The sequence below is a fragment of the Brienomyrus brachyistius genome, chromosome 22, assembly GCF_023856365.1.
Source record: "Brienomyrus brachyistius isolate T26 chromosome 22, BBRACH_0.4, whole genome shotgun sequence".
In the NCBI taxonomy this organism is placed as follows: Eukaryota; Metazoa; Chordata; class Actinopteri; order Osteoglossiformes; family Mormyridae; genus Brienomyrus; species Brienomyrus brachyistius.
In genome coordinates this window covers 11,012,073-11,127,177 of record NC_064554.1, presented here as the reverse complement: position 1 = coordinate 11,127,177, position 115,105 = coordinate 11,012,073, and the positions used below count along the sequence as shown (strand labels likewise).

General features: G+C 46.3%; 7 protein-coding genes and 1 long non-coding RNA gene across 19 annotated transcripts; 4 read left to right on the top strand and 4 right to left on the bottom strand.

The window, feature by feature from the left end:
- The first annotated feature begins 12,221 nt into the window (after positions 1-12,221).
- Positions 12,222-25,698, top strand: LOC125718529 (growth factor receptor-bound protein 2-like). 2 transcript variants are annotated; one of them, XM_048992440.1, is made up of 9 exons: positions 12,222-12,630; positions 19,180-19,244; positions 19,822-19,950; positions 20,104-20,195; positions 20,521-20,640; positions 22,173-22,362; positions 23,204-23,305; positions 23,962-24,078; positions 24,193-25,698. In XM_048992440.1, exons 3-9 carry the CDS (start codon positions 19,873-19,875, stop codon positions 24,367-24,369), a joined length of 876 nt encoding a protein of 291 aa, XP_048848397.1. In that variant the 5' UTR covers positions 12,222-12,630; positions 19,180-19,244; positions 19,822-19,872; the 3' UTR covers positions 24,370-25,698. The 2 variants fall into 2 exon arrangements, with proteins under 2 accessions (XP_048848397.1, XP_048848396.1); XM_048992439.1 differs by having other exon boundaries at positions 12,231-12,630; positions 23,201-23,305.
- Positions 25,699-26,225: 527 nt separating this feature from the next.
- On the top strand, positions 26,226-31,639 carry LOC125718526 (protein FAM83F-like). Of its 2 annotated transcripts, XM_048992435.1 has the most exons (5): positions 26,227-26,773; positions 28,902-29,069; positions 29,212-29,333; positions 29,409-30,139; positions 30,209-31,639. In XM_048992435.1, the coding sequence occupies exons 1-5, from the start codon at positions 26,324-26,326 to the stop codon at positions 30,256-30,258; spliced, it is 1,521 nt and encodes a 506-aa protein (XP_048848392.1). In that variant the 5' UTR covers positions 26,227-26,323; the 3' UTR covers positions 30,259-31,639. The 2 variants fall into 2 exon arrangements, with proteins under 2 accessions (XP_048848391.1, XP_048848392.1); XM_048992434.1 differs by having other exon boundaries at positions 26,226-26,773; positions 29,409-31,639.
- Positions 31,640-32,840: 1,201 nt separating this feature from the next.
- Positions 32,841-42,139, bottom strand: LOC125718527 (cytohesin-3-like). 2 transcript variants are annotated; one of them, XM_048992436.1, is made up of 14 exons: positions 41,972-42,139; positions 41,142-41,194; positions 38,642-38,706; positions 38,323-38,387; positions 37,875-37,941; positions 37,305-37,423; positions 37,147-37,227; positions 36,847-36,959; positions 36,560-36,708; positions 36,307-36,418; positions 35,890-35,966; positions 34,095-34,166; positions 33,730-33,884; positions 32,841-33,578 (listed from the first exon to the last, which is right to left on the bottom strand). In XM_048992436.1, the coding sequence occupies exons 1-14, from the start codon at positions 41,992-41,994 to the stop codon at positions 33,497-33,499; spliced, it is 1,233 nt and encodes a 410-aa protein (XP_048848393.1). In that variant the 5' UTR covers positions 41,995-42,139; the 3' UTR covers positions 32,841-33,496. The 2 variants fall into 2 exon arrangements, with proteins under 2 accessions (XP_048848393.1, XP_048848394.1); XM_048992437.1 differs by having other exon boundaries at positions 41,142-41,250; positions 41,972-42,125.
- Positions 42,140-43,151: 1,012 nt separating this feature from the next.
- rac2 (Rac family small GTPase 2) lies at positions 43,152-52,388 on the top strand. The gene is made up of 7 exons (XM_048992441.1): positions 43,152-43,310; positions 46,738-46,809; positions 47,112-47,229; positions 47,916-47,978; positions 50,588-50,747; positions 51,317-51,449; positions 51,676-52,388. The coding sequence occupies exons 1-6, from the start codon at positions 43,276-43,278 to the stop codon at positions 51,445-51,447; spliced, it is 579 nt and encodes a 192-aa protein (XP_048848398.1). The 5' UTR covers positions 43,152-43,275; the 3' UTR covers positions 51,448-51,449; positions 51,676-52,388.
- A 7,788-nt stretch (positions 52,389-60,176) lies between these two features.
- Positions 60,177-74,021, top strand: LOC125718534 (somatostatin receptor type 5-like). The gene is made up of 2 exons (XM_048992444.1): positions 60,177-60,377; positions 69,371-74,021. The coding sequence occupies exon 2, from the start codon at positions 69,421-69,423 to the stop codon at positions 70,858-70,860; it is 1,440 nt and encodes a 479-aa protein (XP_048848401.1). The 5' UTR covers positions 60,177-60,377; positions 69,371-69,420; the 3' UTR covers positions 70,861-74,021.
- A 6,063-nt stretch (positions 74,022-80,084) lies between these two features.
- sult3st1 (sulfotransferase family 3, cytosolic sulfotransferase 1) lies at positions 80,085-90,983 on the bottom strand. 5 transcript variants are annotated; one of them, XM_048991173.1, is made up of 7 exons: positions 90,661-90,983; positions 89,968-90,173; positions 89,742-89,868; positions 88,814-88,908; positions 88,470-88,650; positions 88,240-88,371; positions 80,085-80,387 (listed from the first exon to the last, which is right to left on the bottom strand). In XM_048991173.1, exons 1-6 carry the CDS (start codon positions 90,800-90,802, stop codon positions 88,253-88,255), a joined length of 870 nt encoding a protein of 289 aa, XP_048847130.1. In that variant the 5' UTR covers positions 90,803-90,983; the 3' UTR covers positions 80,085-80,387; positions 88,240-88,252. The 5 variants fall into 5 exon arrangements, with proteins under 5 accessions (XP_048847130.1, XP_048847128.1, XP_048847127.1 ...); XM_048991171.1 differs by having other exon boundaries at positions 80,085-80,390; positions 90,661-90,981; XM_048991170.1 differs by lacking the exons at positions 88,240-88,371; positions 88,470-88,650; positions 88,814-88,908; ... (1 more) ...; positions 89,968-90,173; positions 90,661-90,983 and adding exons at positions 81,464-81,595; positions 81,706-81,886; positions 82,047-82,141; ... (1 more) ...; positions 82,938-83,143; positions 83,952-85,249 and having other exon boundaries at positions 80,085-80,390.
- Positions 90,984-92,026: 1,043 nt separating this feature from the next.
- apol (apolipoprotein L) lies at positions 92,027-99,905 on the bottom strand. 5 transcript variants are annotated; one of them, XM_048991167.1, is made up of 7 exons: positions 99,867-99,892; positions 99,667-99,764; positions 97,124-97,258; positions 96,452-96,964; positions 94,664-94,699; positions 94,276-94,368; positions 92,027-94,095 (listed from the first exon to the last, which is right to left on the bottom strand). In XM_048991167.1, the coding sequence occupies exons 3-7, from the start codon at positions 97,141-97,143 to the stop codon at positions 93,201-93,203; spliced, it is 1,557 nt and encodes a 518-aa protein (XP_048847124.1). In that variant the 5' UTR covers positions 97,144-97,258; positions 99,667-99,764; positions 99,867-99,892; the 3' UTR covers positions 92,027-93,200. The 5 variants fall into 5 exon arrangements, with proteins under 5 accessions (XP_048847124.1, XP_048847122.1, XP_048847125.1 ...); XM_048991165.1 differs by lacking the exon at positions 99,667-99,764 and having other exon boundaries at positions 99,815-99,905; XM_048991168.1 differs by lacking the exons at positions 99,667-99,764; positions 99,867-99,892 and adding an exon at positions 98,080-98,192.
- A 711-nt stretch (positions 99,906-100,616) lies between these two features.
- LOC125718340 (uncharacterized) lies at positions 100,617-102,195 on the bottom strand. The gene is made up of 4 exons (XR_007384816.1): positions 102,156-102,195; positions 101,956-102,065; positions 101,806-101,867; positions 100,617-101,189 (listed from the first exon to the last, which is right to left on the bottom strand). It is a non-coding gene; the product is annotated as an uncharacterized LOC125718340 (long non-coding RNA).
- Between the last annotated feature and the right edge of the window lie 12,910 nt (positions 102,196-115,105).

The following is a 115,105-nucleotide window of genomic DNA, read 5'->3' as shown; positions in this document are numbered from 1 at the left end:
GGAAAGCAGGCATGGTGACAGACCCTGAGCACACTGTCTCTGCGCATGGAAAGCAGGCATGGTGACAGCACCTAAGCACACTGTCTCTCCGCAAGGAAAGCAGGTATGGTGACAGACCCTGAGCACACTGTCTCTGCGCATGGAAAGCAGGCATGGTGACAGACCCTGAGCACACTGTCTCTGCGCATGGAAAGCACACATGGTGACAGCCCTTGAGCACACTGTCTCTGCGCATGGAAAGCACGCATGGTGAAAGTCCCTGAGCACACTGTCTCTGCGCATGGAAAGCACGCATGGTGACAGCCCCTGAGCCCACTGTCTCTGCGCATGGAAAGTACGCATGGTGACAGCCCCTGAGCACACTGTCTCTGCACATGGAAAGCAGGCATGGTGACAGCCCCTGAGCACACTGTCTCTGCGCAAGGAAAGCAGGCATTATGACAGACCCTGAGCACACAGTCCCTGCGCATGGAAAGCAGGCATGGTGACAGACCCTGAGCACACTGTCTCTGCGCATGGAAAGCATGCATGGTGACAGCCCCTGAGCCCACTGTCTCTGCGCATGGAAAGTACGCATGGTGACAGCCCCTGAGCACACTGTCTCTGCACATGGAAAGCAGGCATGGTGACAGCCCCTGAGCACACTGTATCTGCGCAAGGAAAGCAGGCATTATGACAGACCCTGAGCACACAGTCCCTGCGCATGGAAAGCAGGCATGGTGACAGACCCTGAGCACACTGTCTCTGCGCATGGAAAGCACACATGGTGACAGCCCTTGAGCACACTGTCTCTGCGCATGTAAAGCACGCATGGTGAAAGTCCCTGAGCACACTGTCTCTGCGCATGGAAAGCACGCATGGTGACAGCCCCTGAGCCCACTGTCTCTGCGCATGGAAAGCACGCATGGTGAAAGTCCCTGAGCACACTGTCTCTGCGCATGGAAAGCAGGCATGGTGACAGACCCTGAGCACACTGTCTCTGTGCATGGAAAGCAGGCATGGTGACAGCCCCTGAGCACACTGTCTCTCCGCATGGAAAGCACGCATGGTGACAGCCCCTGAGCCCACTGTCTCTGCGCATGGAAAGCACGCATGGTGACAGACCCTGAGCACACTGTCTCTGCGCAAGGAAAGCAGGCATGGTGACAGACCCTGAGCACACTGTCTCTGCGCATGGAAAGCAGGCATGGTGACAGCACCTAAGCACACTGTCTCTCCGCAAGGAAAGCAGGTATGGTGACAGACCCTGAGCACACTGTCTCTGCGCATGGAAAGCAGGCATGGTGACAGACCCTGAGCACACTGTCTCTGCGCATGGAAAGCACACATGGTGACAGCCCTTGAGCACACTGTCTCTGCGCATGGAAAGCACGCATGGTGAAAGTCCCTGAGCACACTGTCTCTGCGCATGGAAAGCACGCATGGTGACAGCCCCTGAGCCCACTGTCTCTGCGCATGGAAAGTACGCATGGTGACAGCCCCTGAGCACACTGTCTCTGCACATGGAAAGCAGGCATGGTGACAGCCCCTGAGCACACTGTCTCTGCGCAAGGAAAGCAGGCATTATGACAGACCCTGAGCACACAGTCCCTGCGCATGGAAAGCAGGCATGGTGACAGACCCTGAGCACACTGTCTCTGCGCATGGAAAGCACGCATGGTGACAGCCCCTGAGCCCACTGTCTCTGCGCATGGAAAGTACGCATGGTGACAGCCCCTGAGCACACTGTCTCTGCACATGGAAAGCAGGCATGGTGACAGCCCCTGAGCACACTGTCTCTGCGCAAGGAAAGCAGGCATTATGACAGACCCTGAGCACACAGTCCCTGCGCATGGAAAGCAGGCATGGTGACAGACCCTGAGCACACTGTCTCTGCGCATGGAAAGCACACATGGTGACAGCCCTTGAGCACACTGTCTCTGCGCATGTAAAGCACGCATGGTGAAAGTCCCTGAGCACACTGTCTCTGCGCATGGAAAGCACGCATGGTGACAGCCCCTGAGCCCACTGTCTCTGCGCATGGAAAGCACGCATGGTGAAAGTCCCTGAGCACACTGTCTCTGCGCATGGAAAGCAGGCATGGTGACAGACCCTGAGCACACTGTCTCTGTGCATGGAAAGCAGGCATGGTGACAGCCCCTGAGCACACTGTCTCTCCGCATGGAAAGCAGGCATGGTGACAGACCCTGAGCACACTGTCTCTGCGCATGGAAAGCAGGCATGGTGACAGCCCCTTAGCACACTGTCTCTGCGCATGGAAAGCAGGCATGGTGACAGACCCTGAGCACACTGTCTCTGCGCATGGAAAGCACGCGTGGTGACAGACCCTGAGCACACTGTCTCTGCGCATGGAAAGCAGGCATGGTGACAGCCCCTGAGCACACTGTCTCTGCGCAAGGAAAGCAGGCATTATGACAGACCCTGAGCAAACTGTGTCTGCGCATGGAAAGCATGCGTGGTGACAGACCCTGAGCACACTGTCTCTGCGCATGGAAAGCAGGCATGGTGACAGACCCTGAGCACACTGTCTCTGCGCATGGAAAGCAGGCATGGTGACAGCCCCTGAGCACACTGTCTCTCCGCATGGAAAGCAGGCATGGTGACAGACCCTGAGCACACTGTCTCTGCGCATGGAAAGCAGGCATGGTGACAGACCCTGAGCACACTGTCTCTGCGCATGGAAAGCACGCGTGGTGACAGACCCTGAGCACACTGTCTCTCCGCATGGAAAGCACGCATGGTGACAGACCCTGAGCACACTGTCTCTGCGCATGGAAAGCAGGCATGGTGACAGACCCTGAGCACACTGCCTCTCCGCATGGAAAGCACGCATGGTGACAGACCCTGAGCACACTGTCTCTGCGCAAGGAAAGCAGGCATGGTGACAGACCCTGAGCACACTGTCTCTCCGCATGGAAAGCACGCATGGTGACAGACCCTGAGCACACTGTCTCTGCGCATGGAAAGCACGCATGGTGACAGCCCCTTTGTGTCATTCATTCTTCTGGCAGCCTTCTTCTCTCTATTGTAAGCAGCAAATATTATCCATATATATCATCTTTGTATATCTGCCCACCAACATTCTCTCTCTCTTTCTCTCTCTGTCTCTCTCTTTCCATTCTCTCGCTCTCTCCACACCTGGGGACACTGGCACTCTTCCTTTGTATCCATCAGCATTATGGTCCAATCGTTTGCTCAAGTCGCTGGGGGGTCAGTCACTCTTTACTCTTATCCCTGTAACTTATGGCTGCCAGGCAGCTTCAGTGACAGGTGGCACCTGGAGACTGAGCACGGATGCATTTCTCCATGCGGCTTTAGCCATGCATTATTATTGTCGCTCTCTGCGCCGCTCTTAAATGCTGCAGTGTGGTCTTTTGTTCATAGCTATACTGCTCTGCTTTGGAGCTCTGGAAGAATCTTTGATTACATAACCAAGCCCCGCCCCCTTACATTTAGCCTCTTTTGATTGGCCCCCTTAGGTAGGCTGCGATTCCAGATTCCAAGCGGATATATTATCAAGGGTCCTTATGTCCCCCCTGCCCCTCCAAGCCCACCTCCTCTGCCTATGAGTCTGTGCAACTGGAGTCTCCGTTTCCTCCTGGCGCCTGGCATGTATCTGTCTGTTTAAGCGTAAATCTCCTTTCCCTCCTATTGTTTGGCCTCAGGAGTTTTTCTTCATAAATGTAAATGTTGCGGTAGGGATAGTGGCACCACACTTCCCCCTGCTGGTCAGGAGTGGGACTGTGCCCAAGCACTTTGCCGTTCTGCTGAGATGGTTATGAGGGGGAGGCAGGACCTTGAAATAAATCAGTTAGAAAACAGGAAGCAGGACTGGAAGTGAGGACTGCTTACTGAGAAACATGTGCTCCAACACCTCCACACAGGCGCCATCCACACGCTGCTCATACCAGCTCCATTGTTTAGCAATCTCACAGCCAAAGACAGATCTGCCTTTCTGCTGCATTCATCTAAAAATGGGAACAAACATGCTCTTCCCCAACGTCTAAATGGTGCGTGGGATTGGCTACTCAGACCCATGAGAGAGATTAGACGCCAAAGTTCTCGGAGGGATTATCACGCCGCTCGCCACCTGTTTAACCCAGTGGGAACCAGCAGAGAAGCCAATGTGAGGAGGCTTAGAGCAGGCGGCGATAATCCCAGGCCCAGCCGAAACCTCGTTCCATTCTGCCCCTCGCTGCCCGCATCTACAGAGTGGCACCAGGTGCTTCCAGCAGGAGGCGCAGTCTAGCGAGTGCGGACCACTCCCTGCATCTCATATTGTGGTTTAGCCACCTTCTGCTAGCGATACTCCACACTGCGCCACAGCGCCATCTGGGACGTCCAGGGGAAGTGCACCGCAACCGGGAGTGGCTTTTTACGTCAACCCATCTGTCACGGGTTCTGATCCCGCTCCTTGTGCGGGGATGGCTAAGTCCAGGGGCACCTTCAGAGAGAAGCAACGAGCTGGGGGGCGGGGGGGGGCGCAAAACGACAGCAGGCGCCCCCCCACAGCCGACCTCGAGATATGCCACGGGTAACATGCAGTCATCACGGTTACATCAGACCCCGGCAGCGCAGAAATGCGAAGCGCAGGCAAGACGACAGCCAGAGGAGCTCACAGGCTTCGTGTAGGAAAACTATTAATTACAGTGGTATTTAAAAAGGGATATTCTCTGCACGCGTGCTGGCAAAAAAGGTCAAACAGCGATCCTGAATGCAGGCCAGACGCAGGGAGAGCAGAGCCCCAATTGATTAATGACACTCCCACATTTCCTGCCAGGACAATAATTGTGGCTTCCACTGTTTTCTGTTTCTGACAATGACCCTCGCATCACCTCTCAGATCAGGGGCAGCTCCTCGCACCTCCTCCAGCCCTCCACCGCTGTGATCACACCACACCACTCCTTCCAGGACTGACACCTCCCAGGCTGTCCGCAGGGTCAGTACCACGATCCCTCCTCCACCCCCGCTCCAGCCTCCTCATCCTCGTGAACGTAAACGTTCAGTTTTAGGCACCAGCTGGGCACAAGACGGCCGCCGCGGAAGCGACGCTGCGCTGAGTGATGATCTAAAAATAATAAGCGGCTTATTTAAGCTCCTGCCCGTGTGCGAGAGGACCCCGGGCGGGCCTCCAGGGCGCGGCTGGGCGGGCCTCCAGGGCGCGGCTGGGCGGGCCTCCAGGGCGCGGCTGGGCAGGCCTCCAGGGCGCGGCTGGGCGGCCTGGCTCTGTAACCCCTTCGCTTGCTGCCCTGCTCTTTCCCATCCTCATCTGCTCACTCCCCCCCCCGCCCCTCCATCCCTCTTTAAACCCTTCTTGGCTGAGTGTGACCGTCCCCCTGCTTCCTGACCATCTGCTTCCCTCGCAGTAATACCACTCCATAGCCCCCTCCCCCTGCCCCCTCCACAATACAAGCCCACGCCAAGGTAAAAAAAAATAAAAAATCACTGGCATCAGCGAAAAGGAAAAAAAATCAAAACACAACAAATTCTCCACTACAGTCAAGCGTCTATAACGAGAGTGGGGTGGCAGCTGACCCCGCTCGCGCCCGGCCCACCCCACGCCGCGTGGAGGCTCCGCACCGGCTAAGCGTCTGCTTTATTCCGAAAGGCCTTTTCTCCACCGCGGCCCTTAACTGCAGTAATGGCGAATCGGTCCCCTTCATGAGGAATGTGACCTTCTGAGGCTTTTCGGACATTACACCCCCCCACATCATTATTGCTCTGCCCCCCCCAGACTCCACCTGCCTCTCGAACATGAGTGCGTGGCAGTATCCCTACCACACCTCAGCCTAAACCACTTCCTGTCAGCTACTGCTGTTCACACTCAGTCTTGTCAGAGGTGAGAAGCTCAGTGGATTTTCTGATGCAGGAACAAACAAACACTGGACCACAAGCTAAGACCTGTCCAGTGTGGGGGTTGGGTGTTTATTTCATACAGAATTCGAAGCTTGAGTAGGGGGTAGGTGACGTCAGTGACTGCACTACCAGTCAGAAGTTTTTGTACACCATACTTTCCCATTTATTTCATAACTGTACATTTTTTATTCTTGTAAGCATGGGAAAGTTGAGTGAACAATTATAAATGAAAATGTAAGTTTCCTTTATAACATGGAATGAGTATGTAACAGTGCATGTCTGACGTCCCATTAACTGGCTGTGTGTGACGGCATGGACAAATTCTGGGATATTCTTTAAATGCACGAGTTAATTGTTTCATCCCACGAAGCAGAGCAGTTTTTAATGTTCCTTGTACAAAGAATGCCTCGAATTTTCTCTCCTGTTATAACTGCTAGAGGAGGTTCCTTCGATGAACCAAAGATGTGACATTTTCTTGCTGATAAAGATACTGAAATGCTGAACATATTGTAAATTTGTTATTTGTTAGCAAAGAATATTGATTGTATTTTTGTCAAATGTTAAGTGAGTAACACGCAAATGTAGGAAATCTTAATGTGCGTAAAAAAAACTTTTGACTGGCAGCGTACATGAATTGCACCGAAGTTGCGTTTAAGGGTTAGAGACGCCTTAGAGCAGGTGTGTGTTCTGCTGCTGGAGCTGAAGTGACGCAAGCACCAGTCAGGATAAAGGACCTGATTTCCCTCTCGCTGGGACGGCGCCATCGTTAAGGTGCGGAGGACAACTCGGCCAGCCCTGTTTGCTAACGAGAGCGACGCTGCTCGGATTTCAGCGGATTTAAGGGCGAGATCGATATCGATGGCACACAGCGACCCCCTTGCCGGGGGGGGACTCAGAGACATGACAATGACAGAGTGGGGAGAAGCGGCTGCATGAATCATACTGGTCTGAGGAGGAGGGAAGCAAATGACCGAGGGCTGTGCAGGAACCTTCTGTTTCCTCAGCGCCGCTTCCATTCATCCTTCAGCCTTGAGGGGAGAAAAATACATATATTGATTTTTTTATTCTCTTCTGCTTTTATTCTCATCTTGGATGAAAGGACATCATTCTGCACTGCGTCATCTAAAGAGTCTCTCAGAGAGGGCCATGGTCGGCCATGAGGAACACCACCACCCAATCTGCACGTGCATCATGACCCCAGAACCCGCACGTCATTCATTATGCACGAGAAACGTCCTGCGGAGAATGTTAGCGTTCAACCTGGTTTCTCAGTGAGGCCTGGAGCTGACATTCTTGCTGAGATCTGGCTGCACGTTATCAGCGTAAAGCCATCACCCTACTTCCTGCGTCTGAGTCCACTCAGCGCCAGGTGGATGTTGGGTTAGAATCTGTGCCTGTGCTTCTCAGCTAGACGGCTACGCATGCAACCATCGCTCTGGGGAAAAACATGGCAGTTAAATGCCCAGACGTATCACATAAAACCAGTCGTAATCTTGAAGTGCTTTCCCAGTGAGGAGCTTTATGTCAGAACCAGGAACTTCTGCCAGGTTCCCGCCACAGGAAATGGTACCAGTTGTAGTTCCTCGGAGGCAGTTCCAGATCCCTTTTTAGTACTACTACTTTTGTTCGAACACAACCTAATGGGGAGGCACTCACAGCGATACCTTGCTGATTGGTTGGCGCTCACAGCAATACCTTGCTGATTGGTTGGCACTCACAGCAATACCTTGCTGATTGGTTGGCGCTCAAATCGATATCTTGCTGATTGGTTGGCGCTCACAGTGATACTTTGCTGATTGGTTGAACACAAGCACTAGGCTAACGTGGAAGTGGAGGGAAAAGAGAAAAAATTAAGCCGATGGAATTATTTTTCAACATTAATTACGTTTAATGCATTAATGAATAAATTTTTGCTTGTATCTCTGTATTTCTGAATCAAATAATTAATTTTATAACTGATATATACAAATAAAAAACTTAAATTACATTTAGTTGTCATACCACAGTACACAACAACGAAATGCGTTCTCTACATTTAACCCATATATGACAATGTGACACAGCAGGGGGCAGCTAATTCAGCGTCCGGGGAGCAGTGCTTGGGGGCAGTACCTTGCTTAGGGTACCTCAGTGGTGCCTTGTTGGTCGGAGATTCAAACCAGCAATGTTTCAATTACGAGTTTGCCTCCCTAACCATTAAGCCACCACTGCCCAGAACTCCCTACGATTACTTACAGTAATGTGGTTGGTGCCAGGGGTGAAACTTACCGGCGCTTATTAGCAGAAGAACGTTGCTCTGTTTTTTATTCTGTGGAAAATGTAAGACTATTCTGCAGGCCAGATTTAATAATGAATTATAAACATGTCGCTTGTCTTATAAATCAAATATAAATAAAAGGCTGCATCCAGGTTTGGTCGCCATCGATCCTCCCGGTTACATCATCCATTGCGTAGCTTCATATGGAGCTTCACCTACGAGCTTCATGTGTCTCCCATGATTATTTAGCATAAACGTAAAACTTTCAGTCGCAGGAAAGTGACAGGAAATTGGCCAGAAGCTACTGAAGTTCACAAGTGAGAAAAAACACCTCTGATGACACCTTCGATCCTGATGACATACACTCTTGGGGGGGGGGGGGGCTTGTTTGAGTAGGTAGGGCGCAGATCTTGAGGTAACAAAGGGGCTTGGATGCCCCCGCCGCTAACTCCTGTGTAGGATCCCCTAAATCGTCTGATGTTGAGGGCAGATTTGGCTGGCAGAGCGTGACTGGCAGGGGGTGGGCTATCGCGACAGGGCCACTGGTTTGGTGCTTCACACTGCTGGGTGCTTAGATGCCACCTTTTCTGCCCCAGTCCCGCCCTTCGGTGACAGAATAGCAAAGGACAAGATTCAGGTGAAATGCGCTCCCGCCTACCAGGGACTTTTTTAACATTTCATTTTAGCACACATCGCCCTTCAAAACGATAGCACCCATGAGACTAAGTGAAAGTGAGATAAAACATTATGAAGCAGGAAGAAAAACCACCTTGAGACATAGCCAGAGGAAAAGGAGGGCAGAACGGGACAGGCTGGCCACAGATTCCTGTGCTCTTTCTCTGATCACTCACTGCTTCTTTGACTCATTAACTCCCATGATCACAAAAGCGACTCTTCCCGCCCTTTACAGAACTACTTCTCTTTTGATAATGGATGGCGGCAGTTGGTAGCAGTCTTACACACACTTGTCTCCCATCTCATAATTTCATGGAGATCATTGAGGGCCCTAATGACCCACAAGCTACATCAAAGGCTGTTAAATTAGCCAAATGAAATTCTCCTCCAGCACAGAGCAGGTCTGAAAGACCTTGCAGCCCAAATGACTATTATAGTAAAAACTTGCAACCAAGCAATTATGGTGTTATTTAAAAACCATACTGTTTTTTTTTCTATGTTTGTGGCTTTTGCCCAAAACCACCCCTTTATACAGGCAGGTATTTTCCTGAGGTAATTCATAGTCAGAATTCCAGAGAGCCCGCCCTGTCCCCATATTACTTGTAGATCATCTAGAGTAAGAATTAATGGCATCTCAATCCTCACGTTGGGTTTAATGTACGATAGCCGGTGTCACGGCAGGAATGTCCGGAACCAGAGGAGCTGTATCAAATCAAACCCGAAGCCCCTTTTAAAATGTGACTGTGATTATAATAGGTCACTAATTAAAATACTCTACCCTGATTATCTGAAGTGAAAATTAAGTGAAAATATCAAACAAAATCAACATTCACCCACAAAATATTTATAAAAGCAATGGTTTTCATACATCATGACTTTATATCAATATCTAATCAGACAAAAATTTAAGCTGCTTTTCTCAGAAATCTAGCTGATCTAAAAGGTCGCGGAAGCTGTGGTTAAAGCCGAAGGTGGAGCTTCTGTTAACAGTGAGCAATGCTTACAGGATACTGTAGATCGTAGCAACGATTAAAGCGAAACACCTGCAGAAATTACTCTTCTTTTCCCTCATCAGATTAATGTAAAATGAGGAATAAGTCACAGGCCATGATTTTCAGAATAGAAAATGAGGGAAGACTAACAAATGCCTGGTGTTCAGGAAGGGAAAAGAGGGAGGACTAACAGGATAAAGTGTTCAGGGTGTATAATGAGGGAAAACTAATGAAGCTTGGTGTTTAGGGTGTAAAATAAGAGAGGACTAACAGGCCGCAGTGTTACGGGTTTAAAATGAGAGACATGGTGTTCAGAGTGAAAAATGGGAGACATGGTGTTCAGAGTGAAAAACGGGAGACATGGTGTTCAGAGTCAGGACTAACATGATATAATGTTCATGGTGTAAAATGAAGGAAGACTAACATAGACTGGTGTTCAGGGTGTAAAATGAGAGAGGATTAATATGATGTAGTGTTCAGGGTGTAAAACAAGGGAAGACTAACTAATCATGATGTTCAGAGAAAAATGAGGCAGGACTAATAGAATGCAGTGTTCAGGGTGTAAAATGAGGGAAGAGTAATACAGCGTGGTGTTCAGGGTGTAAAATAAGTGAGGTCCACCTTTATGACACTTCAGCTATGCTGCAAGAGAAAATGGTATATGCCCAGAAAGAGGCAGAATTGCCATTTTCACATAAAGACAGACTCCTTTATAGCCACAATCCGTCGCTTGCCGCAGTTCGGTTTGGGTTGGAGCTGCTATGTGCAAGGAAATGACCGTGTGGTTGAAAGTACTCCGTTATGATAGACAGTGCACCACAGAGCACTGCTATGCCTGCTGGGAAAATACTGCGGAGGAGATCTTCTGCGAGGGACATGACTACTGAATGATTTTCATTTGTTTGACCTTCATGCCAGCCACATTACGATAATCTCATTAATAAATTTAACGCAAAACACAAAACTATACCAGAGAAAAGTTCAGGGGACCATAGTTATGTAAGTCATACGTTTAAATTGAGTTAAAAAAAATACATATTGAAAAATATATATTTGAAATTTAATCTTTTCTTTCTTGACCATACGAAATAATAAAATGGGTTCACAAATTATTTACTGGCAAAAAAAAAATCTTCTAAAGCGAAACGCCCTGCGTCAGCATGACTGGTTTGCTCGTTATAGCGTTAATTTTTCACGTTGTTTAGTCACACTTTCAGATTTATCCTTAGCAGTCAGATTCCCTAACCACTCTTCAACCTGACCCAGGTTTATCACATGTGTATTCGTGATAATTTACAAAACCCTATTATTCCATATCTCTTTAAACAAGTATTAAAAGGTCCATACATGTCCTACAGAACACTCTAAAGCATCTGGGAGCTCTCACCATGTATCTACCCACCCGGGGGGGGGCACCGCTAGGGGTTCCGGGCCCCATCCCAGACCAATACAATTATATTACAAATTTTGTAGGGTCTCTGTGACATGGGGGCCTTCTGGAATCGCCCTAACCCCTATGTTCCCATTTCATTGCCAGGAATCACAGTCTTTCATTTCTTAAGCAACGTAGCCAACAGAAATTCTGCAGCTACTGTACATGCAACAACAAGCAACGACGAGACTGACTGCTGCTTGTAATCTGTGCAGAGCATGAAAAAAAAATTGTCATAAATTGCAGGCAGCTGGCAGCTTGAGTTCTGCAGATTCAGGCAAAACATGGTGCAACTGCAACTATAGCTGGGTGCAGGGCAATCACAGAATTACCCTCCGCCTAGGTCTAGCATGGGGCTACTGCAGTCTGCACTGCACACACTGCATCATTGCTATTTCTAACTACTCTGAGCGGACAGTCCTGGGTGTTGACAGAAAGTGCAGCCCAGGACCCACCGAATCCCAGCCATGGACTGAAGTGGGTTTACACCTAGCGTGTAGGTCACAGAGGGCGGACACGTCGCTTTTGGTCATTATCTTTGTCTAACAAACATGATGGCAATAAAGAAACATGTAGAATATATTCTGTGGGTGTGAGAAAGTAAAATTACTCCAGGATGAGGATGGATCTAAACAGAGAGAGAGAGAGAGAGAGAGAGAGAGAGAGAGAGCGAAACCCACGAACTTCCACCATGTAGCTCTGGTGCATCTAACTTCCTGTAATTCAGCCTTGGCCTCCCCTTCCATGCCGCACAGACCACCTGCTGCTTCATTTCTATATCCTCTCTCTCTATAACCACAGAAGACTCAATACAGACTATTTTCTCAAACAAACTTGCTCTATTTTGGAGAGGAAAGGACTGGTTATAGTTCCTGAAAAAAAAATCATTGTATGCGTTTACACCACATGTCATTCAAACGGTCATTACCATAAGGACTTAATTTACGACATCCCAATAAAAAACGTCTGTGTGATGTATGGATGTACTGCAAATTATCATATAATCATTTGGCTCTGTTGCCTTTTGAAGTTGCCCGTTAACGCGGATTTTATGGGGCTCTCTTTTCCTGTGTGTTGGATGGGGGCGTTCTTTATTTTTATTAAGCATACTCTTGCGTATTGCGGTGACAGGGGGTGTAGCGACTTAACCAAATAAGGTGGGTTATATGCACATAGTTGCTCAACTTTTCTCCTTTGCTACAAAGACGCAATTCAGCTGCTGTGTGCGTCCGTGAAACAGATACATAGTTTCTGTTTATTTCATTGTACATTTGTACACGGTGGTATTATTTGTAAACGTGGATATATTACACGCTTTTACTGCGCCGTGGGACCTCTGACACCAGCGTATGTGAAAAGACAGAGTTTCATTCAAACTACCGACAGTGGGATCGCTCTTCTTTATGTGGTGCATATAAGTGAGTATTTTAGCCGTCGCTCAGTATTGATTGTACCCTTGTGTGTTATTATTTTAACGCTGTACTTTTCTGGAGGCTTAAATGTAACTGAGAAAGTGTCAAACGAGTTTTTTTCCCTTGCTTTTATTACTATTGCCTCCCATAAACTATCCGTGATATTTAACATGCCGGTTCCAGTACGGTATTTCCGTGCTCCTTATTAATGCATTTTGCTGAGCTGTAGCGGGTAATCCCACTTCTCTCTTCTCTTCACGGCCGCGATCACTGTGTGATTAAATCCGAAGGGGGAACGTTATTGCCCGGACCGGGATGGTCAGGGTCTCTCACCTGAACACCGCAGGTAGCGCCACCGCAAAACCTGTAAATGCCGCAGGGATCAAATAAAGCTACGATTAAGTTATACGTTAGTGATCAAATCAGTGTTACAATGGGGGAAATAAATTAAAGGCAGGAAAAACAATTTGAAGTGGGATACCTCCCCCGATATTTGGAATAACGTTGGGCTGTAGCTCATTGCGAGATGCCATGACCCGCATAGCGGTCAATTTAGCACGATTTTAAACATCTGAAGTGAGGTAGTCTTTTACATATAACCCTGCATGTAAAACATTTAAAAAAATAACTCAGCTATTACTAAAGCGTAAAATGCAAATAAGTGGAACAGAGGTCAGGCGGTGCCTGTTAGCGGTGCCGACCTAATGACTATGTTAATGAGCAAAGGGAGCTGGTACCGGCCGCGTGTCAATACAGGCCCTTCATGTCCTGCAGGATTCGGGCACGATGTTAATAAAACCCCCACGCTCTTCAAACGGTCAGTGTCGCTTTTCGAGAGGCAAAATTACAGCTCTGTCGGTGTCCCCTGCAGGTGGACTTTTCTCCATTTGATAAACTGCCTCTGATTATATATGAAACACATCCATCCATCTTTCATAAGCGCTTATGCAGCAGGGGGTCACACTGAGCCTGGAGTCTCTCCTGGGAAATACATGGCCTGAGGCAGGGCAGCAGGGGGGGATTCAAACCCCGAACCAGGGAGATGTAATGGACAGCGGGGTCCACTGAGCCCCAATAAGCGGGAATACTAAATACGAGCAGTATGAAATGCCGCTGTCAGTTTTGGGCTTATTTTTTTATGTCAGGTGAACTAATCAGGCTGCTAGAGTTTGGGAGCCATAAGTAATTTCAAACGCACTGGGGGGGTTTATTTTATGGCCGGTGAGTGGCTGAGAGGGCTAAGTGCGTGTGCTCAGAAGGTTGCTGGGTCCAGCCCAGCCTCAGCAGAATAGTCAGGGGTCTGTGGGCCCTTAAACCTCCCACCAAGCTCCAGGGGTGTTGCATGTTGGCTGACCCTGCACTGTAACCCCCCCCCCACTCTGGGGAGTGAGGTGGGGTCACAAAAGAGCAGCATTTTAATGTACCTGTACTTGTGCAGATGGTAAATAAAGGATTTATCACTTCATCATATCCCGATAAAACGCCTCAGAGTGGGTCACTGGCCCCCACCCCCAATCTCTTATTTGTAGAAGTGAGTCTTGAGTTTGCTGGTGCAGAACCAGCCCAGTGGTACGAGGACACTCTATTAAGATGACACCCCTCCCAACCCCCCAGTGGAGGTAGGTCACACGTGGTCACATGCGGACCCCCCCACATTCACTGGCTGTAACTTCACTTCCCGCTTGCTGCCTCTCAGCCAAGCGCCCAGCTCCCATCTGCCCCCCCCCCCCCCCCCCTCCGAGGTGGCGAGCCCAAACGCTACCATCCACAGATGCTCTGCCGATCCCCTGCCCCGGACACGGGCACCGCAGCTGCCAGCAGCACATCGCTCAGCATTAAAGAACAGAAAGCAAGTCAGGCTAGATGATGCCAGTGAGAAGACGAGATCAGAAGCATCAGCATTTAATATATTTCTACACATCAGGCTGAGCAGGAGGTCTACACACCCTTTGACCGACTTGTTTATATATATATATATATATATATATATATATATATATATATATATATATATATATATATATATATATATATATATATATATATATATATATATTAATGGAGATAGCATGCAAATTTAGCTTTGTCTACATTGTGAAAAATCACAGATGCTTTCTTTAAATGTTGACTCAAACAAGGATGCCTTGCATATTAGTGACAGACTGTAACTGTGCGCCCTGCAAAAGGTCAGATGGCAGATCTGAAATTAATCTTCTGAAAATTAAACTCGGCCAGTTAATCTAAACTCAGCTTTATCGTGTGTTAATTTATTCAAATTAAAATGCTCAAAAACCATATCGTACAGTATAAAATATGGTGCAAAAGTCTTAGGTGGTCAAAGAAAATATTTAAAGCTATTTATCAGGGCAGTGAATGTGTATTTGCTGGGGGGGGGAACGATTTAACAATAGAACTTATGCAAATTAAGAGTAACACGATAAAAACGAACAAGAATTTCTTCAGTTCTCCAAAAAGTTACCGACGTCTTGTTAGGTGGCTAGATAAACACGCTTCAGTCCCCAAAGCTCTCCTCAGAGATACCTCAGCCATTACATGTATTTGTTAAATGTCACCACCAGCTCACTTAATTAATAAAATTAATTAGTTTAAAAGTTAAATGAGGTATTGATTAGCCTTACTAGGTGTGCTAGTGGTCAAGTCAAAAACTAGAGGGATAGTTGCTGTAAATCCTGGAGTGACTTTATGAGTCCTCAGTACACAGAGGATATTTAATATGATGGTTTTACGCCAACATGAAGATCATTTAAACATCGTTTTCTTTGACTGAAGACTTTAGCATGTAGTGTACATGAGGATGATCTCGAGACCCTTAGCAAACCGCACCAGTCGTAATCAGGACGACATTATCGCTGCTGTTTCAGGCAGCGTGTGTTGCCGTGTGCACAGCGAACCAGACCAGGAGTCCTCTTATGATTCCGATTTCTGTAATTAGATTATGATGAAGGAGGTGCTCTGTGTTCCTCCAGAGTGGAATGTCCCGCCGCCTCCGTGAAGTCTGTCCAGGGTTTGACGGAGGTGACCAGTTTGCACGCTGGCGTCTGCATCCTACTGACCAGCTTTGAAACAGCTCATTATCGTATTTTTTTTATTTCATCATCTGTTTAACTTCCCCTTTTCTTTGTTTTTCTGCCTTCAGTGACTCCCCACGCCGCCGTCTGACCGTGAGCTTATTAGCTCCAGTCGACGAGCGAATACCAAAGATGCTGGATTGCGAAAGTGACATTAAATTTTCTGCCGAATGATAGAAAAGCAGAAATGCAGCCTGTGGCGGACATAGATGTACAGTCCGTGGCGCGTCGGGCTCGTCCTCTTAGACACGGTTTAAGGGGCGCCGCAGAGAGGCGCGCCGGTTAATCGATTCTTCTGCTCTCTGGATCACATTAAGTCAAACCTTTGTTCCTGAAAAATCCCACAAGCTATTTAGAAACGAAATTTAAATAGCGAGCCGTCACACATTTTATTCCCCCCGTATATCCTGTGAGTAGATGGCTTCCCTCTCTCACAGTTATTAGAATAATAATTCCTTTAAGTAAAAATTTCAGCAATAAAACGTTAAACTCTGGCGTGTCGACATCGCAGCGCCTGCTGCAGCCCGTCCATCTCGAACGGACCTCCGTCTTTATTCAGTAAAGCAAAAAGACGATCATTTACTTTAGACCGAAGCAGCATTCTCCATCGTCGTCGTGCGCGGCTAAAATTCTTTGTGGTGCGCTGTGGACGCCTCTAGCTCCTAAACGCGGGTTATAATTTGAATGATGGCTGGGTCACCGAGGACCGAGGAGACCGCACGGCCAGGAAGGCTGCCTGCTGAAAGGCTGCTCTTCTGGGCCACAGACTCTTAGCTCTTAGCGGTATTATATAAACAGCAGGTTAATCCTCTGTGAAGGGAAACGGCCATGATCTGATGGAGACCAAGGGGTCATGTGACCTCCTACCTGTACGTAATGGAACTCGCTGTATGATATGTAGCCATGTAGCCCAGCCCTGTAAGTAAAGCCATTCTGTGTAAAATATCTGCTGTGTATGGCTCTCTACTGCCTCCTACAGGTGAATTAAGGGTCCATCCTCGAAGCCCCGCCCGCTATCCGGCTCTCCCCTCAGGTTCTTGACTACAGCATAGCTTCTGCTTCCATATCTAATCCCAAAGCCACCAGAAAGCCGATTTCCAAGCCCAGCTAAGAACGTTCCAGGAAGCGTCCCTGATTCTCCCAGCACAGAGCTGCCAAGCCAGCGTCACTCAGACCATCAAGTTTGGGGTGAACTGGGGGGCAACGTGTGACTCAGCAGGTCAGGGCGCGCTGCCTGTCATCAGAAGGTTCGCCACTTAAAATCCCAGCGTTACCAGACTGACTTCGGTGTGGGTCCTTAATGAAACACCATCACTGTCTACCTGCTTTATCATAGCAGCTGTCGGTGTGTTATCGCTGATGGTACATATAATTCTTATAGTTTATACAATAAATGTCAGAAATTCACCATACAGTTAGCATGCTGCAGATCACTTATTTCGTATTCTCATAGTCTGACTATTGTTTTTTGTAAGAGTCACATGGGCCTCGGACACTAGACCCGAATCTCAAGAACTCCATTTCAACGTCACTTATACTGTGACCCAGCATTATTGCGAAATAAGCCTGAAAGCGTGACCTTTACAGTACGGCGGCCCACGTATAACCCCTGCGGACGTTTAACTGTCTCCTCTGCTTCACGTTTCCAGTTATCCAGGGGAAAAAAAACATCTTCCCAGCTTCAGGAATCTCTCTGGTTACATGTGTGCAGGATCACCTTCTCTGAGGGAAGAGACCTCCCCCCTTAATTTATGATGGATTTGCTGACCAGCAGTGTGGCTGAGCTCGTTTGGAGCAGTTCACGGGTTGAGAGAGATAAGCCTGGTCTTTGTGAAAATAAGCGAGCTCTCGCTATAGAAAATCCTCTATCGATCGCTCTGCAGGAAGGTGTCCAGCCTGCTCCCTGTTCCATGCCAGTCTGTCCTGATGGGAGAAGTTTTCATCTCTCTCCTTTATATTTCTGTCCCCTGCAAAGATAGCCGACGTTGAATAGAGATCCAACAAAATAAATACATGTAGTATATCAGTTCTGAGACCTCAAAGCCAGTCACTTGACGGTGGACTGTATTTGGTAAAAAATAAAGAACGATGAGAATGGGTGGTTTTTATGTGAGCTGATGAAAATGCTGTCGAAGGCAGTATCCGATTCTAAAGCTCAGGTAATTGGAACAGTTTTTATCAGGCTGGAACGGGAGCCAGACGGAAAAGACCGGAACCAGATAAGCGATAACATGACTGCAGGGGGCATGGAGGGGGCTGGAGGGGCACCTTCCTCACTGAACTTTAGAGCAGCAGGACTTTAGAGCATCGACAGAACAATGACACTTAATAACATTCATGTAGCTGATGATAGTTTATCTTTTATTTCACCCCAAAGCAGCATTTTTTCCTGTTTTGCAAAAACAGGGTCATAGCAATTGGGGGTTAAGGGCTTGGGCAGTGCTGCCTTCGCTGGGATTCGAACGAGGGACCATCCAATCACAGCCGCAGTAGCCATACCTGCTGAGCCACATTCCAGCCACCTGCATGTAAACTTATATATCAATTTATTGACCTAATCGGCTCCACACTGTTCAGTAGGCAGACAGTCAGCCCTCTAAGCCTGAACTTCTGCATCCTGTGAGTTCTTTTTCCAAAAAGACACCCCCTAACATGAAGCGGACAGAGCCGTCATCTAGTTGTGACCTCAGAGGTGGCCACAGGGTTGGGTGGGGGTGTGAGCCGGGGTTCTGCTTCGACGATGCACATGAGGAACCGAGAGGAGGAAGCGTGGCCCAGTCTCAGCTCTCGATACGGCTCTGCAGCTGTTTTCGGCTGCCAGGAACACAATGCAAATGAGCCGGTTTCTGACATGCGAGGCACTGCATTAGCTAACGGAGATTAACTGCAGCCACTTGGCACTGACCCCCAAACCCCACACAGCATGCAGGGCCCTATCAGGCATGTCTGTTACATCCATAGCAGAGATAGTCAAACGTATCCTTTAAAAGAGTCACAGGTGTAGATTGAACAATTGAAACATGTATACAAGTTTCCATTTCCTTGTTTTGTCTTGCGTGTGAATTTCACGTACACAGGCAGATATCTGACTGTCACACCTCAGTGTGTCTAATGAAATGTCCCCCATGTGCCTGTCAGACGGTCATTACACCTTATACAAGTGCCCCCAATTAGCTTGCGTTGCTGCCCCAAATTTCGAGATAGAAATCAGCAGATACGTGTCCCTCTGCCAGAAAGGGATGCATAAACATTTCCTCGCAGATGAAGAGAGACCCCACAGGGGAGGCTGCCCCTTTGCGTAGTCCTGAAGTGTCATGCGGGTGATCAGGAGTGAGAGGAAGGGGAGCCTCATGCACCATAGCAGGATCAGGAGCCCAGCTACAGGCTGGAAACGTGGGATATTTGAATGGAAATGCCCTCAATGCTGCAGGCCCCACCCCCTAAGTTTCATACTTGCTTCCCATAGGCCAGCCACGGTGGATGCTGGCTCCCGTTGCTGCACGTGGGCTGCGGTCATCAGCTTTGTAACAGGTGAGGCCACACCTACCCAGAAGCAAAATGTGGTGGAGGTGTGGGTACAAATGGGTACAGATGGGTACAAGTCATATTGCTAAAGTGCTCCATCATGCATTTATACACTTATATGTACCCTCAGACACACTTTTTCACACGGTAAACAAACAGAGCATTTCTTTTGAAAACTTGTGCCGGTTGTAAATCAAACCACGTAATTTTAAAAAGGGCAAAACTACAAAAGCTGTAAAATATTAGCCTGTGTGAGGCAGCATTAAATAACAGAGGCGCCGCTAAACACAAAGCCTCTGTTGCCAGGGTTATTGGTTCACATATTTTTTCCATGACCTGAACATTCCTAAACATGCCAGACGGGAGACCTTGGTGGGGGGGGGGGGGGGGGGGGGGGAATAAAGCAGCCGCAGATATAGCAGCTCGTAGAAAGTTCCCTGGATCTGATAGCTACATGCCCAGAACCGCTGGCTAGTAACTGGTTAACCACACAGCTCTTGTGTTTACAAAGTCCCCAGTCCACCTACTAACCAGATCACCTCTCGGATCTCGTCTTCTCCCGCCGTACACTGCGGACCCTCAGAGACAAGTGGCTCTCCCTCCCTAAGAGTTTCCCTGCCCTGCCCCATCTATCATGGAGGCCATTGCGAAATATGACTTTGACGCCACAGCCGAGGATGAGCTCAGCTTCCGGAAGGGCGACATTCTGAAGGTGAGCGGGAAACTAAACGGGCTGCCAGTCGCCGTGGTGCCAATTACTGCCCGCCCCCCGCACTGTGTATGGTGCGAGAGAGGAAGCCCACGCCATCTTCCCATTGCACACAAGCATGCTTCCCTTTACACGATCTCCCTCCGCTTCCCCCAGATCCTGAGCAGTGATGATCACTGGTACAAGGCGGAGCTGCATGGACATGAGGGATTCGTGCCCAAAAATTACACAGAAAGGAAGGTACCCAGGTGAGCCTGTGGATACTGTGCAGGTATTGCCTGTGCCTGTATGTGTGTGTGCAGGTATTGCCTGTGCCTTTATGTGTGCAGGTATTGCCTGTGCCTGTATGTGTGTGTGCAGGTATTGCCTGTGCCTTTATGTGTGCAGGTATTGCCTGTGCCTGTATGTGTGCAGGTATTGCCTGTGCCTGTATGTGTGCAGGTATTGCCTGTGCCTGTATGTGTGCAGGTATTCCCTGTGTGGGTGCGTGCATGTGCCCGTACACCCGCGGGTACACCCCCGCGCGCATGTACGTATGTTTGCATAACCATACGTCCCCCGCCCCCCCGCCAGTTGGTTCCATGAGACCGCCAGTCGCTCCACTGCGGAGGAGCTGCTGATGTCCCGCACTGTGGGCTCCTTCCTCATCCGCGGCAGCCAGAGTTCTCCGGGGGACTTCTCCATTTCTGTCAGGTGGGCCTGCGAGAACCCCCACCTCCATCTCCCGCCCTGCCACACACACCATACACCACAACATCCACGGCACTCAGGGCCGATTCTGCGGCCTGTAGGAAGGCTTCCCCCGTATCCTGCAGCCCCCCCACACTGCACTGAGGGCATGGAGGATCCCACACGCTATTTAGACCACTGGGTCCCTTTGCTATCCAAAGGAAAGTATTCTGTATTTATTTGGTTGGTGCTCTACCTGCTGGCTAGACTGAGCACTGCACGTGCACTGAAATAGGATTTGTCCAAGGTGAGTTTGCTCTGTCTCCAGGGACGGATTACGGACCGGGCCAGCGGGGCCGCTGCCCAGGGGCCCTTGGGGTGCAGGGGGCCCGTGGGGCCCCTAGCCCAAAACAATTTGCAACGCTTATCAACAATGTATTTTCGTTTGTCTATTTTAGAGGGCCTACATTCTTTGATCCTCTGCCTACAAGGGCCCCTGACCCTATAGGGAGGGCGTTTGGCTGCCAAGGGCCCTTGAATTGTGGTGGTTGTGGTGGTGGTGCTGGTGGTGGTGGTGGTGATGGGGGGGGGCTTGTGAATGTTTTGCCCAGGGAACCCACACAACCCATAATCCGTCCCTGTCTGTCTCACAAGGCAGAGGCGACTCTGGGGGCCTTAAGTCAAAGTAACCCTCCAACTCCCACCCCTCCAGCATAGTCAGTTTTCCCACAATTGTTTTAGCTACACATCTAAATTAATAACACAAGAAAAGACATTTCAATAAACACAAGTCCTGTATTTTCACTTTTGTGAAAAACGGAATACAGAAATATAGCTGATTTGCCGTTGCAATGTGCTATCTGTGTAATCTGGTGCATTGGGGGCCCCCCCTCCAAATTCGGGGCCCTAGGTGTCCTGTCACTACACCCAGGGGGGGTAGGCACCGGGGAACGGAGTGACGTGTGCCCCCCAATGCTTATCTTGGCTTCAGTCATCCCTCCAGAAAATAATCATTTATATGTAAAATTTTTAAGCTGTGTCGCTACCCCCGCCCCCACTATCAAACTCTCTCCTACATGATTTGTCTTAAAGTAAATGGGTTTCTCAAAACTCATTAAATCCAGTGAGTGCTCTGTGATATGGACGGCGAATTGCCCCTTTAAACCCACCACGCAACAGGAATAAATTATTGAAAAATCTAGCTGCTCTATACGGACTCCCTGAGACCAGAAGGTTATCGGTTCAAATTCCGAGGTCAGCAGAGTCATTTCGCCATTGAGCTCATAACCCGTAGCTGCCCCCCCCCCCCCCCGGGACTGTCTGACCCTGATCTCGAAAATTTATGTCACTTTGGATAACTGCATCTGCTAAGTCAGTGTGATATGATACGAGGCCTATCATGTTCTTACGAAAACCTGATACACTGTGGTCCAATACTGTGGAAAAACCGCTGATCACATCGTCAGCCTGAATGTATAAATAAGAGAGCCATGGAAAAGAGCTGTTTGCCCCCAACCAACCAGACGTGACCCCAAAGCGATCCGTGTGCCCCACAGACACCACTGTGATGTGCAGCATTTCAAAGTGATGAAGGAAAAGAAAGGCAGCTACTTCCTGTGGACGGAGAAGTTCACCTCCCTGAACAAGCTGGTGGAGTACTACAAGACCAACTCCATCTCCAAGCAGACTCAGATCTTCCTGAGGGAGGACAGGCCAAGCGAGCCGATCCCACCCATGCACCATCAGGTAGGAGAGTATCCGCCCCCTGCAAATTCACAGCGCCACCTGCTGGGCCCCAGTGGAGTTTCAGTCACACGCACATATGCTTGGAGTATGGAATAGTCTTCCTGTTAGTGTAGCGCAAGCTAAAACCCTGGGTTCCTTTAAATCAGAGCTAGATAAGATTTTAACAGCTCTGAGCAATTAGTTACGTTCTCCCCAAATGAGCTTGATGGGCCGAATGGCCCCCTCTCATTTATTTCTTATCATTTATTGGCGCGCGACTTAAGGTGGCCATGCGCCCCAAACGACAGCCAATCAAATGAAATTCAAACTAAATCAAACACTTCGCCGAGAGCAGTCCGACTTCAAATGAGGCCACCTTGTTAGTTCATTGTCACGCCACAATGCTAGAGGGTGCAGAATGCTTTCAGTGTAGCAGCCCTACATAAAAAATGCAAATAAAGGTATTATGATGAGTGCCGAGTCATTTTAATAAAGCAGATGACAGCCATTTTAGAATGGAACTTGCTTTCTTTATTAACAGCTGCTGTTGATTTAATAGTAGCAGCACCACAGACAGGGAAGCCAACAATTTAAACGACACTCACTGTCTTTAGGGTGTAGAGTCAGCGCAGTCTGGAGGCACTTAGGCCCCCATGGGACTGAAGCTGAATCCACGCATACACACACAGGCCTAAAGGGGAACATCCCACACTGCCAAGCATTTCTAAAATGGGAAACCCGAAAGACCCTGCGGTATAGGGGTTTTCCGAGCAGACAGGAATAGCACAGATCTTCACACATGGCGATTGGGTGATGCAGAGCCTGTGATCTGTCTGTAAGGCCTGTCCCACCCTCTCAGCAGGGGAAGAGGGGAAGCGGCCCTGAGGGGAGGAGTTACCACTACGACGGCCTTGGAGGTTCCCCGTCTTTCAGGAACTTTAACACCATACCCCCTGTTCAGCAGGTACTGAGACACTCACCCTACACACACACACCTCCCGCCACACAGGAGTTTCCACCCGCATGCTGACTGTTTCACTGTGAAAACAAAAGTAAGCATCCTGCAGCATCTGTGAAGGCTCACTAGCAGGCTGCAGGTCACTGCACTAGGCTACATTAGTCTGCGTTATGCTGCATTAGGCTGCGCTAGGCTGTGTTAGGCTGCGCTAGGCTGTGTAAGGCTGTACTAGGCCGCGTTAAGCTTTGCTAGGCTGTTTTATGCTGCACTAGTCTGCGTTAAGTTATGCTTGACTGAGTTAGGCTGGCTAGGCCGTGGTAGGCTGAATTAGGCTGTTTTAGGCTGTACTAGGCTGTGTTAGACTGTGTTAGGCAGCATTAGGCGAGGGCACCTCTCTGATGACGGGTCTCACTCCAGCAGCAAACATCCTGTAGCCACATTAACATACAGACACCTCATGACGTTTACTAATTATAAACCTTCATGCACCAACCGGCAAGGCTGATAAATAAAACACTACAGGCAGAGGAAACTCTGTCCTGCTGCTAACACAACGCTTGTAAAATCATCCATCATGCAGTTTCTAAGATGGTGGATTTCTTCTTCAGTGAGGCGTTCTTTCTTCCGGAGTTAAACCTGTGCATGTTTCCCTGCCCTCTCAGCCCAGGAGGAATAATATGGAGGAGAGAGCTCACACCATCGGGGCAGTGGGGAGGAGCAGTCCCTTTGGCCCCGCCCCTGTGCCCCGCCGGGCCTCTGACACCATGGCACTGACACAGGTACTGCCCATAAAAGCGTTCCTGGTTCTCTCTCTCCCCCTAAGGCTATTACAGTATGTCCCACATTTCTGTTACAAAACCTTTCCCTGTCCCCATGCCGCCGCCTGTTCCCAGAGGTCCACCAAGCAAGTGAGAGCGCTGTACGACTTCATGGCGGAGGAGGCGGACGAGCTGGGCTTCTGCGCCGGGGAAATCCTGGAGGTTCTCGACTGGTCCGATCCGTCGTGGTGGAAAGGAAGACTGCAGGGCAGGACTGGCCTCTTCCCAGCCAACTACACCATGCCCATCTGAGTAGTGCTGGTGGTTCTTCCCTGCCTTCGGGACCATGGTTAACATATAAGGTTTCAGAAATTTACCACTAAGGATACGGTTGCCAGAGATAAACAGCACCGAAGCTGTACATACTGACATATTTTGTTGTTTTTTTCAATCTAAGCTAAATGAGGTCTACAAATTGCAGTGGTGATACCTTTTGTGTAAAAACCTGTGAAACTCAGTGGTCCAGTTTACAGTGGATCAGAGCAGATTCTCATTCAAGCAACTACATCCATTTGCTGAGACACATTTAATGTACAGCTCTAGAAAAAATTAAGAGACCACAACAAAATATTTAGTTTCACTCATTTCGCAGTTTATGGGTCTGTGTAAATTTTTATTTTTTTTTTTTTGCAAACTACAGCCTGGCTCTTCCCTGCTTCTCTTTGATGAAGGGCTTCTTCCTTGCTTTATGGGTCTTCAGTCCTGCTTCTAGGAGTCTGATACGAACTGTCCTAGCAGTGCACTTCACAGCTGCACTTAATGTCTCCCATTCCTCCTGAAGGTCATTTGAGGTCATCCTCTGATTTATCAGGCACTGCCGGATGAGTTGACGGTCATCACAGACATTAGAATGTCGCTTCCTCCCTCTGCCTGGCTCGTTTTTGGTCATTGCCAGTGTCTCCTGCTTCACCTTGTTCTTGTGTACTGCTGTCTTAGAAACTTTGAGCCTGGAAGCAGCCTGCCTCACAGTGTAGCCTTCTGCCTGCAGATCTAGGGGCCTGTACTATGAAGCGAGGTTACTGGCTTATCAGGCTAACTTGTCAGATTTAAGGTAGTTTGGGCAAAATGTAAATGAACGAATATGAAGTCCATTTAAACTGTGGGACCTTAAATCCGACAAGTTACCCCGATAAGCCAGTAACACAGCTTTGTAGTACAGGCCACTGGATTAAAACAGGATTTAACAATGCAGATTTATTTTTTTTAAAAACAGTGGTCTCTTGATTTTTTTCCAGAGCTCTATATATGAACATAAGAAATTGGGAGCAAAACCGGCTCTGAAAAAACAACAGGAAACAGAAGGCTGCCTCTTACCATTTCACACTCCATCAGTAATATAACTGATTTAATGTATGATAGATATTTTCCATCATCATAGGCAATCCTACGGTAAATTTTAAAATGTAAAACACACAGAAAGAAAATTAAGTTAAAATACACAGAGAAACGGTACATTTTACATCGCAATGAGCTGTCTAACGCCGTCGTCTGCAAGTCAACCGAGAAGTGACACTGATAAGCAGAAACAATCCCCCGTGTATGTGAACATACTTGGCCAATAAACCTAATTCTGATTTTAAAGTCGTCTGTGTTGTATTTATACCCTACAGCAAATGATAAATATAGCCTACTAATAAACGCTTGACATTAGTACTCTCTGTGTACTGGCGATTTTTTTTAAACCCAGGGCAATATACTTCAAATATTAGCCTGAAATATTATTTGTGATTCAAATATTGGTGGAATAATATGTTAGACCAAAATAATAACTAAAGGCACTTTGCGCACCGGTTACCTGTACTTGACAGTTTTTATGCAAAACTTGCGGCAGGTGAATAAATCCCCGAGAAGCTTACCTGCCGGGATGATTGACAGCAGCGCTGCGTCTGTGTCGTATTAATCCCCCACAGCAAATGATAAATATAGTCTACTAATGAACGTTTCACAAGTTTATTAGTTCTCTCTGTGTACAGCAGCGCTGCTTAGCCCCGCCCCTTTTGTGAAAGAGAAACTTACCTGCCAGGTGAGGCGGATGATTGATAGCAGCGCCGCTTAGCCCCGCCCCTTTCGTGAAAGAGAAGCTTACCTGCCAGGTGAGGCGGATGATTGACAGCAGCGCCGCTTAGCCCCGCCCCTCTCCCCACGCTCACCTAAGTCACAAAGGTAAAGGGGATCCGCGGCTTCGTTCTCCGGGCCGGGCACCGTCATGGCCGAATCCCAGCTGGGCATCCTGGACGACTGCCATGTCAACGAAAAGGTGCCGGAGTGGCGACCCGAGTTTTACTACAGCGAGGAGCAGCGGGCGGCCGTCGAACAGCTGCTGCGGCACGGCGATGGCGCCTTCAAGATGCAGCTCCGCGACGACAACGCGAAGGACTTCCTATCGGCCCGGGAGGTGAAGACCATCCGGGACACGCTGCAGCCCTACGCCGCCGACAGCGACGATTCGAGCTGCGGCTCCCCCACACACTCGGGGCTTCCCTCCACCTACTGGCCGCAGCTGTCGGACACGGAGCCGCCGCCTCTGGACATTGGCTGGGCGGACGGGGCGATTTACAGAGGAGCGACCCGGGTCTCGGTTCACACGCATCCGCCCAAAGACAGGGGACCGCACATCAAAGAGGTGGCCCGCAGGATGATCCAGGAGGCCAGTAAGGTAAGGGCAGCTCGCCGGGATGCCTGCCTACCGGGCATTTAACGCGCACTGCTGCTGCATCGCCAAATTTACATTTTTATACTTTTACACTAATCTATATTTACATAATACAATATTTAAACGGAGGTCAACAGCCTGGAAAAAGTTACTTATACTGCCCGGTGCGCTGCCGTGAAAACCATGCGGTCTTTTATAAGTAAAAAAGGCTGCGCATTTGGAATCACCTGCATCATCAGTGATATAGAGACACCGTCATGTCATCTGTGTGATTGACGGTTTCCATACACGGGTGGAACAGATTCCCCCTCCCTGCACAATGAGTGTAATTTAACCCTCCCATCTCCCTAACCTCACTGAATTACTCCCAGCTGCATGCTGTGAATTGACAGGGAGTGGTTGGATGTCCCATCTTGACTTTCTAAGGTGCTGTAATATTCTTTCCAAAGATGAGATCGCTCACAATTCGCAGGTTCTATACTTAGCTATACAATATATAGCATAGTTTCTGCACTGAGCAATAAGCGGTGCTTATGATGAGGAAACTGGAACTAGTTTTCCTGTTTGACACATTAATTAAAATGTTCTTTTCGCAGCAGCGATGCGATATGAGGGCTCTTTGTGTTGCCAGCACCTGCACAATATGGAGTTATTGACACGTATTTTAGTCGCGGTGTCGAGTCGCCGGAGCATATCCGCGTGTCACCACAAGGGAGGGTGTGACAGGTTGTAGCTAGAGTGCATCTATCGCATTTTTTGTCTGACCTTTGTACCAAAACCCTGACTAGCTACTGCTTGCTTAACATGCACTAATTTTTACGCTGTTTTATACAGACCTGGCACAGTTTTGTTGCAGCAGGAATTCCTTGTTGTGCGATTTTGATCCTTGGGGGGAGGGGCAAGTAAGCAAACACGTTTCTCGGTTTTGTTCGAAATTAACGAGGGAAGAGTGACAGTCGCAGAGGTACGTAAACGGTTTTGGAAGACGTGACATTCAGTGGCTGTAGGATGGAGAGGTGTTGGGGCAAGTCGAGGTGCTTAGACAGACACACACGCCACACACACACTCGCATGGTTCTGGAAAGTTAATCACTCAAACCAGACCAACACCGATCTCCCAGCCAGAGCTGCCAGAGCAGCCCCAGGGCATGATGGGAGAATCGCAGAGCACGTTGTAACCGCAGGCGGATTGGCCTGCGCACCTGGGGGGAGGCTGGGCCTCAGGCTCTGTTGTAAACAGCTATTTATCCCACTGAGTGTAACAGGAGAACCTGCCCTGCAAACACTAGCTCCGAGACCAGCGGCTCCTGCTGGTGGACAGCAGTGCGGGTCATGCTCTCGCAGACAGCAGTCAGGAGCTGTGCGGCAGGGAGAGTCGCCTGTTTGCACTAAGGGTGCGGTGTGGCGGTGAGCGGTGCCGATTGGTTAATAACCTGTAAGTAGGCCAGTGAAGCACAGTGTGTGCTGGCAGTGCAGTGACACGAGAAACTTCTGCACTGTGGCTTTGATCTTTTTTTTTTTTCTTTCTTTCATTTTTTTGGTAAATAGCATGTTGGTGTTTTGTTTGGTTTCCGATTCACGGTTGTTAGGAAAAAAGGGGCCTTCTGGATTGGGGCTGTTTGAGTGAGACAGACGGAAAGATGCTGACACTCGCTTACGCTACTGACCTTACCGTAACTTGACTCGACAAAATCCCCCGCCAGGCTCAGGGGGGGGGGGGGGGGAGAGTGAGCTCCCCAGTGTGGTAATCACACGGGACCTGGCCGTTAAGCTTGCCTCCCCCAGTCACGCATCAGTTACCAAGCGACAGATCAGAGATCAAACTTCCCAAAATAAACCAGGAAATTTTTCATTCTTGCTAAGCCAGTTACACAAGGTGATTCCCAAGTATAAAGCGTGGGGCGGGGGGGGGTCTTTCCTACTTATTGTTGGGAGTACAAGTATCTGTGTGTAGGGCTATTTGCTATGGGCCTTGATCAGGAGATTGAAACCCACAAGAGTCTGGTAAAGGGCACTGATAACTAACCAGCTGGCCCTTGTGTAAGGATCTGCTCACAAGGTGCCTTCTACAGGAAGACCTTCAATACTGCTCCCCCCGTTCACCAGTGGCTCCCTTTCCCCGGCACTGCAGGTGATTGCTGTGGTCATGGACCTCCTCACTGACCTGCATATCCTCCAGGACCTGCTGGACGCCATCCTCAGGCGGGGCGTGTCCGTCTATGTCATCCTTGAGGTCAGAGGTGTCCCGCACTTCCTGGACATGTGCAGCCGGCTGCAGGTCACCGCGCCGCACCTGCGGGTGAGGAGCAGCAGGAGGCGGCGGGCAGCCGCCCCTCTCCGTTTCTAAACCATGCCGGGTGGTACGGATGTTTGCGCTGCGATTTAGGCAGCCTTGCGTTTGCTCGCTCTGGGCCTCACGGCTATGTGTGTGCCTCTTTCAGAGCATGCGGGTGAGGTCTGTGCAGGGCTATGGCCTGGCCCTGTCACTGGGGCGCCTCCCCGGCTCCCTAGGCAGTAAGTACATGCTGGTGGATGGGGAGAAGGTGATGTTCGGCTCGTACAGGTGAGAGGCGAGCCCCGCAGCATCCTGCCCAGCTGGCTAACGGCCGACCACGCTAACCACTGCTCTGCGTTGCAGCTTCACTTGGAGCTGCTCCCGCTTGGACAGGAATGTGGTGACCGTGCTGACAGGCCAGGCGGTCCACGTGTTTGACGCCGACTTCCGGGAGCTGTACGCTGCCTCCCAGCAGGTGGACCTCTACAAGGAGTTCCACATGGCCAAGCCAGCTCTGCCGGCGCCCGTCTGGCCTGCGCTGAACCACAGGGTGCCCCCGACGATGCCAGCCTCCCGATTCCAGCAGGAGTCTGGCCAGGTCCGGCTCAAGGTGCCGGCCCACAAGTACCACAACCCCAAGTACTCCTTGGTGGTGGGGAGCAGTTTGGGCTTGGCGGTTTCCCTGCAGGACCTCACCATGATCAGGGAGGCCCTGGGCACTGAGGAGACGAGCCCTGACCCCCAGGAGGTCAACCATCAGAACCATGACAGATTCTCCCTTGGGGTGGATAGCAGTGGTACGGCAACAGCCAGTGGAGTCAGAGCGATGAAGTCACATGCCTCCTTCAGGAACTTCCCGAAGGGGAGGCTGGCCAATCAGAATGGAGTGGCAGAGGGTGAGGACACGCCCACCCCTTCAAACCCCTCCCCCGACACGGACGCACCAGATAGTGCCGACTCCGAGGAACTGGACGAGGACGGCTTCAAGGTCATTTTCTCGGAGATGCCGGCGCATCTGAAGGGGAAACTGAGAAAGCCCTCAAAGATGAACCAGAGAAGCATGTCCCTGCAGGCGGTGAACGCGGTGGATGAAGGTACGTGGCGAGTTACCGCCGGCGGGAACACACAAACCCCCGGTCATTCTGTCTCTCTTCTCTCCCCAGGCTTTAAAGGGCGTCGGCGGCACTCGAAGAAGCCTTGCATCCAGTCCTGAGTAAGAGAAGGCGGGGGAGGTCCAGCTCTGACACCCCCGAGACTTCAGTGGATAAAAGGCAGGAGCAGGCGTCTGTCTGTGAAGTCTGGCACTGTGTAAGCGTGGAACCACACGCATCCCGTTCAAAGCCGGTCTGATGTTCCTGCGGCACCCTTTTCCATTCACGCAGATGGCAGACACCCCCCGCTGGCCCTGAAAAGTGGTGCAGTCCACAAGGTCAACAGTATCACATGTCACGGGTGGCAACTTTGTAGCATGACAAATATTTGGTTACTATGTTGCCATGTTTCACACATCCTGGGGGGGGGGGGGGGGGCAGTCTAATGTTTACAAACAGCTCATAGGAGCACCATGCATGTGGGACACCCTATTTAAACCAGGACTTCTGAGCAAGACACTGGAGTCCCAGATACCGGAACATTCTTCTGCTGGATGTTGCACAACGACATGATGAATTTAACAATATATGAAACATAATATGATATAGCTCGTATTATTATATATAAAATGACAGTATTGTTATGGGTGGTAAATCTGGGCGTTAATCAAACATCTTGGCATTTTTTAACAATGCAAAATCATGATTGAATTCTCCATCATTTGATGTGATGAGCACAGCTGTACTTTTGCTGGTTTACAGTAAAAGTTTGTTTTGCATCCTTGCGTGCGCATGCGGATTTTCATCTGACGCAAACCAAGGCCTTTTGACTAGAGAATGCAATGTTGAATAGTTACCAGCAGGTGGCGTCGCGTTTAAGAAACCACCGAAGGCACAGAGAAATAACAGAAATATTATAGGTAAAGTCAGTTTTGCTCTCAGTGCAGCCGGCTGTAGCAGGTTAAAAATTTCCTGAAGTAGCGGAAGAAACCGAAACCGTTTGCTCACCGTGATGCAGGCTGTCTGATCGTGCATGTTTATGGATGTGCACGCTCGTAACTGTCAGTGTCTGATTCTGTTTATACAGTGTACTCTGTGCGTAAGGTATATATTTCCATTTGCCTATAGTGTTCAAATGAAAGAGATTATTTATCAACACAGCACAACAAAGTCGTCCGCATTTAACCCACGTGTAACATAGCATTCGTGGGGGCGGCACCTTGCTCAGGGTGTCAGTAATACCTTATTGATCGAGGATTCAAACTAACAATATGCGGTCTCAAGTATGCTTTCTTACCAATTAGACCGCCAATAGTGTTCATGTGCATATGACCATGTGCTCGCCAGACTGTGGACCGTGTGGGTGTAGTGTGCTGTGCTGTGCTGTGCTGTGCGATGCGGTGAGTCTGAGCGCAGCCCATCTTACCTCGCTTATCGCCCTCGATCTACCCGGGCGGGGAGCGAAACGGGGCGGCGGAAACGCACAGGAAGCGGAGGTGGGAAGGAAGTGGAGCGGTGAGCCTCTCCGCCCATCGCGGAAGCTGTTATTGATGGGGCCAAGACGGGGTATTTGAGGGGGAAAATGGTGCACGGCTTTTAAACAGGCAGCAACCTTAACCTGCATACACGCAGTCTGGGTCGCAGCAACTCTATCTATTACCAGCTTTGTTCAACACTGCGTTGAGAACCTCTGGCCAGGACTGATAACCCACAGCTTTTTAAACCGGTACACTTGCTCCGTGCCTTACTCTGAGAAATGTGAACTGAAACAATATGCTCGCCAAAAAAAGATATTAACCGCCCCCCTCTGCCGATAATCCTGCGTCAGATCATCAAATCATCACATGAACCGTATATCCGCTCGTCTCCAAGGCTTCGCCCCATCAGACCCATAGACTGTCAGTAACACCATTCAGTGAAGTCACGGAAAAATGACCAGTAGCTGCCATCTGCTGGCTGATACGTGAACTACAAGGCCATAACCACACATCGGGAAAATCTCCTACGGGGATGTGCATTCTATTCCGTCTTAAATGTGAAAAACTGTCAAATCTATAAAATTCTTTTGAGTAAGAGACCAACACCACCTCATGTATTCCCATTTATTCCATTGTCTCAGCATGCATCTCTAACTCCGCTTCGGGTGACTGCTTCTCTGAATCATTACCGTCCTGAAAGGACTACCCAGGATGGACCGCGGCTTGCCTTGGAGCATCGTTACTCCGCTCCCTGATCGGATGCGCATGTGCCAACCTACAGCTATACCGATACCTGCGCGCATCCCTGTTTATTGCGCGGGGCAGGTGCAGGTCTGTCTGGAGCGATAAGCTCCTCCTTGCGTTCTTAGCTTTTGACCTTTTAGGTCTGTGGTCTCTGACGCGTTTCTCGTTAAACCCGAGCGAGCTTCTGCTAACTACGCTTATATATAACACAACTGAAAGTTAACCCATTTCTGTATTTCGCTCCCTCAGTCCCTGTGCATGTATACATCTCAATGATGTTAGTTGTGACTGACAAACGGTGTGGTTAGTAAATCATAATGCTGACTGGATTTTTTTTCCTTTTAGAATTACAATTTTATAATGTGATCATCTCACTTGCTTTTAATTATTGGTTATTAGATTTCCCGTTTGTCTGGCGAGATTCCATTCTTAAGAAAAACGTTCTAAATATGTTTAAAAACTTTGAAAAAGTTGAAGATAAATATTTTGCAAACAAATGTGTGTTTATTAAATATATTTACAAGTAATAAAACATTGTGAGCGTATCTAAATTTAACTGAATTTTTTACATTGGTCAAACGTAAGTATATACACAAAAATATAAACTTTAAATTAATGAAACGTTGTACACACACAATCCTTTCCTGGCACAGAATATCTGCCCACGTGTTTATACCTCTAAAAAAGTGCCTGATTCACGTTTCCGTTTTGAAAAGCATTTAAAATTTAACTAAACATAGAATAATACCACATTTCATTTAACAGTGATCTGTTTAAATATGTGTATCTTTCACAAAATAAGTGAAACACCGTGGGCTGCGATGCTGATAAACTTGATTATCTTAGTGTGCATGCCTTGGCATCCGGTAATTCTGATTGGTTTATTCTGAAAAACAATTAGACCTGTTTGGCTGGGAGTCCGTGGAAATCTGCACTGCATCAGTTTTTGGAAGTTAAAACGCTGCTGCCTTCTTGAAACTGGGGTTTGAAGACTGGAAAATAATATGCACGGAGAATAAGGCTTAGTACCAGGCAATCCTTGGTCTTTCCTGGGTTAAGGGACCATCACAATCCCGGCACTGGTCGTGTGCTGTTTTCTGAGGCTAATCCTCCGCCATGTTGCACAGCCCATGGATACTCAGTCTCTGGAAACGGTGCTGAGTGCCCTCCGCTTACGCGCCGTCACCAGGTCATAGAAGGGGTCCTTGGAAGTACTTGCTCTGTCAGGTCACATGACATGATTATCAGCTGGGTTCCAACATGATGGACCAATCACAACTTTCCATTATTTCAGGTTGGATTTCTGATGATAAATGTTGCATGAATACTGTGGGGGAGAAACAAAAACATTGTATTTATGACTTTAGTCACCTGATGGAGGCGATCCAATCGTCTCGCTCCTCGGCGGTGCTGGCAGATAATCGGTAAGAGATGTGCTTCCCCTCAACCACTCGGCCGTCAGTCTCCGTCTTACAAGCCTTGATCTTCTGCCCTTTTTGTCTGGGATTGTAGATCTCCAAGCAGAACTGAGAACGACACGCATCTTAGTCCACCCTGACATATTGCTGATAGTCGAAATCTCTCCAAATGACTGATGACTCATCTTACGTACTGACATTCACTAGGGCGGTGTAACGGGTTCATGAAAATTGTAACTGTAATTCTGAGACCGCAACGCGGAGAACAATAGCCACTGGATCATGGAGAGCCAGGTGTGGAGGTGTTTAGATACACACCTGTTTGTGGGGGTGCTCCACATCCTTCACACACAGATTCTCCAAGGGAATAATGCCTCTGGGCTCCTTGTCCTAAGAAAGAAAGTGTGGATTTTGGTCAAAGAGGAGATGAAGGTGCATAATTTTTTTGTGGCAGTTACTTCACATCATCTTCACACTCAGTTCTCCGTACCGCTCTGCTCTGCAAGGACTCCATCTTTTGCGTACAAGAAAGACATCAGCATCACAACTACTGCAACAGCCGGGACACAAAAGTGAGGTTTGAGATGAAAATGTGCTGCAAAGATGCAGAAGAGGGTTCTGAAGGAAAGCTGGTTGTTCAAACCGCCCAATCACAGAACGGAACAGGCAGAGCGTTTCTTATTGGCTGAGAGTGTCCCATTACACTGACTGCAAAGAGAAGACCTCTGTAAACAGGAATTCTTAACCTGGGCTCTAGCTTTGGGGGCAGTATGTGTCAAACTATACGACAGCAAGTGGACACTAATTAAGTAATTAGGTCAAGAAAGGGAAAGCAGAATTCAGTCAGATCCGCAGCACTAGTAGAGAAAAAAAATCAGGCATTTTGAATATTTCGCTATAACTTAGAGCAACACCATGTAGTGCAATCGCCAACCACCTCCAGCGTGCAAAATGATGCAATCACAAGTACTGCTCTTAGAAGACTTTACATATCTGAATTATATAGGCTAAACCGCAAGATATAAATCTATGTTCGTCATTGGGGAAGATGGAAAGGCCAGATCAGACGGGCTATGAAAGTCTTGTGAAGACGAGTGGCAGTGAGCATGAAAATAAGGCGGCTGGAGGCATGGAGGAAAGGGGACAGTGCGAAGAAAGAGTGGAAGATCCCGAGAGAAGTTAGCGGGTGAAAACACGCCTGCTGACTCATCCTGGGGCTCACTGACGTGCAGCAGATTATCAGGGAAAACCCTGAGAGTTTTGAGGTGACCCAGTAACACTGCCATCCAAACAGCTAAGCGTACCCAGCCCCAGGGGTATAACAGGGACTGGCCTGTTGAAGCGTCACTTAAAATGAATGAATTCAAGCACAATTTAAAAGACAGATGTGCTGAATGACTAAGACGTATCGTGCGAGTGTCGAGTGCTGTGCCTTTTGCTGACTGTGACGTGCCACTGCCCTGCCAGAATGGGTCATATATTGAGTTTATCTAGATTTTTAATTGCGTGTTTTCAACAGTGCTGTTCATAGCCCTCCCCCTGGCCCCGACACGGGATGAACAGGAGGCTGATAGTAACTACTGAAGTGCTATTATTCTAAAATGTCAGAAAACATACATGCAGTGGATGGGCAGGAAAGGCTGCCTTTCTGAGTCACGTTAATCTTTTCAGCTCTGCGTTCAGCAGAAATAACCGCTGCCCTCGCCCTCAGGGCCCATTTCATCAAAAACATATTTTATCTTCTAACAGAGAGGAAATAGATTCAAAGTCCTACAGTAAATAAAGTGACGTATGTCCTGTGGAGACCAGTGAGTCCCTTTGGATCACAGAACCCTTCCGTAGCAGTACAGTATTCACTCTGAATCAATTAGTCCTGTTTTGGCGATTAGTTCTGCCTTTGCGATTAGTCCTGCCTTTCCACTACGTGACTGTTTGCCTCAACTTTGTCCCTGAGCTCGCTTCCTGCTGCCTTCAATCAACATTACAGTGACTCCACAGTCACCGTGAAATCCAGCCTAGAACGTTTTAGTGCGTCGCAGTCAGCTCTTCACCCCGTTCCTGCCACAGAATCTCCGTCAGCAGCCCAGGCTGTGGTGCGGGACCAGCTACTCACCGTGGTGTATCTGAAGTAGTAGAGGCAGCTGTCAGTCAGGATGAACCACCTCCTCTTCCAGGTCTTCACTCTGCCCCCTTCAGAGAGCGGGTGGGAGACCCCAAATCAGCATTCGCATCATGGAGGTGTCTGCAGCAGTCAGGCTGCTTTTTAACTCTACATATTACAACATTCTGGGATATGGTTTGTAGTTCTCTCTAGACCAGTGTCTCCCATCCTGGTCCTCAGGGATCCACAGTTGGTCCACATTTTTGCTCCCTACCAGCAGTTGGGAGGGAGCAAAAACATGAACTGTCTGTGGGTCCGTGAGGACCAGGCTGAGAAACACTGGTCTAGACTGTTTGTGTCTCTTATTAGGTCTTGTAAGTAATGGAGACAACTTCGTAGAAAAGCTGCGTTATTCTGTCCACATCTCACCCATCTTAAGCAGCCAGCCTTCTCGGTCGGGGTTGAAGAAGGTGTGAGTGAGGTCATTCCCATCATCCTCTGGGATTTTAAAAGGTTCACTCTGGATGCTGTCGTATAGTTTCTGTAGGTTTGAGCAAGAAGACGCAGAGTTACTTCATGCGTTTTTTTATGGGATATGCCTGGATCTGGTCTACATTGTGACATATGGTGTGATTTAAGTTGATGGGGTGGGGTCTATGGGAGCCACGCCCCCTGCGGTTACCATCAGCAGCTCATCGGGCAGGTCCTCGCCACTATTGATGCCACGGTTCATGGCAATGAAGCGCTCCAGTGTGGTCCTATCTTTCACGTTGGGGTTGTGCAGGCTGGTGTTCAGCATGATGATGGCGAAGGAGAGCACGTAGCAGGTGTCTGTGAGGGGAACAAGGGGAGCGGATGTGGGCACGGTGCCACCATCACCCGCCCCCCCCCCCCTCCCGAAGAGCTGCTGCTCTGATTCACCCCCAGCACCTAGCCCCCCGAAGCCTGGCCTGAAGACAGCAGACTTACCTGTGGACTGGAAGACGGTGGAGTTGCAGTTGCAGTAGCGAGTGGCAAAGGCCTCCATCATGCGGTCAATCTTCTGGGCTTCTCCGGGGAGCCGAAAGCTCCACAGAAATTGGCTGGGGGGGGAAGGGGGGTGCGTCAGGCAAGATGGAGTCACACTCAGAAAGCCTGCACAGTACAGGTTAGAGGTTACCCATCCCATTCAGCGTCGGGACTGGATGAGAGTTGTTGCAAGGCACATTATAGTTTGATTCTGTAAAATGATGTCACTGATAAGGTCTCTGACACTCTGCACTGACATACCGGAGCCCCTGAACCAGGTTGAGGTCTGAAAACCCATGGAGATCCACGAAGCAGTTCAGGATCTTGAGATGCGTGTCACCCCTGCAAGAGGGGAGACTGACATGAGCCTTTCTGCGAGTTTTCAGGACAGTCAGGAAGGTTGCCGCGGGTAACAGTACCTCTCCCCCAGGAAGTCCCCGATGGCCGTCTTGCTCAGACCCTCCCCTTTGTACAGGAACTCAGCCACGGCCTGCGGGGTGTCCTCCAGAAGGTCATGTTTTTTGAGGTACTGGATCCCCTGAGGAGAGAGGCGGAGCTTACAGCACACACTATGCACTCATTCGGGACGGTCCGCGCCACGTTGAGGTCTGGAGTGTCACTAAAGGTTACCGCACAGCGCCAACATCTGGCCAGGCTCAAGCTGAAGCTGAGCTTCATCACCTAACCTGAGCTTCACTCCAGCATGCCCCACTCTGCTAGCCATGACCACGGCCTGTGCTGACGGGATCCTTAGGAGAGTGGGCGGGGCATACCGCTACGTTCGGCAGCCATCTTGGATCGATGTGCATTGCGATTCTGGTACTGTATTCAGCAGCATGTCTAAGAAATCCATCCAGCTGAGCTCCGAGAGAGAGAAGCAGCTTTTTTGTGCCTCTGCAGCGAGCCCAGGATGTGGTTTAACCACACCACGAGTCTCTGAGCGTCTTGAAATCCACTCCCTTGCTTCAAAGACGACTGCACACACTCACCTTCTTGGGGTCCATGTTGAATTTCTTCTTTCCGCACAGGAACTGCTTCTCCCTCATTATGGCCTTACTGTGGAGAGACAGAAGCCGGTGAGGACGATATCATGGCTATGGACTTGGAAGGCATCGGCCCACAAGGGGGCGCCACTGTGGAATCTCCCAGCAACCTGAAATCCATGCGTTTGTAACTGATGCAGCCAGGCTGCACAGCATTTGCCCTAATCAAACATCGCAGACATGAAACACAGGAATGTGGGATGGATCACGGCTGAAAATGATGATTATTGAGGCAGAAACCTACACCAAAGTTTTAGATCCTTTTTGAAAAAGTCTCTTCTTATGTATTTAATATAATCAAAATGTAGTTACACACAGCTAACCATTATGAATAATCTGTATAGAAGTCTGGGATGCTGTTCTGTGTTTTTGGTGGGGGGGTGGCAAGCCTTACTTTTTCTCATCCGAGTCGAAGATCTGGATCTCGTTCATGACGTTGTCTATCTCTAGCCTCAGTTTCTGCAATGCAAACACAGGCAATCGAGGGGCTGCAGCAACAGATTTTGCAAGGTGTTGAGGTCAGTTAACACACAGGAAAAACGTCACATAACGTGAGCTGGGCTTTCACTGCTCAACAATTGTCGAATTTCCCACTTACTAATGACGCTTCATGCAATCCTGGCATGTGCACAGGAAACGCTGCATTTTCTTCTAGTCTGAGAGAGCATACATCACAATTCACCCCGTAAGAACATGTCGGATTTGATCGCTACCTTAATATCGCCCATGATGTCACTCTTTTGCACACTCAGGGTTTTGACTGGCTGTATCTTCATGTCTGTGAGAAACATACACATAAACAGACACAGACAGTTAATGCTTGTAACTCTCACATCTAGTTAACTATTAAAATGACTGGTTGTCTTACTGCCTTACTCTCTATCCGGCCACTTTTCACAGTACAGTAATGCTAAATGCTCAATATGGTGTCCCCGCGGCGCTGCCCGCGGGTATAAGTGCACCTCGGCATGGCACTGCCCGCTGGTACAAGTACACCTCGGCATGGCGCTGCCTGCGGGTATGCTTACACCTCGGCAAGGTGCTGCCCGTGGGTATAAGTACACCTCGGCATGGCGCTGCCCACGGGTATACGTACACCTCGGCATGGGGCTGCCCACAGGTATAAGTACACCTAAAGTAACAGCGTCTGTTCAGTTTTCAGTTGAAATTAATATTTACATAAAGTGTCTGTGTATGTGGGTTATATACTTATTGCATCTTGGGGACCCAAAATGTGATAAAAAAAAAAAAAAAACATGTTATTTTGACCATGTGGGGACCATTTTTTCAAACCCCACAATGAGAAATTTCAATCTTGTAAAAATCTGTGACTGCAATCAAAAAACTAAAAACGTCTTGTATTGTGTTTGGTTGCTTATGGTTAAGGTGGGTAGGGGTTAAGGGTCTCATAGGTGGGATTAGAGGTTTCCCCATAGAAATGAGTGGATGGTCCCCACAAAGATATGAGTATCAGTTTGTGTGTGTGTTTTTGTGTGTGTGTGTTTGGAAAGTCAGCATGAACTTTGCTTCCGATAAACTGAGTGTCAAAGACGGTATAAAGTGGCCTGGTGGTTTACATGCCCCCGCCCCCCCCCCCAGGCTTTAGACCTAACCATCGGTGCCACAGCCGATACCCAGATGGACTCAAGTCGCTGTGGCCACAAGCGTGTGGAAACTGCAGCTTTCTGACGAAAGGCCAAGAAGTCAAAACATGAAGATGCTATCAGCTGTGCAGAAGCCCAGTGCATTCTGACACTATCAGCCTGCTTCATGCTTCCCTGAAACAACGGGCCCCATACACCAATCACCCTCCCTAGCCTCCTCCACGCTAAAGCCAGCTCTACTCCATCTGACCATATATATCTAAGCTAAAGACAACTCTACTCCATCTGGCCATATATATCTACTTCTGCTTCTGAAGTCAGCAAAACAGAACCATTAAACAGAAATGTGATCTTGAACATTTCCTTTTTCAAATGTGCATTCATACAATAACTACTTCAGTTCAAGATCTTCAACTTCACCACTTAACCTTTTAGTTATGGCCAAAAATACTAGTTCGGGTCAGCAGGGGTAAGTGATTCTGTTCTAAGACAAGAATAATATATTTGAATTTCCAGTGTTCCTGTTCTAGTAAAATAGAAGAACGCGCGGTCCACGTTCATAAACATATCCAGTCTACCTGCGAAGGCCCAGTGAAGCAGCTACCACTCTGTTCCTCTAGGGGGCAGTAAAAATAATGCGGACTAGGGCAATGCTTGAAGTGGCAGTACGCAGGGCACCTTCCTGGTATTCTGCAAAGAAAACAAAGTGGTGCTAGTACCGCATACCAGTTGGTATACTGCCCCACTTCAAGCATTGGACTAGGTATGATATGCGTTTTGATCTTATGGCAAGGTTGGAGGCTTATTCTGTTACCGATATCCTTCCCCGTTCGCCCTGTGTACGGTTGCCACTTTCACTCTGAAGAAATAATTCGATGTCTGCTGGCGACTCCTGACCGAACGTATGTATGAAACAATGTGTAGTAAAACTAGTAATGAACTGCATCCCGGAGACCTATTGGTTCAAAACACAGCACAGCATTTCAATTTTCAATACAAGTTAAAATCGTCATTGTAGCGTTAGAAATTAAACATTCTGATAAGCAAAACCGATATTATAGTATCGACCCGCACGTCCCTAACGCGGACCAGTCATGCGAAATAAAGCGTTCGTGCATTTTCTGTACCACGCCGCCTATGCGGGGTCGCGTGGCCAACTGATGAAGTAAATTTTTGTATATGTGACGTGAATGGAAGTGAGTAGAGTGATTCCTACAGGCAGGTGATGATGAATATTACACTTCACAACCTAAGTACCGGCACTGTGACTGTGACTTATTGAGCTCGTTATCAAAACACTTAATTCTATGTTGAGTGGTGACGCCTCCAAACAGCTGGAAAACTCACATTTGAGTATTGGTGATGCTCTGTAGCGTAACTGTATTTCACCGCAAACAATAATTCAAAACAGAGCCACTCATGCATGAAAACATAGATCGTAGCTCTTAAATCGTGAACTGCTGTCCATAGGACACCAGCGTGACCTTGGTCTTCTTCATTGTCTAGTACACCGTAACACTTTGAAAGTCTCTCCACTGTAACACGACGCTCCGAATTCCCCGTCAACCAAAATTAATGACAATCATGAAATGTTAAAGATTGGCATTACCTTCTCTCTTTCCCCAGAGGAAGCTGTCTTTCCTTTGAAGCATCCTGACTGCCCTGGAATGAAGCAATGAAGCAGGAGACCAGCTTCACAGTTTAGAGCTCAGAAGATGCTGAACAAACAAAGAGAAATGTGTGTGTGAAAGAGAGAGAGAGAGAGAGAGAGAGAGAGAGAGAGAGAGAGAGAGAGAGAGAGAGAGAGGGTACAGCCTCCGGCAAGGGATGCTGCCCACCGGGACACCGGCTCCCTTACGCCCCGCATAACGCTCTTTAGAAAAGTCACGGCAAATTACTTCTCACTATCGGTCACTCTTCTATTTTGCACTGTTGTTTTCTCAGTTTTGTCTTTATAATACTTTGCATTTCACTTTACATAGTTCGCTCCTATTTTCCACACATAGTTCGCTCATATTTTCCACACATAGAGGTCTAATAACTGTATAGGGGAGACAGCGGACAATTGAATCGATTTGGTATCTAGTTGATTAAACGCCTGCACAAAAACTGACCGTGTTCAACAAGCGTTCAGCTATCGGCTGACATCCCTGATGCAGCCATAAAACGCTGTCATAAATGTGTATCAAAACTATTGCCACGAAACTTATCTTGTTTATTCATTAGATCCTTTAACAATTCTACCATTGCCACGTTTAGATAGATAGATAGATAGATAGATAGATAGATAGATAGATAGATAGATAGATAGATAGATAGATAGATAGATAGATAGATAGATAGATCCTAAATCAGTACTATTCCAACTGACTAACTGGGCGGATTTATTTTGTATCTTAAAATAATGAGAAGGGTTAGGTTCGCGCGGCAGCTACTTACCGGAGTGCCAAATAATCTGTCATACAAGATAAATGACTTTATTGCTCCCCTGGAAATGTCAGAGAAATCAAAGACGGGTAGCAGCAGGAAATCTGTTTTTCTAACGAAGCAGGCCGGTCATGCCGCGTTCGGCATCAGACATCGAGCAGCAGAGGGCCGAGTCGGTTTGCTCGCGTCCTCCCCCACTTAGCACATGCGCTCCGCTTCCGCCGGTCTCAGCGGCTGAAGCTGGTGCTTTAGATAACTGGCCGCTTTTCATCCAGGCCACCTTCCCGGGCACATACGTCATAAATTTCTTACTGCATTTGGGTATCTTATTTGCGTTATTTATGCTGTTTCGAGATTCAAGATTATAGATTATTTGTTGTTATTTCCATACATGTCAACCTAGCTGCAGTGAAAACAGTTAGAAAAGTCATATAAAAATCTGCCAAAATGAGCTGAAAACCGTGAGACATGACAACGAAGTATTTCATACAGCAAGGTGTATTATAGAAGTAAAACACCATTCGGCCCGGTCATGTACTTTTCTGTGAGAATAAGTAATGATGGTTTAAAGGCAATGTTAGGCGCCCTCTGGTGACCGTGTAGAGACATGACGATGTTAAAAAGTTATGTCTACTATGTGAACTTAAATAGCGGGCTAACGAAAATCTTGTTTTCAGGGAAGTTTGTGAATATTTGATGTATGGAGGGAGGCAGTATATTTTTTATTTAAGTACTGTGTAAATATGACCAGTGAAATGCTGCCCGCTTCATAATAAAGTTCAGTTTCTCTATATTCCATAAGCAATGATTTAACGTATCAATTTGCCTCTTTTCACGCGACACATCTGGCTCGCAGACGATGCTCATAATGCTCCACAATGCACGAGCAAATTAAGCCTCTTAGGGATGTTTCACAACAGAGCAGGTCGGAAGAAGCAATAAGACCGATGAAGCAATAATTGCGTAAATTTGAGAGACTAAGAAGAAAAAAACCTTCAAAATAACAACGACAAAATCAATAACACCATTAACAGCATTAACAACGATGATGATGATTAAGTTTACTATTCGGCAATGTATGAAGTGAGTATGATTGCAACGTGGAACGTGTGGTGTCCTGCTGACCATCTGATGGATAGTGGACTACTGACGACTGACAGGACGGAAGCTCAAGCTGACAGAGAGCGAGAGAGAAAGAGAGAGAGAGAGGACAGGGTGACTCTGCGGAAGAAACTACACCCAGGGAGACAGACTGGGGACGGCTGACATTGTTTCCTCCTCGTTCATAAAGTGCCCGAATTAAAAGAAAAGAAGCGATGCAAGCCATTAAATGTGTGGTGGTGGGCGATGGGTAAGTTAATTCTTTGTTAATTTAACATTTTATTAATTGAATGTTGTAGCTGGAATGTAAAAAAAAGCACACTCGCTTATCCAATCTAGCAATTTGCATATTCACGTTATTGTTCCGATTTAAGCATTATGTTAAGAAAACAATAACGGAAAATATAAAAGCTTGTATAAAACCTGATACGGAGAGCGTGGAAGGGTTCGGGTTCCGATCCATTTACGGGTAATTATGGAAAGTTACAGTTTGCATTTAACCATATACCTACGTTTTAGGCTCATGCAATTAAAGTAACTTGTTTATGGCGCCAAAGTATCCAAAAATAAATGACAAGAGGGTTTGAAAATGAAGTATTTGGCAACATTAAGTCACTTGTGATCGGAAGTGCTTTAAGGTATAAGTAGCCTAGTTAAGAGATCTGCTGGTCTATAGGTGAACTGGGACTTTACCCACAAGGGTAAATAGCGGTACCTCTGCATGTAAAATGTGAGTTTTTAAGCGCGGATATCTAAACCGGTATGCAAAAGTAACTACATCAGGTTAGTCGTAGCAGGAACAGGAACTTCTGTAAATGACGGCGAGGTTCAGGCAGGGATGGAAGTAGGGAGGCGGTAATGGGGAAAGGGCGGCGGGTCGGGGGGTCTTCAGGTGGATAACGTGAAAGGAAGTTATATGTAAATGTACGGGTAGGAGCGAAAGGTGCGTTGCTTTCTGTAGCTAACGAGTTCCTCTTTTTCCTTCCTCTTCTGCTTCTTGGCACCACGTGCTGTGTTGTAGGGGCCAGAGACATGCACTCTCTCGAGGGCAGCGCTGATCTGGTGCTCCGGGGTTAGGCTCAGACGGTAGTTATAAGGCAAAAAGTGAAGCCAGACGTTCATTGCTCTTCTGCTTTTCTCCATCCTTCGTAAGGAAAGGCTCCATGGGGTCAGCAGCATCCGAGAGTGTAACTATCACATCTAAACTAAACTGATGTCCTGCTCACCCCATCATTTTAAATCAAGAGTCAGCAGCGGCTTGACCTGGAATTCAAGCAGAAAACAGCCAGTCGCGTCTGTGGTAGCGCAGAGGTAAAGCGCAGGCGCTGGCTGATCTGCGAGATACAGGCAGGGTGCAAAGCGGTCGCACGTTAGCCACATCCAGCCATGTAAGCAGAAGCGGCACGGAAGGGCAGCGCTTACTGGATGCAATTTAAATTCAAATGATACTCTGGCGATCTCCAGCATCTATGAATATCTATGAATTTGACATCCTACAGTGGTGTAGCTCATAAAGACCTGACAGGAGTTTGGCAACACTCACTGATCAACCAATTATTGGGGTCTGTATTGTATTTCAACTTAAAGGGAAAATGAGGCCATGTAGTAAAATAACAGGTTACAAAGCCCCACCCTGCATTTTTTTTTTTTTGGTTGCCAATCAGATAAGTATCCAGGTAGCAAAATTATAAGCTTGAACTCCCCTCGAATTTTGCTTCAGGCACCCACGAATGTACGAAACCCCTCCCCCAGGATCATCCAAAATACTGAGGGGGGCCTCCCCCCAATGTCAGGGTTGCCAACCACCATGAAATTTATGTCTGGCTACGGGCCTGCATCAAATCCACGGATCACTGTACAGACTTTGTGGCAAGAACTGGGGGCAAACATCCGGGGTGAAATGGGGACAACCATCCCCGTCTCCGACATTTAATTTTGTTTCATTCATCCGCCCAATAAACAGACATTTTATATTTTGATTATTAAGTTGTGCCCCTGACCCACATTATCAAACTCTCCCCTACACCATTGGCCAGAACAACATAGCTTTAAATCCCACAGGTGACGAGAACTTAATCGCAAATGTCATTCTATAAAAATAACAGGCATGAACAATAGAGTCCAAACTCTAACGTGCTTTGAGAGAGTGTCTCAGATAAGCAACACAACCAAAGACATAAATAAGAGAACAAGAAGCCAGTCTTCAGCTATTTGGCTCATGGAGCGTTATCTGCCGTCTCTAACTGACACGAGAAGAGATGCACATCTGCTCTTTTGAGGGTCATGGGACTAACTCTGTAGAACCAGCTGGGCTGATTCTGAGCGCCAACTGAGTTTTTGGGAACCAGAACACAGGACATGTGTGGAGGCAAGGGACCTGCCACTTTGGTCCAAGATGGTCCTGAGAAAAACGACTAACTTAGGATGTTTCTCAATACCAAGCACTACTTGTGGTCTTGGCAAGATCGGTCTTGCTCACTTACCTCCCAAAAACACACTTGGGGCGCAATGAATCATGAGATTGGAGTCGTTTGGTGAGGATGCAACTGATGTTTCCTTCATATTTGGGGCATGGCAAGTACAACATCCTGAGATTTTTACTGTCCTCTGTGCTTCTCTTCTGGAGCATGGGATCTGGTCTTCAGCGATGGAAGATGATGTGAAGCATATTGCATATTGAGAAACACCCCTAGACACTGACATTCCCAGAAGCACCTGCTTCAGAGGTGCTGTTGTGTAAAAAAACTGCTCTCTGCCAGAAGAGTAAAACAGGGAAGTAATAAAAATGGGCTAAATGAGGATTTCTAGGCTTTTTGCTGGCAAAGGCTGCATCCATGTTCATGTTGGTGCTCTCATATAATAATGTGCTATGAATAATAATTCAGGAGAAGCTGCACAGAGCGTGTAGGAGTTTATATAGGGTAACAATGAAGAGTTGTTTAAGGAGAACTGGCTTTATGGCTTCCATATAATGAGCAAAATTTAGTAGAGACTGCGACCTGTGGCCAGAATTCAGGTTGGTCAAGACAGTTGTTTTACTCAGTGCAGAATTTTTTCTAGTTGCTTAGGTCAGCGTCGATGAAGCACCACAGCATTACACTCAACAGAAAAGTCAGCATCAGAACTTATGTCTTTTATTTTGGTCTCAGTCTCAGTTTCATACAGGAAAGACGTGAAACCTCAAACCCCGCCTTCTTTCAAAGCCCCGCTCTCTGGAGATCACGTGGTCTTGCTTTAGTCCACTGTTACACTTGCTGATGATAAAGACAGAAGAAGGTCACTCTGGTACAAGCTCCGCTAGACTGACACCTCAGTTTTTCTCAGAAGCCCCATCCTCTTCTTGCCTCGCTCTTGGATACAGTTCGAGATCGCCATCTCTGTCCTCGGGTGCTCGCTGGGTGCGCCCTCTGCTGGCAGGAATTTCAGGTGTTGCAATTTGGTAAAAACAGTGCGGTTTGCTGGGGAGTAACGGCAATTTGCACTTATGTGACCGCATTCCTGGGTAAAAAAAATTACGAAGAAGTCCCAACCGTTTTTTTATGACTACAGCAATTTGCTCAGCTCGAACATTATTAAAAGACAGGGGAAAATAGTATAAACTAAGAACCAATCCTTTCGGACGTGCAGGGTAAAAAGGGTTTGGTGCATATTTATACATGTGTGTCCTCTTATTTCAGTGCTGTGGGGAAGACCTGTCTCCTCATCAGTTACACCACCAATGCCTTCCCCGGAGAATACATCCCCACTGTGTGAGTATCGTGTCGCTGCCCTCTAGAGGAATCTGAGGGTACAGCAACAACACGCGCTGTACTGTCATACTGAGAACGGCACACTAACGAATTCTGCCAACCGCCCGTCTCACCGCTTTGATGTGAAGTGCACTCCATACAGACTCGCGCTTCACTAGCGAGGATTTCGCCCCCATTGGCCAGACAGGGCGTTTAACCAAAGAAAGTACATTTATTTCGATGCATGAAATTTTGAGATATGGACATTTCTGCAGAAGGAGGTTCCACTTCAGGTACAGATGTGATGTGTGTGTTTCTTTCAGATTTGACAACTACTCTGCCAACGTCATGGTGGACAGTAAACCCGTCAACCTGGGGCTGTGGGACACAGCGGGTCAGGAGGACTACGACCGACTGCGGCCCCTGTCCTACCCCCAGACGGTACAGGCCCCTCCTTCCCGGCCTTTGGTTAACAGAGCGCCTTGCTAACACGCATCCTTGGTTCAGCTTCTTCATAAAAAAATTAATGATGCTTAGCCATTTATACAGTACAGAATGCTTCTTTTCACTTATCCCATCCTACACACAAACACACATAAATAGTCCATTTATCCAGCGTCCCAGAGCATTTCAGGCCAGTAAGGGCCTCACTCATGGGCCCAAGGGATCCGTGGCTATTCTGCTGGGGTTGGAACCAGCAACCTCCAGCTCAAGAGCATGGAGAGTCACCCCACCGGGCCACACACATACTGATGGGCGGCGATTCCTCCCCAGCGTTGAAAGCCAACCCACCTGATGCAGCCCCCCCCCTCCAGGCAGACAAGCTTCTGTTCAGTAGAATTAATTAAGCTATAGCTCTCGTACGCAGTCACACTCTTTTTCCAATTAATTTCATCTCCTCCCCCGCAATCTAGCAACCCCCCCCCTCCCCAGCCCACCCCTGCTAACTAGGGAGGCCGGACACCAGCCAATTGTGAATGTGAGCAGGAGAGTTACAGGAAGATAGCTGGCAGACTCATCACAGGGGCTGACGCGTCCCCCCCCCCCGCCACCCCTCCCTCTAGCTAATGCATCGCTAACGTGCCGCTAACGTGTCGCTAACGTGTACACATGCGTGTTTCTTCCAGGACGTTTTCCTGATCTGCTTCTCTCTGGTGAGCCCGGCATCATACGAGAACGTCAGAGCCAAGGTGAGCGGACACGGCTGCGGGGAGCTGGGGGTGGGCGGATGCAATGGCGGCCTGTCTCTGATGTATAGATAGCACAGCTGAATTAGCGAGATGACACTGCCTCTGGCACCGCGCCAGCGAGGCACTAACGAAGCCGTAACGAACACCGACGTACCCCGAGTTCCATGGAGGGAGGCGCGATGGTGACTCTCCAGGGTGATGAGTCACGAGAGATTCCAGCAGGCGGCCGCTGCCAGCGCTGCTCTTTATTTATTCCTCACGCTAAAAATAACCGCAGTATATCTCTGATTAAAATCTGCGTAATCCCTAAGCGAGCCCCCAGTGGGCGCTGCAGATTTGCGCTAACAGACTGGAAAGTGCTTTTTTTCCCCCTGTAATTCCTCTGGCTGACACCAGAGGGTCCTACATACAACACGGGAACACCTGCCATACAGTGTTTTCAACCATTGTTCACAAACTGTTATGAGCCACTAAAGAATTGCAGGAGTTTCACAAGACGGCTGAGAATCTGCTAAAAACAGGAACGCAGGAATCGCTTTAGTTGTAAAACCTTAGTGTCCTTTCAGTTTCTAATTAAGTGTAAGAACGGCTCACTAGGCACAATGTAAGCGGCCTCGTCTTCAAATACCAGCCACAGAAATCCCCCAGTGTTCTTTCCCTTCCCTTTTTACAAAAGTAATTTCATCTTTTCAAGGGAGTCGCCATGGCAACATTCCCCCATATGCAAATGCAATAGTGACAAATGAAAATGTTTCCCTGACACCTTAAAATCTATTTAAAGAACCAGGGACCCCTTATGCAGAACTGGAGGGGGGGGGGGCTTCTGAGCAGCCCACTGAGTTTCAGTCTCCCCCCCCACCTCTTTAAAGGTCCATTAACTAATGCTGGGAGAAAAAAAAGGTGGGGGGGGGGGGTCTCTCAGTGTGTGTAAGTGTACACACATGTAAGCATACAGTACACACACTACCAAAATTCATGCTTACGTCAGAAGCTCGCAAATGCAGTGAAACTGCCAGCGTTGGATATTTAGTATCAGCAGAGGTCTTGCAGTAACCCTCCCCGACCACCAGGTTGCTCAGTCTGGTGGTTTCTCTTTTACAATTGTGAGTACTTTAAATAGCATTGGAGTAGCTCTGAGAGCCCCTTACCCCTGGAGCCAGTGATGGGTATTGCAGTTCAGTGAGGCATTAGAAGCACATAAACTGAGATTCCTGAGCACTGGGGACAGTCGGGGGCAGCCAGCTGCAGTGACGACACTGGGATAGCGTCATTCCAATCGTACGCAACGGCCTCTCCTGCAGTCATCTCCACTCGGGCGACGATGTTTCCCGCCAGCGGTAGTGGGGACTGGCAAAATGTAGAAGATGATTTCAGCTCTTTAACTGCTGCGCCACCTGCTGTCCCGTATGTTGCATAATCATTTGACAGATTTATTTCCCAGGTCCTTCAGTGTGGATTGTGCCTCTGAAAGCAATTCCTGATGTGTGATTTGAGCCTGTAACTTTTAGCTCACCAGCCCTGCTGCGTGTGGGGACAGCGTTTGGCAGAGACACCAGAAGGCACAGGACACTAACCCCGTCTTCTAATCGCTTCCCCTGGTCAGGATGACAGGGAGCTTGTTCTAGACGGTGCAGGGGACGTGACTAGGGCAGGGTCAGACAAAGAACGCTCCCCCACCCCCAAACCAGGGCTTTCATTATCCACGCTCGCACACTCATGGGCCTGTGCCGAGGCCCCTGACGTCTCCCCCTGGGCTGGGGGACACCCTCTGCGGGATTCCCAGCCACATTAGTGCCTCCCGCCTTATTAATTCTTGACTAACTTCTTAATTACTGCTGCACTTAAGATTCCAAATATTCCAAGAAAAGGCGTTATCGCTATGCAAACAGAAGCAGTGACCGGCTCGGACTAGCTCTATCTGGAGTGCCCTGTGCAGACCGGACAGCGAGGCACGCTCGCTCGACGGCGGTGAGTCACAGCATACTGTAGATTTCCACACATCTCAAGTGTGTCTTTCTCCTCCGGGGTGTGAAACATGTTGCTATCGCTGAAGGTTAGCAGCAGCCTTTCAAGAGAAAGGCGGCCGGCAGTTGAGCCTCACAGCTACCAGGCACTGAAATGCAACACGGCAGCAGCCGGTTACTGAGCCTGGCCACACAGACGGCTCGCCTTCTCGTGTGAATTACACCCGCTGCGCAAAACAAGTACCTATAATTCCAAGAGGACATGAATAATATCTGAGGCAGCAGGGGGTGCAGTGGTTAATGAGCCTGATCTGTAAATGAAAGGTTATGAGTGGGTGGAGGTTTTAAACGATGTAAGAGCAAATTGGCTCAAAAGCCTCCACTTAAAAAACATTAGAAATGTAATCAGCACTGAATGCAGACGCAGCACCTTTCATGCCTGATAAACACAGCAGCCTCAATCATGACGAGTGACACATTAACGCGATACACTAAATGAGGGAAGTAATCACTAACCTACCTTCACCTACAGCATCCCAAAGTACCTGGCTGCAGCCCAGAAGCACGGGTTCGAAGCTCCCTTTCTTTCACCATGATACCGTCGCTAAGGACACCTGAATGACCTTTACCCGCATCTCCCCCTAGTGGTACCCAGAGGTACGACACCACTGTCCCTCCACCCCCATCATCCTTGTGGGCACCAAGCTGGACCTCCGGGACGAGAAGGAAACCATCGAGAAGCTGAAGGAGAAGAAGCTGGCTCCCATAACGTATCCACAAGGACTAGCTCTGGCCAAAGAGATTGGTAGGCTGCACATTTTATATACATTTAATTATACATGCGTACATACTGGCCATTCTTGACTGGATTTCTGTATATTATTCACTGGTTTTATTTGATTGTATTATATTATCAGCTTAATAATAATTAAGGTGCTAGGATTTGCTGTTTGTTGTTTTGGGGATTTGCAAAACAACCACGTCTGGTTCCACTCCTGGCTTATAGATTACTGTCAGAGATGCTAGTTTCAAGTCTGTGCCTTCCAATATCAATATTTTGATGATTATATTATTTTATTTTACAAAAGAGAAGCTGGACCGTCAGATCTACACGCTCTCCTGCTCCTTGGGACTTCTCATGCTCTCTTACATTCTAAGATGCTGCTTAATATCTGACAAAATGCTAGCAGTTTAAGTAAAAGAGGAGTGGTTAAAAAGGGGATGTGGTTTTTAATGAGTTACTGTAATCATGCTAATATGTGGGACAGCTAAATTCGTAGCCCTACCCACAGTGAGCACATTAAGTGGGAACTGACACATGCCTGTATGAGATGCATGACTCTGTGGAACTCCGACTCTCCCTGGCCCTCGCAGACTCTGTGAAGTACCTGGAATGCTCTGCCCTGACGCAGAGGGGACTGAAGGCCGTCTTTGACGAGGCCATCCGTGCCGTCCTGTGTCCCCAACCCACCAAAGTTAAGAAGAACTCCTGCCAGCTCCTCTGAGGGTGAGTGTAGGCGAGCCTAAGAACGGGTGTAAAAGGCGGAGTCCTGCACCAAGGTCGCGGATTCCCTCACACACAGAATTATTCACCCATTCCAGAAAAAAGTAAAGAGCACCAGCATTCCGAGGCTCCTCCATGTCACAATGCAGGGTGTAATCCCTACACTATCTTACCCTGCTTTACAGTGAGCCTAACGTTTATACCTCTCTACCTCTGTGTGACTTCCCAGATCGCCATGAAAACGAATATGAACCAGAAAACGACGGTGGATCACAATCATCATCACGATTTGTTTTTCCCCCGTGTATGAAATGTTACTATGTAAGTGAAGCTATGTGTTAAGATAATGTTAATCCCGGGTTAAGAGAGCCTGACTTACGGACAGCTCCAACTTACGGATGAACCGCCTTAAATCCTGATATATTAATAATTTGGGTTAATAACAAAGAATGCAGGCAGGACTTTGTGGCACGTTCCTAAAAACATTGCATGGCTTCACCGTTTTGTTGGCTAGAGGTACAGTGCAGTACCATGTTTACTTTTATTTTTACTGTATAATAATAATAATTATTATAATTATCATTATTATTCTATACGGCATTTACTTTTCCAACTTACCTACGAATTATTTTAAGACAGACTCCGGATACGGATCTCGTCCATAACCTGGGGGCTGCCTGTATGCTGGATGTTCTTGAAAGATCACATACTGTAAGAACGTCTAAAGGTGTACGGGCCTGAGAGAGGCTTACCAAGCTTGCCATACTGTATGTGACAGTGATCCTACACTCATTTATAGAGTTCAGTGTCAGATACCTCTGAGTTGAGACTGCTGTTAAAATCGCCTAGATCTGCATTGCATTCACTAATGCAGTCTCTTTACCGGGGATTGTGCGCACATGTGTGTCTGTGTTTTTAAATAAATGGATCTATTTCATGCAACGATTCGATTTTCTTTGCCCACACAACCCTTCCTGGGGGGGGGGGGTGTTGCTCACGCTGCGCTCATGGAATAAGGAGCGGATCAGTGTCCCTGGGGCTGCAGCAGCTACATAGCAAGGCTCAGGTCCACATGGAACATGCATGCTTTAGCTAATGAAACATTATTATTTCCGTATCTGGCACTTTATACCAGGCAGAACTGCTCCATTTGCAGTTTTAACTGCTGCACCACCTGCTGGCCCTTATCATCCATATTTATTTGGCAGATATATTTCCCAGGTTCTCTGGTGCGGATTGTGCCCCTGAAAGCCACTCCTGATGTGAGATTTGAACCCGTAACGTTTACATCACCAGCCTGATCCTTAACGCTACCCAGATAAAGGGTAGCGAGATAGTTATCATCAGTGAATGCAGGGGCTGTGAACAGGAACAGCTGTGCACATGTGTGCTCACATTGGCTGCTGGTGCTTGTTTAATACATGGCTTCTGATTGGTTAAAGATGAAGTCAGGAACATTTACTCTGAGGAAGAGTAGCGATGCGCTGTAAGCCAAATACCCGCCAAAGAATGGATAAATACCCGCACGTTTGAAACCTTCCTTCAAAAAACACTGTCTTCTAAACACAGAGCAGACGTAAGCTGTTTACATCAGAGACTGTAATCAAATCTAGACAGATAGATAGTGATTAGCTATGGATCTCAAGGGGAAACTCAGTAGCTTAATACAGAATGACGACGGATCATTGTTTCTCTCCCGCTCTGTCTAGCGATGATGCTATTATAAGAGCACGGCATTACAAAGCAGTGTAATCAATGCCAGACTCCACCCCCTTATTTTTACACCAGAAAATCACACCCCCCACCACGTTACTATTTCAATTTGGGCCCTTCCTCTGCCTCCCCCGTCCCAGCCGTGTGCCACCATAAGTCGCTCTCTGTCACCCTCAGCTCCGTTCCTCTTATCCTCCCGCCGATGGCTTCGCCCACGAGGCAGCAGGGGTCGTTCAGGATATGATTATACCAAAGAGGAGGGACAGCGGGGGGGGAAACGCAAGGAGCAGGAAGGCTAATGCCCTTACAGGTTCTCTAGATGGCCAGCGTATCGCAAGCTAAAGGGCAGGCCACTCTCAGGGGGAGCTTTAAAGATCCACCTTTGCGTACCAGCTGCACGAACCACGGGATGCAAGGCAGCCAGGCCTTGGCAGCGAGGCACAGCGCTTAGCGGATTAACACCCCTCTCACATGGTATGCTCCGTCCACCAAGGTGCCCCGGGTCAGAAAACCCCATCGCCTCATATCATCCAGAGGGTTTCCATCCCAGGCAAAAGGTGAGCATCACACCGTGTGTGGCTAGACCTGTGATCTGAAGCTTTGGGTGTGATATCTGTTCCATGAAAGGGGCTGTGTTGCATTTACACATCACACACACACATTAAATACGTCGTACACAATGACAATCATACAAGCATGAGTAATACATCAAGTACGTAAGTTTGGTTTCACCACTGGTAGAGTCTAAATCAGCCTCGAACTACTAAACACACACAGTATTGGTGAGAAAATGTTCCTAGCATCCATACCCAAATCTATGACCTTGGTAAAGAGTATAAACTAATCCACCACGAAAGGTTCCATTTAATACAAATTGGTAACTGAGAGGTACCAATGGCTCTTAACAGTCTAAACATTCAAAAATGCTGAATAATATTCATATTTTGGTGAACCCATTTTATGCAGCAAATGGGTTTCTCTTTTTTTAGTAATTTTAGGGGTGGAGCACGTGTGTCCAAAAAGAACATCTCATCCATTTATACAACGTTCTGTTATTTTCTATTAGATAATCAGGCCAAGTGATGAAAACAGGTTTTTCTTTCCATATACCCAGCTAAAGTGGGCCAATGTCTCCACCTGATAGGTCTGATAGCAGAGGGCCCTTTGAGAGCAGGTGAAGCAAAGGCCCTTTCTTTTCACTAACCGGCTCATGTTTTTTCCCCTCTTTCAAGGACCCTGCTTTAGTCTGGCAGGCGCTATGAAGCATAGCCTACGATGGCATCAGTCAATTAGCATTAGTCTCTGACACTGGCTTCCATCACAGCCCATGACAACATCAATCAATTAGTATTAGTCTCTGACACTGGCTTCCATCACAGCCCACGAAGGCATCAGTCAATTAGCATTAGTCTCTGACACTGGCTTCCATCACAGCCCACGACGTCATCAATCAATTAGCATTAGTCTCTGACACTGGCTTCCATCACAGCCCACGACGACATCAGTCAATTAGCATTAGTCTCTGACACTGGCTTCCATCACAGCCCACGAAGGCATCAGTCAATTAGCATTAGTCTCTGACACTGGCTTCCATCACAGCCCATGACAGCATCAGTCAATTAGCATTAGTCTCTGACACTGGCTTCCATCACAGCCCACGACGACATCAGTCAATTAGCATTAGTCTCTGACACTGGCTTCCATCACAGCCCACGACGACATCAGTCAATTAGCATTAGTCTCTGACACTGGCTTCCATCACAGCCTATGACGACATCAGTCAATTAGCATTAGTCTCTGACACTGGCTTCCATCACAGCCCACGACGACATCAGTCAATTAGCATTAGTCTCTGACACTGGCTTCCATCACAGCCTATGACGACATCAGTCAATTAGCATTAGTCTCTGACACTGGCTTCCATCACAGCCCACGACGACATCAGTCAATTAGCATTAGTCTTTGACACTGGCTTCCATCACAGCCCATGACAGCATCAGTCAATTAGCATTAGTCTCTGACACTGGCTTCCATCACAGCCCACGACGACATCAGTCAATTAGCATTAGTCTCTGACACTGGCTTCCATCACAGCCTATGACGACATCAGTCAATTAGCATTAGTCTCTGACACTGGCTTCCATCACAACCCACGATGGCATCAGTCAATTAGCATTAGTCTCTGACACTGGCTTCCATCACAGCCCACGACGACATCAGTCAATTAGCATTAGTCTCTGACACTGGCTTCCATCACAGCCTATGACGACATCAGTCAATTAGCATTAGTCTCTGACACTGGCTTCCATCACAGCCCACGACGACATCAGTCAATTAGCATTAGTCTCTGACACTGGCTTCCATCACAGCCCATGACAGCATCAGTCAATTAGCATTAGTCTCTGACACTGGCTTCCATCACAGCCCACGACGACATCAGTCAATTAGCATTAGTCTCTGACACTGGCTTCCATCACAGCCCACGAAGGCATCAGTCAATTAGCATTAGTCTCTGACACTGGTTTCCATCACAGCCCATGACAACATCAATCAATTAGTATTAGTCTCTCTGACACTGTCTTCCATCACAGCCCACGACAAGATGAGTCAATTAGCATTAGTCCCTCTGACACTGTCTTCCATCACAGCCCACGACGAGATGAGTCAATTAGCATTAGCATTGTGTCCCTGCACCAGAGCTCTGTGCCGAATGACTTTACAGCAATTTTCATGCTAAACTATGAATGTAGGACCCTCAGAACTTCCTTTAAAGGCCCCGGATACGGCATAGGTACGCCTGCGGTGAGAAGGTACACTTCAGATCCGTATTACTCCCGCCAGGACATGCCTTCCAGATGATGAAAAGGCCAGATGTCTGGTTAGGCATAACCCTCACAGACAGGACGAGCAGGGGTGGCCCGGAGACGCTTTGACCTCATCACCGAATGATGCAGGATTAGGGATCCACACTGCTGACCTGTGCAGCTACACAGCACATAATGAAGCTACTGTCATTTATTTGGAAACCTTCAGTGTAAGGTCGATTTAACAATCAGAAAAAAATGCATACATTAGAAACCCCCACCCACTAAACCACAGACAAACAAAAGCCCCCCCCCCCCCCTTACAGATACACACCACTACAGATTATTCAACAAGCAAACAAGCAATTAGGTAATAAAGACGAAGCAGCATTACTAACAATGCCATCGAAGTAATGTACTTAAAATAAGAAAATGCTACACTTCTTAAAATTAAATTTAATTAAACAGTACTCAATACATTTGATAAAAAAAGTAAACAAATCTTCGTCTTATTTTCTAAAAATTATATGAGAAACAAAGTCAACCGCGATGGTAAGAAGGCACATTTATACACAGCATAATTATCATAAAAGCAGAACGCTTCCTAGAGCTTGCAGGTCAGAGAAATGTGTCCATTTACCTCCGCTGTGCCTTTTCACAAGCTGTTATTTATTATTTAGAACATACTACATATTTACTAAGAAATTAGCACCAGTGAATAGACAGTCAGACAAGAAGTAATGGTTTTATTGCTACTGCTGTGTTCAAGAACAATCTTCGAAAGCTCAGGCTACGGACGTGTCTATAAAGCACCTGAAATTGAAGTGAACTCTGCAAGGGACCCACAGAGAGAGAGAATGATTTCTACAAATAGATCTGCAACGGCCAATCTAATCCACATTCAGGGGATGTCCTTCCAGTCTGCAGCGGCGCAGGTGCATGCTGGGACACGGACGAGCAGCCGTCCCTGGGTCTGAGACTTTGCCGTCAGTCACTGTATCCTGTGTGGTGGCTCGTGCTAATCAGACAGCGCCTCGTTCATGACTCTCTGTGAAACTGATTACCCATTACATTCATAAAATAAAAAAGCATTCACGGATTTCAACCCTGAACATGTTAAGTCACTCAACACTCGCTGCTTACCCCCACAGCACATCAGGGATCATAATAATTCAGTGAAGTCATGCATGACATGATCTGCAATGTGTCCCTAAAAAGTCCCTCGTCGTTCCACAGTCAGAGACAGAAAACATGACCATGTGATCAGACCAATGCATCCGGGGTCAGTTTCCCAAAATCCAAGTCACGCCCCAAGGATTTTTTTTGCCTAGAAACACTATGTCCAGAGCTTAGAAAAGCTGAAGAAACTCCAAGTAAATACGGCAGGATTATTTGCCCTAGAGGCTTCAGAGGGAGCAAATGGCAGCAAAGAGGGAAACTGTTGACTGTAGCCAGTCAAGTAATGAGCTATCGATCTCCTGTAGGCGGCCCCATTGTTTCTGTCAAAAACACCGCGAGCTTAACCGCGAGCTGGGCTCTCGCGCTAATCCCTGCCAAGCCGCTACTTTCAGCCTATTTCTTATCAGACATCTCAATACAGCGGGCGGAGCTGCTGAAATGCTAGTGAAGACAGGAGATGTGGATAAAATAGATCCTTCACAGCAGGAAATGTCACATCTTCAGTCCCTCGTACACAAGTCCTAAGGGGCAGAGTCCAAGTCACTGAATCACAAGCGAGTCACTAACTCAACCTAAGCTCTGACTCCACAAGTGTCACATGACTGCTCATTAACAAAAGGAGAGCCCTGCCCAAACAATGTGACAGATGTAAAGAAAAATAACTTTGTCTTTGGCTTTGTCATTCTTGAGCTTTCTTCACACCACTTCAGATTCATTTATCTACAAGGCAGAGTGAAGTGCTTTACAAAGTCAGCAACATTCTCAGGACCCAGTCCTGCACCACAGCGACCCAGAGTCCTGCAAAAAACTAGGCAAATATATTTCAAGCCCCCCATGCCGGAAGATATACCTCCTTCAGTATGCAGTGTGCAACAGTCTTGGTGTAGAGGATTACATCACGCAAAACACTGCATTCAGCTAATCAGATAACAAGGGCTTGCTCTCTGCATCTGAACTCACTTGTTGATTAGTTACTAAGCACCTTTCAAGTCTTTGGCGAAATAATACAAAAACTGCAATATTCTTGTACCCATTGCATATTATAGTATTCGAACATCCACTAAAATAGTGCCAGATATACAATTAAATGTTCATATCCAATGTCATCAGCTGTCAGTAAAACAACTTAAATGCAAAAAAATAATGCAGCTATACAGAGATTCAGAAATATTTTAGGCTCAAGGCTTAACATTTACATATTGTGGAAAAAAACATTCTTTATAACAAGCGTGTAACATTACTTCGGGACATTGCCATATGCTATATTAAGCCTGATTTTACTCCTTATTAAATAGTTCTGAAGATACAGTTGCATTTATCACACAATAAAAATAAACATGATATCATTAACCTTTTCAGGAATTACCGACCGTATTGACAGCTCATTAGAGAACGATCTGCTTCCGATAACGAGCCTCGGCTTGTCTTATCAATGTCAGCTTGCGACCTTATGCAATGAATAATAATAATAATAATAATAATAATAATAATAATAATAATAACAGTTTTTCAATAGGCCTATATATGTACTGTGATATACCCTACAAGCAACGCAGCAATTTTCTGGTGAGTGGCGTTCTTCACAGGATTAATGAAGAGACACGGTAATTATTTAACTTGATGCTGGAGACATTTTCAATGCACGAACTTGGTAAGAATTTGAATTAGAAAGCGCATCCCAATGCCACACGGTAGAAGGACGACATGTGCCAATCCTCCTAACACCCACCGCTGGCCGTCACTGGGAGCTAGCGGGACGTACAGCAATACTTCTGAATGCCTCCAATAAAAGCGCACATGTTACCAAGGCTAAAACGCTTACATAAAGCTCTGCTCACCATGTCAACGAATAGATGAGAAGTAATTTCTAAAGTAATCCTTGGGAAGATTAGGGAGATATCTGCCCGCGCCGCGTGCGAATGATAATAGGTGAGCGACTGAGAGCGCTTTCATTTCCTATCTGACCGGAATAATCGCCTCGAAGATGGAGGCATAAGTGCAAGGCCGTGCTCTGGATTTAAAATATAAAGTCCTAATTAAATGTCTGTCTAAAATCGCTCACTGGCTATTCGGATATATTTTTTACAACGTTAAATCCTTAAAATGTATCCTGTTACTTTGCCACTTAATATGCGTCTTCCCCAGTCTTTCGTGTGCTTTTTGACCAAATCGAGTTCTTAATCGTCCTTAGATTTTGGGCCCATGAAAGCATATCATACTGGGTCCCCAACTTAGACCATGCAGTCAAATTATGTTCCAAATTTTTATGGCCCTTTGAAGCATCCTAAGCGCCACCCGGGGATGCAGCAGGGCTGCCAACTCTCACGCAAGAAATCTTACCGCAAATCTACATTATTCCATTATATATCTAAAATCAGCTACATCTGAAGCGTACCCTATTTACAGGGCAATTTACACACATGCATGTGCAGACGAATATAAAAATATCATACCAGCCAGGTGGCAACCCTGGTGTAGTCGAGGGTAAACACCAGTTTATGCACCTTTTTAATCACAACATATCGTTTGCTCACCTTTTATGATCGTTTATTCACGTGCAAGTGCACCTGTGTAAAAGTAGGCAGTGGGAGAGCGACCCTGCAGCTTATGCAGTGGTAGGGTTAAGTTAAGTTACATGCTACGACCCCGTGTTTCTAAGTGGCCACATTTGTGTGTAGAAAATCTCGCCTTCGGTACAACATTTAAGGTTACTTAAAAGGTTTCTCCCGCCTCTTGGGATACATGGGCACGGTTTGTAGTTGTTTCTGAAAAGAAAGTTTTTTTCTGCATAAAGTGTGCCCTCCAGTATGATGCATATTTATGTTTTTACAATATTCTGAGCTCCATAAACGGTGCAGGATACAGTGGCTTCCCGGCAGAAGAGCGCACGTCATATTTCGCTCTGACTTGCATAGACTAAAGTGGCACTGGGGGCGGGGTGATTTATTTCCACACCTCCCATGCCGCTCCCCGGAGCGCCTTCAAGCCAGAAACCGGTTACCTGGTTACTAGCGGAAGATGGCGCGCTGTGTAATGTAATGTGGAGAGCCTTTCACTCCAGCCTGGTCACCGGGAACCGGTCTTCTCGGTCCACTGTGCTGCAGTAAATTTCAGTCAGAGGGATGCGTAACGTTGCATTTCGTTTTTAAGTCTGCAGACATAAACCAAGACTGAACTTGTGCATTTCCGAATTTTTGGATTCGCAGCAAAAGAGCGGTTCAAATTCGCATCCGAGGTAAGTTTATTTCTTTATTGATTTTTTCCCCCCAGGACGTTTATTGTATGTCACCGACTGTCATGAGGATTATGGAGCATAGAGGCGCCAATTAGTGTAAGTGCATGCGCTTTTGAAGGAAACTCCGCACGCGGAACAGCGATGGGACTCGAACCCTCCGCGCTGGAGTGTGAGGCAGCAGTGCTGCCGAATGAGTCACGATAGTACCTAAGATAGCAATGTTTTATTGCATATATATTATAAGAAAATCACAATACATGATCTACAAGTTTTTTTTAATCCTTCCTTTAGCAATGTAAAAATCTCGACTCTACGCGATCGATGGTCTATGACACGAAACAGGAAACTATAAAGTGTTTATACAATATTTGTAATTAGACAATTTTTCCACTGTACTGATTTTAGCCGCTTGTTTCGGCTTTTCTTTTTAACTGTCGCATGGGAGACATGCGATATAATGAAATATGTATATTGTAAAAATAATTAATATTTCTATCGCGTAATTTTAACCAGATGGTTTCCAGTTAATGACAAGCATGTCTTCGCTGCAATTCTGCTAAATCCTGGATCGGTTTATTTCCAGTAAATCAACAGATTTGATCCGGCAATCAATGTGCCAACCGCGTAGCAGAGGCACCGTAAATATTTACACCGAATACGACCGTATGGTGCTAAATACATTAACATAGCCTATACAAGTGTTTGTGCATTATCAAAATCCGACCAACCTCGACGACATGTTAAATATACTTTAAACCAACATATGTAAAAGTCCTATAGAATTTGTTTTTAAGCATAAATCACTTGAAGGAGTTGCACACTGTGCCAGTGTGTGATGTGAGGGAGCGTTTAATCATCCAGTGTTTGCCAGGGTCAGTAATTAATTAGCCAATAAGTATAATAATAATAATTTATTTGAAATGGTGCATCATTGTTACCTAAGTTAATAAAATAGCCTAAGACTGAAATATATGCATTCAATGCGTTTCATTCCGAGGTTCAGAGGCAGAATTTGCCATTTGTGGATTGTTCGGTCATCACAGGCACACACTGTGGCCCTGCACAGCTTGACGTGTGACTGAGGTTGACCTTTCCACATAATGCCCCCCCCTCCCTGAAAGAGCTGCCTGATATTTTCCATCTTACATGCAATATACCATATTTGCCCGTAATATCACTGAGCGAAGGCGGGCTGAATTCTTCAGAACTGCAGTGTGAGGATGAAAACAGATAGCTGTTCTCTGCTCTCTGTGGGCGTTAATATCATAATATACCTCTCTGTAAGGAAGCCAATCTCCTTCACACGTCACCAGACTCCCGGTGATATTCAGCTTATGTCTGGAGATAGCAGGCCTGGTGAAGACACACAGGAGAGATGCTCCTGTGTGCAGTAGCCTGGCCAGTGTCTTTGGTAGCTGGTACACCTGTGTCCGAGGAAGGGTTCTGAGACGCTGACTGAATGAGATTCTCAGCTTTCTGTCTGCTGCTGGACGAACGACTTACAGGGACAGCGGGCCTGTTAAGTGAGTCTGCTTATAGTGCCTTTAATCTCACTGGGGAAGAAAAAACAGACAGCAAATGGGTACCCTACCCCCTACCCCACCCCATATAGGTGAGAGTGACGCATCAGCTGGGTGCTTTAAAACGAGCCGATCGATCGGAGAGAGCTAATTATCCCGGAGCTGTTAAGTCATGGCACCACCAGCCCTGTTCGGTTATCAGCCGCCTCGTTTATTCAAGGGCGTTGGGGCCTGAGTCTGAATGCAGGGCAGACAAAAGCGTGTGAGTGTGTGTGGAGTTACTCTGAGTTATTCAGTCATTTCAAGCCGCCTGAGACCCCCCTCCTCTTACCGAAAACGCCCACCAGCGCAGTCACGCGGCCGCACGCCATCCGACACACAACGTGTAGGTGAACCAAGCAGCACCGCTCCGTCCTTTTCAAACGTGCCCGCTATACACCGAAGTTTGGGCTCAGATTGTGCCGCGAGGAAAAAGATAAGGTGCACAAATAAAGAAAAAACGTTTGCCTGACACAGCCGTGACCTCGGTTCGGAGCCTTGGGTATCGCCGTTCAGAAGCAGAGCAGCGGAGTGGAATAGCGCCCCCGAGAGGTGTATAAAGTGACTCACGTTCCTGTTTTAACTCAGGGGCTGCAGTATTTGTAAATAGCACAGGTGAAACCTTGAGTAAACGTCATTATCAGTCCTTAATTACACTTTGTAAGGACAAGACTGATTAGTCAGAGCTGCGCCTCGCAGAGAGCGTGTGGTGAAGGAGACAGGCAAACTCATTAGCTAAAGGGAGAAGCCTATGTTCAAATATAAAGTTTATACGTGTTTAGGATGCACGAAGCGGCATTTGAATAGACGCCCTCTGCAAACCCTTGAAACTGATTGGCATTGTTGACTGATGTGTACAATATTAAAGTGCACTATATCAGGAGCAGTCTGATTGGCTGTGCCAGCGCTAGGCCACGCCCTTAGCATGTGACTGCGTGGGTGTGCTGAAATGCCCCTTAGAATATGAAGTGTGGTTAGGGGTCCCCAGGTCTCTCCTTTGGCATTTTCCCCTTGTTTGTTTGGCATAGCATTAATCACCTGCCCTTTATTATTATGGGTTGGTACTGAGACAGGCTTCGGTGCTCCCAGTGGCAGTCAACTGATTACGCAATACATTCGGCCACCTAGGGCGCTATATTACCCACCGCTGGTACCCACCCCCCGCCCAGTGCCTGGGGGTCCACATGTGCTTCCACAGCTCTGGGTCAGCGGCATCTTGAAGCTTTTTTGCTCATTACTTTCAACGAGAAATCCTCCCTCACCACAAGAGGGCAGCACTGCAGCTTTGAGCACAGCCAGCAGGGCTACGCCGTCGCTCCCTGACTAAATGACAGGTGATGATCTGGAAATCCCCGTGTGACTTAGGTGACCCCCCCACTCCTGCTCTTTAAGGGGGGCGTTAATCAAAACCTGGTCTCTTTGATGCCAATAGCTGTCACACATATGCTGGTTTAAATCTATCACATGGAGCACGAGTGTTTGATGTCTCTGTAGCATGGAGAGGACAAGGCAAGCGGCGTACGCTCTGCATGTCGCAGGCAGGCTAAATTCAATTTGGGCTCTGCGGCCAGGAGGTCCGGTAGCCATTTCACACCAGCTTCCTGTCAGAAAGGACCTTTCCATGTCATGTTAATGCTTCAGGTTTGCTTTTTAAAGGCGCACAGATACCCTAGTGCGGCAGATGGCCCCTTTCCCTCAATAAAGGCAGATAAGCAGACTGCATCAAATTAAAATTAACAGAGGACATTTTTAAATGTATGAGGGATTTGACTTAGAAGGTGTCCCCCCCGTCTTTAAAGATAAATAGACAAAAGAACAGAGTCCCTCCTCTGAATGAGGCCATTTAACGTTTTGCTGTTACCTACATCAGCCATTGTGACTGATCAGACAGGATTCCGCCTCTGAATGTCTGCCCTGGCTGTGAGAGACACAAGTCATGTGACTCAAGTCATGTGACATGAGAAACGCAGACGCTGCTTCCTATCCTGTAAGGCAGCCAGAGGTTTTACATTTTATTCGGCCGAGGCTTTTATCCTAAATGAATTACTTCTTTTTTTTTTTTTGAGAAAGCAGGGGTCAGACAGTCCCTGGGGCAGTTTCGGGTTAAGGGCCTCGCTCAAGGGCCCGATGGTGACATCCCTCGGCTAAACATGGGATCTGAACCCGTGACTTTCCAGTCACAGGCATCTGAACCCCCTGAGCTACACAACATCCTCTTCTGGCTGTTAATTACACCTGCAGGACAAACGACTATTAGATATCCATCCATCCATCCATTTTCCAAACTGCTTATCCTACTGGGTCGCGGGGGGTCCAGAGCCTATCCCGAAAGCAATGGGCACGAGGCAGGGAAGGATGGGGGGCCAGCCCATCACAGGGCACACTCACTATTAAATATACTATATTTATATAAACAGGTATAAATTAATCGTGAAGTGTGAGGACCTGTGTTATATAATGCGTGTATGATAGAATATCTCTGTGTGGGCTGTTAAGAGACTCTGCGCTGTGTGTATATTTGTGTTAGTGATACAGTCAGACATTATTATCGGCTTACAGGAAGGCGTTTGTCTGCGTCGGGTCGAATCCATTCGCGGAGTGATCCGCCTTTAGAAGTGGCGGGAACCGCGAGATAAAGCGTATGCTGCCCATGCTTGTGTTTGCACAGCTCTCCCTCCTGCTCACTCCGTTACCCCTGGCCCGTTCGAAAGGCCAGCGGCCATTGGCGCAGTGTTTGGGGAACCGCGCCCACTTAACAATCTTTGATGCGAGCTAAGAGGCAGTCGGCAAGCTCAAGAACAAGACGGAGAACCTGGACTGTTTCAGGAAAGAACCTTTAACTTCCTACATCTAGATCCAAAGTACTTATCAAGAACCTTCAGATCTGAAGGACAAATGGGATACATTTCCAGTTAAAGGCAGAAAGTGGGCAGAACCAACCAAGTACATTATGAAGGATGGAGCCTGTAAAGGGCAGTGCGGGTGTATCTGACAGGCCATTTCGTCCTGCCTGCCTGCCTGCATTTGTACCATCTTCCTGTTAGCGTTTATTACCTGAATAACACACTTAATGTCAAAACAGAATCCTGAACACTTCAATTTCCTTTATAAATTCATAGATTACCTTTTCATTTTGTTATTTTTTTGCATCAGTGAAAAATCAAGGCTCTTACGGAGCACGTCAGCAGGACATGAATGAAGGGCTGTCACATGGACGACCTTGCTAGCATTGTGTGTGGATAGCTGCAACTGTGATGTGCGGATTGATTTGCCTGGTCTGAATGCAGGGGATGGGGGGGGGGGGGCGTACACTCTGTATGTTTCTATATACATTCTCGTAGGTGACAAAAGCACACATACCTCAAAAGAATGTGTCAGTGTGTTGGGGGAGGTTGTATAAATGGAGAATCCCGTAAGGCGGGTTGAAGAGGCCCAAAATTTAAACAGGCTAGAAAACTCAGGAAGCGACTGTCTCCGGTCACGTCTAAACTGCAACAGCGTGAACATGCAGCTGCTGATGGGAAAATTAAAATATCTGAATGTCTTTGCAAGGGCATCAGCAGTAGAGTCAGAGTCTCTATTTGCACGCGGCCAAGGCCAGTGGAAAGGTTTCTCAGCACAGCTCGTTACCGTCGGAGACGCCCTGACGACAGACAGCTAACAGGGAGGCGAAACGCAGGCAGAGAATAACTAACACAGAGGAGTGAATGCAGACTATGGCATAAATACCATGGTTTGTATACTTGACTGAGTAGTTCACATATATTCGTTTTGTATAGTTCTGATAGTCTCAACGTCCTTTTGGATATTTTCCCAACATTGTTACTGTTTCACTGAGGTACCAGCTGGCGATGTTCCAGCTGGCAATGCAGTGTGATATCACACTGACGCCTGTGCATCACGCTCTGCCAGACGCTCTTTATATGCCAGAAGGATGGATTTGTGTCTTTACTTAGTCTTACAGTGTGCTATTTTTAGCGAAATCTCTCACCTCAGCTGAAAGTTTTAAGCAAGCCAGTGTCCAGGTGCCCTGCTGTGTGGGTGTTTAATTAATTTCTCCCTGATAAGAGCCCCGCCGGTTTCATTCAGTAAATCTCACCACAAATTGCTGGTGTCTTGATCTTCTGGAGGGAGATGAGAGGCCTTTTAGGTCGGTGTCAGTGTGACATCACTGAGGGCGAGTGAGCCGCACAGCCGGAACGCCACAGCCAGCACTGGGGATGTGTTCATTAACACCATGTGCGACATATTTAAAAATACCTCTATTCAGAGTTTAGCCAGTTACCTGCTATGATTTTCTTTAATACTTAATTGCATTAAAAATAGACAACATTTTTTATCCTAATACACTGTAAGCTATTATTAATAACTCTATATATATACACTATAATATGGTGTGTTTGGGCTTCAGCTGAGGCATTACAGAAAAAGAGGTAAAGAAAAGCAAATCATTTGTTCTCTCACTCCCTCTCTCTTACTCCCTCCTTCTGTTACTCCCTCCCTCTCTCACTCCTTTCCTCTCCCATTCCCTTCCCCTCTCTCATTCACTCCCTCCCTTCCTCTCCCACTCCCTCCTTCTGTCACTCCCTCTCTCACTCCTTTCCTCTCCCACTCACTTCCCCCCCTCTCCCTTCCTCTCTCTTACTCCCTCCTTCACTCTCTCCTTCCGTCACACCCTCCCTCCTCTCTCTTCCCCCTTTCCATCCCTTCTCTCTCTCCCTCACCCCCTCGTTCTGTCATTCCTAACTATGGCTGCTCGGAGTCACGTTGTGATGTAACCACAGTTACATGGCACATGCGGCATATAATCTCAGTGTGACATCCTGCGGACCAACTTCATGCTAGACGGCTCAGTGTGTGTGGCCAGACTGACCGGCGATCCCAGCCCGGTCCCCAAGTCACAGTGGTGATAGCAGCCTTCCTTGTGGCCGGGGACGGCTGCAGAATGGCCAGCGAGCGCCTGCACCTTCTCACCTCATATTGCTCTCTGTAACTCTGGCGTAGTTCAGAGTGAAAGCTCTGCTGGATTGATATTACATACACCAGCACGTTCAATCCCCTTCTTTCCATGAGAGAATTGTTCCTGTCGAGGAGGAAGGAGAGGCTGATTAAAATGTCACTTCCCATCTATATAACTGCATCCCTGCGTGGCTTCCGGAGAATACCGCAGTCCCACGGTGTGTAAACAGATTTCTCATGAGCTGCATTTATTGATCAGTGGGGGATGGGGTGGTAGCAGGCTTTCAGGCACAGGTGAGGGGCTCTTTAAGTGAGAATTCTGCCCGCTTCTGCTGTGGGCCAAACGTCAGAGGCAGTGAGAAACCCGCATGCTGTGCCTTCTACCACACACCGTCCCTCCTGCAGGCTACGGAGCCGGCAAGCAGTTAACTGACATGCCACACTGACTGCAGGGATGTCCGCTGCCCTCCAGCCCTCATTCCAGGGCAAGGGGATCCTTCTTCCTGCCTTCCCTGCTTCACCCATTGCTTTAGCCCCTACTGTGAGAGCACCGCCCTACAGGTTACTGGAAGAATTGCTTAGCCTAGGCAGGCACTTCTCTCACAATCACACAGATACCCCTCATCAGGAAAATCGTCGGGGTGTGATGTGGTGTAAGGGCTGTACAGACGCATAAGCAGATGACACATATTAATGAGCCCCTGCACAGGTCGTAGGGGGCCCCCGGGTGTATCTGTGTTCAGAGGAGGCTGTCGTGGGCGAGAGCAGTGGAGGAGGGAGGGCTACAGCACCCCAGGCCTCCCAGAAGTCTCAGCTGTGCGGAGGGTGCAGAAATGGAAAGAGAACGCAGAAAGAAGAGAGGATTTGTGCTTTGACGTCAGCATCATTATCTCCATGCAGGAGCCAGAAGCGACACCAGAGATGAGGAATCTGGCCGGCCTGTCTCGTAAATTTCATTTTTCATTTCATCTCTTCTGTTTACTTTTCCCAGATATGTCACGCAGCAATGACAGATGACTAAGGGTGACAGCGAAACGGCGAAAAGTCCTGAAAATGAGACCTTCCTGAGCCCCAGTTTAAGGGCTGCTGTGATAGTCTGCAGGCGCCTGCTTCTGATTTCAAACGATGTCCTGAGTTCCGTTTGAGATACAGGATTTAGTAAAGAATCAAACAGAGCAAAAGACCAATTGGGTGAAATCACTAGAAATACTGTGATATAAATGAATCATTTGCACGACTGGAAAGAGACTAAGGAGACTAGAGCACTGAACACCTAGTTGATGCATTTGGTTTAAGGGGGGAAATGAATGATAAAATGGTGTAACTGGACCCTGACCATTGTGTGACTCTGAGAGACATTGAGTGAACACAGAGGGGAATGCTTTACAGCAGATCTTCCTCACCCGCTCCGGACAGGCATTGTCCTTTTCATAGGACCTGGGTGGCCGGAGGGGTGGCCTGTAAGCTGCCTGAGTGTCTGTCCTTCCTTCAGTCTTTCTCTGCACCATAAACAGCATTCTGTCTCTTTCTGCGATTCCCTACTTAGTGATTCACTTTTGATTTTTCTATGTTGAAGATTTTTGCCTTGAACTACTTTTTTGATTTTTCAAACTTAACAGGATAAAGGAATCCATTTGTCCGTCCTCCCCCACTAAAATCTATACAGCAGGGAGAGAAAATGGGCCTTTGGGGCTCGGGCGGCTTAGCCACTCGCCGGGGAAGGCGTCGCTATTGTCTCGGGTTCGATTATCGGTCAGGGAGAGGTCAGTCTTTATCTATGAATCTGATGGTCATATTCCCAGCGAGCGGAGCGGTAAAATCACCATCTCCGCATATGCAATAAAAGCCACTCAGGTGCTGCTGTTTACTCATCTGAGGGCCTCGCCCAAGATAGGGAAATCCTTCATGGCTTTTACTCCCCCCCCAGTCAATGTCACTATGTGCACGTCCCCCCCACCCAGATGTGCCCAGCCACTAATAAAAATTCAATTAGGAGCCGTCATGGCAAAGAGCGGCATGGGAACAGGCCATGTTTGTTCAGCCTGGGCTTTCCGCTAGCCGCCGTGCCCCAGGGTCCATCGCGGCCCCCACTCCTCTTTGCCCCCTACACTCGTTTAATAATTTCCAGTGTGACTCACACCCTTCTGCTTTCCACGGCCCCTCCGCTCCACCTTTATCTTTTCCTTCCTCTCCTTTGCTCCCTTTTCTTTCTTCGTTTCCACGTCTTCTCTGATTATTAAACACGACTTTCATTACGATCATGGCCTCCATCCTAAAAGTGCCACCATATTACTCACCTTGACATCCAGGTGTGAATCCGGTAGTTTTGTGAGACAGAGGGACAGCTACATCAAAAAAAAGCCCCCAGTCACTCTGGGCTATTGCCTGCCTGCCTGACTGTCCATCCGTTGAGCATCGTGCTGTTTCTTGCAGGAATGCCTGTCTTTGAGAAACACCTCTCTTTGTTTCCCACAGGGCTGATGGAGCATTACTGACAGACATCACTGGCTCTCCCCTCTTTCTCCATGGAACTGCTCCCTACTCTTTCGCCAGGGATCCTAGAGACACTGGGCAACACTTCCACCCTGCACCCAGGCTTTGACTTCCCTCTGCTACCCTTCACGGTGCACAATGAGTCCTCGCTCAACGGTACCAATTCGACTAGCACCGGGGAGAGCTCCATCATGGACGGGGTGGTCATCCCGCTCATTTACATCGTGGTCTGCATCATTGGCCTGGGTGGGAACACCTTAGTCATCCACATCGTCCTACACTACTCAAAGAGCGAGTCGGTCACCAACATCTACATCCTCAATTTGGCTATTGCCGACGAGCTCTTCATGCTGGGCCTGCCCTTCCTGGCCATCCAGAACGCCCTGCAGACCTGGCCTTTCGGCTCGTTCATGTGCCGCCTGGTGCTGACCGTGGATGGGATCAACCAGTTCACCAGCATCTTCTGCCTGACAGTGATGAGCATTGATCGTTACCTAGCAGTGGTCCACCCCATCCGCTCCTCCAAATGGCGCCGGCCGCAAGTGGCCAAAGTGGTCAATGGCACAGTGTGGGCAGTGTCCTTCATTGTGGTCCTGCCTGTGGTCATCTACGCAGAAGTCCATAAGAACGGCAACTGTAACATCTTCTGGCCCGAGCCCACAGACATCTGGAATGCGGCTTTCATCATCTACACGTCGACCGTTGAATTCTTCTTACCGCTTCTTGTGATTTGCCTCTGTTACCTATTGATAGTTATTAAGATCCGCAGCTCGGGCAAGAAGGTTCATGCCACGTCTACCAAGCGCAGGAAGTCCGAACGTAAGGTTACCTGGATGGTCGTCATAGTGGTGGCGGTCTTCGTTTTCTGCTGGCTCCCATTTTATGCATTAAACATCATCAACCTGATTGTGCCCCCCCCGCAGAACCTGCAGGGGCTCTACTCCTTTGTGGTAGTCCTGTCTTATGCTAACAGCTGCGCTAACCCTATTGTGTACGGGTTCCTCTCCGACAACTTCAAGCAGGGCTTCCGGAAAGCCCTGTGCCGCTCATCCCGCAAGGTGGGGAGCCACGAGCCGACAGAGCAGCAGCAGGAGAGGAGGAGAGTTCTGAAGCCTAGGGACAGCCTCCGGCGAGTGATACAGGGGGGTGACGAAGAGGAGGAAGAGGAGGAGGATGCCGAGGCTGTTACCGAGATGACTGAGATCTGCAGGATCACACAAAATGGCAACGGCATCGGACAGCCAGAGGGCTCACGGGCCCACTTTGTGGAAAGGGCAAAAGTGGAGGTAGCCTCCGATACAGGCAGCCCAGACCATAGAGCCAAGAGCGGGGAGTCCAGTGGGAAAGACCCAGGCTCGGGGCCTGTAACTGCCATTCAGCCGCTGCTTAATGGCACCAAGAATGGCAGTATCAGACCTCTCCCCGAGGAACCAGTGGAGAAGAACCCCTCCCTGAAGATCAGCTATTTGTAATTTCAAATATAATCAAAGCTATCTATGGAATCACAGCATGAAGATTTTGTCCCCTGTTTTAGGCCAGTGAGAGGTATTTTCGAAACCATCTTTGGACCCGGGAGTGATAGTGTTCAAAAGGATGAAGGAAAAGTGACTGAACTGCCCAAGCTTTAATGAGGGCTGATACAGCAGCCCCCTGTGTTTCGGAGCCGCCTGCACATAGGGTGCATCCACTGAATTACTGTAACTGCCATGGGAAAATGAAGTAAAATCAAACTGTAACAAGTCAACCACTTATGCCGCTGATGAGCTCCGAATGCAAAAACACATAATCGATGTTGTCTTTATATGTCTTTATATGGACCCTACTGGGTCCGTGAAACAAGTAGGATTCAGTTCACCTAAAAGCAGTGAAGCTCAGAGCTAGGAGGGACATCAGACATCAGGAGTCTGGGGCTGTAGGCATGACGCACAGAGCCGCCTGTGTGTACAGCAGCGCACCCACAGGGGAGCCGCTCAAAGCGAGACCGGCGCTACACCTCATTCGGGCCTTAATTGGAGCAGGATGTCAAGTAGCAGTCAGATGCATTTCTGGAGAGCCGAGAGCCACTGCTTGTTCTGGAGGGCTGAGCCGCAGAAGCAGGTCACAGGGCTGGATCTTCGCTCGCATCTCTCCGGCGGCACGGAGTTGGGGATCACCTGCCTGCACTCCAGCTCTGTGCCCAAAAATATCCATCATCTCTGCAGAATGGGCCTTTTCATTAGCAGGCTAGTGTGTGCACAACAGGGGAATCAGGCCTGCTCCGCGAACATGAGAATAATAAGAAAATAACACAATACGTGGCTGGATGTGGATCAGTGCCAAATGAACTGCGTGCCTCTGGCATGCAGAAGAGGATGGTGGAGTGGGGTCTCCGGGGGTCCGTGCAGTATCTCTGATACTTCCTGATGAAGATGTTGGGGAAGCGTCTTGTAGCTGCATGAGCCATTTTGGTTAGAACCATCAAGTTACATAATGGGCTGCTTTGGGCAGAGCATCGCATAGAGGATTCCAGGGTGATGACTTCATACTATACATCATATATTTCATCCAACCTCAGCTTCAGCCGCTCACACTATACAGCAACAGTCAAAAGTTTGGACACATCCACTCATATAAAGCTTTTTTTCTACTATTCTCTACATTTTAGAATGAACACGAAGACACCAAAATTATAAAATAGCATATATGGAATTATGCACTGACCAAATACGTAAGGAGGCGCTGGGGCAGTTCTGTGGGTTGTGACTCAGAAGGTTGCTGGTTCAAATCCCTGGGTTGACAGCGTGATCGCACCATTGGGCAATTGAGCAAGACCCTTAACCCCAGTTGCTCCAGGGACCGGCTGACCCTACCGTCTCCTCTACACCAGTTCCATGAGGTGGCCTCCTGAGATGCTTTTCAAGCTGTCCTGAAGGAGGTCCCACATACATATTGCGTACTCATTGGCTGCTTGTCCTTCACTCTTTGGTCAAACTCCTCCAAAACCATCTTTGCTGGGTTTAAGGTCAGATGGCCAGGCCATGAGATGCGACACTGTCACGCACCTTTGTAGGTGGCTTGGCGTGTCCAAACTTTTAACTGGTGCTGTCCATCCAGTCTCAGCTTCAGCCCCTTACACCACACTGATTCAGAAGTTCCTCAACTTTACCATGAAGAGTGAAACTCAGCTAAAGAAGAGCCTGTGCTTATTGAACGATGAGTTTTAACATGGAACTCCCTCCCCTCCCATATTACAGATACACTTGCACAGACCGACACATGATGTGCTGAACATATGAAGAAAACAGCCCATTCTGTACTACTGTAAATATTCCATAAGACGCTGCATAAAGCCTGCTGTTTGTCATTGGTGATTAGACACAGTGCCAGTGTAATCATTCCCACAGTGTGTTTATTTATCAAGGCGTGAACATGACATGTATATTCAGCTTAAACTAGGAACAGTGTGGGCTCTGAGGTCAGCAGCCTGGGGGTGGGGTGCATGACATCTCAAGAAGGTCAATGAATCACCAATACCCATGGAGCGAACGTCGTGTGGGCCACATTTATATAGCGACTTAACTTCCTGTGTGTTTTCTGCTTATATATTCGGAGGTGAGTCGCGCTCTAAGGCAGGGCAGCCCTTTAGTGTTACACACCGCAGTGATGCCCCACAGTGAGAGCACTGGATTATTTCAGTGTCACCCAGAAGGACACACCTAGGTGAGGTCACTCCTGATTTCTTTTTAACAGAATTCTGAGTGCCCTTTGCTGAATTCTCATAGGTACTCTCAAACACCCAAACTAAGAAAGCAAGCACCCCCCCCCCCCACAGTCCCCATTTAATGGCAGGATCAGAAAAAAAAGAGAGAGAGTTCACTTGCCGAAATGCAGTGAGGCATAAACACGGCAGAGATGCAGAAGAGGCATAAAAAGACATTTTTGTGTGCAGATGTGATTACGGGGGTTTAAGGGACCGTCATTATCTGCCAAATACTTTGCAGCAAAGACTAACAACTCGACAGAACTGTATTTAACATTTTCTGAGCCCTCAGTCTCATGTGTTATTTTGCAGAGGGAAAACAATCATGCTTTTTCTCTTGCGGTCCTGTCATTTGTTTAATCTCTCGAAAACAATTCAGGACTCCCTGCCACTGACTCCTGTGTGCCATTGAGTTTCATGAATCAGTGCCAAAGATCGGAACGCAGTAAGGATCACAGTCATCTCTCCAGGTGAAGGGGGAAGGGTCAGGATTGATCCGTGCAGATCACTACCACATGATGTGCAACCTCTTTTCTTCTTTGCCAGCCTTCTCAGCTCCGATTGGCTTCTTTTGACAACTTGTGTAAGCACTGTTTTACATCTCTTGGAAGGACTGTGTGCGCTGTATGTTTCCAGGCAAGTATATAAAAATACCTATATGTAAAAAGAAAATTAAAGATTTCAAAATGGAAGATGAAGTATGTGACTTTTCTCTTTCTACAAACTAACTTCCTCCAGCCCATTTACAAACTGGTTATTCAACTGGAATTGCAGGTACTATGTCCTGGTTATTGTCAGGGTCGGTGCCTGTCTGGCTCTGTCCATTTGTTTTGTCCTTGTTTGGCCAGCAGATGGCACTGGACATCCTGTTCCCTCTGTGTTATAGGCTTAAGCCCCCAGTGTGTTTCCCTATTTCCTTGCCTGCTGCCTAGCTCAGCGGCTTGAGCATGGGGCTTCAAAGCTGATATCTCGAGTTATGGGTTCTGGGCTGGTTTGGCTTGAGACCTCCATCACCTTTTGTTTAATTTATCGGGTTTTATTTTATCCTTAGCTTTTGGTATTATTCATCTTTGTCTTTGCTTTGTGTTTTGTTTAGGTTCTACGTCTCGCCTAATTTAGTGACTCTTTAGTGTTTGTTAATATTCCCTATTTTCTTGTGCTTGTTAATTGTAACTTATTCCAACTGTTTTTTTGTTGTCCCATGCCTGTCCTGATTGGTTGATTTGGTTTTGGTTCACACTTTCCCCCTGATTAGCCTTGTTGTCTGTATCTACTGAAGTGCCTATTCTTGTACTGTTTTTTGTTGGTTCATCGTGGCTGTTTCCCAGTGTTGATATGTCTTTGTTAGTTGTATTCATGACTATTATTCTCTGTTAGTTATTGCTGCTTCCTGTGTTTTTCCCTGCCATTGATACTGTGATTCCCCAATTGTGTTCTCTGCCTTCATTTCCGTTTTATCACTGTTGTTTGACCCATCGTGGATCCTTTATTTCTGATTCGCCACTCCTGTTTTGTTTTTGTTAAATAAACCCTGTTTGATTGGAGCTGCATCATGGATCGTCCTTCCTCTGTCATGCCCTGCCGTATCAGTTATTAAATGTCACTGGTTTCTTTGTGTGAACCAGGGCTGGTAGTGCATTACGAGCAGATCTGCTACTGTATGTGTACAGTCTCACTCGCACGTCTCCTCTGTGAATAATTACATGAGCACCAAGTCATTAAATACACGTTCAGAATAAATGGCTAAATAGTAGCAGTTTGGCCTCTCTTCTGTCTCCCAAAGCAGTTCAGGGTTGACAAGCTGCCTGTTTAGAGATGCTTCCCTGCACAACACTGCTGTACTGAGACTGTCCATTTACTAGCTTGCTGTTAGATTTAACGAGTCTGACCATACCTCTCTGACCTGTCTCATTAACAAGGCTATTTCAGCCACAGAAATGCCCCTAACTGGATGTTTTTTGCTCTTCACAGCATACTCTGCGAACTATACACAATGTAGTGCTTGACAACCCCAGCATGGTGACTGACTGATGGAGCAGGTTCTTTGTGTTACCAAGCAGGTGTACATGATAAAGTGGCCACTGAGTGCAGCAAAGAACAGCCCCTGAAGGCAGAATATTCTTACTTATTCTCTGCATTATTCATCAACCTTTCAAGCTGAAGGTGGCTAAGCTCACAGCGTCAGGGATGTGGATCTGCCTTATAACTCTGTCAAAGGCACCCAAAAATGCTGGTGGAGTTTGAGGCACACATGTACCAGAGGGCAGCTGAAGCCTGGCGCTGCTTGCCGACCCAAACCATGCGGCAGTGCCCTGAGAAAGTGGGAACTTTGAGATCAATGCTGCCCTCTGGTGATTTATTTTTTTTTTTTGTGGGGGGGGGGGGGGTATTGATAGTGCTGGGTGGATGTGAGGGCAGGAGGACATCATGCAGAGCTCCAGGAAAACAACCAATCAGATCAGACCACAGTGTCACATGGGGCAGGTTCAGGCACTGAAGGGCATTTGGGTTGATACAATGTGGCATGTCACTTATAAGCGCACACCGTCCGCAGAGGCCAGTCTGAGCGCCCGTACTGTGCTCTCTGGGCCTAAAAGATTAAGTTAAGCAGGGACCCAAAGTTGTCCTTTATCCTGCGGGCACAGTTCCATGCAAGTATCTGTGTTTTAATGGGCACCATGAACAGGAAGCGGTCGCCTCCCGCTCTCTCCCGAACAAGAAAGCACTTCCAGGCCCTTCGACAGCATTAGCATTCGAGTGCGGATGCGGGGAACGTCGTGTCCAGTAAGGTGATGACAGAGAGGCGCGTCAGCGTCTCCTTCAGGGCACACAGCCGCAGCAGGACCCCACTCCAAACGCCATTAGCGGCCCGTTTTCGGCCGGCGCGGTCTGCTAGGCATGGGGGCCATTATGAAAATGCACCACCCACACCTGTGTGTGCCCGTCCCCCCCCACCTGCCAAGGCGTCCCTCAGCACACTTTCATCACCCATCCATCCCTCACAGCTCCTCATCTGCGGCGCACGTCCAGAGCACAGCCCGGTCTCATCCTATATCAACTAAATAATATGGACAGTGATATTGTGACTATTCCCTGAGCACTGGCACTCCGGAAATGCCCTCAGGAGACTCACACTCAGGAACCTGTCCTTCCACACTATTCTTCCATGCTTTACTCATTCATCCCATTTCAGTAGCCCCCGTTTGCTGACAGATTTTAGTGTCAAGTACAAAAGACAAAATGTACCACTTCTTCCAGAAAAAAAAAACATATTCTGGGGTGTAAACTTTGTGCCCAAACTAAATTAATTAGTTTTAATCATCTAATTAAGTTGAATTTAAGTTGCACTCACGCACGCACACACACACACGCACACACACACGCGCACTCAGCCCAGATGGCCAGCTCTCTCGAATGTGATGCTCATCTCCCAAGGAATGAGTCACGTTGCTAAGAGACCAAAACTAACTAAGCTTTGCGCCGTTAGTGGATGGAGGGAAGAGAAGGTAAGTGGGTGGATGGCGTGGCAACGCGGACAGGATGGAGGGAGAGGCTGAGCTGTCGCAGCAGAAACTCTGATTCAGCGTTTCATTTGCCCTAAAAGAGTCACAGGGATTTTTTCGAAGGTGTTTAACTGATGCTGAGACAGGGTGCTACTCCATCTCACACACCTGTCACGTTCCAATCGGCATTTAACTATCCTCACTGCATGCTCTGTTTCCATCCCGGGATACACTGCTGCCTTCTGTTAATATAAGTAATCTTTCATTTATTAACCTGATACCTTCAAACCAGCGTCCTAAACTGGCTTCTGTAGCTTCATCTTAATTAAATTCAGCACTTAGTTATATTTGTATCTCTTTGAATTGATTTATTCCATTACTTTTGTTTTAACTGCTGTTATTCTTTGTTTATATGGTTTTAAATCTACCCTGTTAATGTTAATGTTTCTTCTCCGACTCCTTTTCTAGTTTAATGGTCCTGCTTTTCTGCTTTGTCTCTCCTGGCGCTTCATTATTATTCCTAATCAGTACATACACTGGGTGTCGGAGAGCATGGATCTGTGAGGGAAACCGGAGAACCAAAGTAATATTTTATGTTACTGTGTTGTGTGAGTGTCTCTGTGTGTGTGTCTGTGTGTGTGTGTCTCTGTGTGTGTGTCTCTGTGTGTGTGAGTGTCTCTGTGTGTGTGAGTGTCTCTGTGTGTGTGCATTTATCCGCACACACTACAGTATCTAGAGTTTGCAGACGATGGTGTGATGAAGAAAAAACATCCAATCGTGGGCTGATCTGTGGCCAGAAACCCCACATTAATGACAGAGGTCAGAGGAGAACGGCCAGACTCGTTAATGCTAACGGGAAGCCCACAAGGGCAAAGGAAATGGGTCAGGGCATCAGCGGTGTGGTATTACTGATGATACAACATCTTGGACCTTTAAAGCTTTCCCCACACGAAATCCCACATAATACTGGGTAGAAGTGTCCAATAAAATTGCCACTGATCATATAATACACTTAGACATTGTCTCTTTCTTTTCTGGTGGAATTCTACAATGGTTTCACTGTAATATTAGAAGAATAGTCTAATGATTATATAAAAAAAAATTAAACATCGATCTCCTGAAAAAGCTGTGTAGCTTATCCTAAGTGGCTTCAGTTAGCTGCGTGATGTGCTGCAAGCTCACAGAGGAACATATGAAAATCTGCAGTGGTTATAGTACCAGACAGGACTATGGGACCAGACAGGTCTATGAGATCAGACAGGTCTTTGGTACCAAACAGGTCTATGAGATCAGACAGGTCTTTGGTACCAAACAGGTCTATGAGATCAGACAGGACTTTAGGAGCAGACAGACATGCATAAGCCTTAAAAAGGACACCTCAAGCTTCTCTGGGTAAGATCTCCTAATAACCACACATAAATTATGCACCATGGTGCCATGGAAACGGGAGGAGAATTTGTTAAGCATCAAGGTTAGCAGGCAACTGGTGGGACCGCCCGTCTCCACCGGGGGGCAGTGTGCAGGACGGTCCTTATGACAAGTGGGCACTTCAGTTTCCAAGCAGAGGGTGCATTTCGAAGGGGGGGGAGGGGGAGTCCCCGGGGGGCGTGGACGAACGGCAGTCATTGCTGTTATCTCACCCCCTGCCAAGGAAGCACGCAGAATACGGTTTACCTGAAGGGCGCAATTTGCATAATGAGCCGCACAGAATTCATTTTGAATTCAGAGATGCGAACAGACATGTGGTTGAAAAAGAAGACAACAATGTTCAATCAAACAATCAGGATGCAGAACAGTAACAGGTATATAACAGTAAGAAGTTCCTGTCTGCAGTCCCCCGTAGGAAGAGTCAGACTCACGCTGCAGTTCTGTGAAACTACCACGAGAGGACATTCATTCATCCATCCACCCCTTATCTACACCCCGTATCGAGTAAAGGGTCTGGCATTCGTGTGAATGTGTGCAGTACATTATTCGACAGTTACAGCTGAGGTGCGAATGAGGTGGGACGCTAAGTAAGTACTGTCTCACACGTTTCTGAAAGCAGGGGCTGCCCCCAGGCCCCAGAGTTATGGACAGGACAAAGCCTGACACACCTTGCCGGCCCCCAGGCCCCCGGGCCACAGCAGAGCCCAGGTTACGCTCACCCTCAGTGAACTAACATCTTTAAGCTGAGCCTGTCCGCCGTCTGCAGGGCTCGGCGCAGCCAGTGGCTTCTACAAATCAAGGGCGCGGTTAATCTGAGAGATGCTTCCTAATTAAATCTGCATCACGGAACGAGGCAGCCTGTGTTTCTTATTGCAGAGTTGTGCTTAATATTTCTGTCCATTAAGAAAAAGAAATCAGATCAGCCGACGTGTCTGTGAAACGGTGACAGATGAGGTGTGATGATCTACCTTTGGGGGTGGGGGTGGCCGAAATGTGTTAATGTCGCTGAAAAAAGACGAAGGGAAGCGCAATATGTGCACAGGATAAATCGCATCATTACTATGACGAAAAAGCCTTCTTCTCATCATCATCATCATCATCATCAACCCTGTGATGATAGATTAGCCAATCGGATGGTAATGAATAAATAAAAAAAAAGATTTGAAGTGGGTTGTGGGTAGATTACTGGAAACTGGACATTTCGGCTTCGGCGGAATGACTGACTCATAGGAATTAGATGTCCCCCCAGCCTCTCCTTATAGACTGGGTGTGTGGCTGAGTGGCTTAGGCTTGTGATTGGAAGGTTGTTGGTTTGATTCCCATCCCACACCCTTAGAAGAAATGTTCACCGAGCCCTTGAACAAGGCCCTTAACCCCACCCCCCCAAAAATAAATGCTGAATAAATGGCTGACCCTACACTTAGACCCCCCAAATTTGCTCGTAACTGTATATGTATGTGTGTGCATGTGTGTTAGTCCCCACAATGTAATACTTACATGACCCCACACAAACCTCTAACCTGGGGGGGGCTGAGATGACTTTGCTCCCCACTTACCCCTCCACACATGTTACACATTATATTAAGCTAAGACACAATGCCCATTAATCACATTCCGAACCGATGGGTCGTTACACAGCCCTGTAGCATTATAAAGTCTAATTCCTCAAAATGCTGAGTAATTTTTAATGTGTATGAAGTCCTCCGCTCTGCATGTCCGAGATAAGCAGCTGGAAGATGGATGGATAAAAGCTACCACTGAGATTCCTAACCGAATCAAAGACATAACCTCAGTATTAACAAACATATCAAATAAACTAGTATTTCATAAAATACACCAAAGAATTGATATTCAGTCTATGAAATACACTGGACAGATCAAATAAAAAACATACATACAGTTCATCCGGAAAGTTCTCACAGCGTGTGACTTCTTCCACATGTTGTTATGTTACAGCCTCATTCCAAATGGATTAAATTCATTTAATTCTACACACAGCACCCAATAATGACAACCTGAAAAAGGCTCACTTGAGATTTTTGCCAATTTATTAAAAATTATGCACGAACGCAAACGCTGACGAGGAATAGTTACAGTTTAGTGTAGGATGTTAACACATTGAATGTGTGTTAAAGCATTGATGTGAAAAGGTTTCATATTTTTGTTAAAATTGTTTACAAAAAATTATTTTGTTTAAATTATTTAAAACAGTTATTAAGGATGGTCAGTAGGTGGTGCTCTTGCCTCACACCTCCAGGGCCTGGGATTTGTAACTTTCACTTTCTCCCTGTGCTGTGGGGGCGTGTCCATCCTGAGCTCCCCATAATCTCTGCTGGAAGAGGGATGGGTGGGTAGAATGAATGGATGGATGGATGGACGGACGGACAGAAGATGAGGGTCTTTAGAACCTGAATAACTAGTTATTCACTCATTAAATTGTTCCCAGACAAAATTCTTGCAACGATTAGCCCAGAAACTTGAACCCTGAACCCACAGATTAACATTTATGGGTCCAGGGTTCAAGTTCCTGTGCTTTTCGTTGCAAGAATTTTGTCCGGGTAGAATATTTTCAGTATACAATAACAGTACAGAACAATTCAGTGACTTTTTCAATTTCAGCACTTAAAGTGATATGACCAAGATTTTAGGATAAATATAAAATAAAGTATATAAGACCAAATATCAATTTTTTTGTTACTTAGCAGCCAATTTAATTTTTTTTCCTCAGAGCATCTGTTGGCTGCAACCGTATTTCTGATGGGCGTCATGATGAATGATGAATCTCAGTTGGGCGTCATGCTCTGAGACGGCGTTTTAGGAAATAAGGTCAGGACAGTCAAAAAGCAGCGATGATCACGCGACAAAACGGCATAGCAGGGTTTACTCAGTCAAGGGGCTAGAGAGTGTCTACAAAAAGCTTAACGCTGCCCCCTACTGCTCATTCGCAGCATTACGCTCAGTTTCATTTATATTGCAATTTTTTCATTTCCATGTTTTCCTATTTATATAATAGTCAAATACTTATTAGTGATTATTTGTTAAATGATATGGTTAAAACTTACTTTATGGAGTCCTACACATAACAGCCACTTCCTTAACACCCAATTCACAAATAGGACTTGCAGTACTGTGTCCAAACTTACTTATTTGCTGTTTGTCATTTCATATCCAAACTGAGACACTGAACATGTTGTTTTGGCAGGTATTCATGTCTTTCCATGGAGTTAATCACTGTTAATTGACAGCCCACACAGGAATAGTATCGAGTTTATTTGGAGAGAGTCACAGTGCTGTAATAATATGAGGCTGGCAGACCTAGATGTTTAAAAACACGTGAGTCATGTTGAAATCAGGAAGCCCAGTTTGCTGACCTGAGCTGAGAGTGATGGACGTTTTTCTAAATACCTCACTTAGGCAGCTAAGTGTCTAAATCCCAGGTGAACGCCAGTGTCAGATCATGCATTCTCTGCTGGAAGACCTGATCGAACCTCTCACTTTGGGCCACGGTGAACGTGTTCTTCCAATCACCGACTCTACCTGCAGGAGAAATTTTGTTAGAAAGAGCCTCATTTCTCTAAAGAAATATATTAAAAAATATATTAAAAAATGCCGCTTCTGTCAGGGCACGTTTAGCATCCCAGGCTGACCTTTGCGTAAGAAGCCTCCCTTCTCGCGGTTTAGCATGTCTTGCGGAACGAACTCGTAATTAGCTCTGGGATCTTTCTGCATGTTTTTGAAAGTGGCTTTCTGCACAACACGCTCAATTCCCTCCGCATTCAGGTCCAATCCCAGGAAGGCACTGATCTTCAAAACTGCCCCCTTCAGATCCTGGATACAATCGATCACATGATGGCAAGAAGAACAGTGACAGCGTTATACCGGTAGTTCAAGAGGCCCCTGCCAATATATGGCTGCCATCTTGTTTTTACCTCTAGAAATGAGCTTGCTAGTAAAGCTGCATGGCAGCCATCTTAGTTTGGCACTGTACCTCAATCATGTCTTCATAGGTCAGGAACAAGATGTTGTACTGGTCTCTCTTGGTGTGCCACTCTCTAATGTGGTCGAACCAGGAGGCGCCATTAACTGCAATCGCAACGGGCATTTATCCGTGAGTCGTAAATGGAACTGAGGTTCAGAGGAACATCTACAGACCTCCGCCATTTGCCCTCAATTCCCATGCTTATGACCCGTATGCATTGTCATGGAAAGAAGGGGAACAGATCAGCAGAACTCAGAGAGAGCGACTTTCAATTTATGACACTATAGATGTGACACATAGGCAACATTGTTTAAGGTGTTATTGCAGCTTGGTCTGTCAGAGAGCAAAGACACCAGCAACATGCACTCCGTCACACACCCAACGGCCAATATTCCTCTCATACATGTCACTGTGTCCAGCCGTGTGCATGTTGTCATCGTGTTGCTTGACATTGGTTGTGTCATAATTTTCTTAAAGAACACAGCTTCTCTTCATCAAGACTTTCCCCTTAGACCCATGATGTTTATCTTGTGTTATCTTGCTTTTGCCTGCCACTCTGGCTGTAATACTACCAACAGTGGGGAAACCATTCACAACAGATTTCACCACTATGATTTTTTTTTGCACTAATGTCTGCTTAAACTTGATAAATTATATGTTACAGGTAACTGTTCAAATCATACCATTTCCGGCCAAGTATTGCTCCAAAAAGTCCTCGAAGCTCTTAGGAGTTTCCAGTCCGTTCCAGACATGGCAGAAGTGGAAATAGGAGACCAGGTTGTCCTTTGGGTTCCGCATCACGTACACAATCTGCCACAAAGAGAGAGAGGGGGGGGGGGACTCATCATCACCCTCCTCCCTCGTCTCCTGGCCCTTTATCTGCTCCACAACAAATCTCACCTTGGCTCCCTTTTCTCTCAGCCCCCGAGGCATCAGCGCGGGGGTCAAGTGGCTGGCAAACAGGCGAGGGGAGGGCCGCGATACATAATCGGGGCGGCCATCAGGATATTCCAGCCATGGCATCTTGTCCAGGTTGGTAGTGTAGGCGTCGCCCGCACCGGACTCCTCCATGAGCAGCGTGACGATCTGCTGGGACCATACGGTGCCTGACGGAAAAAGGGACAGAGTGCAGGTTTTAATTAATGGCATAAAAAAAATAGCTTTGATTAGCAACAAAAAAAAAATGCCCAACTCACATTGCACCCGACCCTTATGGTCTCTCCTATAGGTGGTGCGCCTATTGGAGGGGGGACCCACGTACCTTGTTTGGGCTGTGCCTGACCAGGCCCCATGGGTGTAGGCCTGGCCACCAGATGCTCGCCATCGAGCCCCACCCCCAAGCCTGGCTCCAGGAGGGGGCCCTGGTGACCCGCGTCCGGGTAAGGGAAACCGTGGATTCAAAATGCTGTCCGTCATTAGGGGTCTTGTGAGCCGTACTTCGTCTGGTTCCTCACCCAGGACCTGTTTGCCTTGAGTGACCCTACCAGGGGCATAAAGCCCCGGGCAACATAGCTCCTGGGATCATTGGAACACGCAAACCCCTCCACCACGATAAGGTGTCGGCTCCAGGAAAGGATGGCATTAGCCGTCATACAAAAACATTAATAATAATAATAATAATTATTATTACTGGGGTCAGTAAATGGCTCTGTGGTTGTGATTGGAAGGTTGCCTTTTCAAATCCCACAATCTACCGAGTGATTTGCCCTAAACACCGAACGCTCACGGGGACTGGCTGACCCCGCTTCTGCAACTCTATATCTATTTCAAAATGCATTATCATGCATTAAGTACCATTACTGCGCACTTTCACAAAATCCAACTTTCACAGATGTATCCAGTTTAAAGTCTGCATCACAAGATTCATCTTTCATATGATCCTGATTACAAAACAAATCTGTAGTCCTCACTCACCTGACTTGGGGTAAGTGACAAGAAAAATGTCACTGTCCCGTATTTCAAAGGTCAGCAGGGAATCGATGTACTCTGGGGTGGTCAGTCCTACTGGAAACACATAACCTTTATATCTGCACAAGTAAGGAGTCACGGGCTCCATGGTGGCCTCACACTTCAATAGCAGCAACAGCACATGAGCAAGACACAGCAGAGAGAAATCAGCAGTGAATAGCAAAGGCCGGAATAAAACCACAGCATAACCCTCAGTAAACTGGACTTTGTATCCTTTTTATGATTAGTCAGCTCTAGGCGGATTGTTTGGCCAACATTACAGGCCCAGATTAGGCATTAGACAGAAAATATAAAAAAAGCTTGACAGTAGTTATTATGCAATTCTGCCACCTACTGGACAGGGGTGTGAATTTCTTAAAGTACTTAAGTTATTACTTAAAGTAGCTCATCCACAGTAAGATGTCAAAATGATATACGGCTTTTAGATTTTCCCATCATCGAAGTGATGAGCATTAAAGATGTATTAGTGGAGAATGACACAGTAGATCATGGGATTAATGCAGAGAAAACAGCTAGCAAATTGGTAGATCACGTGGAAAAGGCTGGAATAGTTGCTACCGGTGTTAGCAGTCTTTATAAGGTCATTGACGTTGCTGTGGATTGTTCCAAAGCAGCGAAATTGACAGATGCAGCATCCGATCTTGCTGACATTGGTACCAAAGTAGCCCCCACTGCCGTCTCCACATCTTTAAGGGGCGTTTTCATTGCCAGTGGTGCAGCATTCATTGGACTGGACCTCGTTGTCATTACAATGAATAGCATCAGCCTGGCTAATGGGAGCAAAAGTGATATTTCCAAAGCCATCCGAGGGCATATGGATTTTTGGAAGATCCGTTTGGATGCATGGGAGCAGATCGTTGACTCCCTGCTTAGAGGCAAACAGGATTTCCAGGAGAGTAAGACCATTCTGGGGAAGCCATTTTATCCAAAACTGTAGAGAAAGTGCAGTTCAACTGGAGGTTTGTAACTGCTGTCGCATAAACTGCTCTATTTGAAAATGGTTTATATCCAAGCAGTCGGTTATAAGTCTAGTCATACTTATATCTGTCTACATTTATTTGTTTAGGGTTCGGAAAGTTTAGAGGTTTGAAACAATGCATCTATGTAGCCTCATTGTTCTGTTATTCAATGAAATTACTGAGTATTGGTACATGACTAGAAGCAGCTGGACGTGTTTGTGGTGAGAATTTGTTGAAAAACCAAGATAGTAATTATCCTAATTAAAAACTCAGAAGAATTAGAAACTTTGAAGTTTCTGTCTTTCTCCTCCCATATATCATAAACAGCCACTCTCCGGGGACTTTTGCACAGTACACTGTGTTTTTACAAACACTTTTTTAATTTCTGTGGTTGAAAGCACCATATTAATATAACCAGAACTACCCAATTTTGACCACTACACCTGCCTTTGCCTCCGTTATTGCCCTCAACTTCGCAATAACCAGTTGATCACACCGCTTTGACTTGACTTTATTCCACTCGTCTTCCAGTTTCTTAAACATTTCATTAATTATAGTGGGTTTGTTTGCCATAACTTTGTTGGCAGTTGCCTTCCAGAGATCCTCCATAGGGTTCTGATCTGGACTCTGGGGCTGCCATTCCATCACTCCAGTGTCCGCAGCTTTGAAGAATTGCTTCACACGTTTTGCAGTGTGGTGAGGGGCATTGTCTTGTATAGAAATGACTGGCTAGCTGGGTGAGGCTCACAGAGAATATCCATAGAAAATCGCCCCCCCCCAGCTGTCACTCTTGTGGGAAGGCTTTCCACAATTTTTTTGAGTGTGTCTGTGGGAAAATATGCTCTTTTATCCAGAAGAGTATGTGTGAGGTCAGGCACTGATGTTGGACATGAAGGAATGGCTCGCGATCTCCATTCTAGTTCATCCCAAACGTGTTTGATGGAGTTGAGGTCAGGGCTCTGTGCAGGCCAGTGAAGTTCTTTCACACCCAACCAAGTCTTTATGGACTTTTCTTTGTTCACTGGAGCACAGTCAAACTGGAACAGGAAACCGTTCTCACAAAGTTCGAAGCATAAAATTCTCCAAATTGTTTTGGTATACTGAAGCATTAAGAGTTCCCTTCACTGGAACTAAGTGGTGTAGCCCAACCCCTGAAAAACAACCCCATACCATTATCCCTCCTTCAGGTAACTTTAAAGTTGACACAATGCAGTCGGGCAGGTAACATTCTCCTGGAATCTGACAAACCCAGACTATAGAGAATTGACAGAACACGTTTCTACCAGAGTCCAGTGGCGACGTGCTTTACATCACTCCTTCTGACGCTTGGCATTGTGATTGCACCCATGTGCTTTACAGGTTTTGGTAGAAAACAAGACAAGCTTTATTCAGGAACATACAGTATCATTTATGTATCTACTGTAACATTTACACCAGCGAGTTCGGGAATCGCTGCCGCGACAGGCATCGGCCACCTTACGGCCATAGCTCTAGTCAGCCGCCTCCACAATGGAGGCGCTGAACATGGTCCATTCGGACTCAATGTCCCCCGCCTCCCCCGGGACATGGGCAAAGTTCTGCCGGAGGTAGGAGTTGAAGCTCCACCTGACAGTGGATTCCGCCAGGCGTTCCCAGCAGACCCGCACTATACGCTTGGGTCTGCCAGGCCTGGCCGGCTTCCTCCCCCACCAGCGGAGCCAAACCACCTCCAGGTGGTGATCAGTTGACAGCTCCGCCCCTCTCTTCACCCGAGTGTCCAAGACATGTGGCCGCAAGTCCGATGACACGACCACAAATTTGATCATCGAACTGCGGCCTAGGGTGTCCTGGTGCCAAGTACACATATGGACACCCTTATGCTTGAACATGGTGTTCATTATGGACAATAGTGATGAGCAGAGAAGTCTAATAACAAAGCACCGCTCGGGTTCAGATCGGGGGGGGGGGGGGCGTTCCAATCACACCCCTCCAGGTCTCACTGGCATTGCCCACGTGAGCATTGAAGTCCCCCAGCAGAACAAGAGAGTCCCCAGGAGGAGCGCTCTCCAACACCCCTTCCAAGGACTCCAAAAAGGGTGGGTATTCTGACCTGCTGTTTGGCCCATAAACGCAAACAACAGTCAGGACCCGTCCCCCCACCCGAAGGCGAAGGGAGGCTACCCTCTCATCCACTGCGGTAAACCTCAATGTACAGGCGTCCAGCCTGGGGGCAATACGTATGCCCACCTCTGCTCAGCACCTCTCCCTGTGAGCAACTCCAGAGTGGAAGAGGGTCCAACCCCCCCCCTCGAGGAAGCTGGTTCCAGAGTCCATACCGTGCGTCGAGGTGAGCCCGACTATATCTAGTCAGAACCTCACAACCTCGTGCACAAGCTCAGGCTCCTCCCCGTCAGAGAGGTGACATTCCATGTCCCTAGAGCTATCTTCTGCAGCCGAGGATCGGATCGCCAAGGTCCGCGCCTTCGGCCACTGCCCAACTCGCACTGCACCCGACCCCTTTGGCCCCTCCTACAGGAGGTGAGCCCATTGGAGGGGGGACCCATGTGCCTTCTTCGGGCTGCGCCCAACCAGGCCCCATGGGTGCAGGCCTGGTCACCAGGTGCTCGCCATCGAGCCCCACCCCCAGGCCTGGCTTCAGGGGGGGGCTCCAGTGACCCACAGCCAAGTGCAGCAAGGAAATCTTGGATCTATTGTTCTTCTCTTCATAAGAGCTCTAATAAACCGCACTTTGTCTGGTTCCTCACCCAGGACCTGTTTGCCTTGGGCATACAGGGGCATAAAACCCCGGGCAACTTAGCTCCTGGGATCATTGGAACACGCAAACCCCTCCACCATGATAAGCTGTCAGCTCCAGGAGAGGAGATTTTCCTATTTATAAAATTGTTAAATGCTTATTAGTGATTATTTGTTAAATGATATGGTTAAAACTTACTTTATGGAGTCCTACACATAACAGCCACTTCCTTAACACCCAATTCACAAATAGGACTTACAGTACTGTGTCCAAACCTACTTATTTGCTGTTTGTCTGTTCAAATCCAAACTGAGTCACTGAACATGTTGTTTTGGCAGGTTTTCATGTCTTCCCATGGAGTTAATCACTGTTAATTGACAGCCCACACAGGAATAGTATCGAGTTTATTTGGAGAGAGTCACAGTGCTGTAATAATATGAGGCTGGCAGATCTGGATGTTTAAAAACATGTCATTCATGTTGAAATCAGGAAGCCCAGTTTGCTGACCTCAGCTGAGAGTGATGGACGTTTTTCTAAATACCTCACTTAGGCAGCTAAGTGTCTAAATCCCAGGTGAATGCCAGTGGCAGATCATGCATTCTCTGCTGGAAGACCTGATCGAACCTCTCACTTTGGGCCACGGTGAACGTGTTCTTCCAATCACCGACTCTACCTGCAGGAGAAATTTTGTTAGAAAGAGCCTCATTTCTCTAAAGAAATATATTTAAAAATGCCGCTTCTGTCAGGGCACGTTTAGCATCCCAGGCTGACCTTTGCGTAAGAAGCCTCCCTTCTCACGGTTTAGTATGTCTTGCGGAACGAACTCGTAATTAGCTTTGGGATCTTTCTGCATGTTTTTGAAAGTGGCTTTCTGCACAACACGCTCGATTCCCTCGGCATTCAGGTCCAATCCCAGGAAGGCACTGATCTTCAAAACTGCCCCCTTCAGATCCTGGATACAATCGATCACATGATGGCAAGAAGAAGAACAGTGACAACGTTATACCGATAGTTCAAGAGGCCCCTGCCAATATATGGCTGCCATCTTGTTTTTACCTCTAGAAATGAGCTTGCTAGTAAAGCTGCATGGCAGCCATCTTAGGTTGGCACTGTACCTCAATCATGTCTTCATAGGTCAGGAACAAGATGTTGTACTGGTCTCTCTTGGTGTGCCACTCTCTAATGTGGTCGAACCAGGAGGCTCCACCAACTGCAATCGCAACGGGCATTTATCCGTGAGTAATAAATGTGGCACATAGGTGGCATTGTTTAAGGTGTTACTGCAACTTAGTCTGTCAGAGAGCAAAGACACCAGCAACATGCACTCCGTCACACACCCAACAGCCCATATCCCTGTCATATATGCCACAGTGTCCAGCCGTGTGCATGTTGTCATCGTGTCCTAATGAGTTGCTTGGCATTGGTTGTGTCCTATGTCGCAATTTTCTTAAAGAACACAGCTTCTCTTCATCTAGATTTCCCCCTTGGACCCATGACGTTTATCTTGTGTTATCTTGCTTTTGCCTGCCTCTTTAGCTGTAATACTACCAACAGTGGGGAAGCCATTCAGAAGAGATTTCACCACTATGATTTTTTTATGCACTAATGTCTGCTTAAACTTGATAAATTATATCCATCCATCCATTTTCCAAACCGCTTATCCTACTGGGTCTCGGGGGGTCCAGAGCCTATCCCAGAAGCAATGGGCACGAGACAGGGAACAACCCAGGATGGTGGGCCAGCCCATCGCAGGGCACGCTCACACACCATTCACTCACACATGCACACCTACGGGCAATTTAGCAATTCCAATTAGCCTCAGCATGTTCTTGGACTGTGGGGGGAAACCAGAGTACCCGGAGGAAACCCCACGACGACATGGGGAGAAACCCCACACACATGTGACCCATGCAGAGACTCGAACCCGGGTCCCAGAGGTGTGAGGCAACAGTGCTAGCCACTGCACCACCATGCCGCCCCTGTGCCCGGAGGAACCCTCACGATGACATGCGGTGAAAAATTATATGTTATGTGGAATCATACCATTTCCGGCCAAGTATTGCTCCAAGAAGTCCTGGAAGCTCTGAGGAGTTTCCAGTTGGTTCCAGATGTGGCAGAAGTGGAAATAGGAGACCAGGTTGTCCTTTGGGTTCCGCATCACGTACGCAATCTGCCACAAAGAGAGAGAGAGAGAGGGGTGGGCGGGGGACTCATCATCACCCACCTCCCTCGTCTCCTGGCCCTTTATCTGCTCCACAACAAAACTCACCTTGGCTCCCTTTTCTCTCAGGCCCTGCGGCATCAGCGCGGGGGTCAAGTGGCTGGCAAACAGGCGAGGGGAGGGCCGCGATACATAATCGGGGCGGCCGTCAGGATATTCCAGCCACGGCATCTTGTCCAGGTTGGTAGTGTAGGCGTCGCCCGCACCGGACTCCTCCATGAGCAGCGTGATGATCTGCTGGGTCCATACGGTGCCTGACGGAAAAAGGGACAGAGTGCAGGTTTTATTTAATGGCATAAAAAAAATAGCTTTGATTAGCAAAAAGAAAAATTAGCTTCAATTATTATTATTATTATTATTATTATTATTATTATTATTATTATTATTATTATTATTGGGGACAGTACACTGCAGTTGTGACCGGAAGGTTGCCTTTTCAAATCTCATAATCTACCATGTGATTTGCCCTAAATCCCAGATGCTCCTGGGGACTGGCTGACCCCGCTTCTGCAACTTCATATTGCTTTGGTCCGTTACATAAATAAAATGTTAATGTAATTATTGTTGGTAAGCAGTGAGTGTTTATCTACAACTCAGAATCCATTATCGTGCTTTAAATGCCATTACTGCGCAGTTTCACAAAATCCAACTTTCACAGATGTATCCAGTTTAAAGTCTGCATCAAAAGATTAATCTTTTATATGATCCTGATTACAAAACAAATCTATAGTTCTCACTCACCTGACTTGGGGTAAGTGACAAGAAAAATGTCACTGTCCCGTATTTCAAATGTCAGCAGGGAATCGATGTACTCTGGGGTGGTCAGTCCTACTGCGAACACATAGCCTTTATATCTGCACAAGTAAGGAGTCACGGGCTCCATGGTGGCCTCACACTTCAATAGCAGCAACAGCACACAAGCAAGACACAGCAGAGAGAAATCAGCAGTGAATAGCAAAGGCCGGAATAAAACCACAGCATAACCCTCAGTAAACTGGACTTTGTATCCTTTTTATGATTAGTCAGCTCTAGGCGGATTGTTTGGCCAACATTACAGGCCCAGAATATGCATTAGACAGAAAATGTAAAAAAAGCTAGACAGTAGTTATTATGCAATTCTGCCACCTACTGGACAGGAGTGTGAATTTCTTAAAGTACTTAAGTTATTACTTAAAGTAGCTCATCCACAGTAATATGTCAAAATGATATACGGCTTTTAGATTTTCCCATCATTATTACAAATTTTCGGTTAGTGATGGAAAGTATTCGGTTAACGTGACATCCGGCCTTACCGCACAGTGAGACCGCCATGGTTTCAGTCACCTGTAGGATTTACAGAAATGCAAAGACATCCCACATTGCAGCTGATTCTGGGTCAGATCCGCTTCCATATTTGGCGCAAACCAAATGCTGTATCTGTGCCAGAAAATCTTTCAGGAGAACATTCAGAGCAGATTGGTCAAGTAGCAAGATGACGACTGACAAGAAATTAGCAAGTCGGCACCATAAAGGTGGATGCACGCTTCAGATATCGTCCAAACTAAATGAAATCAAATGAAGAGATCAAGGCAAATCCCGAGTGTCAATGATTTCTGCATGAAGTCAACGGTCCAGAACGGCTCCAGATTGTAATGAGAGACTAATCATTAGCGACAGCAGGTGTTTAAAGTCTATTAAAAGTAACGCAACTCCTTACTGACTGTAATGTGTCAATTATTTTTACATTACTTTTCCCCACAGAGGCACTGGATATCAAATTCTTTGTGTTACTAAAAAGCAGGAAAATTACTTGCTGTTTGTTTACTCAGGTTTCCTTTGGTCTGAAATTAATGATGCAAAGATTTGATGACAGTGGATGCAAAAATGTGCAAAGAGGCAGAAAAGGAAGGCTTTTTCTTGCCTTGTGGGTATGGAGGCGTGCTAAAGCCGTGCACACTCCCCAACCTGACCTGATACTACACGCTTCAGCCAGCCTGCTATCAAAACCCGCGCAGGCAGGCAGGCTGTGGGTTGTGCTGCCTGAAGCCGGTGCCTGGAAGCACAGGGAACGTCCTGTATGACATCATCAGGGGGTATTTCAGGCTTAAATCAACAGGAACAGGCATAATAGCTTTTTCTATTCAATTTATTGCTTTTTATTAACACCTTCGCTATAACACAACATGACATTTGCAGATGTGAAGTTTAAAAATATAGACGTTTTACCCCAGAATGTAGTCAGAAAACATGCAGATATCACACTATATATCATATCAAAAAGTATAAATGATAATCATAAGAAATAGAAACTCGTCAGACATTATATGCTGCTTAAATCTAATTCAGTTTTTTTCCCAAAGAAAACCAGTCAAAAGTTTTAATATGCACAAACTAAAAGCATTATAGGTATATCTCTGCAAAGCAATACCTGAGAAATTTAAGCATTCAAACAAGCTACAGTTGCACTGATGTGACATTTGCACTTGGGGATTTCTGTGAGCTTTGATTCTGTGAGCCTGGCCGGTGACCTCTAACCACGCTAATATGATGTTATCAACCACAGAAATTTCCACTGACTGGATGTTTTTAAAAACCATTTCCCACTAAAATCACGACAATGTACTGCGCAAAAATCTCAGGAGAGCTTCTGTTTCTGCGATGCTGGAATCTCCGCTTTTATCACCCACAGTAACATCGCGATCGAAAGCAGTTAGATCAGGCATCTTGGCCATTCTTAAACAGTAGTTGAACCTATTGGCCATGTCTGTGTGCTGTATGTATTCAGTTGCAGCCACACAATTTGATGTTTTGAGGTTCAGGCTGTTTGCACTAACAAGCTGGTTAACCTAATCGACTGGCCACAGAGTGTATGTTACATTTACAATTGTCTGCTACTGAATTAACATAGCAAAGAAAAGCAGAACTTCACTGTGTGGCACTGGAAGCAGTGGGAACTAACTTCTGCTGAGTGAAAGCTTATCAAGAGATTGTTCAGAAAGCAGAGGAAGTTGAGTTGTTAATTAGGATAATTACTAGCTTGGTTGTTCTCCAAATTCTCACCACAAACACGTCCAGCTGCTTCTAGTCATATGCCAATACTCAGTAATTTCATTGAATAACAGAACAATGAGGCTACATAGATGCATTCTTTCAAACCTCTAAACTTTCCGAACCCTAAACAAATAAATGTAGACAGATATAAGTATGACTAGACTTATAACCGACTGCTTGGATATAAACCATTTTCAAATAGAGCAGTTTATGCGACAGCAGTTACAAACCTCCAGTTGACTGCACTTTCTCTACAGTTCTGGATAAAATGGCTTCCCCAGAATGGTCTTACTCTCCTGGAAATCCTGTTTGCCTCTAAGCAGGGAGTCAACGATCTGCTCCCATGCATCCAAACGGATCTTCCAAAAATCCATATGCCCTCGGATGGCTTTGGAAATATCACTTTTGCTCCCATTAGCCAGGCTGATGCTATTCATTGTAATGGAAACTAGGTCCAGTCCAATGAATGCTGCACCACTGACAAGGAAAAAGCCCCTTAAAGGTGAGGAGATGGCTTTGCGGGCTACTTTGGTACCAATGTCAGCAAGATCGAATGCTGCATCTGTCGATTTCGCTGCTTTGGAACAATCCACAGCAATGTCAATGACCTTATAAAGACTGCTAACACCGGTAGCAATTATTCTAACCTTTTTCGCATGATCTTCCCATTTGCTAGCTGTTTTCTCTGCATCAGTCTCCACTGATAGATCTTTAATAATCATCACTTCGGCTAAACATTCCAACACAGGTTTCAAATCCTCCAAAAAGCCATTACAGATTTCTTTAAATTTATTTTTCTCACGAGAATTAATTCCAAATTGAGTGATGCCTGTAGTTACACTGCTTACACCACTAACAGCTCCAAGAACCCCCCCAATCACAGTGAGTATGGTGGATGCCCCCAGTGTCACTGGGGCCAAGGCCAGCCCAACTATGGACACCACCCCAGCACCCACCCCCACAGTGCTGCCAGCAACACTGGAGATATCCGCCCCCTTCTTCATTTTGTCGAGCTGTACTGCACACGCTTCCATCTCTGCCAGGGATCCCAGGATCTTGGGTTTTTGTTGGTTGAGGAGGTCAATGAACTTAAGACAGTTTTCTTCATTTCCGAACATGAAAGCCAGTCTGAAGTCCTCATTAGCCCTGAGGGGGGAAAATCCTTTTTAAATAAGTAAACAGGCCGTTATGATTCTAAAGAACTTTGGCTTCCAAACAGTTAGAAAGGAAAAGTCATTTGCTGAAACCAATTGTGTGTTATACATGCAAAAATGAACGAAAATAAATGCAAAAATAATTTAGCTACAAAGATTAGTATATATTTACCAGATTTTGCTCAAATTATTGACATGGTTACTCATCATGTTGACAGTGTCAGGGCTCAGGTGAATGTACAACTGAGGGCAGGTATGTTGTATCCTATGTGAAAATGGGACAGAAATAAAAGTGTAATGCAGCATCTTATGTTAAAGTCTCATCAAAGTTCTTCTGTAGTAAAATGTTTCTTGCATGAAGTTCATGATCTCTGGGGAAATTGGTGTGGGCAGCTCAGAGCACGAATACACACAGTTGGTTAACTTCTAGATACCTTTCCAAAAATATTTTTCTGGAAAATTCCTGTAAATATTCTATTACAAAAAAATCTCCTCACCAAAATTTTAATATTTATTTTGTTTAACCACGTTCAGACCATTTTCATACCAATAACACTTACCCAGAATTCCATCTTTGGAATACCATATCTTTGCATCTGTAGATAGACATATTTAAGTATGGTTAGGTAAGTACACAGGGGGCAGTTGGAGCAATAACAATGTATTCCCTGGACAGTCCTGTTACCACCTCTACCCATCTAATCCATACTCCTCCCACACCCCATAACCTCTAAAATTTCTGGAATTACTGGATGGATCCACTGTAAATGTGAATAAATATATTTTTTACCCAAATGCTCTGAGTTCTACGTGTAACATGTGACTCTGACGCTACACCTATTAATTTATGGCACACTGCACTTACATGCCAATTTGCACAATGGTTACTTGTATTCCTTTGTGTCTGCCTTAATGTCCATGTCTTAAAAGGTCATTTATATTATTCATATTTTTGATATGTCTAAATACTTATATTCTGTTTCTCATCTGCACTGTGACCAACATTTTCTGTGACATAACAGGAATTAACTAATGTAACTGATGGTACAGAGCTCTCCTCCATCGGCACAACGTACGATGTATGTTATTTTAGTTTGCTAACGTTCTAGATCACTTGCCACCAGCACGCCCCTCCCCCAGTTGAGCTCATGTGAGTTTAAACAGCTGGGCTAAGTTCAGCCCTGACAAAATGTTGCAAAATGTTCACTTTGATGGACATAGTGATGCACTTAACACCCTTTGTATCATATAAGCATCGCAACCATGGCTGGGATCCATCGTGGGCATTGCCCTTTTTATTCGCCGGGGTTATATATAAACGTCGCTGTTGATTGGGTAACACCTCTGACACACCCACCAAAAAAGAGAAAAGCGTACCTCCAATAAATGCATCATAGGTGTTTTGACCTCAGAGGGTCAGAAGGTCAGGAGACCACATGGATTTGATTATTTGTTTAAAGGAAATGTACATAAAATTGCGTTGAAGGTGTTTTGCCAAAAGAAGCCTTGTGACATACAGTATCAGGAGTATTAATCTGCATGCGTCACAGTTGATTTGACATAAATATGTCCATCAGTACAAGTGTGAAATACATTCCTTGAATATGCTGAATATATTGAATGTATCGATGGAACCTGTGCTTCACTGTTAGAACCCACTGCATACATTCACCAGACAACTATAATTATTCATATAGCTTAAGACATTTCCTATGCTTGTTTATGCTTGCTGCCATACTTCAAGAAAGCACAGAAGAAATTATCTGTGGTATCACTCATTCCATCTTCATAACACTCCATTCTTTTCGACAAGCCCACTAATCCAGCCTGCAAAGAACTATATTTCTTCATTTTTTCTCAACACTTGAATAGGCTCAAGTTTTCATGCATAAAATGTGACTGCAATGTTTGGAGAGAAAAAATCTGTCAAATATTTTTTGAGTTATCATGCTGACAAGCTCTAGTATCTGAACTGGCCTCCTCTTTGTATCACTATGTGATGCTCCTTCAATTTTGACATGATTTGTTTCAGAATTTGACCAGGTTCAGAGCTTCACCCTCACAACATGTCTGCAGAGTATGAAAAACATCTATCAAATAATGTGTTAACTCAAAAAGTAACAGGATAGAATGTCTTTTTTTTTTGCTACGACTATGTGGCGCTGCTTCTGTGTTTGATCACTTTCATTTTGCCAGCCCTATGTCTGCAAAGTTTGAAAAAGATCCATCAAATATTGTCTTAACAAGAAAGCACCCGAGGCAGCGGATTTGTCCTAAAAACATGTTTTCCCTTTCTGTGGAATGCAATGAACTCATACATTGTTTAATCACTTAAAAAATGTAATGACCTTTTCTTCATTATCTCACAGATGTCCTGGGAATAACCTATCATTGCTTGTAGCTCAGAAACCAAAATTTCCACATTAAGAAGAATGGGCTGGAAATTGTTTTCAGTATCCTCCTTGAAGTAAACCAGGAAGCCACGTGACATCTTGGCAGCATAGATGAATGAAATTACATCAGTCACTGTGTTTCCTGTGGGGAACCAGCACACTCTTTCATCAAAGACGAATGGCGACGTGACCGCCAGCATCTCCAGGGCTTCCAGGAATGGCTGCTGCTCCTTCAGCCCACTGATCACGTCCTTCACCACAGCACTCAGCTGCTTCTCCAGCTTCTTCATTCTGATACTCAACTTTATTGTCATATTTTTTGCTTTCTTTCCGATGTCCTTCATCTTATTCATCTCTTCCTTCCTTTTACGGAACCACTCAGATTCCTTGTCAAGGAAGCCCTGGACTGTTGAAATGTAACTCAGGGTGTCTGAAATGTAATTGTCTACGGACAACTGCAGCTTCTTCCTGTAAGACATCAGTTGTAAAAATCAAAATTATTCTCTACTCAAAAAGATAAATTATGTTCACTGAATTATTGATAGTTGTTACATTGTCCACAAAATAACTAATGTAAGTTTTTCTACAGTATTTATTTCTTCTTGTATTTAAACAACATAAACTCACATTTCTTGCAGGGTGCCCATGGTCTGTGCTTGTCTGTGCCTGGAATCGCCTTGGATCCTCCTCGAACCTGAGTTAGTCTCACTTAAATCCTCAGCGGCTGGGTTTTGCCAAGTGACCTTGATTCATTTCTGTAATCTGCAATTTAAATCAGATATATTTGTAAACATACTTGTTACAGAAGTAACAGAAACAGTACATTAAAACGCTTCCAGTTTGAACTAACACTTTCAGGCAGCGGCTACAAAAGTGAGTCATTTCGGGATGTATGCCAATTAGCAGTATGTATCAAATAAGCTTTATTCTGTGTAGGTTAGCGTGTCAACAGCAAAGAAACATGGAAGAAGAAATGATGAGTGGAAGAGGGAGAAGTAAAAGGAAACATACAGAGTCTACTGGTTTTATTAGCTGTGTACAGATGTGCATGTCTGCTGACCAGGGGAGGAAAGAGCTGGGGAAATGCCATACAGACAGTTCTGCAGGGCCAGGTGGAGGCAGGGCACTGAAGGTGACATGACCAACTCCGCCAATCACAGTCAGCCCCCACGAGCACCAACCCCGCCAATCACAGTCAGCCCCCACGAGCACCAACCCCGCCAATCACAGTCAGCCCCCACCGGCACCAACCCCGCCAATCACATCAGAAAAAAAGTTCACGTTATGTATATACAGTATAGGGATATTTTATATTTTGTTCAATTCTTAATGTCTCCAGTCCTTGTTTTATACCAACAAAACGCCCGTTTTTAGTCCATTTAACAAACCAAAAAATAGTACTTCTCTGACATTAAAATAGCAACAAAACCGGTATTACCCATCTGCCTCTTTGGGAAGGGGAGCTGGAGGATGTCACAGGATGGCAGGTAAAGCATTCCTCTCACCGCTGTTAGGGTAGCGTCCCCAAGACCCTTCTTTAGCCTAATTTAACCAGTTTCCAATAAAGCAATCTGCGCTCTTACTCGATACGGATGAAAATTATCCAACTTCAACGAGAACTGCAGAACTTTCCGGTAGTCAATCCAACGTCGCCGTTATTCGCTACCCCGAAACAGGACACAAAAAATCGTACTTTCGGAACTTTCGTTGGCGACTCAGCATACAAAGAAAAACCACTGCGTTGACGTTAATGGAAAAGGAGGGAAATCCGCTTTTACCCTCTAATAGCTCGGATTAGTATGATAGTAACAAAGAGCTTGCGATTCCAACAAGAACGGTACTTAACGCCGCGTAGCCACGTCCCAACGGCTGAACCCTCCCTCGAGCGTTCTCCTTCACAGCCACCCCTCACTCTGACGTCAGTCTGCTCAGCCGCACCCATGGAGCACTCCCGTTATATATGCAAATGTATATGTAACAGGGAACGTGAAGGGATATGGGGAAATCGGGACGCGACAAACAATGACAGCAAAGATGGAGTTGTATTTTACAGATAGACTACAGGAGAACCTTGGAACTCGAATGCCTCTTAATTTGACCAACTCGGAGGTCGAACGGGTCTGTCAAATACTTTTTTGACTTGTACCTCTGCTGAAATCAATTGGAACTCGACCAATCCAGCTAAAATCTATATGGGTTGAGACACGTTCTCGAACAGGTCGTTCGAGAAATCTAGCTGCAACTCGACCAAAAACTCGGAACACGACAAAACAAAACAGCTGCTAAAACTTGTACGGACCGAGACGCCTCTCCCCTTCAAACAATAACCCCTCCATCCCTCCTCCTCTTCACCCGCCATTTCCAGTGTGCCATATGTACTTTTTCGAGTGTGTATTAGTTTTATGTTGATCGTTAATGCTTTTTGTCATTGGTTAGGTTGGTAGATAGGTTTAAATAGGCAATCACTTGGGGCTCTGGAATGGATTAAATTCATTTACGTTATTTCTATGTGGGAAAATTTGACTTGGACCTCGACCAAAACGCAACTCGACCAGCTTTCTGGGAAGAATTAAGTTCGTGTTCCAAGGTACCACTGCAATCTGATTATTTTGAGATACAAAACACCAGCGTGAAGTTCAGGAATGGAACTGAGCAAAATAATTAACAAAAATAAGTGAGCAAATTAAGTAAATCCCCGCTAAGAATAAACCGAAACCAAAAGACAATCGCTATCCTGACTGATTAACCGAACACACAGGGGAAATGATTCCCACCCAGAAAAGAAATAGCAGCCACTTCCCGCAACCCTTACATATAATTATATACAATATTTACACAAATTACGGAAAGCAACCAAGTCCGAATCGAAATCCAAAAGAGCACTGAGTTATTTAATCATTTTGGTTATTATTTTACCCACCAAATGGAAAAAATGGATTTCCCACTTAAGGAAAACACAGCTTGTGCTGATTTTATAGTTAAATGAATGCGAGTTATGTGTTCTGTGTACACTTCAGATATTACCAATTGTCTACAGGCATCATAATATTAGTGAAATTCTTTGTGAAGCAAAAATTTAAGTAAAGGGGAAAAAACAAACTTTGACTCATTTGATCAGTCTATCAAACAAGAAAAAGAATTCACTGAACCATCCATTATAAATCACATACCTGTGACTGACTGCATCACCCCTAAAATCTGACCCCAGCTTCTAACCAAGATCCTGGCTGAATGTGGTCCAAGCAGAAAATACTTAAGTCCCTACCTGCTGAAGAGAGCAGAGGCAGCACAGAGAAAGATAAAGAACAGACAGCTCACCATGTTAATCAGGGCAGATCAGCCTCCTACTGTGTCATGTACAAAAACCAACCTTCAACCTGAACTCCTAGAGTTTTTGATGAAGGTTCCAGCACTAAGTGAAAACTTAACTCATACCAGTCTCAACCCCACCAATGAGACTCAGCCTCCATTAGATACAATCCTCCAATCAGACTCAGCTATGCCTTATTAGGCACACTGCAGGAAACTCCTTAACAGGGTAAAAAAGTACACAATCGAATCACAAGTTAGACTTACCAAGAATGTGTTATTACATGTCCTACATAATACACGCCCCGAAGACACGACCAGATGCTGATAAAACAGAAAGTGAGGAAAAAACATGGTCTCTCTTGTTTAATGCATTCAGAGCCTGTCTACGCCTTTTAATCGCAAATATTTGTATCTTATTAATCAATGATTAAAACTTTTGAGCTGTCTTTAACTAAGAACATGGTATGGCAGCCTAAGAATTATTTGTTTTATTAAAGCGTAGTGCCTATTACATTACTCATAGTTAAATGTTGCAGATTCAAATTAACATGATAAAATGTGTGATCAAAAATCATTTTCTTTTTTCTATATTCTTGTTGAACTGTGTTTTGTACTGCAAGTGCCCATGCATCTTCCACTGAAATTCCAGTATTGATATATGAACGAATGAATTAATGCCTTTTTATTGTCACTGTACACATGTACAATGAGATTAAAAATAGCTCCTCCAGTGCAAACATGTATGTAGAACACACAACAAACAATAACAAATAGTGTAAAAGGTGCAAAAAGTTCTGCGGCGCTATATACATATGGAAGGAATAAATAACTGTGTAGGTTATTACACATTATTTAAATATTACACAGTAGTGATGATCATGTGCAGTGAGTAATGGATGTTGGACACAAAGCGATGATATTGTACAGTATACAGATATTGCACAGTTATTATCAATAGCATTTAGATACTGGAAATTCCACAGTTGATATAGTTGGTTAGAAGGAAGTCCAGGGGTAGGGGGGTTAGACTGTGTAGTCAGTGCCTGTGTGAGTTATGGCTTTTGGGAAAAAACTTCTTGAGTCTGTTAGTCCTTGCTGTGATGCACCTGTAGCGCCTCCCTGAGGGAAGCAGGTCAAACAGATCAGAGCCAGGGTGGGAGCTGTCCTTGATGATGTTTTATGCTCCGCGGAGGCAACAGGAGGTGTAAATATCCATCAGGGAGGGGAGAGGGCAGCCAATGATTTTCTGTGCGGCCTTTACTACTCTCTGAAGCCCCTCCCTGTCTGCCTGTCAGTAGGAGGTTGGAGTCCATCAATATAAATTGATGCTAGGTCCTAGGTGCTGTGGCACACAAGTCTGGAAGGTCCTGGCTGCGACAGTCTGTGAAAACAAAATGTAAATAGATCAGCGAACATATTCATTTACAGTCATGTGAAAAAATGACTATTAAATATGAAGTACCATTAAATATTTAGTACGTTATTAGGAAATATCAATATTAAATCTTTCAAATTTTATCTGTTTACATTTATGTGTAAATGTGATGTAATTGCATCACCTATACAAAAACCAGAAACTCACTAATTTCCAAAAAAAAAAATTAACTAAGATGCCTGTTCCTACTGAGGAACAAGTTAGGACATCCTGCGCACTAATAGCTAGTATGTCCCCCCTTCGCTGAAATAACCTCAATGAGACGTTTCCGAAACCATTTATCAATCCCTGAAATTGCTGGCGGACGGTTTTCCCCGCTCTCCAGTGCAGAATTCCTTAAGCTGTGTGATGTTTGAAAGGTGTCTTACGTGCACAGCCATTTCATATAACCCCACAGCATTACAATGAGATTCAGATCTATAGATATAATTTGAAAGATTTAATATTGATAATTTAATATTTATTTAAAAAGTACGAAATATTTAATGGGGTGTCCTAATTTTTTCACATGACTCTACATTTATACAGCAGAATATATGTGGCCTATTTCTTTTTATCTGACCCTTGTTCCAATTTGTATTGCCTGCAATTTGCTTTGGACTTCTGGAGATGATGCACTGCTTCCTTTAAAACACAACAAGACAAAAAAATGTCACTTTTGTAAATATTCCTGTGCCTCATTTACTGGTAATGCAAAACTGAATATTCTTACCGCAATTTTGTGATTATCTGCCTTTTGCTTACTCTTAGCCTCCTCCACACTGGAGCCACAGTTTACATTTGCTGCCAAAGGAGCTGCCCTGGGGCCTGTTTCTTGCTTAGCTGGATAATTTGTAGGATTTAATGTTATAGCTGATCAGTGTATTTCACTACATTTCCATTTAGAAGATACTTTTGTTGAGAGTGACTTACAAATAAAATAGCAGAGTCAGTGGAGCACTTGGGGTTAAGGGCTCAACAGTGAAATCACGCAGCATGACCTTCTGCTCACGGGCACAGAGTCTTAACCTGCAGAGCTGCATGTCACACTTTTTTATGTACGGGTTGACATGCCAAGAAAGAATGATGGATAAAGATAACATGATGTAGGGTTAGAAGAAGGAGAAAAATAAAGACAAACATACAGCATGTAGCATTTATACTAATCAACAGTCAAAAAACGCTATATCCATTATCAGTGTCACGCCCGCAGGGGCGGGGCAACACAGCGGCGGACAATCGCCGCTTAATCAATGCGGTACTTAATACGGAAGCAATCACCCAAACGTTGTAAAGTATTGTTGCCATACGAATGACACTTACCGAGCATTTCTTTGTCTCCTGTCTTCCCTGCTTGACAGGAGCAATGACTGACTGGAGAACAGAACAGGAGCAGGTACTTAAATACACACAAGGCTAACGAGACACAAGGCAGGACAGATGAAAACAATAAACAAACTAGCCAATCAATGAAGGCACCGGGCAATGAACAAAGAAAGTGGGAAACATATTAGACACGAATGGTTAACAATTCTAGGACATGTAGGACCATAACAATACACAAAACATAATTAGACACAGCAGAAGTGGTGAAAACCCAAAACAGGAAAGCAATGATAAATAATACACACTAGGGAAACAGAAAATCTAAATTCAATACATACAGATGAGACCAGTTTCTAACCAACCTTGAAACCATGGGAGTCACATACTCAACCCACTGAGAAGTGGCAGTCTATGGAGCAAGGGAAACGCACAAGGGTTTTTAGACAAGAAGTGACATGACGGGATGGCCAGCGGCACCTGCTGGCCAAACGGGGAAAAGACGCAAAAGGCAAGATCAAATAGGTGTTGACTCTGCCAGGTCTGTAGTCAAATTTTATTGCAGAAGAAGCCCACAGATGCATTTTGTCAACTTTTTTATGATTACAACTTTCACAAATCAATAGAGTATTACTTTCAATGGCTCTGGCCACACACTTTTGATGGACTCATTCGAACCAACTAAATTAAACTTGCTTTTTTCACTGAAATTAACTTTGCACCAATTCCCCTCCAAGCACAATGTATGCTCCTTAAAAAAGGGCGTCTAGTCTTTGTATTGTTCTTGTTGATGAGTGGCTTGATCACTGCAGACTGGCCATTCAATCCATATTGTACCAGGTGACGAGACCCAAGACAAATCCTTACCCTGTCCAGCACTGATTGGTTGAGCGATTCCAGCTGTGCTATCGAATCGACCACCGACTCATAGTCTCCTTACCATCTTGATCTCCCGCATGCGTGTCTTACCCAGACCTTTTTGGGGACTTGAATGACTTACATTCTATGTACAACTTCAATATTCAACAAATTAAGCTCTTTGAATGACTAACTTCTCTTACAATAGCTAAGAGGGTCATCCTGTCAGCCTTCATCTGAAAAACCTGACATCACAAGGTTTCATTCACCGTAGAGAGGGATCTTGTTATCAGTTAGCTGCACCATCTTGTCAAATGCCTGCCAAAGTTGCCAAATAGATTGGGGGTAGCCAGATATTTCAACTGTAAGAACCAAAAACTGTCCAGTTCTCGTTCTCTCATATTAATCAAAGACCTTCTTTGAATTTCTTGTTTAAACCTTTTATTTTGTGAACTGGGATAGTTTTCATTAATGAAATATGATTAAAATAAATCTCTTCCATTCAAGTTAGAATAACTTTGAATTTGGATAATTAGCAACTTTGTCAATTGCAAAAATATTGTTTGTTTTCTAATATTGACTGCTACTGTACATATAAAGTTGTTTTTTTTATTCTGGGTCTGGCTTTTACGTAATCAATACCAGCTGATCCATCCCAATACCAGGAACTTGTGATGTCCCTGGACAAAAATTATGTTGTCAGGAAACCCGATTGCTGGACATATATCAATGTCCATGGTCCCCTTGTTCTTTGGTAAGTTGTCGAGTCCAACTGCTTTTCATTTAAGCAGATAATCAGTAGTTTATCTATTCCCTTTGTTTACTTCCTTTCTAGAGATCTATGAGTTTATCATGTTTGATGGCTGAAAATGGGATGATCCCCTGATATACGGGACGCAGCTGCGTAGGAGGGAGTTTGATATTGGTCGGAGAGGGGGGCGGTTCCTACAAGATGGGTGGCGACTCTAGGTGCTGCTTTAGTGCTGATTGTGTGCAGCCTCTCCCTATGAGTTAATGAGGGCAGGAAGATCAATTTAAAAAAGAATGCCAGAAGAGAGGGGGGAGCCTCTGTTGCCAAAGCTGGGGAATGTCTTTTGTGTCTGTCTCCGGTGTTACATGGGCTGCAGATGTAGACAGTTAGGGAAGGGGGCTTTAAAGGAAATAGGAAGAATAGGGAATAATTCTTAAATAAGGAAATATATAATAAAATAAATAAGGCAGATAGGCCCCACAGCAAGATACTAGCTGATCGACTGGGAAGTGGGGCGGTCTCTCTCCTGGGCAGTAACCGTTCTTAAACGGGACCTTTATGTGTGTGAGAACGTGCTGATGAATTTTAGCTGGAGGTCGTTGTGCTGAGAGTAGAGAACAGGCTGAGAGAGAGATGAGGAAATGTTCCATATTGTGGGTATGAATGGGTGGCTGTGGTAAGCTTGCTGTGTCTAGCTTGCCATGTTTAGCTTTTCGTGTTTAGCTTTCCGTGTTATGCATGCTGTGGTACGTATGCCGTGTTATGCATGCTGTGGTACGTATGCCGTGTTATGCATGCTGTGGTACGTATGCAGTGTTATGCATGCTGTGGTACGTATGCAGTGTTATGCATGCTGTGGTACGTATGCCGTGTTATGCATGCTGTGGTACGTATGCAGTGTTATGCATGCTGTGTTACGTATGCCGTGCTATGCATGCTGTGGTACGTATGCCGTGTTATGCATGCTGTGGTACGTATGCCGTGTTATGCATGCTGTGGTACGTATGCCGTGTTATGCATGCTGTGTTACGTATGCCGTGCTATGCATGCTGTGGTACGTATGCCGTGTTATGCATGCTGTGGTACGTATGCCGTGTTATGCATGCTGTGTTATGTATGCCGTGCTATGCATGTCACGTTTAGCTTTCCGTGTTATGCATGCTGTGTTACGCATGCCGTGTTTAGCATGCCATGCAATTGCAGTGTGTTGGGTTTGTGTAGCATACTGAGCCCCGGCAGCAATGCGCAGTGCAATTACAGCATGTTGGGTTTGTGTAGCATACTGATAACACTTGGTACAATACGTCAATTCACTAGTCATAAAGAGAATGTGTGTGTGTGTCTGTGTGTACGAAGTGTGTGCATGTGTGTGTACGAAGTGTGTGCATGTGTGTGCGTGTTTTCTTCTCTTGTTCAAAGGATCCATCATAAGAACCAGAGGTAGTCAATTTTCAAAAATGACAAAACATGTTTATCCTCATTCCCCCTCCCCTTAGATATCTTTCAAAGTTATTGTGCTTAAAACTACTGCTACTAGTTCATAACAAATTAAACACCACGCTAAGAATACAGATTAATTAGTGGCAGTATCATAGCGAGCACACTGCCAACCTGTGGCACAGCTGCGCAACTGCACATTCGATGATTTGTTTCCCCAGGTTGCAGGATGACATGTATCGTGACGTTAATTAGTCCAGATCCAGAAGTTGTGTCACTGAAGGTAATACATTTGTCCACTTTAATTTATCCAGTTTAAGGTAATAAGATGAAATCAGTGTGTATTTCGTGATATTTACAATTAAAATATCAGTTACTTTAAGAATATATTTATCCAAAGAACATTTAAAAAAAAAAAAACCTTCAATGATTCATCCACCCATCTTGTCATCCAGTTTAGGGTCCCCCCCCCCCCCCCCCCCCCCCACCCCTGTCCCTTATAACACAATTCCGTATTGGAACATGCTGCATCCTGTGTGGTGCAACCCTAGTTTAGGGTTATAGTAAGCATACCTGTCATCAGAAAGAGCTTCTCTTTCAGTTCTCAAACACCGTTTTGAAAGAAGCATGGGTTACCTTCACAAAACAAGTTCATTCTCTACACCACAGGCCTTAAAACTGTTTTGAACTTTTTGTCGTTTTTATTGTGAGAACGTTGTGAACCCATGTTCTGTTATTTTGTTCATTTGAAAACACGACAGGGAATACAGGGCAGAATTTGTGATTTTTACTGTACAAAAAAAAATTAGTATAACAATTTGATTTTTTATATGCATCTTAAAACTGTTATTAAAGAGGCAGAATTAAGTGACTGTCCAGCAGCGGCTCCAGAACCGGAGGGCTCTGTCTAACCGAACAAACTGGGAAGAAATACTAAAGAAAAATGAGAAACAAAGACGACGAGGGGGTCAGAAATAAGGGAAAAACATTACAAACTGAAACATAAATAAACCTAGACAGGGAAATGGGTGATACAGAAACTAGAAGTAGAGAGACAGGCAGCGTATCACTCACAGAACAAATCACAGTGACTGACTGGGGACGCCGACAAAGGCAGGCACTTAAATACACTGTTACTGAGGACTAACAAAGGGTAGGAGTGAATGATCCAGAACAACCAAACAAACAGGAAACATGTGGAATGAACTGCAATAAATGAGCACTGGACAAGGGAACTTTAACAAACAGCAAGACGAGGAAAAGGACTAAACGGGTACAAGCAGATCATAATAAAGCCGAGCACACGCACAAACATTGTTAGCACACTAGAATAACTTCTGATTGAGGACTTTGGGCAAACTTCTCTCTAACATTTGGAAAGCAGGCCCGCGCTTACAGTATTTCACGCACTATTCTAAATAACATTGCAATTGGAGGCAACGTTTTTAAGGGTCTGTGGAGATTATGAGTTGACCTTCCTCTAAATTCTGCACTCAGCTTTTGCATTGCCTAAGTTGTGGCTGCTTTGTTTTGGCTGTTAACTCATCCTGTTATTGTTGTGCAATAGTGTCAATAAAACAACAGCTCCTATCACTTATTGAGAAGAGTCAGATAGAAAAGCCAACTCGTTTGGGAACTGTCAGGACTGTATTGGTCCATTGTTGTTACCCGAACCTTGTTACTCAGTTTGGTTAATTGATTACCCAGTAATTGTATGTGTTGCTTTGCATCTGTTCCTCTGTGGTCTCCTGAATGTGTTTGGTGTTCATTTGTTTCCCACAAGTTTAGCTTTGATTTTGTCTCCATTTGTCCACCTGCCTGTGTTGACAGCCCTTGTGGTCTCTTTTGTGTGTTGTCTTTATAAGTACCGTTTTAAATAAAGTTCCCTTGTTATCAGTTAGCTGCACTGTGGATCGTTCCCTCCCGCCATCCTGTGCCGTAACAGCGAACAATACATTACTACTGCACAGACACAGCAGGATTCAGCCCCCCAACACTGAACTTCTGAGGCAACGCTGCTACCCCCCAAGACACGTTGGCAAAACTGACCTAAACCTCGTGCATATATCGAATTGAATGCCTCTGAGCGGCACCGATGGTGCACTAGAGACAGAGAGAACAAAACTGCAAAATGCAAAATATAATGAGGGTAATGAATCAACACAATGGAAAGGAGTCAAGAATAGATGGGGTCAGCAGAGAAGCACAGACACAAACAAGGGAAGACTGCAAATGGTCTGCTTACATGTCTTGGTTTTTTTTAATGAATTATATATCCATTGGGGCCTTTCATTCAGGGAAATGAGGAATTATCTTCCCACTTCAAGTGTAGGACACATTTGTACATCACTACAACAATAGTGACACGTTACTCAGCCAAAATGTGTGAGGTGTGGGAAATCCAGGGTTCCAGTAACGCTGAAGTAAGCAAAGTCTGATGAAACGGGGGGGGGGGGGGGGGGGGGGGCAAATTAACCCACAATGCTGCTGTTTCACAGGTTGTTCATTAGCAGCTGGGATATAAAAAAAAGACAACACTCATATCACGTAAAACGTCATCTTTATGCCAATATATAATAACTATGATTTCCGTATGAAACCACAGAATTGCAGCTGATCAAAAATATCTAACAAAGTACAGTGTTGTGTAAATCAGTACCACCTTCTCCCTAAGAAGAGGAAGTTCAGTGAAGCAAACATTTTCTGCCACACTAAGGTAACAGATTTAAATGGGTGTCTCATTGCCTTCTGTTTAGTAGGTCCTTGGATAGCTATGGATGATGCTTTTTTAAAGCAATTCCTCACTTTGTCTTTCCAATTATCTGCACTCTTGTGCATTCTCGACCGAAAGATGTGACTGACACGTGTTAACCATTCTGAATGTAACTCACGTGTTCCCCAGTATTCATTACTGGTTTGTGGACATGGAATTGTTATACACTAAGTGAAAGGGCCAAGAGTTAAAAACACTTTTATTTGTAAATACTGTTCTTGTTCATTGTAGTAAATCCTAAGTATTTATCGTACACAAGAATGCTATTTTTTTTTTGTCTAGCCTTTTATTATTGCGCAATTCAGTCTTTCGGGTAATATGAGGATTGGTAATAGCAGTAGATACTTTATTGTTCCCTGTGGGATCTTTACGCCTCACTAAACGTAGCTCTCTGTAGGTGAGTGAGCCAGTCACAAAGGGCAGCCACACATCGCAGAACCCAGGGAGCTAGGGGTTAAGGGCCTTGCTCAAGGACCCGCAGCCGTGCTGAGGCTGGGCTTGAACCAGCGACCTTCCGATCACAGGCACAGGCTTAGCCCACTTATGTAACCGTGCCATATTGAAAAATAAAATGCTCTGTCCCATTTAGTACCAATATGGGGCACATTTTGTTCTGTATTTTCAAACCCTGCAACCATGCAGATTTTATTGTCGTGGACTCAGGGAGGTGGGGGAAGGTGAGTGATGTGATTTAGTACTTGGGGTGACAGGACCTGGCATTTAGGGGACACGGCGAGAGTGAAAATTCTAACAGCAAAGGAGGATATAGACGTGCTTTCCTACTACGACCATGTTTTGCCTTTTTTGGTGTATTTTACTGCACATGTAATGTAGAACATACGCGTGATGTAAAGCTGTGTAGCCTACTTATATTTTAATTAAGTCACTCCATTAATTTGACCTGTATTTCTATAATGACTGTATTTCAGAAAAAAAATTATGCACCCTTTGAAAACGGCTAAAAATGTATTTTTTGTCAGCATCACTTTCTCATCTTTCAGCATCTGCTCCTGAAGTTAACAGTTACACCCTTGAAGGCTCAATATACAGGCTAAATAGGGTTACATCTCATTGAAATTAGCAAACATTTTGCATATTTATAATAATACCTAATATACGATCAGGGGTGGGCTTTCCGGAACGGTTCGTAACGCTAAGTAGATGGTTTATATCGTGCTTAAGATCGATCGTTAATTATCACGCGTTTCCTGAAACCCTTTGAAACTAAAGTACTTCGTTATATTGCTCGTATATTTACACGTCGTTCTTTATTTGAACTTTTGCTTGCTGTCCTGTTAGAGACACAGAGATCAGCCAAAACAGACGACAAAAACACATCGACGCTCTTTTTTTCTTTTTTGGACAGTGTAATAATGCTGCTGATATAATAAGAGGTTAGTATTGTAATATAAAGCTATAATGTCGACTCCTATTACATTACATAGCATAAAATACAGTGTAATGTTTTACATTACTGTCGACTCCCCCCCCCCCGCACACGACCAGCAATGGCAGAGAATTGTTCAAGTCAACAGAAGACAGATTTTGACACAGCGCCATCCAGGAAGCCACGTTGCTTTTGCGGGTGGCCATGAACCATCTCAGTAATGGAAAATACAGTGAAATAATGAGCTTCCTTGGTCTGGTGTAGGATAAATCGAAAAGAGGAACAAGATAATTTTGCCCTTAGTGCACCGTGCAGCTTCTGACAGCTCTCTGCTTCTACGCCCCCTGGTGGATTCCTGCAGACCTACAGATGCACATGACCTCAGCAAGGCTGCTGTGTCCTGCATCTGTGCATCGATCACATTTCTGTTGCACTTTGCGCATAACTACATACAATGTGCAGCAGGATGGGATGCCTCGCATGACACCAAAATTGGTTTTCATGCCACTGTAAACATACCATACATTGTAGGTGCAGTAGATGGAAGCCTGATCATCCGCATGTATCCCACCTGTACCTGTCGGTAAAGGTTTTCAGCTCTAGACCTAAATGTACAGGTGATTTAGTAACATTTTACAGACATTGTCGCCCAGTGGCCTGGGAGTATAAATGATGCTTATGTCTGATCCAGCTTGGCGTGTGTCAGATGGCAAATGGTGGTGTGTTTGCTGGTGGCTGGTTATTGGGAGACAGCAGATATCCTCTTAGCTGCTGGTTCCAGTGTTGAATCCCCAAACCGTGGCTGAGGAGAGGTGTGACACTGCACACCAAAGAACACACACTGCTGCAGAGGGTGCTTTGTGCTTGTGGGAGATGCGGTTTTAGTGCCAACGCATTGCAGCAATTATTTTATTAAAATATATTTTTGACCGCCTCCTCAGTATGTGGTTTTAAGGCTTCTTTTGAGAAGCATTGCTTGCTTTCCCTATTGCTGCTCACCATTACATTTTGTTTACAAGGAAGCAACGTCACATTTAGTGCCTATTTTTATATTTTCAACAGTTAGGTTGATTTATTTTGGTCTTAGTTTTGGTTGCTTTGGTGTGTTTTTTTATTTTTCTATTTAGTTTATGTATTTTTTCATCTGCATATGTCTAGTGTGACAATCATATAACGTATTTCACCATTGAAATACGTGGGGTGGACGTTCCTGTTAACGTCTTTGGTCTGTGATTTTCTTACTCAGAGACTGGAGGGAGTTAACAAAGTACTACTTACAGCTGGTTGAATAACGAAGGGATTCTGGAAACGCACATAGACCTGGTTCATTCTTTACGTATGTAGTTTGTTATCTTGTTTGTCATTCTCTAAGATTTATCGCTTTCTGGAAAGCCTCTCCAGGTCTGATATTATACGGGGGGAGGGGAGGCAATCTAGAGTTTTCTTCACTAAAAATTTGGCCAACAGTCAGCAGCGGTGTCTGAATACTGCTGCTCTGTGGGAATCTGTGTCAAACACACATCTGGGAACATGAGGATTCAATCTCAGAGATGTGCAGAGGAATGTAGACAAATTACATGGCATAAACACATGAATTTACACACCTGCGGCAGCCATCACTGGTTGTGGTTCCATGGAAACCCTGCAGTCACTGCACTGTTTCTGCCCCCGTAACCTTCTGTGCCTTCCATCCACTGGCACATAGGGACCCAGCACTGCCACTGTGTCCCTGTCACCATCTGAGCCCTGGCTTGTCCTGTGTGGCTTCTTCTGCACAATGTGTGACCGCACACATCCCCCTTTCTCCTCCACATCCCTCCATGACTGGGTGTCGATGGGGGCGTGGCTGCTTGATTAGGATCCAGGAAAGTGAGACACTGCCACAAATTGAAGACATATTGATTGAGCATTGTCCTGAGCTGCCTGGGGAGGGGTTTATGGAGACAAAGAGGGGACAGGGAGGCAGGTTCTCTAAGAAGTGGGAGCCTGTGTGCCTGCTCCTCACTCCACCCTCTCTATACGGCCTGCCTGCGTGCCCGCTCCTCACTCCACCCTCTGAGTGCGGCCTGCCTGCGTGCCTGCTCCTCACTCCACCCTCTCTATACGGCCTGCCTGCATGCCCGCTCCTCACTCCACCCTCTGAGTGCGGCCTGCCTGCGTGCCTGCTCCTCACTCCACCCTCTCTATACGGCCTGCCTGCATGCCCGCTCCTCACTCCACCCTCTCTATACGGCCTGCCTGTATGCCCGCTCCTCACTCCACCTTCTCTGTACGGCCTGCCTGTATGCCCGCTCCTCACTCCACCCTCTGAGTGCGGCCTGCCTGCGTGCCTGCTCCTCACTCCACCCTCTCTATACGGCCTGCCTGCGTGCCTGCTCCTCACTCCACCCTCTCTATACGGCCTGCCTGCATGCCCGCTCCTCACTCCACCCTCTCTATACGGCCTACCTGTGTGCCTGCTCCTCACTCCACCCTCTCTATACGGCCTGCCTGCATGCCCGCTCCTCACTCCACCCTCTGAGTGCGGCCTGCCTGCGTGCCTGCTCCTCACTCCACCCTCTGAGTGCGGCCTGCCTGCATGCCCGCTCCTCACTCCACCCTCTCTATACAGCCTGCCTGTGTGCCCGCTCCTCACTCCACCCTCTCTGTATGGCCTTCCTGTGTGCCCGCTCCTCACTCCACCCTCTCTATACGGCCTGCCTGCATGCCTGCTCCTAACTCCACCCTCTGAGTGCAGCTTGCCTGCGTGCCTGCTCCTCACTCCACCCTCTTAGTACGGCATGCCTTCTCCTCACCCCGGCCTAAGTGCCAAGGCAGTATTCATACACCTGGAACTGAGGGTGCATCATTGACTGGTTATGGGCCAAATGTTAAACGCGTATCCCTGAACCCCAGGCCAGATAATGAGGGCAGAACCGGAGGGATCAACCTCCACTTCACGTCAGAACGCTCTCAGGAGCCGTCACAAGGACCATATGGCAAGATCTCTGTGTAAGAGCACATCAATTTTTTGTTGTTCTTCATTAATAATATACCAGTAACTGCAGTTGAAGCTGTGTTTAAATATATTCTGAAATTGTTAGAAATATACATGCAACATTTTTGCTGTATCTTTGTTGGGGATATTGTGGGGAAAGTATGAGATAAAATGAATGGGATTCAATAACAGAACAGGAACATGTCGACCTGTATAACATAAATAATTACACAGATACATCTAGGAGTACAACAACAGCACATAAAGGTGTCGGCCTGTATGACCTAAATTACTACACGGATACATCTAGGAGTACAACAACAGAAGAGAAAGGTGTCGGCCTGTATGACCTAAATAACAACAAGGATACATCTAGGAGTACAACAACAGCACAGAAAGGTGTCGGCCTGTATGACCTAAATTACTACAAGGATACATCTAGGAGTACAACAACAGAAGAGAAAGGTGTCGGCCTGTATGACCTAAATAACTACAAGGATACATCTATGAGTACAACAAGAGCACATAAAGGTGCCGGCCTGTATGACCTAAATAACTACACAGATACATCTAGGAGTACAACAACAGCAGAAAAAGGTGGCGGCCTGTATGACCTAAATAACTACAAGGATACAGCTAGGAGTACAACAACAGCACAGAAAGGTGTCGGCCTGTATGACCTAAATAACTACAAGGATACATCTAGGAGTACAACAACAGCAGAGAAAGGTGTCGGCCTGTATGACCTAAATAACTACACAGATACATCTAGGAGTACAACAACAACAGAGAAAGGTGTCGGCCTGTATGACCTAAATAACTACAAGGATACATCTAGGTGTACAACAACAGCACAGAAAGGTGTCGGCCTGTATGACCTAAATAACTACAAGGATACTTATAGGAGTAAAACAACAGCACAAAAAGGTGTCGGCCTGTATGACCTAAATAAATAGACGGATACATCTAGGAGTACAACAACAGCAGAGAAAGGTGTCAGCCTGTATGACCTAAATAACTAAAAGGATGCATTTAGGAGTACAACAACAGCACAGAAAGGTGTCGGCCTGTATGACCTAAATAACTACAAGGATACATCTAGGAGTACAACAACAGCACAGAAAGGTGTCGGCCTGTATGACCTAAATTACTACACGGATACATCTAGGAGTACAAAAACAGCACATAAAGCTGTCGGTCTGTATGGCCTAAATAACTACAAGGATAAATCTAGGAGTACAACAACAGCAGAGAAAGGTGTTGGTCTGTATGACCTAAATAACTACAGGGATACATCTAGGAGTATAATAACAGCACATAAAGGTGTCGGTCTGTATGACCTAAATAACTACAAGGATACATCTAGGAGTACAACAACAGCACATAAAGCTGTCGGTCTGTATGACCTAAATAACTACAAGGATACAACTACAAGGATAAATCTAGGAGTACAACAACAGCAGAGAATGGTGTCGGTCTGTATGACCTAAATAACTACAAGGATAAATCTAGTAGCACAGCAACAGCACATAACGGTGTCGGCCTGTATGACCTAAATAACTACAAGGATACATCCAGGAGTACAACAACAGCACATAAAGGTGTCGGTCTGTATGACCTAAATAACTACAAGGAAACATCTAGGAGTATAGCAACAACAGAGAAAGGTGTCGGTCTGTATGACCTAAATAACTACAAGGATACATCTAGGAGTATAGCAACAACAGAGAAAGGTGTCGGACTGTATGACCTAAATAACTACAAGGATACATCTAGGAGTACAGCAACAGCACAGAAAGGTGTCGGTCTGTTTGACCTAAATAACTGCAAAGATACATCTAGGAGTACAGCAACAGCACAGAAAGGTGTCGGTCTGTATGACCTAAATAACTACAAGGATGCATCTAGGAGTACAGCAACAGCACAGAAAGTTGTCGGTCTGTATGACCTAAATAACTACAAGGATACATCTAGGAGTACAACAACAGCACATAAAGCTGTCGGTCTGTATGACCTAAATAACTACAAGGATACAACTACAAGGATAAATCTAGGAGTACAACAACAGCAGAGAATGGTGTCGGTCTGTATGACCTAAATAACTACAAGGATAAATCTAGTAGCACAGCAACAGCACATAACGGTGTCGGCCTGTATGACCTAAATAACTACAAGGATACATCCAGGAGTACAACAACAGCACATAAAGGTGTCGGTCTGTATGACCTAAATAACTACAAGGAAACATCTAGGAGTATAGCAACAACAGAGAAAGGTGTCGGTCTGTATGACCTAAATAACTACAAGGATACATCTAGGAGTATAGCAACAACAGAGAAAGGTGTCGGACTGTATGACCTAAATAACTACAAGGATA

Excerpts from the sequence above, each read along its gene's own strand:
- LOC125718529 (XM_048992439.1), top strand. The coding sequence starts at position 19,873 with ATGGAGGCCATTGCGAAATATGACTTTGACGCCACAGCCGAGGATGAG. Across the intron at positions 20,196-20,520 it reads ACAGAAAGGAAGGTACCCAG|TTGGTTCCATGAGACCGCCA; the intron begins GTGAGCCTGTGG and ends CCCCCCCGCCAG. Across the intron at positions 22,363-23,200 it reads TCCCACCCATGCACCATCAG|CAGGGGAAGAGGGGAAGCGG; the intron begins GTAGGAGAGTAT and ends CCACCCTCTCAG.
- LOC125718526 (XM_048992434.1), top strand. The coding sequence starts at position 26,324 with ATGGCCGAATCCCAGCTGGGCATCCTGGACGACTGCCATGTCAACGAA. Across the intron at positions 26,774-28,901 it reads TGATCCAGGAGGCCAGTAAG|GTGATTGCTGTGGTCATGGA; the intron begins GTAAGGGCAGCT and ends CCGGCACTGCAG. Across the intron at positions 29,334-29,408 it reads GTGATGTTCGGCTCGTACAG|CTTCACTTGGAGCTGCTCCC; the intron begins GTGAGAGGCGAG and ends TCTGCGTTGCAG.
- LOC125718527 (XM_048992436.1), bottom strand. The coding sequence starts at position 41,994 with ATGACAGATTATTTGGCACTCCG. Across the intron at positions 37,942-38,322 it reads TTCGACTCGGATGAGAAAAA|TAAGGCCATAATGAGGGAGA; the intron begins GTAAGGCTTGCC and ends GTCTCTCCACAG. Across the intron at positions 35,967-36,306 it reads AGGCTGGCTGCTTAAGATGG|GGGGCAGAGTGAAGACCTGG; the intron begins GTGAGATGTGGA and ends CGCTCTCTGAAG.
- rac2 (XM_048992441.1), top strand. The coding sequence starts at position 43,276 with ATGCAAGCCATTAAATGTGTGGTGGTGGGCGATGG. Across the intron at positions 43,311-46,737 it reads TGTGTGGTGGTGGGCGATGG|TGCTGTGGGGAAGACCTGTC; the intron begins GTAAGTTAATTC and ends CTCTTATTTCAG. Across the intron at positions 50,748-51,316 it reads AGCTCTGGCCAAAGAGATTG|ACTCTGTGAAGTACCTGGAA; the intron begins GTAGGCTGCACA and ends TGGCCCTCGCAG.
- LOC125718534 (XM_048992444.1), top strand. The coding sequence starts at position 69,421 with ATGGAACTGCTCCCTACTCTTTCGCCAGGGATCCTAGAGACACTGGGC.
- sult3st1 (XM_048991173.1), bottom strand. The coding sequence starts at position 90,802 with ATGGAGCCCGTGACTCCTTACTTGTGCAGATATAAAGGCTATGTGTTC. Across the intron at positions 90,174-90,660 it reads TGTCACTTACCCCAAGTCAG|GCACCGTATGGACCCAGCAG; the intron begins GTGAGTGAGAAC and ends TTTTTCCGTCAG. Across the intron at positions 88,372-88,469 it reads GGGAGGCTTCTTACGCAAAG|GTAGAGTCGGTGATTGGAAG; the intron begins GTCAGCCTGGGA and ends TTTCTCCTGCAG.
- apol (XM_048991165.1), bottom strand. The coding sequence starts at position 97,143 with ATGGGCACCCTGCAAGAAAT. Across the intron at positions 94,700-96,451 it reads TGTGAGATAATGAAGAAAAG|ATGCAAAGATATGGTATTCC; the intron begins GTCATTACATTT and ends GTCTATCTACAG. Across the intron at positions 94,096-94,275 it reads AATAATTTGAGCAAAATCTG|GGCTAATGAGGACTTCAGAC; the intron begins GTAAATATATAC and ends TTCCCCCCTCAG.